Consider the following 144,179-nt stretch of genomic DNA (forward strand, 5'->3'; position numbering starts at 1 on the left):
ACTACCGCTGGAGAGCAGGGCAGCTGAACACGGGACAATTCTGCTGGAGAGCAGGGCAACTGAACATGGGACAATTCCGCTGGACAGCAGGGCAGCTGAACACGGGACAATTCCGCTGGAGAGCAGGGCAGCTGAACACGGGACAATTCCGCTGGAGAGCAGGGCAGCTGAACATGAGACAATCCCGCTGGAGAGCAGGGCAGCTGAACATGAGACAATTCCGCTGGAGAGCAGGGCAGCTGAACATGGGACAATTCCGCTGGAGAGCAGGGCAGCTGAACATGGGTCAATTCCGCTGGACAGCAGGGCAACTGAACATGGGTCAATTCCGCCGGACAGCAGGGCAACTGAACATGGGTCAATTCCGCTGGAGAGCAGGGCAGCTGAACATGGGTCAATTCCGCTGGACAGCAGGGCAACTGAACATGGGTCAATTCCGCTGGACAGCAGGGCAACTGAACATGGGTCAATTCCGCTGGAGAGCAGGGCAACTGAACATGGGTCAATTCCGCTGGAGAGCAGGGCAGCTGAACATGGGTCAATTCCGCTGGACAGCAGGGCAGCTGAACACAGGACAATTCCGCTGGACAGCAGGGCAGCTGAACATGGGACACCTTGTGTTCAGCTAGAAAAATATGCATCTGCGAGAATAGTCAATTTTGTGGCCGTAGTTACCTCTTCGGCACCAACATCCCATATCTAAACTGCACACGGGCAGCCATTTACTCTTCCACTTTGCTCCTTGACTCCCCGTTCCACCTGTGTCAGTCCTGCCTCAGTCTCACCACTTTGGCACAGCTTTTGCTACAGACAATTGATATCTCTCGGTCACCATGTGAAAGGAAGGCAAAAGCAGCATTTACTGACCTAAAAGTCCAGGGAGAAATCCACCTCGCTAGGCACAGCCGCTTACATGCAGTCATAAATGTGAATTTTCTAAATTCCCGCTTTCGGGGCGCTTAATTTGGAGGGGAACAAGCCGTGTTCGGCTTTTAGTGAGCTTTCATGACATGCCAACAGGATTCCCGGCCTAGGTCCATGGGACACTGGACCGCCTTTAAGCCAGTATGGAAGTCAGGAGAACAAGATTCTCGACACATTTCCCAACGTGAGTAAACTGATTTTTGGCCTAATGTTAAGTTTTGCCCCCGACCTGCCACTATTCCCACTGGCGTTGGGAATGGAGGCTTCTGCCCGAGGGGTCTGATCAGTTGTGAATAACATGTACGCAGAATTGAAATTGTATCATGGTGCTTCCCGGAAGTGCCAACCTCATTTTACAATAAAGAGACAAGGAACTGATTTAAAGATCAGATGTATTTATTGCATCATTTCATTTCTTAAAGGTAATATTCTCCAATGAACTGAGAAGGAATTCGCCATCGGTACTCTTTTGAATAAAATCCATTCATTGAATCATAAAAACTTACAGCACAGAGGAGGTCATTTCATGTGTTGCTATTCTGAAGGAGAAATAGTCCCACAACCAAGAGTAATTCACCAAGTAACCACTTCCAAGGACTATTTACTTGTTCAGAGATAAATTGTGAAGAAATATAATATAAATCATACAGTTTACACTTTGAACCAACCATTGTTTATCTGCTTCTATCAGCATATTTGGTGATACAGAACAAAGGGAAAGACTCTCTCCATCTGTGGGCATCATGGTAGGACAGTGGTTAGCACTGTTGCTTCACAGCTCCAGGGTCCCAGGTTCGATTCCCCACTGGGTCACTGTCTGTGCGGAGTCTGCACGTTCTCCCCGTGCCGCGTGGGTTTCCTCCGGGTGCTCCGCTTTCCCCCCACAAGTCCTGAAAGACGCGCTTGTTAGGTGAATTGGACATTCTGAATTCTCCCTCTGTGTACCCGAACAGGCACCGGAATGTGGCGACGAGGGGCTTTTCACAGTAACTTCATTGCAGTGTTAATGTGAGCCTACTTGTGACGATAATAAAGGTTATTATTACAAGCATTCCCCAAAAAACATTGGTGTTGGCAACATGGCTGGGCAGGTGGGGCATGCCCGACAACTGGAAAGCCCCATCGCTTCTCTCCAGGAGGCCCAACACTATTACACGGCAATCAGGCACTTACCTAGACAGCGACAGTTCCCAGTAGAGAATATCGCGTCTCTGAGAACTGCTGGCCGAACAGAGGCCGGACGCTGTCCAGCACTGGTGGCTGGACCACCAGTTGGAGTGGCCATGGTCAGTATTACACTCGGGCCTACCTTGAGGATCACCGATGGACCCGCAGCTGGAGGTGAGTTTGGGTGGGATAGGGGTCGCAGGGAGGGGGTCACTGGGGAAGGGGGTGGATCGAGGGGTTGGAAGCAAAGGCGGCTTTCAGTGTGTCTCCACTTTCCAAAGCTGGGTTTCAATCTTATCTGTGAATGAGGACCCCTCACCATTCCCCACAAGGCCACAAGCAAACCAAATCATTGAGGTCCTTAAGTAGTCAATAAGTGGCAACAAAAGGCACCAGGATGGGAAGGCTGACCACCATATTTCCCACCCGGAGTTTGATCGGGAGTGTGAAAGGGGTGAGGGTCCCAAACCCCTGAACCCTCCTTGGGGGGTTGGGGAGGGTGGTGGGGGAGAGGCATTAAATTCCATCTGTTGACCAAGGTGCAGCTAGGAAACAACATTTTATGATGAAGTTGTCCCAATAAGACACTGTAAAAGTTTTGTTAATTCTTACTGTGAATTGGAGTAAACAGCTGTGAATTAATAACGTCGCTGCTATAATTCACTGGCCTGTCACTGATTGCTCCAAGTGGGAATGAGTCTCAATGCAGGCACATGTCTGCAAAAGCCTCTTTTCTTTCCCGTAGAGGGGAATTGTGACCAATTCATGTTCCCTCTGGGAGTTAAAATCAGGAACCAATTCATTGTTCCTCAACATGCAAATTTATCGGGCCGCCATTTGCACCCATTTACATCCTCCCTCTGGTGTGCCGGCACTAACCCCGACCCCGCCGTCATCGAAGGGCCGGAGCATCGCAATCGGATCGGTGCCCGGCGCCGATCCCGATTTTTCGATTCTCCAACGGATCGGGGACTCCGCTACCAGCAGCGAGGATGGAGGATCCAGGCAACTGTCTGCATCAAACAGTTAGTAATGATCAAACTAGGTATATGGCATAGAACCTGGACACGAGGACATTAAGATACTGGCACCTTGTATGCCTTACCGCACACTAATATCTATTGTATTGCCGTTTCAAAATGTGGATGGCAACTGCTGGAGGCTATTATTTGTAAAGCAAGTCTGAGAACATGTTTTCATAAATTTGGTGGCTACCATGATGAGGTGGCAGGGAAGTGAGCAGCTCTTGACAAAGTGCCATTGCTTTCCTCTGGAAGCAGCATTTAATGGGATATGTGTCTTGCCACGGTTAGCAAGTTTCTGCAATACACTCACATTTTATGGTGAGTTGTGGCAGTGTTGAGGAGCTTCAGGTACCTGCTGTCACAGAAAGAGTTCAAACCAATGCTGGGAAGTTGCCTATCACCTCTTTGGGTGTCATGGAAGGGTGAAGAAGGGTAATGGCAGGCTTTTGGGGCTAATGTGGCTCCAAGGTGAGATATTTGGTGATGGAAGTTGGTGATGATACAAATTTGTTGCAGGAAAATCTACAACACTCCAAATGTGACGGCCACAATGCAATTGTTTTTTCCCCTACAGTGAGAGGCCACACTTCCCGATGTTCAACGTCAGGAACCTTATTATAATAAATTTACAGATCAGTATCAAACCCTAATGCTGGAATCAACTCCATCCCCAACATCAACAAAATCCATCTACAACAGCGCGCTATCAGAATGGCATGACACATGGCTGGTCTCCAGACCCGTGCACCTGGCGAGCAGTACTCCCATGGGAGCTCAGGTGAGTGCAGCGCTCGGGCGGTGGGGGGTGGGGGGGGGGGGGGGGGGGTGGTCATGCCCAGGTAATGCCAGCTTGATGCCAGGCCAGTGTCAGGGGGGCACTTATATCCCCAAATAAACTTGCAGACCAATGCACCAACAGAAGCCTCAGAATATTTGCTTACTATCTGTGTTAGTTGGCTGTGTGGTTTTATGCAATCAGATGGTGGTTCCTGCTCCATTATCTCTTCCAACCTGTACCTTAGCTTACCAAACTTAAGTGGAGTTTGTTTTTTATTTTTTTCATGGATGTGGGTGTTATTGGCTAAGCCAGCATCTATTGGAGGTGGTGATCTTTCCTGAGTCCATCTGCTAAAGGTACTCCCCCAGTTCTTTAAGGGAGGCAGTGTAAGGATTTTGACCCAGACATGTCATTTTCACAGTAGCGTCTTGCAGTGTTAATGTAAGCCTACTTGTGATAATACATATTATTACTATTGAAGCAGTGCATATTGTAAATGGTGCACAGTGCAGACACAACACACCCATGCTTGAGGAACTGAATGTTTAAGCTGGTGGATGGAGAGACAATTATGTGAGCTGCTTTGGTTTGGATGGTATCAAGTGTGAGAGTTTTTGGAACTGCACTCAATTGAGCAATAGTATTTCTTCATACTGCTGTCGTGTGCCATGGAGAAGATGAAGAGGCTATGGGGAGTCTGGAGGTGACACTTCTGACTTATTGCAGCACAGTATTTATGTGGCTGGTCCTGATAGGTTTCCAGTCAAAAAATGGTTTGATTTGGAAGCTCAAGCAAGATGATCAGTTTCTGAATCTGTCAAACACCTGACTGGCTCAAACGCAAATGTTAAATGAAATAATTTTGGAAGAGTTGTTCTTCTCTATCCTTTTCATTATTAACTCTTTCTTTCTTCAGGATCTAACAGGCCACATAATAATTAAAACCATGACGATGGCAGCACATTCTTCAATTTTAATTCCCTCGTTGTGGGGAGTGCCTGGCCTTCATTCAGAATCTCAACCAAAATCAGGAACTCAGGGTGTTGGTAATACTGGACACAAGCCCATGTCACATCGTTCCCTTATGCCATGCATTTGAGTCCGAACAGTCTGCACCAAAAGATCATCAGCCATGAACTACACTTAAATTACATTTTTAACATGGCAAAATGTCACACGGTGCTTCACAGTTTTGGCGCAGGTGTCAGACCTGAGCAGACATATTATAAGAGTGGCCAGGGGTGCAGTTAATATGACAGGTTTCAAGTCAGTTGTTTCGAAAGACCAAGAGGGTTCATAGGGAAAGTTCAGATGTCTGAGAACAATATGGCACTGCTTGTGCTATTGAGTACACCTCGGAGAGAGGCAGTAGTGCACTGGTGTAGGAAGACCAGGTCTCAGAAATGTAGAACTGAACACTGGGGAAAGAGGGTGAGAAAGCTTGCGAACTTGAGGTTAAAGATATTGATAAAGTGACTCAATCAGCATGGATGTTAAATGACTAGGACCTTACCAGCACAGAGTTCGGACAGCTAGGATGTCGATGACTTGGGCTTATAGAGGGTGGAGTTTTGAAGGATTATGGAGCGGGAATCACGTAAGGTAAGTGTGAAGGTGGTAAATGCACAAATAGGTGTTTCAAAGGAGTAAATGATGCAACAGTTGTGGGGTGGTGGGTGAAGGAGGGTTGAAAGGGCAGGGGTGCTATTTCAGATGTAAAGGTAGACAGTTCAGGTCAATCTAGACACCAAAGTTGCAAGGAATTGGGGTGAATCTGAATGAACATTCAGAAACATAGGGAAAGGCAGGGCCTGAGGTAGAGAGTTTTGATGAGGATTAAATAGAATACTAGTCTTTTGTAAAGTTCTGGCTCATCCATGAACTTTAAAAATAAAATTCATTCAAGGGATATGAAGCATTGCTGGCTGGCCACCAGTTATTGCCTGCCCCTCAATGCCCTTGAGAAGGTGTTGGTGGTGAGCTGCCTTCTTGAACTGCTCCAATCCAGGTGGTGTAGGTACACCCATGTGCTGTTAGGGAGGGAGTTCCAGGATTTTGATCCAGAGACAGTGAAGAAACAGCGATATATTTCCAAGTCAGGATGGTGGAGTGACTTGGAGCGGAACTTGGTGTTCCAAACTATCTGCTGCCCTTGCCCTTCTGGATGGAAGTGGTCATGGGTTTGGTGTCAGACAGGCAATCAGTACAATCAGAGGTTAGTGTAACAGGGTTAAACCTGGATATTGTCAACATATTTTTGAAAGTTGACTCATGGCAGCAAGATATAACTTTTTTTTTAAAGTCAATATGGAAAATGCTGAGAATGCCGTATTTATTGCCCTTCCCGAGGTGGCTTAAGTGCATTTAGGAGAGAGCTGGTTGAGTGATCAGAAGGTACACCAGGAGTAAATCAATGGGCCAGATGGCGAAGACAAGTCCATTGAGGTTTGAGGGGATGACAGAAAAAGGGCTAGTGTTATTAGCTGACTAACAGTTTCGAAACACAAGAGTAAATGGCAGCTGGGTGTCATGAGCTTGAATATCATTTTTAATCTTGTAATTGTTTACCCTTGAAAAAGGGTTCTGATGATGAAACTGCTCTAGAAGACTAACACTATACAACAAACACTTTTTAACAGTAATGGTGAGTTCATTTACAACACTCTCTCAAATTACACAGGTGAGAATAAGCAAAAAAATGAAAAGCATTACACCTTAACTTATAATTGAAAAGCAAAATTGTGCTTCACAGGACATTAGCAGCATAAAGCATGGAGCTTGGTGATTGTGTTGCCACTCGGTTTACCCTGGTTGAACGAGAGTCATTGCTGCCACTGGCACTCCCAGCCTGCCTCGGAGATTCGACCTTTGACCCCCACGTATTTCAAACTGTTTCTGATCTGTTCTAAATATCCGGCTTCAAACATACTGAAGTGCTCGGGGGAAAAAATTCCAGGATTGTGGCATATAAGGATCTCAGTGATTCTTTGCCCAATTATCGACCCACACTCTCTGCCAACTGATCACACTCTATTCACAATGCCCATCCTTCTGAGGCGGGTCTGATATTGTTGTGATGTGGTGAAGATCCAGCTGATTATTCTACCATAAATGTCCTCAGCCTTGACCAGTGAAAGACAATTCTGATTTCGGTCTAAGTGCTAGAATGGCTCATTGATCAGAATGAACAAAACAGTTAGTGGTTGACACTATGGTGCCACTAATTATGAATGGCATTATCAAGTAAAGGTGCCAAGCCAGTTTCCTCTGATTAGTGTCCAACGTATTTCAGAAATACTCAGCTGAATATCAGAATGCCAATCAGAACTGGCTCAGATAGGAATATCTTAGTCCTTTTATGTCTGTCGAACCCAACATACGTTCTGAAATCCTTGGCGAATAAACTTTACAGCACTTATGTACCATGAGCTGCGAATGTACCATGTGTTTAAGTGGGACACTGTTGTACAAAATGAGACTGGACTCTGCTCAACACCACAATATAGAAGGAAGGTAATCAACCACGAATAAATCTCCAAAATAAACTCACCCTCATCCTCCTTCAAGACTTTGAGGAATGTGAATTGATTATAACGAGCCAGTAGGTAAATGGTGTCCAAAACACCTGACGGAATTTCTTTGAGGAGGTAACCCAAGTAGTAGGGGATTTCTATGGCTGTGGTTTGTGAGGGCTTCCAGATGCATTCAGTAATCTCCCAGGGGCTGTTTAGCACAGGGCTAAATGGCTAGCTTTGAAAGCAGACCCAGCAGCACGGTTCGATTCCCGTAACAGCCTCCCCGAACAGGCGCAGGAATGTGGCAACTAGGGGCTTTTCACAGTAATTTCATTGAAGCCTACTCGTGACAATAAGCGATTTTCATTTTTCATAAGAGACCATTGGCTGAAATGAAAGCTCATGAAACTGAAGGCAAATTATTGCCCTGGTTAGATTAGTTAGGCAATAGCAGACAGCGTAGGGATAATGGACACATGCTCGAATCATAAGGAAGTGAATAGTGGTGCTGCATAAGAGTCTGAGCCACAGCCTCAAGTATTCACTACATTTATTACTGATTTAGATAGCACAAAAGAGAGCCATATATCCACGTTTTCTTGTGACACAAATAATAGTGCAATCAGGAGCATACGGCTACAGAGACATATTGAGTGAACAAAACCGTGGCAGTGGATCTCAATGCAGGTAACTATGGGGTCATACATTCTGGACTAAAAAAAGGATGGATCAAAGTATTTTTTAAATGGTGGAAAAACTAGGACCAGTGGAAGTCTAAAGAGTTTTAGGGGGCCATATCCACAGGCGACGATAATCTCGACGACAGTTACGTAAAAAAGGCTGTTGGAATGTTTGCTTGTACAAGTAGAGGGTTAGAATATAAATTGGAGGAAATTTAGCTGGGGCTATTCAAAGCGCTGGTCACACAACATCTAGAGTACAAGGTAACAGTTCTGGGCGTTGCACTTTAGAAAGGATATACTGGACTTGGAAAGAAAGCAATGCAAATTCACTAGAATGTCACCAGGACCCCAAGGGTTCGATTAAGAGGACAGAATACATAAAAACTAAGCTTGTAGTCATTTCTTGGGCAGAAGGGTGGAGACTGATTTGACTGAGTTTCAAAATTTTGAAAGGAATCGATAGGATAGATAGAGGGCAACATTTTCCACTGCTGGAGGAGATTAAGACAAGGAGAATAACCTTAAAATCAGAGCCAGTCCTTTCAAACTGTGGTTCAATTGTGGAGCTCTCTCCAACAAAAAGCAGTGGATGTTAGCTCGATTAATAATTATCTCTGCCACTCATGGTGGATAGAAGTAATGTTTGTGCCCCTGTTAGTCTGTCATATTTCAAAAAGTAATGGACGGATTTCAACAAAACTTGGTGCTCAGACAGGGTATAGTCAAAGGAAGAACTGATTCATTTTTAAAGGATCCATCAACATCGGGACTTTTCTTTAGAATATTATGGGTTATTTTATTTAGAATGTTATTGATTGTTTTAGAATGTCATGGATTGCTTTGATGCTGTGATACAACTTTTCACAGCTTGTCACAGCTGTCAAGATATGAGCAGAGTTTTTAGAGCAGACTGTTGAATGTGGAATGGCCTGAAGCTCCCTCAGTGAGATGGGTGCTCGTAAACATTTTTTTTTGCAGTTTTGAAGTTACAGAGCATCAAACAGGCAGTGAAAAGCCTTAAGGAAGGGCTGCGTAATATAATAGTGTTAAATTAACACAATGAAGCAGAGTTATACATTTTACTGAATGCTTTCTTTGTTTGTTTTAAATCTGATATTGCTGGGGCTGGTTCAGCACAGTGGGCTAAACAGCTGTCTTGTAATGCAGAACAAGACCAGCAGCGCGGGTTCAATTACCGTACCGGCCTCCCCGAACATGCTCCGGAATGTGGCGACTAGGGACTTTTCACAGTAACTTCATTGAAGCCTACTTGTGACAATAAGCGATTATTATTATTGTAGATTTTGGCTAGCTAGGGCTATAATAGGATAAAGAGACAAAACATGGTTGGAGAGAATGCAATGCAGATTTACAGAATGAAATCTGGGTTGAATTGAGGCAGGTTACACAAACTAATGATGAAATTGAGACAGTTAAGAATAATTTGATTGAAGTTGTCAAGCTATGGAGGGGTGGATATTTTTGCTGGGACCAGAAGACGGAATCTGAAAACTAGAGCCAAACCTTTGCAGTCTGGACACATTTCTACACACAAACGATGGTAAAGGTTTGGAACTCACCTTCCTCAAACAGCAATTGGTAGGCAATTAACTGTCAATTTTAAACCTGAGATGGATAGATTTCCGTTAACCGAAGTATTAAGAGATACGGGGCAAGTGTGGGTAAAGGAAGCTGGATCACAGATTAGCCCCAATCTCATTGAATGGAGGAACAGACTTGAAGGGCCCAAATGGCTTCCTCCTATTCCCATCAGGGATAAAACTTCAGGACAGTAAGCAAACCCCGACTCTAACACTTGGAGCTCTAACTAGTTGCATCAGTTCCTCAAAGTTTCTTCCTGCCTCAAGCGAAGACAAATCAATTCTGTTGAAGATTTATCCATCCTTACCTCTATATTAATCACCCTTCTCCAGTTACCTGACATGACAGGAACAACCATCGAATTTTAATAGATGGAAGATTTTGGGGGCATGGCTGTAAATTCTCAATTCCAAGCCGGGAAGTTCCCAGCAGATCCCATTGGTCCCTGGCATTTCCATCATCAACAACCTGCATATTTTGACTGTCTCATCTGTACTTACCTATAAAACTCCCAATCCAAATCCTAACTGATCTTGCTAATGACGACGATAATCTCCTCTAAAAGAAGATCTTTTGGTTTGAGGACAGTGAGAGCTGGTTTCTGTGAAGGCTGTAAAGGTGGACAGCCAAGTGCTATTTGTTACATCTGGGTGTAAAGCCAAGTAACAAAGCACATCGAGTGAGTCTTCAAAATATTTTTTAAAATCCACAATTAAAATGATATAGTCAATTTTGGGAGGTTTTCTTGAGTTCAGAAGAGAACCAAGTGGCTGGAAAAACAACCCTTCAAAACAATGACTTATCGCAAACAACCTTGTGTCAAAGTATTAACATTTTAAAATCCCGCAGAACCCAAACCCAGCTATTTTTTTTGGGGTGAGCACAGTACGAAGTCTTAGGAAGGAGCAGTGCTCCGAAAGCTAGTGTTTGAAACAAACCTGTTGGACTTTAACCTGGTGTTGTAAGACTTCTTACTGTGCTCACCCCAGTCCAACGCTGGCATCTCCACATCATTTTTTTGCCTGTGAACTTTGTATGTTTGATCACAGGTGATAGCTTAACTACTCTACTTATTGTGTACTTATCTAACCATTAATGTGAAAGGATGGTCCATTCAATGAAGATCCACAATGTGCACTGGGTAAAATTTGCTCTACCTAATCTGAATTCATAAGTAGGTTCACCTTAGCGGTTGAAGCCCGTTGAACATCAGCTACAAACCCTGGTGTGAACCTGAAGAATACCCTTACTGTGCATGTGAAGGAAGTTGAAGATCTCAGAAGTCATCTTGTGGAAGCCAGGTCGAGGTTTAACATTGTCATAGTAATGGTGGGTGATGAACAATCCTGAAGGGTCCATTGAAAATGCCCAGAAACCATAGAGATGAACCTCTTCACACAGCTCCATGGCAGCTGTCACCAACATCAGGCCACTACTCAATCGTTTGGCCCTGAGCCCTTGTCTCATCCAGAAACGGGAGACATTCTCGAGGTATCGTGGGTGGAAGTACAACATCGATTGTTGAGACTCAAAATCGTCAAGGACATACTTGACCCTGAATGAAACGTCCGTGTTGCGGGTATTGTAAAAAGCTGGCATAACCACAGATGCATTTTCATAGGCTTGTAGGACATCATAAAATGGCCTCCTCCACTTCTCCAGTTTATGGAATCTAAAAGTAAAAGCACTGAGCCGTTATCATTTTTAAAAAAAAGTTATTTTCAAATATCTCTTAATATCCCCGTGCCTGTCCCGCTCTCCCACGTCAAGTGCAGCAAAAGCACAATACACAGTAAAACAACCTCTACCACCAGAGCCTCTGCCCTCTGGGAATCTCACAGAACCAGTCTGAAAATGGCACTGTGCCACTTTCTGTTCCCAGCATGGCTCAACCATTTTGATCAGGGCTGCCCGGGCATGATTCAGCGGACTAAAGTTAAAGTCAGGTTTTGTGCACGTTTGCCGCGGTGTTTCGCGACGGTTGCATCGCCGAGATCGCAGCCCGTAATCAACGGAACTCAGTGCCAAAAATGAGCCCTCACAAGATTCTCGACATTACTGGTTCCCTCGCTGTCTGATTTGCCCGACCCACGCCTCAGCTTCACGGCGCTAACAAGGGGGAATTTCTTTGAAACGCTCCCTCACCACTCACACCCAATCAACACACAAGCCTGGCAGCGAGCAGACCTGCACCTTGATTTGGGAGTGCCAAGGCTTCTCGATGCTGTCAGGGGGCCGGAGGAAAGGCAGAAGTCAGCAATGCCGCTTGAGAGGCAATGGGTGCAGCTGTCAGTGCGGACAGCTTGACCATGAGGACCACCGTCCAATGTCAGAAGAAGGCAAATGACCTCCAACGTGCTGCAAGGGTAGGTTACCACCTCTCACCTGGCACCAATTCCCCCAGCCGCCCCTCAGATTGCCCAAACCCCCCCTCCTCCACCCCCAATCGACTGGCTGACACCTCACACTCTCCCCACATCTGACCTTCGTGTTTGTTCCTCAGTGCCCCATGGCACCCACCAGCACAACCCCTTCCTATCCAGGAGCAACGCCCACACATGGCACCTGCTATAGACCCCCCTGACCCATCAAGTGTGAGGCTCACAATGCCCTCTCTTAGTCCCGCAGGAGAAGATAGCCCATAAGAAATGGGAAAGGGCTAAGATGGGGGGAGGAATCCCAGAGACTCAAATCCTCAGCCCCTATGAGGAATATGCCCTGGAAATCATGAGGCTGCCCGAGGAGACAGCAGTCATTAACAGCGAGGTTGGCTTATACCAGAGAGGTGAGGATCCACTGCCCCTTCATCTGGGTAACCTGTCTCAAGTGAGTTGTTCATGTCAGACAAAATGATCCTTCCCTCTCACTGACCACATACCCATTGCTTCGCAGGATCGCCATCTGATGAAGCCGGACAATCTGGAGTGGCTCCACCCACCACCCAGAAGAACACCTCGGAGGAGGCCTCCGAGGAGACCACCGGCGAGGTGTCACCGCTGACACCCGCACTTTCCACCAGTGCAGAGACACACACCTCAGTGGATGACATTAGTGGACAGGCTTCAGGGGCACAATCTGGTGAGCACCAGACAGTTGTTGATGCATAAGGTGGAGGCAGGAACATCCAAGTGAGTCAGCAGTCCGAGGTCTGTGGAGCCCAGGACACAGCTGCATCCCAGCCAGAAGCTGAGCCTCTGGGCAAGGTTCGCCCAAAGCTGATGCAGATGTTAATACACAGCTGTGAGATTCAGAGGGGTGTCAGTGACCTTCCAGCAATTGCAAGGCCATTTGGAGGAGTCCCAAAGGCTACAGACGCAGAATATGTTACACAGACCCAAAGAGATGGCATGAGAGTGATGTTACCCAGACACTTGGAGGGGGAAACCGGGTGGTTGGGAAGTGGGCAGTGTGATGGGGGGAGGGGTGCGGGAATGGGGTGGACAGTGGAATGGGGAAGGAAAATTTGTGGGCAGAGGTTGAGAGGGGTGAATGGGGGGAGGGAAAGAAATGGGGAGGGAGGGCGGGGAAAATTAGGGGGTGGTAGGGAAATGGGGGAGGGCAGTTGAGCTGACAGACAGCCTCGTCTGAGGAGAATCTGGAGATGAAGAGGGCATCCTGGCATGAGGGACCCTCGCCACCATCTGTCCTCCATCCTCCAGCTTCCCCTTGGGATCGTCCTTCAGCTCCTCCTGGACCACCTCATTCCCCTCAGAGGGGGAGGCCGCATGTCCCTTTGCCTCCTCCTCCTCCAACATGTCGTCCCGCTGTTGTGCGAGATTGTGGATCAGACCACCAGAAAGTGGGAGACCCTCTGGGGGCTGTCTGCAGTGCCACCAGAATGGTCACGGCATCGGAACCCCACTTTGAGCAACCTATGCACCGCTCAATGACAGCACGGGTGGCAACGTGGGTCTCATTGTATTGAGTCTCCACCTCGGTCTCAGGTTCCGCACCAGCATCATCCTGTCAGTCTGACCAAACTCTTCCAGGACAGAGTCCTGCTGCCGCTTCTATCCTGAAATTCAATTGCCTCTATGGTGCTGACGCTCCTAGAGCACAGAAAATGGTTCACGCCCGCCGCGAATCTCGATTCTGAACTCTCCTGAGATTCACCCGGCAATCCCCGATCTGCGTCTGGCGTAACGCAATTGCTGAATCATGCCCAGGCCTATCTTTCAGAAGCAAAAAAGGCAGCACGGTAGCATTGTGGATAGCACAATTGCTTCACAGCTCCAGGGCCTCAGGTTAGATTCCGACTTGGGTCACTGTCTGTGCGGAGTCTGCACATCCTCCCCGTGTGTGCGTGGGCTTCCTCCGGGTGCTCCGGTTTCCTCCCACAGTCCAAAGATGTGCAGGTTAGGTGGATTGGCCATGCTAAATTGCCCTTAGTGTCCAAAATTGCCCTTAGTGTTGGGTGGGGTTACTGGGTTATGGGGATAGGGTCGAGGTGTTGACCTTGGGTAGGGTGCTCTTTCCAAGAGCCGGTGCAGACTCGATGGGCCGAATGGCCTCCTTCTGCACTGTAAATTCTATGAAAATCTATGATAATCTATGATAAATTGAGATCAGGTCATAGTTCCTGGGCAATTTTGAGGCATCAATGGGCGGAGCCTGAAACACCATTAAAGATCATTTGTTGTGTTTTAATGGATGGATAAAGTGAAAAAACTCACCTCTCAATTACAATACTTGGATTTATCGTCACAATATCAGTCTTCAGTCCAACGTCCACGGTGTATTTTTCAGAGATTGGTGGCAAATTACACCTAACACAAGAGCCAACAGTAAGATAAGTGAATAATAGCAGAGTTATTCTCACACCCTTTTTGACATGTAAACTTCGACTCAAACGTTCAGTGGCCAACATGGCAGTGAGGTTTGCTGAACACTAAAGAGGCATTGTTTCCCTTTATAGTAAGATGGTGCAAATCTTTCTATACTCTGTTCATAAAGGATAAAGTGTCTCGACTGAAATAACTCTGTCCATAAACCACTTACATTCTTTGATCAGATTTCAGCCTCCTATCAATTTCTCTGTCAATCCTAGGAAGCACATCCTGTATGAGTCACTGCTTTCAGATGAGGATATTCTCAGTTGCAGCAAACATAGCTGAGAAAGTTACACTGCGCTGGCCATGCTAACATTTTATGTAAGGAAGTGTGGAGCTTGCACTGCTACAGCCCTGGTGGGAGAGTTAATGTAATAACAGTAGTTCCCAAATTGTGGTACCCACACCCATAGGGGTATGTGACATGTCCCTGTGAGGAGAGGCAGGATAAATTACCCACATTTCATGTTTAAGGTCCATTGAAAGCATTTCACTATTTTTCCATAATTCTTTCAAAATTGTTATTTTCTCAGTCTGTTTGTGTGAAGAGAAAACATTTAGATATTTCCCGGTTTGTTTTACCTCTTGTACTTTCCCAAAATGGAAGGACATGTGGCAGAGTGTGGCACGGTGGCACAGTGTTTATCACTTCTGCCTCACAACTCCAGGGACCCTGGTTCAATTCCACCCTTGGGTGACTGCCTGTGTGGAGTTTGTAAGTTCTCCCCATGTGTGCGTGGGTTTCCTCCGGGTGCTCCAGTTTCCTCGCACAGTCCAAAGATGTGCAGGTTAGGTGAATTGGCCATGCTAAATTGCCCCTTAAGGTTCAAACTTGTGTTGGTTAGGTGGGGTTATTGGGTTACAGGGATAGGGCGGAGGAGTGTGCCGAGGTCGCGTGCTCTTTCAGAGGTTCGGTGCAGACTCGATAGACTGAATAGCCTCCTTCTGCACTGTAGGAATACCATGGTTCCATGGCCATTGGGCTGGCAGGCTTGACTCCGGGGACAGGTCTCTGTGCCATTTGTTCAGCAGTGAGGCAAGCTCACTTCCTAGTGCAATCTGTAAATCCTCCTCTAAACTACATGGAGCCAGCAGAGTCACTTTAAGCAATGCACCAAATTGAAAAATGAAATGAAAATCGCTTATTGTCACGAGTAGGCTTCAATTAAGTTACTGTGAAAAGCCCCTAGTCGCCACATTCCGGCGCCTGTCCGGGGAGGCTGGAACGGGAATCGAACCGTGCTGCTGGCCTGCTTGGTCTGCTTTTAAAGCCAGCGATTTAGCCCAGTGAGCTAAACCAGCCATGTTTAGAGATGTTTGGAGATCCAGTTGGAGATGGACATATAAGATCCATCACTTGTACTTACCTGGCCTTTGATCTGGAGAAAGACAACAAGCTGCTGACTGCCAATGGTTTCCTGAGACCATGGGATCACTGGCTGGAGATTTCATAGAATTTACAGTGCAGAAGGAGGCCATTCGGCCCATCGAGTCTGCACCAGCTCTTGGAAAGAGCACACTATCCAAGGTCAACACCTCCACCCTATCCCCATAACCCAGTAACCCCACCCAACACTAAGGGCAATTTTGGACACTAAGGGCAATTTTTCATGGCCAATTCCCCTAACCTGCACATCTTTGGACTGTGGGGGGAAACCGGAGCACCTGGAGGAAACCCACGCACACACGGGGAGGATGTGCAGACTCTGCACAGACAGTAACCCAAGCCGGAATTGAACCTGGGACCCTGGAGCTCTGAAGCAATTGTGGTATCCACAATGCTACCGTGCTGCCCTATGATGGACCGACAAAGTCTAAAGGCTGGTGGTGGGGCAGACTCAGATTGGTGTGTCGACGGGTTTGCAAATGTTCCTGTCCACTTACTTGAACCATTGACTATGGGCTCAAAGAAATTCCCGTTCAAATCCCTCAGCACCCAACATTGGGATCATTGCTTTACCTGTTATATATAAATGACTTGGACTTGCAGATGGCCTGCTTCCATGCTGTAAGATTTTACGATTCTAAAGTGTGGATTTTACAGGGAATACTGCTCCCCTGCAACCTGGAAGAAAAGTCAGTCCCAAACCAACTGACTGTAAATAAAGCTGTCCCACAGTGGCAAAAATTTGCCGGTGGCCTGAACAAGAATAGGACTTCCCCTCAGTGAAAGGAAGAGCTGCCAGCCAATAATTCAGCAGTGGGTGCTGCTGGGACTGCACAGAATCCCAGGAAGAAGATCGTAGCGACCGACTTCAGTTAAGTCCGGGGCCCTTAGGGCAGGGAGGTGTCAGGCATCCTTGGGAGAGAAGCAAGAGGCCAGACGGGGAGGCACAAAGTGAGGGAGGGGTACATTCTTAGGAAGTGCCCTCGATGCACACAGGGCACCCCCCAAAGGATGTACTACCTTGCTCACACAACCCGTCCCCTTCCTTCCTGCCTCTTCACCAGCTTGAGTGAAAAAAACCAGCCTTCGCACTCTCGCCCGCCTTCCAATGCCCAGCGTGTTGGCATAGATTGAGACCCTCCTTAAATGGGCACTAAGTGGCCACTGAAGGACAACAATAAGCCGAAGGGCAGGTGGGGTAGTGGGCGCCTTACCCATCACTGTCATGGGCATTGGGTTGGGGATAGGCGAACCACCTGACTTAGTTTAGGTGTGCCCCCCCCCCCCGCTGTTAAGTCCAGCCCCAAGGGTTTCCCTGCCACTTTCATGATTATCCGTCCCCACAGAATGGTGGGCAGCGATAGCAGACAGTGAGAGAGAGCATTCCCATAGTCAAACCATTGGTAGCAATTTGAAAAACTGGCTGAGCAAAGAGGAGGGACTGTCTGGAGATGGGGGAAAGGGCAGGTGCAAAGAGTTAACCAAAGTACTGTTCACCCAGATTTGGAGGGCACCAAAGAATTGCCGTTATTCTCCTGTATTCAATTTAACAAACAGTTTATGACTCAAATCTTCACATATCACTCCAAACATTACGGGTTTGTGCTCAAAGTTTGTTTCTGCTCAGCTGTAGCACAAGAGAAGGCTTTGCTCCATCATACCTGAATACAAAATCTGCAGAGTCAATCTCATTCCCACATTTGCTGTTTGTCAGGATTCCTCCATTCCCAACCACTGCACATTTCTTAAACTGGGAACGCGAATATGGCATTTCCTGTAAAGAGGAAACTCAATATAATGATAAATAACAAGATAGCAAATGACAGTGGGTACTGAAAATCTGAAATGCTGAGTATTTCCAGCTTTTCCTGTATTATAAAGAACAAGGAGTGGGCAACAGGGATTTTCTGTCATGACAGAAGAAAGTAAAGTCACCATTGTCCTCTCTCCCCTTTGAGGGGGAGAGCTGATTGGTGGTGATTTAACCTCAGGATCACCACATCTCAGACAAGGGGCAAGGTTGAGAAGGTGGGCCTTCATAAATAACCTCAGCTTGTCCATTAATTGAATCCCTGCTGCTAGCCTTTCTCTGCTTCACAAACCAGCTGTCCAACCAACTGAGCTAAACCACCAGTATAACACTAGATGTGAAATCCAACTCCAACAAACATAGATATATACAGACACATTTGGATATATGTGTACAGAAATCTAGGTGCTTTTATGTCTGTGTGTGTACATTTATTTGTGCGTGGATCTATTTTCGGTGGATCTATATGTATAACGTATGAATGTATACTGACAGCAAATTTACATTTTGCTGGAAAATACATTATCAAAGTTTCTCGTCTTGCACTCAGGGTAATTCACAAGAATAGCAAATGTAAAGGGAACAACAATTTATTGCATGAGAAGAGAGTGCCAATTGATTGGCACATAGACTCTGATGGTAGAGACATTGCTGTGGAGAATGCACCAATTGCTTGGTTTAAATTCAAACAAGTTGACTCTGGTTAGTCAGGGTATTGTCCAAGAAAGAATATACTTGCCGTAGAGGGAGTGCATCGGTTTATCAGATCTATTCCTGGGGTGGCAGGATTGTCAAATGAGGGGAGATTGAGACAACTAGACCTGTATTCACTGGAGTTTAGAAAAATGAGTGGGGATCTCATTGAAACATTTAAAAGTTCTGACGGGGCAGGGTAGACTGGATGCAGGGATGTTCCGCCTGTCTGGAGGGTCGAGAACAAGGGGTCACAGTCTCAGAATACAGGGTAGACCGTTTCGGACTGAGATGAGGAGAAATTCCTTCACGGTGGAACCTGTGGAATTTTCTCCCACAGAAGGCTCTGGAGGACAAGTCACTGAATATATTTCAGAAGGTAGCCATGATGTGGAGATGCCGGCGTTGGACTGGGGTGAGCACAGTAAGAAGTCTTACAGCACCAGGTTAAAGTTCAACAGGTTTGTTTCCAACACTAGCTTTCGGAGCACTGCTCCTTCCTCAGGTGATTCACCGGAGGAAGGAACAGTGCTCTGAAAGCTAGTGTTTGAAACAAACCTGGTGGACTTTAACCTGGTGTTCTAAGACTTCTTACTATATTTCAGAAGGAAATAGGTTTTGAGATGTTCAAGGCATCAAGGGGTACAGTGGGAGAGAGAGAGGGAGTATGGCATTGAGATAAAGGGACAGCGATCATCATATTGAATGCTGGAGCAGGTTTAAAGGGCCAAATGAGATACTTCAACTCGATTTTCTATATTTCTCTGATTTTTCTAAAACTAAGGGGTCTCCCATTTATGTTGGAGATGAGGAAAAGTTTTGACTTGCAGGTCATTAGTTTGAAGAACTTCCCCCCGGGAGCAGTGGAAAATGGGTCATTGAATATTTTTAAAGGTGAGTTAGAAATATTCATGATTGACAAAGAAGTCAAAAGGAACAGGGTGTCAATGTCTCATAGTTTCATTGTTAAAGTTTGTTCATGTCAATTATGTTGTTAAGGGAAGCATGCGGTGGGTATTTGAACACATATAAATAGGGGATAGCTGGGACACTGGGTCACTGGATAAAAGACCATAAGACATAGGAGCAGAATTAGGCCACTTGGCCCATCGAGTTTGCTCCACCATTCAATCATGGCTGATATTTTCTGATCCCCATTCTCCTGCCTTCTCCCCATAACCTCTGATCCCCTTATTAATCATGAACCTGTCTATCTCTGTCTTAAAGACACTCAGTGATTTGGCCTCCACAGCCTTCTGCGGCAAAGTGTTCCACAGATTCACCACCCTCTGGCTGAAGAAATTCCTCCTCATCTCTGTTTTAAAGGATTGTCCCTTTAGTCTGAGATGGCGTCCTCTGGTTCTAGTTTTTCCTACAAGTGGAAACATCCTCTCTACGTCCACTTTATCCAGGCCTCGCAGTATCTTGTAAGTTTCAATAAGATACCCTCTCATCCTTCAAAACTCCAACGAGTACAGACCCAGAGTCGTCAAACTTTCCTCATACGACAAGTTCTTCATTCCAGGGATCATTCTTGTGAACCTCCTCTGCACCCTTTCCAAGGCCAGCACATCCTTCCTTAGATATGGGGCCCAAAACTGCTCACAATACTCTAAATGGGGTCTGAGCAGAGCCTTATACAGCCTCAGAAGTACATCCCTGGTCTTGTATTCTGGCCCTCTTGACATGAATGCTATAATTGCATTTGCCTTCTTAACTACCGACTGAACCTGCACATTAACCTTAAGAGAATTGTGAACAAGGACTGCCAAGTCCCTTTGTGCTTCTGCCTTACGAAGCATTTTCCCATTTAGAAAATAGTCTATGCCTAAATTCCTCCTTCCAAAGTGCATAACCTCACACTTTTCCACATTGCATTTCATATATCAGCCAAGAATGTTGTGACTGGACAAAATCGATAAACTCACTCCACAAAGAAAGGCTCTGTGTCTTAGTTTTGACTTCACCAACCAGCTTGAATCTTGTTAAACATATGGGGTAGACGAGAAAGTAAAGTTGAGGCCATAATCAGATCACTTCAAGATCTTACTGAATGGTGGAGCAGGCTTGAGGGGCCGAATGGCTTACTCCTGCTCTTGATTCGTATGTTTATATGATTTAAGCATTTCATTAATTCTCGCTAAAAAAGGAGGAATATCTAATGACACAAGATTTTTACCGAATGGCAGGTTTCTGAAAATACAGAATCACAATGTGCTCATTGACATTGGGGCTTGTTTAGCACACTGGGCTAAATCGCTGGCTTTTAAAGCAGACCAAGGCAGGCCAGCAGAGCTGGTTTAATTCCCATACCAGCCTCCCCGAACAGGCGCCGGAATGTGGCGACTAGGGGCTTTTCACAGTAACTTCATTTGAAGCCTACTCGTGACAATAAGCGATTTTCATTTCATTGATGGTACACATATGCAGTCATTGCTTTAAATGCTTTCATTAATATGCAGTTGATTGTAGAAAACAAGATACGAATCACAGAAGCGAAATAAACAGTAGCCTAGGAACAACTATCATGACAAGGGGCGCGATCTAATGGCTGTGTCGCGCCGGCCCGAATCCATGCGAGCCGGTTCGATCACAGGAGAAGCCGAAATCGGGAATGGCGCGGATCAGTTTCTGATCTAACTGGCCTGCTGCCATTGCCGAGATACGGATCCCGCTGCAACGTGTCGACAAAATAATAATCACTAATTAAGGCCAATCTCCATCCAATTAACAGGAAGGAACCCGTGATCGATTGCCCTCCCTTGATTGAACTGGCTCCCCAGCGAGTGGTCGCATGGGCACCGTTTAGCACACCTATTTAAAAACATGAAGCCAGCACAATTGCTGCTGTGGGGATCGGAGGAGGTGAGTAGCCATCTTGGAAATTGGGCAGTCAGCCTGGGGGCACCGGGGCTGCTGCCTCAGTGCTCGGGGAAGGTTGGGGGGGGGGGGGGGGGGGGGGGGGGTCTGGTCGGGGGATTGGATGCCATCAGTAGGGGGTCGCCCCCCTGAGCTGGGGGAGGGGGGGATGGGGGCCTCGTGCCTGCAGGCCCAACATGCCACCCCCGAACCGCATATATCCACAACAGGGGTAACTTCAGGTGCTGCCTGTCCATCCAACCGAACACACCCAGGGCAGAGGCCTCTCCCTGGTAATATTGTCCCACCGACCGTGGCGGCCTCTCGTTGCACAGCTGAAAGCTATTGCTAATCAGGAATTGGCAATATCAGTTATTTGAGCGTTCCACAGCTCCCAAGTGGATTCGCATGGGTAGAAGTGCCATGTCGCGTTATTGCTCAGCCCCCCAATGAGACCATGTGGTCTGAACATTGGGGGCATCAACACCACAGAGGCAGCAGCCAATAATCAGACACTCGAGTTGGGCTTCAGCACTGGGGAAATCCCAGTGACCAGAGGGTGGGTGTGTGGAGCAGGGAGGGGGCCTGCGCCCAGTCCAAGTAATGTTCCTGGCGGAGTCTGGTATCTGGGATCCGGTGCCCAGGAGCCCCTAGTGTGGCTTGGGGGGGGGGGGGGGGGGGCGTGTGCAGAGAGGGTGTCCCCCCAACACAACTGGCTCATTGGGTGGCACCTCAGGTGAAAGCAGGAAGCGTAAGGGTGGAGGAGGCTTGGGGGGGTTTGAGGGTCCCGGGGAGGAAGCCATAGGAAATTGGCAGTCTCTCACCCTCTCTAATTCCTTACAGATATCACAGGAGGATGATATGATGGACTCCGCAGCAGCTGCCCTCGCGGTGGCAGTCTAGGTGGCAGACTTCGGGATTTTGAACCCGCTCCGGGATAACCTGGTCCGGAGATTCAACATCTGACTGGGACTTAGCTGGGTCCTGGGATACAGCAGGCCTCTGACTGCTGTATCCCATGAATGTTCCTGCCTCCACCTGTTGCGGTGGATGGGATAGACTTGGAACAGATCTAGCAAAGGTTTTAGGTTACATGGACAGCATGGTCGGCACAGGCTTGAAGGACCGAAGGGCCTGTCCCTGTGCTGTAGTTTTCTTTGTTCTTTGAATGCATCAGATCTAAACCCTGCCATCTTGCCACATTCAGATATGAATGGTGTTGGACAATTAAAGAACTCACTGAAGGAGGAGGCTCCACAAATATTTCCATCCTCAATGATGGAGGAGCCCAGCACATCTGTGCAAAAGACAAGGCTGAGGCATTCGCAAAAATCTTCAGCCAGAAGTGCCGAGTGCCTGGAGGTCCCCAGCATCACAGGAGTCAGTCTTCAGCCAATAGGATTCACTCCACGTGATATCAAAGAACGGCTGAAGGCACTCGATACTGCAAAGGCTATGGGCCCTGACAATATTCCGGAAATAGTACTGAAGATTTGTGTTCCAGAACTTGCCGCAGCCCTAGCCAAACTGTTCCAGTACAGCTACAACACTGGCATCTACCCGGCAATGTGGAAAATTGACCACCGGAGTCCTGTACACAAGATAGGGCCAATTACCACCCTATCAGTCTACTCTCCATCATCGGCAAAGTGATGGAAGGAGTTATCAACAGTGCTATCAAACGGCACTGACTCAGCAATACCCTGCTCACGGATGCTCAGTTTGGGTTCCGCCAGGGTCACTCAGCTCCTGACCTCATTACAGCCTTGGTTCAAACATGGACATGGAGCTGAATGCCAGAGGTGAGTTGAGAGTGACGGCCCTTGACATCAAGGCAGCATTTGCCGAAGTATGGCATTAAAGAGCCCTAGCTAAACTGGAGAATGGAAATTGGGGAAAACTCTCCGTTCAAAGGGGTCATACCTAGCACAAAGGAAGTTGTTGTGGTGGTTGGAGGTGTTATGGACCAGGATTTAGAGAACCCCAAAGTGTATCATGGAGTTCACCTGACCCACAACTTTTAATAGATTGTGGTATGGGGAGCAAACGGCCCACTCTACAAGTGTGGTACAGCAGAAATGGAAAAGTATTTTTTAAAAGCAAAACAATGTTTATTCTATGAACTTAAGTTAACGTTTTTAAGATGTGGAGATTCCGGCATTGGACTGGGGCGAGCACAGTTAGAAGTCTTAAACACCAGGTTAAAGTCCAACATGTTTGTTTCAAACACTAGCTCAGGTCTGAGGAAGGAGCAGTGCTCCGAAAGCTAGTGTTTGAAACAAACATGTTGAACTTTAACCTGGTGTTGTAAGACTTCTTACTGTAACTTTTGTAAAACATATAGTGAACATCTTAGCAACCATCAATTCAAATACAACCCCCAAAGAATACAACACTAAGTAATCCTTACTTTAATTTTAACATCCATAAGACTTAAAAAATAACTTTTGACAAAAGCACATCAGGTTAAAGTCACTACTGAGAGCCGTTATTAGTTTTAAATCACCAAAGGATCGATTTACATTCTTTAGATTACAGAGAGAGACTCTAGTACACCTTCTGGCTGTGACTGCAGCTATCCAGCTCTGAAAATGAAACTAAAACACACCCTGCAGCAAACAGCCTAAAATGAAAGTAAACAGCTGACAGACAGCCCAGCTTCTTCCACTCTCTGACATCACTGCAGTAATAAACACCCATTTCTTAAAGGTACTCTCACATGACAGAGGTCAATCATCTCAGGTCCAGGACATCACTGCAAGAGTTCCTCAGGGTAGTGTCCTAGGCACAACCATCTTATAACTGCTTCATCAATGGCTTCCCTTCCATCATAAGGTCAGAAGCGGGATGTTTGCAGATGACTGCACAATGTTCAGCACCATTCGCGATTGCTCAGATATTGAAGCAGTCCATGTCCAAATGCAGCAAGAACTGGACAATATCCAGGCTTGGGCTGACAAGTGGCAAGTTACATCCACACCACAAACATACCAGGCAATGACCATCTCCAACAAGAGAGGATCTAACCATCGCCCCTAGACATTCAATAGCATAACCACCGCTGAATCCCCCACAATCAACATACTGGGGGTTACCATTGATCAGAAACTGAACTGGACTAGCCACATTAATACTGTGGCTACCAGGGCAGGTCAAAGGCGAGGAATTCTATGGAGAGTAACTCACCCCCTGACCCCCCCCCCCATTGCATTCTTGAAAAGGAGATTACATAGATTCCCTTGCCTATCCTGCAGTGGGCCAACCCTTTCCCTGGCTACCCTCTTGCTTGGTGGAAGAGTCAATTATTAGGGTACATAGGTTTAAGATGCAAGGAGCAATGTTAAAAGATGTGCCGAGGGAGGTTTTTTACACAGAGGGTAGTCTGTGCCTGGAACTCGCTGCCGGAGGAGGTGGTGGAAGCAGTTACAATACTGACGTTTGAGGGGTTACTTGACAAATACATGAGTAGGATGGCAATAGAGGGATAAAGACCCCGGAAGTGTAGAAGGTTTTAGGTAATACGGTCAGTGCAAGCTTCAAGGGCCGTAGGGCCCGTTCCTGTGCTGTACTTTTCTTTGTTCAACAAATTAATGACACCTTGTGGCACCAAAATTCTGAGTAATAAGTTGGACTTACGCTTCTAGTTGAAAATGGCTGTTATCCACTGAGGCTTCATTGTAGTGTGCTGCCTGATGACCTTACCTTTGGAAACAATTGGAAGACTTCAGCATCAATGAAGAGGAAGCCACTGCTGTCTACTTCATACTTCAGCTTAAAGCCCTTGGGGGTGTTCTTCTGCGTCGTAAATAGAAATACAGGAGCATTGCAGCATCGCATCAAATGAGATCTATATAACAAAGAGGGATGATGGAAACATAACAAGTTGAGTGATTTCGAAGTCCATATGGGCAGCTCAGAAAAAAAGTTTCACTAACAGGTAAGACTGACACAGTGTAAAACCACCAGCAGGCAAACAAAGGGATTTTCCCGAGTCTGCACCCGGTTGCACAGGACATTCCAGACGCAGTAAATATCGGGAATCCAGGCAATACAGATTGCATATGGTTATATTCTTGTAGCTGTAAAGAGAAAGAAGCAGAGGTGACACACTTTGAGCTCGTATAACATATTGCAAGGGCTTTATTTACAAGATGCTGCTCAAAACAGGACACAGTGGTGAACTCCACCAAAGCTCACAAAACACTTTCATGAAGTGTTTTTCTGAATGGAAGTTTGTGACTAGTGGTGTTCCACAGGGATCTGTGCTGGGGCCTCTGTTGTTTGTGGTGTACATAAACAATTTGGAGGAAAATGTAGCTGCTCTGATTAGTAAATTTGCAGATGACACCACGGTTGGTGGAGTGGCAGATAGTGTTGAGGATTTTCAGAAGATGTAGAAGGATATACAGATAGATTAGAGACTTGGGCAGAGAAATGGCAAATTAAGTTTAATCCAGACAAATGTGGGTAATGCATTTTGGTAGGTCTAACTTAGGGGGGAAATATACCGTAAATAGCAAAACTCTGAGGAATAAAGAAAGTCAGAGAGATCTGGGCGTGCAGGTCCACAGATCTTTGAAGGTGGCAACACAAGTGGATAAGGTAGTCAAGAAAGCATACGGAATGCTCGCCTTCATTGGACGGGGCATCAAGTATAAAAACTGGCAAGTCATGCTACAGTTGTATAGAACCTTGGTAAGGCCGCACTTGGAATATTGAGCACAATTGTGGTCACCACACTACCAGAAGAATGCGGAGGCTTTGGAGAAGGTGCAGAGGAGGTTTACCAGGATGTTGCCTGGTCTGGAGGGTGTTAGTTATGTGGAAATGCTGAATAGATCAGGGCTGTTTTCATTAGAAAGATGGAGGTTCAGGGGTGCCCCGATAGAGGTCTACAGGATTATGAGGGGCATGGACAGACGGGATGGGCAGGCACGCTTTCCCAGGGTGGAGGGGGGTCAGTCACCAGGGGGCATAGGTTTCAGGTCCATGGGGCAAAGATTAGAGGAGATGTGCGAGGGTGGTGAGTGCCTGGAAAGCGTTGCTAGGGGAGGTTGTGGAAGCATTCAAAACAGCGTTCAAAAGACATCTGACAAACACAGGAATAGGAGGGTATAGAGGGATACGGCACAAGGAAGTGCTGATGGTTTTGGCAAAGGTTGGTATCATGACCGGTACAGGCTTAGAGGGCCAAAGAGCCTGTTCCTGTACTGAATTGTTCTTTGTTAATACGTGACATTACACCAGCCAATGGTGTTACTCTGATACATAAAATCTTCCCGCTTTACTCTTTTAGTGTCCCTGCCATTTGTACTTAACCAAACACTTTAAACAAATTCAACACATTATGCCATAACTAACATTGTTATGTTACGGATACAAGTATATTAGTAAGACAGTCTCTTGGGTGAACGTCTGTTTCATTTTGACAGAACACGATGTTCAGGAACTTGGATCGTAGGGACACCAGGAGTGCCTTCCTGTACACGGCTCGGTGTTACATTGGGCGAAACCAACTCAAAAACTGTCTCTGGTTGTGTGGCTGACTCTGGCATAACGGATTCTGTAATTTCAGCAGCTGTAGTCCTCAAATCAGGCATATCACTGTCCATGCTCTGTCTCACCTCCTTCCCTGTCATGCCTGAAGGTCCTCTGCGAGATTTTCCGCCAGCGGGATCCTCCGCTTCACCAGCAGCACACCCACACCCGTGGATTTCCCGACGGCATGGGCTAGCCACAATGGGAAACGGAGGATCCATGCCAGAAAACTGAGCAACGGGATGGAGAATCCCGCCATCTATATCCTGGAATATTGAGCTGCCAATCTTGCCCCTCTCTCAACCATGTCTTAATGACAGCAATGACATCATACTCCCTGTGTATGTGCCCTCAATTCATCTGCCTTGTTCGTCAGACTCCTTGCATTGAAATAAATACCATCCAATCTTGTCAAACTCCCTTGTGACTTAATTAGTCCAGAAATTCAATGCTTCCATGACTCACTTGATGTCTCTTCTAATTTTGGCTGTGCTTCTCTCCCCGCTGAACCTTCTCTCATGATCCCACCCCCCCCCCCCCCCCCCCCCCCCCACCGAGTTATTTTAAACCCTCCCCAACAGTACAAGCAAACCTCCCTGCAAGGACGCTGGTCCCATTTGGTTCAGGTGCAAACCATCTGCCTTGTACAGGTCCCAGTCATGAGGTCAACCTTTGCACGGGCAATGTTCGAGGGCTTAACATGTGTCCTTGGTTTGGGCCAAAGTGAAATCCAAAAAAGGTCACTGCAATAGAATGAAGGAAAAACTAACAACACTAAAGAATTCATGTTAATTAACAACAATTATGGACTTCTTGTGGCGACATGTAGATGGAGGTCGCATGTTGGGTGGTTCCCACCAGAGTTTTCGTTTTGTGGCCCTTTTCACCCAGTTTTGGAGGAAACCTTTATATGAGCTGTCTTCAATAAGGATCATGGGTATTCGAGGATGTCAAAAACCGCAACAAACGAATACAGCAGAAAAAGGAATGAGCGCTGGTCTGTCAGCAGGCCCAGTAGCATAGTGGTTAGCACCGTTGCTTCACAGCTCCTGGGTCCCAGGTTCAATTCCCAGCTTGGGTCCCTGTTTGTGCGGAGTCTGCACATTCCCCCTGTGTCTGCGTGGGTTTCCTCCGACTGCTCCAGTTTCCTCCCACAGTCCAAAGATTTTTTGGTTAGGTGGATTGGCCATGATAAATTGCCGCTTCATGTCCAAATAAAGGTTAGGTGGGGTTACTGGGTTACGGGGATAGGGTGGAGGTGTGGGCTTAAGTAGGGTGCTGTTTCCAAAGGCCGGTGCAGACTCGATGGGCCGAATGGCCTCCTTCTGCACTGTAAATTCTATGCTTCTATGAGTGCAGTGCGGAGTTCTGTGGGAGGAAAGATGGCGGGGGTGATCTCAATGGGCGGGGCTGTGCCCATTATAGTAGACACGTTGGCCGAGGTGATGGCGGTGAAGTTTGAGCGGCAATTTGCCAATCGTTTTGAGCAGAAAGGGAAGGAGATGATGGGAACGTTCAAACCGTCAGTGGAAGATATGGCATCGAATAAAGGAGACTCTTGGGAAGACGTTGGAGGTGGTGTGGGAGCATGGTAAGGGGTTGAAAGGGGTGGAAGAGGCATTGCCACGGCACAGCGACCAGCTCGCCTCACTGGGAGCAGAGCTGCTGAAGGTGGAGGGAAGTAATAAAGGGCTGAGAGCTAAAATGGAGGACCTGGAGAAGAGGTCACGGCAGCAGAATTTGCAGATTATGGGGCTGCCTGAGGGGATGGAAGGCTTGAGGTCAACTGGGTACTTTCGGGGGATGTTTGCGAATTGTTGTGGGGGGGTAGAGAGAAGAACATCTCCCCCACTGAAGAATGGAGGCAATTTCAACAGCATTTTAAATTAGTGGTGGGGTCAAAACTGGTGCCGATCCTTTTATTCTTTTTCTAACATTGCCAACTATACATTTCATCAAATGCAATATACAAATATATAATGAATTAACGAACACTGTACCCTTCATATTAGCTTCCCTTACCTTCTTTCCCATCTGTGATCCCATTTTTTTCTTTCCTCTCTTTCCCACTCCTCCTCTTCCACCTCCACTGGAACTCTCCCTCCTCAATTTGTCTACCTCCTACTTCTTTCCATTCCCCCATCCCCAACCATCTTTTTTACACACCCTTCTCATCTTTCCTGTTTTCTCATCCACTTACTTGAAAATATTGGCCGCAGTTTTGTTAATTTCCCATTTACACAACTGCAGAGTCTTCCATCTGTCGAACAGTTCAGACTGTTTCACCCTGCAGAACAAAGGAAACAGCTGTGTCAAATTCACGTGCAAAGAGCTACTTTCGTTATCAGGAGCCTTTTAAAGCATTTGAGGCATGTGTCACAAATTCACAAAGGGGCTGTTTAGCACAGGGCTAAATTGCTGGCTTTGAAAGCAGACCAAGCAGACCAGCAGCCCGGTTCAATTCCCGTATCAGCCTCCCCAAACAGGTGCCGGAATGTGGCGAAGACTAGGGGCTTTTCACAGTAACTTCATTGAAGCCTACTCGTGACAATAAGCCATTTTCATGTTCCTCAATACTGAGTCTTTTCTGCACAATCAGCAGCAGAGTATTAATCAGAAATTCGGCCGACACGGTTTTTTGCCTTCACTTCAAATTGACTCCCAAGATTGTTGACAGATTCAATGAAATGACTTCCTCCTCAGGCTGGACGGTTTTCTGCTGACACATCATACGAGCATCAATGTTACAGTAATAATGGTGCTAAAACAACAGCAGTTTTAGTAATTGAGCCTTAGCCACAGAGATCATACCAAAAGTAAATGCAATAATAGATACCTAATTTTACATTCAGCTCAACCTTCCATCATCATTTATTCCTGCCATACCAAAAGGATATTAGTAAGACCAGACTTTTTGAAATAATCGTTGATGGTTGTCGTGGGCACCATTACTCAGACTAGCTTTCAATTCCAGATTTATTAATTGTATTTAAATTACACCAGCTGCCATTGTGGCATTTGAATCCATGTCCCCAAAGAATTTGCCTGGGCGGCTAGATTATTAGCCCAATGACATTACTACAGAATCCCCACAGTGCAGGAGGAGGCCATTCAGCCCATCAAGTCTGCACCAGCCTTCCAAAAGATCACCCCATCCATGCCCACTCCCCTGCCCTATCCCCGCAACCCCATGCATTAATCACGGCCAACCCACTTAATCTGCACATCTTTAAACCGTGGGAGGAAACTGGAGCATCCGGAGGAAACACACACAGACACGGGGAATCTATTATTTTTTTTTTCTTCTTTTTTTTTTAAATTTAGATTACCCAATTATTTTTTCCAATTAAGGGGCAATTTAGCGTGGCCAATCCACCTACTCTGCACATTTTTTTGGGTTGTGGGGGCGAAACCCACGCAGACACGGGGAGAATGTGCAAACTCCACACGGACAGTGACCCAGAGCCGGGATCGAACCTGGGACCTCAGCGCCGTGAGGCGGTTGTGCTAACCACTAGGCCACCGTGCTGCCCTGGGAATCTATTATTAAGGCAGTCAAACACTGCATTTGGAAAAGCAACTGATAATTAGAACAAGACATGTTTTTGTTATAATCCTGATACAACTTTATTAGAGTTTACTAAGGATGCAACGAGAAAGAGAGGTAAAGGTGAACTAATAAATACCTGAATTTCCAAAAGGCATTCAATAAGGTGTCACACAAAAGGCTAATAGCCAAGATAGGGGCTCATGGAGTTGGGGGTAATATCCTAGCAGGGTTGATTAATGTATAAAAGTGGGCACAAAACAGGGCTTTTCTCAAGTTGGCAGCCAGTGAATAGTGGAGTGCTGCAAAGATCAGTGTTGGGGCCTCAGCTATTTACAATCTATATTAATGACTCAGGTAAAATGACAGTGAGCAATATATCTAAGTTTGATGGTGATACCAAACTAGGTGAGAAGGAAAGCTGCGGGGAGGACAGAGAGAGGCTGAAAAGTTATATAGAAAGGTTAAGTGAGTGGACAAAAATATGGCAGATGGGGGGGGGGGGGGGGGGGGTTGATATAGAGAAATGTGAAGTTATTCACTTTGGTCATAAGAATAGAAAAACAGAATATTTTTAAAATATGAGAAACTAGTAAGTGTTGATGTTCAAGGAGACTTGGGTGTTGACGGAATGCAGAAAGATAGCATGTAGGTGCAGCAACCAATTAGAATGGCAAATGCGTGTTGGCCTTTATTGCAAGGGGATTGAAGTACAAGAATAAGGAAGTCTCGCTACAGTTGTACAGGGTTTTGGAGACCACATTTAAGGAAGGTTATACTTGCATTGGAGGAGGTACAGCAGGGGTTCTCTAAATTGTTCGCTGAGATGAGGGGATTGTCTTAAAATGAGAGGTTGAGTAAACTGGGCTGAATGAGAGGTGATCTCAATGAAACCTACAAGAGTCAAGGCTTGATGGTCACTTTCAAGGTCACTGAAAGATTGTTGCTGCTGGTCTGGGAATCTAAAACAAGGGGGTACAGTCACAGGATAAGGAGTCAATCATTTGGGACCAAGGAATTTGGTGAAGAGAGGGTGGAGGTGCTCCTTTCTTTTAGACCTTTTTGAGTCTCCAGTTTACTTTGGTAAAAGGAAAGAAGCTGATTGGTAAGTAACTGCTAAGTTATCCTACTTGCAATAAATACTTTGTAATGTAAAGGGAAGGTAGGGCAGCTCGAGTGGATTGTGGGAAGTGTTGGATGCACTGTGTGCCCTAAACAAACTAATCTGTAGGAAGTGTCACCGGCATGAACTCCCAAGTTTCAGAACACAAGTAGTGGCTGGAGTCACTGTATGCATGTTTAGGACTCGGAATAACATCGCTATTAAGCGAATGAAACAATGATTCACCAGACTAGTCCCTGGAATAGTGGGATTCAGTTATGAGGAGATATTGAGAAAACTGGGCCCACGTTCTCCAGAGTTTTGAAGAACAAAAAGTGACCTCATTGAAATTTATAAAATTCTTAAAGGGCATGACAGGCTGGTGAGTCTAGAATAGGGGACAAAGTCTCAGAATAAGGGCAGACTATTTAAGACTGGGATGAGGTGTAATTTCTTTACTCAGAGGCCAGAGTTTTTAGGATGGTGTAGTTTCCTTTCCCACCAGGAGTAGGCGGACAGCAGTTCCCCATCAATAAAGTAAAGTTGTCATATTCCCAGTTGACCAGAGGCTGCTTTCCCCTTTGAGGGGGAGAGCTAACTGGTGGTGATTTAACCTGAGGGTGGGGGTTCAGTCGCCCCCTGGTGGGGTGGGAGTTACGGGTGTGTGGGACAGGGGTTGGTGTCAAGGGCAGAGTGCTGCATACTCCCCTGGCCGCCCTGAGGTGGTCGTTCAGTTCCTTCTGGCACTGCTGGCTGCTCCCAATGGTGTAGATCGTGATGCTGACAGTCTCTGCCACCAGCACCCAGGCGCGGCAAACAGCGGCAGCTGGTAATCTCTTCACAGGCCGGGGTATCGGGTTGCCCACTTCTCGTCCATGGCATCCAAGAGGTCTCAAGCTTGGCGTCCGTGAATCTCGGTGCCGCTCTCCTTGTTGCCATCTTGTTGGCTGGTATGGTGTGTGTGGGGAGTGCAGTCTCACGGTGTTCTAAATGGCGCTGGTGCCAACCCCTCAATGGTTGCTGAATCAGTCCAGGTGCGGTGCCAGTTTAGCTGTCGTGGAAATCCACGAATCCTGCCCAAGTGTCAACACTTTCTCAGGAAGGGAGAATTCCTCCGTTAGTGCTTGTATACAATCCTTTCTACATGGCTCAGACTTCACAGACTCTTCAGAAATTCGCACAATATAATGTCTGCTGAGGTCTCGGGTTGTCAACTCTGGATGGACATATTCCAGGAAATGTCAGTGGAAGTGACATCACAGAATGCTGGCAATGAGATGCGGGTGGGTGAACTTCTTCACTGGCCCAATTTCTCATGATCCCCCACCCCCCGAGCCGGAGATTTAAAAGCGGGAGAGGAGCCGGAGATTTAAAAGCGGGAGAGGAGTCGGAGATTTAGAAGTGGGAAAGGAGCCGGAGATTTAATAGTGGGAGAGGAGCCGGAGATTTAAAAGCGGGAGAGGAGCCAGAGATTTAGAAGTGGGAAAGGAGCCGGAGATTTAAAAGCGGGAGAGGAGCCGGAGATTCAAAAGTGGGAGAGGAGCCGGAGATTTAAAAGTGGGAGAGGAGCCGGAGATTTAAAAGCGGGAGAGGAGCCGGAAATTTAAAAGTGGGAGAGGAGCCGGAGATTTAAAAGTGGGAGAGGAAATGAAAATGAAAATCGCTTATTGTCACGAGTAGGCTTCAATGAAGTTACTGTGAAAAGCCCCTAGTCGCCACATTCCGGTGCCTGTCCAGGGAGGCTGGTACGGGAATCGAACCGTGCTGCTGGCCTGCTTGGTCTGCTTTAAAAGCCAGTGATTTAGCCCAGTGAGCTAAACCAGCCCCTTAAAAATGAAGATTGCTTATTGTCATAAGTAGGCTTCAATGAAGTTACTGTGAAAAGCCCCTAGTCGCCACATTCCGGTGCCTGTCCAGGGAGGCTGATATGGGAATCGAACCGTGCTGCTGGCCTGCTTGGTCTGCTTTAAAAGCCAGCGATTTAGCCCAGTGAGCTAAACCAGCCCCTTAAAAATGAAGATTGCTTACTGTCATGAGTAGGCTTCAATGAAGTTACTGTGAAAAGCCCCTAGTCGCCACATTCCGGTGCCTGTCCAGGGAGGCTGGTATGGGAATCAAACCGTGCTGCTGGCCTGCTTGGTCTGCTTTCAAAGCCAACAATTTAGCCCAGTGTGCTAAACAGCCAGTGTAGTCAGAGATGTCAGTGTAGTCAGTGTAGTCAGGAGTCAGAGATTTAAAAGTAGGAGAGGAACCGGAGATTTAAAAGCGGGAGAGGAGCCGGAGATTTAAAAGTGGGAGAGGACCGGAGATTTAAAAGCGAGGGAGAGGAGCGACCTCCTCTAACCTAAGGGGTTAAGTGAATATCAGGTAAGCTCTTTCCTTCTTTCTTTCTTTTTCTTGTTTTATCCGCAAGCTATCTGGAGGGGATGGCAGGGAGGCAGTGCAATGTTCCTCCTGCAGAATGTTTGAGGTGAGGAATGCCGCCAGTGTCCCTGCTGAATTCACCTGTGGGAAGTGCACCCATCTCCAGCTCCTCAGAAACCGCGTTAGGGAACTGGAGCTGGAACTGGATGAACTTTGGATCATTCGGGAGGCAGAGGTGGTCATAGATAGAAGCTTCAGTGGTGTAGTTACTCTGAAGAATGAAGATAGATGGGTGATGGTGAGAGGGGCTGGGAGGAAGCAATCAGTACAGGGATCCCCTGTGGTCGTTCCCCTTAGTAACAAGTATACCGCTTTGGATACTGGTTGGGGGGGGGGGGGGGGGGGGGGGACTTACCAGGGGTAAGCCATGGGGTACAGGTTTCTGGCACAGAGCTGTTGCTGTTGCTCAGAAGGGAAGGGGGAGAGGAGTAGAGCATTAGTCACTGGGGACTCCATAGTTAGAGGGACAGATAGGAGATTCTGTGGGAAAGAGAGAGACTCGCGGTTGGTGTGTTGTCTACCAGGTGCCAGGGTCCGTGATGTCTCAGATCGTGTTTTCGGGATCCTTCAGGAGGAGGGGAAGCAGCTCCAGGTCGTGATCCACATAGGCACCAGCGACATAGATAGGAAAAGGATGGTATATAAAGCAGGTATTCAGGGAGCTAGAGTGGAATCTTAGACCTAGAACAAACAGAGTTGTTGTCTCTGGGTTGTTACCCGTTCCACGTGCTAGCGGGATGAGGAATAGGGAAAGAGAACAGTTGAACACACGGCTACAGGGCTGGTGCAGGTTGGAGGGTTTCAGATACCTGGATAATTGGGGCACATTCTGGGGTAGGTGGGAGTTCTACAAACGGGATGGTCTACACCTGAACCAGAGGGGTACCAATATCCTGGGGGGGAAATTTGTTAATGCTCTTTGGGAGGCTTTAAACTAATTCAGCAGGGGGATGGGAACCTGAATTGTAACTCCAGTATACAGGAGGTTGAGAGTAGTGAGGTCATGAGTAAAGTTTCAAGGTCGCAGGAGTGTACCGGCAGGCAGGAAGGTGGTTTGAAGTGTGACTACTTTAACGCCAGGAGCATCCAGAATAAGGTGGGTGAACTTGCGGCATGGGTTGGTACCTGGGACGTCGATGTTGTGGCCATTTCGGAGACATGGCTAGAGCAGGGACAGGAATGGTTGTTGCAGGTTCCGGGGTTTAGATGTTTCAGTAAGCTCAGGGAAGGTGGTAAAAGAGGGGGAGGTGTGGCATTGTTATTCAAAGACAGTACTACATTGGCAGAAAGGACGTTTGATGAGGACTCATCTACTGAGGTAGTATGGGGCTGAGGTTAGAAGCAGGAAAGGAGAGGTCACCCTGTTGGGAGTTTACTACAGGCCTCCAAAAAGTTCCAGAGATGTAGAGGAAAGGATTGCAAAGATGATTCTGGATAGGAGCAAAAGTAACAGGGTAGTTGTTATGGGGGACTTTAACTTTCCAAATATTGACTGGAAACGCTATAGTTCGGGTACTTTAGATGGGTCTGTTTTTGTCCAATGTGTGCAGGAGGGTTTCCTGACACAGTATGTAGATAGGCCAACAAGAGGCGAGGCCACATTGGATTTGATACTGGGTAATGAACCAGGCCAGGTGTTAGATTTGGAGGTAGGTGAGCACTTTGGTGATAGTGACCACAATTCGGTTACGTTTACTTTAGCGATGGAAAGGGATAGGTATATACCGCAGGGCAAGAGTTATAGCTGGGGGAAAGGCAATTATGATGTGATTAGGCAAGACTTTGGATGCATAGGATAGGGAAGGAAACTGCAGGGGATTACATAGATTACATAGAATTTACAGTGCAGAAGGGGGCCATTCAGCCCATTGAGTCTGCACCGGCTCCTGGAAAGAGCACCCTACCCAAGGTCAACACCGCCACCCTATCCCCATAACCCAGTAACCCCACCCAACACTAAGGGCAATTTTGGACACTTTGGGCTATTTACCCTGGCCAATCCACCTAACCTGCACATCTTTGGACTATGGGAGGAAACCGGGGCACACGGAGGAAACCCACGCACACACGGGGAGGATGTGTGGACTCCGCACAGACAGTGACCCAAGCCGGAATCGAACCTGGGACCCTGGAGCTGTGAAGCAGTTGTGCTATCCACAATGCTACTGTGCTGCTCCCAGATGTTTCCTTTTAAGAGGAACAACATAATTCGGGTCCATCAATATGATAGTCACCAAGAAATCCAATAAGAAATTCAGAAGACATTTCTTCACCAAACGAAAGGTAAGAATGTGGAACTTGCTACCATACGGAGTGAGTGAAGTGAATAAAAGACAGGCATTTGAGGGAAGTTAGACAAACATATGAGGGAGAAGGGAGCAGAGTTACAATAATAGATTTAGATGAGAAAAATAGGAGGCCCCAGTGGAGCGTAATTGCTGACATAGATTGGATGGGCCAAATGGGCTGTTTCTATACTGTATATCCTCTGTAATTCTATATAGAGCCTCTGCCTTTGAAGTTATAATGACTTACATGGAAAGTATCTTCACATCAGTGATCTCATTTCGTAGTTTCCGGCATGTTGAGGAGTTGTACACGAATGGGCCTTCACGCAACTCAAAGTATCTGCAGCAAGTAAAATTGGCATTTTTAATAACAAATTCATACAACGGACTTTCATCAATGCTAGCAGTACAATCCACTTCTCCACAAATCCTTGGACAGGTGATTTTGAACGGTTTTCTGCTCTGGATAATACTGAAGATGAGCAAGGAATCTGTGTAACAAGAGAGATGACACAATTGCACATTGTGCTAGAGCTCCAACATACCGTCCTGCTGGAGTGAGACAGTAGGGTTTGCCAATGGAACTCCCCAAGTGGCAAGTTTCCAACCTTCAAGAGCTGAGATTCTGCAGAGAAATGTTGGTTCAAACCAGGTGCCTCTGATGATGTGAAGATGCCGGCGTTGGACTGGGGTGAGCACAGAAAGAAGTCTTACAATACCAGGTTAAAAGGTTAGAGTCCAACAGGTTTGTTTCCAATCACTAGCTTTCGGAGCACAGCTCCTTCCTCAGGTGAGTGAAAAGGTGGATTCCACAACCACATATATAGACAAAGTCAATGATGCAAGATGCGAGTTTGAATGCAAGTCTTTGCAGGTAATGAAGTCTTTACAGGTCCAGATGGAGAGGGATAATCACAGATTAAAGAGGAGTGAATTGTCTCAACCAGGACAGTTGGTAGGATTTTGCAAGCCCGGGCCAGGCTCTGAAAGCTAGTGATTCAAAACAAACCTGTTGGACTTTAACCTGGTGTTGTAAGACTTCTTACTGTCCCCTCAGAGAGCAATAGCTGAGTAACCAGTGGATGCCTCTCACACAGATTATGTTGCCCAGGTATACAACATACTGGAAAGGGTTTAAAACGAATCTCCACATGTTCAGTTCAGTCTGAATAATGTACAGGGTGAGACACCAAGGTTATACTTTAAAAAAAATTAACAGACCATTTTCAAAGAAGAACTGAATCTCAGAGGAGGTTATTTTAATTTTCTCTTTCATATACTGTCATTATTTCAGCACTGCCCTCTCCCTCCTTTGCCGTGGTTTCTTAGCTCTTTTCATCCCTATAATGCATACACAATTATTCAGACTGTCTCCTAGGGTTGTCATTATTAGCTTTTCAGCTTTCTATTCATGAAGATGGAAAGAACAAAAGGCAAGAATTATTTCTCTAAGGCAAGTTGGAGCACAGGTGCATCTCACGTTCCACAGAACAAGGTGGGCCACTGCCAACTGGAGTTCCCCCTCCCCTGACCAACCTGCTTGCCTGCCAGGTCAACCTCCAAACAATACAGCATTGGTCCAGCTTCAAGGAATTCCCAGTCACAGCATGTTGCTCAAGGATGGCAAGATAACGAGGCCTGGCCCTTCATTCAGACCAAGTCTCCCATTGCAAGAATTTGCAAGTATTGTACCCATAGCTTCACATCCCGAGTTAAAATCTACCCAATGTCTCCTGCCTCAGCTCTAAAGGCCAGTGAGTCATATCGATCCTTACTGCAAACCTCCCAGCAACCTAACATGCACTGAGACTTGAAGTGTGACACATTCTGTCCTGTGCCACAGGGGTTCCCTACAGGGGCCCTGCAATGTTTTCAAGGAGTTCGCCAAATCAACATCATTCAAGGATAAATCATTTTTTTTAAATCCCATTCTGCCAGCTCGGCTGATCACCACCAATGCCAGTGGCACCTTATTTATTAATCGTAATGAGACCTTGAAATCGACTTATTTCTTTACGCAGCTCCAATAAAATGAGAATCTAACTCAGTGCACAGTGCAAGGTTGGATCAATGTGGTACAGCCACCTCTCCTCCTTCAGATCCAGTAGTGACATTTGGTAGTGTTTTCTTTTGGCTGACAGTCCATATGGCACAGGCTGTCAGAATTTTCATAGTATTTACAGTGCAGAAGGAGGCCATTCAGCCCATCGAGTCTGCACCGGCTCTTGGAAAGAGCACCCTACCAAGGTCAACAACTCCACCCTATCCCCATAACCCAGTAACCCCACCCAACACTAAGGGCAATTTTGGACCCTAAGGGCAATTTATCATGTCCAATACACCTAACCTGCACATCTTTGGACTTTGGGAGGAAACCGGAGCACCCGGAGGAAACCCACGCACACACAGGGAGGATGTGCAGACTCCGCACAGACAGTGACCCAAGCCGGAATCGAACCTGGGACCCTGGAGCTGTGAAGCGATTGTGCTAACCACAATGCTGTCCTGAGGTCATCTTTTTTCTCAATAAATTGAGAGTACCCCATTATTTTTTTCCAATTAAGGGACAATTTAGCGCGACCAATTCACATACCCTGCACATCTTTTTGGGTTGTGAGACCCATACAGATACGGGGAGAATGTGCAAACTCCACATGGACAGTGACCCAGGGCTGGGATCAAACCCAGGTCCGCAGTGCCGTGAGGCATCAGTGCTAATCACTGCATCACCGTGCTGCTCTTGTGGCCATGTTTAAACCTGAGAAGTGGCGTTTGGGTCAATGGGGTTTGGTGACTGCTTTGTGGGATGAGTGGACCGAGAACTGATCAGAATGTTGGTGCATGTTCGGTTGATTCCATCTTTCATTTAGCTGACCGCTGCTTGTCCGTGGAAGCTTTTTACAGAGCAACTGATCAGTCTGGCCACTGTTGCCAGAAATGTAGAGCCCTGCTCCCTCGAGTCCCGAGGATATCACTCACTGCAAAATGCGGGCAGCCGTGAAAGTTGACCTATTTTTTTAAGATTGGGAAGTGAACATGGAGCTCCAGCAATTCACAAGGTTTTCTGTTGTGTGTTTTTACTGTGTGTAACTTTGCTGCTGGCTTTTGCCAGAAGATAGGAACCAATACTGGGGCTGTTTAGCACAGAGCTAAATCGCTGGCTTTGAAAGCAGACCAAGGCAGGCCAGCAGCACGGTTCAATTCCCGTACCAGCCTCCCTGAACAGGCGCTGGAATGTGGCGACTAGGGGCTTTTCACAGTAACTTAATTTGAAGGCTACTTGTGACAATAAGCGATTTTCATTTCATCTTTAAATAAGTTATTTAGTGTCACACGGGATCTGTGGCATTTTTATAACTGGGAAAAGAAACCAAAGATGCAAAAAGGCTAAGCACCCTGGATCAATGATGATGAACTGAACCTCTGCCAACAGAATCAACAACCTTTTTTACTTAGAAAATGATTCACCTGGTCGGAATAGAGGTGTGAATGTTTTTAGAATATATTAACCACTTGTGACTTAAAATCTTCAAAAGGGTTTCTTGAGTAGGAAATTTTTCAGTATCAAAAGTGTGTATGAGTTAGAAACGTATTAGATTATGGGATGTTTATTCTTTTTCATCTCCACATGGCTCCTAAGGTCTGCCAATGGTGGATCCTGAGTGCATGGCTTTGGATGTAGCATTGGAAAATTAGATTGAATGGACGATATGAAGGGGTACGGAAAATGGGTGAGTGGGTGGCATGATTTGGGATGGAGGAGGCATGGTGACTAGTTATGGGGTATGAGAACTCAAGGCTAAAGGACCTAACGACTTCTTGTTATGATCCCAGTTGATGTTCCCACTCCATGGGAAGGTCCCAGAATGGAACAATAACTCAAAAGACCATAGGCGGGATTCTCCCCTACCCGGTGGGGCAGGGGGTCCCGGCGTAGCGGAGTGGCGCCAACCACTCCGATGTCAGGCCTCCCCAAAGGTGTGGAATTCTCCGCACCTTTAGGGGCCAAGCCCTCACATCGAGGGGCTAGGCCGGAGCGGTTGGCACCACGCCGACTGGCGCCAAAACCGGCTCCATCGGCCTTTGACACCCGCGCCCGGTGCCGGGGCTGGCCGAAAAGCCTTCGCCGATCGCGGGCCAGGCCACCGTGGGGGCACCCCCCCGGGATCCGATCATCCCGCGCCCCTGCCAGGACTCCAGGGGCCCGCTCACGCCGCCGATTCCGCCGCCACCAGAGGTGGTTCAAACCACGGCGGCGGGAGAGGCCTCCCAGCGGCGGGACTTTGGCCCATCGCGGGCCGAAGAATCGCCGCAGGGCGATTCCCGCCCCCGCCAATTCCCGGGTGGCGGAGAATTTCTGTCACGGCGGGGGCGGGATTCTCGGCAGCCCCAGGCGATTCTCCGACCCTGCGGGGGGGGGGGGGGGGGTCGGAGAATTTAGGCCCATAGCTTTTTTTTACAAAATGTGGGGGAACAGAGTCATTGGACCGTTAACTAGTTTTAACAGAAAGTAATTGGATTACGATACAATTACTCCCCCCTTAGTTTAACAATTCCACACATGTTTTAAGAGTAGCACAGATTACAAAGTACAGTTTAATCTAAAATAATCTCATTAACACAAAGTCTCTTTTAAGCACACAAGGTGACTGCAGCAATTACACTCTCCACTCTGAACCCCAAGTGAATGTTTGCGGATGTCTCCTCAGAACTCCGCCAGATGATTGTCACGTGAGAGTTCCCAACCTCCACACCCAAAAACACGCTTTAAAATCTTCTCTCATAATTATGCTTTGCTTTAGTGGTTTGCATTGCAAAATCCAGACCATGTATTCCAAATGACATTTCAAACAAAGCTTCCGCTCCGCTTTTCACATGAAATCCAGTCCAGGATTTTACACCACTTTACAAATTCTTTGTCTTGACTGCTGTGCAAATTGTTCACAATTGCTTTAACTCTGCATTGCTAGGCTGCATTAAAATGGCATCAAACATTTGATTTACTTTTGAATGCTGCTGTCCCACTTTAAACGGGCAGCATGGTAGCACAGTGGTTAGCACAGTTGCTTCACAGCTCCAGGATCCCAGTTTCGATTCCTGGCTTGAATCACTGTCTGTGCGGAGTCTGCATGTTCTCTCCTTGTCTGCGTGTGTTTCCTCCACATGCTCCGGTTTCCTCGCACAGTCCAAAGATATGCAGGTTAGGTGGATTGGCCATGCTAAATTGCCCTTAGTGTCCAAAAAGGTTAGGTGGGGTTACTGGGTTGCGGGGATATGCGGAGGTGTGAGCTTGAATATGGTGCTCTTTCCAAGGGCCGATGCAGACTTGATGGGCCGAATAGCCTCTTTCTGCACTGTAAATTCTTTGATTCTAAATCTGGTTACTCTAATTGTCTCTCTAACTCAAACACTTTGATTACTCTTCCTTGAATTCGTCTGAACAATATCTTGGTTTCTGTTCACTTAACCCCAGTCGTCTTTTTTTGTCCCAATTCCCTGGTTATCTGGACTATAATTTGTCCTTTAGGAAGCCTGCCTCTTTGCAGCTCCCACCTGTCCAATTTTTCTTCAGGCAGAGTTGAGAACTGTTCATTCCCCTATCTCCAACTGCCCACATATTCAGCTAAAACTAAAGTGTAACTTTATTTTATCCTTACAAGGGCCTCCAGTTGCTAAGCAACGCCTGCTTGTTCTATTTATTCTTTGCACTGTAACCCTCTCTAAGCACAATGAAATTGAAACGAGCCTCCACACATACAAACACCTTTGTCCAATATGAATCTAACTATAGGTTTTACCCTCCCAAGCACAGAAACATTAAATAAAATCCACTTAAAACTATACCCTATTTCTAATGTTTGCTAATACAAATATAAATCCCTTAAAACTACTTTTGTTTTCCTAACATTCTGAAACAACTGGGACAAAGTCGCAAAGAATTGGAGTGGGTTCTAACCAGCCCACCTTGGCACATGCCTGCACCCTGTGGCCATCTACAATCTGCTTCCAGGTCAGTGGGCCTGAGTCTATCCCCTGAGCAAAAATTGGGTTGAAACCAAGACCCGATTAAGATGGGTCCCAACTCAGTAATAGTAATAAGTAGCAAACATTAGACCCTGAGAATCTGAATCCTAACTATGCCAGGTATTTAGATTTGTCAGTCTCCACTGAAATCCTTATTTGTCTTGGTTTAACTGCAAGATTATCTATGGTGTTGAAACATTCAAAATAGGAGCAGGAGGAGGCCATTCAGCCCTTCAAGCCTGCTCCGCCATTCAATATGATCATGGCTGATCATCCAGTTCAATAGACTAATCCCGCTTTCCCCCATATCCTTTGATCACCTTTGCCCTAGGTGCGATATCCAACTGCTTCTTGAAAACACAAGATTTGACCTCAACTACTTCCTGTTTAGAAATAGTGTGACAGCCAAGTATTCATAACAACATCAAAAATCAGCAAATAAGGAATTATCAACTGGTTCATTCATTTTATTTCTGCCATAGATCACCTATAACTTATTCTTGTCTCCCGAAAGGCTAAATAATTTTGTTTAAAATGAAAATCAATGGTTCATCTTCCTCAGCATTCTACTCTGAAGAAAGACTTGCATTTATATAGTGCCTTTCATGATCACAGAATGACCTCAATGACTTTACAGTCAATGAAGCACTTTGTGAAATATATTATTGTTGTACTGTAAGAAATTTTGACAGCCAGTTTGCACAGAACAAACTTCCTCAACAACTGAGAGGGCAGGCAAGGTCTGTTTAATATCTCATCCAAAAGAACGAACGGGCGGGGAACAGAGGGAAGTAGATCCTTGGAAAATAGGCGACAGGTTTAGATAAAGGATCTGGATCGGCGCAGGCTGGGAGGGCCGAAGGGCCTGTTCCTGCGCTGTAATTTTGTTTGTTCTTTGTACCTCAGACAATGCTACCCTCCTTCAGTACAGACCGGGAGTACTACTAATAATAATAATCTTTATTAGGTGTCACAAGTAGGCTTACATTAACACTGCAATGAAGTTACTGTGAAAATCCCCTCGTCGCCACATTCCAGTGCCTATTCGGGTACACAGAGAGATAATTCAGGTTGTCCAATTCACCTAACAGCACGTCTTTCAGGACTTGTGGGAGGAAACCGGAGCACCGGGAGGAAACCCACACAGACACGGGGAGAATGTGCAGACTCCGCACAGACAGTGACCCAAGCCGGGAATCGATCCTGGAGCTGTGAAGCAACAGCCCTAACCACTGTGCTACCGTGCCATCCACGCCTTAGTTTGTGTGCTCAAGTCCTGGACTGTGGCTTAAATCCACAACCTTCCGGTTTAGAAGCTACAGCACTATCAATTGAGCCACAGCTGACATATATAGAAACATTGGAGAATCAGAGTAACTGGACACCTTCCTGAGCATGTAATCATCTTACAAGGTCATGGGAAGGGAAGATACTCTTCTTAGATCTTTCCTGATGTTTTGGTCGGGTCCTCAAAACATTAAGCTTGATGACGGGTCTTTCCTGTAGGTTTTGGTTTCTCATTGCTGACAATAATTCTCAGAAAGGCCTCTGACATGCCTGGCATGGAGATGTGACAGATTAGAGAAGCAGTAGCCTGAGGCTTGCATTGGGGCAGGTTGGCTTCATTATAAATATACAGCATGGATATATTTAAGGAGAAGCTATGTAAATATGAAAGGGAAAATAATAGAAGTTTATGTCGAAAGAAGTAGATGTTTAGTGGAAGCTCACGTGGAACAGAAGTAGGCGTGTCAGACTGAATGTACAGTACACAAAGAAACAATTAATGGAATCAGTTTGTTTAATTATAATAAGTTATTTACTTTCAATTAATGATTGCTTATTAGTTCTGTGGTGAAATCTTGGAATTTTAAAAGAAATCCTGAATTTTCCAGCCATAAAATAAAGTCACAATGGTGGCAAATCAATAAGTACATAAGGATGCATTGAATGAAATGAGGCCATTCAACCCACCAACCCCACTTTACTCAGAGACCTTCTGTCATGGCTTCATCCCACCCAAGATAAATACTTGCTGATCACCTGAGCCATTGATATCCTCCAGACCCCGCTCCTGAGTATACAACTACCCTGTCGCAAGCCTGAAGTCCTGTTTGAACTTGAGCTGAGTGCTGCAGCCTGGAGGCATGGGGATCAATCATAGCATGCTCACTAGGTCGGATCAGAGCTGAATTTAGAATCTCCCAAAGTCTTTACTGTTCAGTTTCACTTTGACGAATACACTTACTGAATTCACTGGAGAAGCAATAATAATGTTGAGTCTGTATGACCCTCTAGTGTCCTCAAAATAAGCAGCTGCTCCATATGTTTGATCAACAGTATACTGGCTCCAATTTCTGTGTGATTGCAGCCGCAGCGGAAGCCATCTGGCTCATGCTGCCTAATCAGGTGTCACAGAGCTAGATGGCACACAGAAGAGAGAGAGGAAGTTCCAGCATTGAGGACAGCATTAAGGGGCTGGTTGAGCACAGGGCTAAATCGCTGGCTTTTAAAGCAGACCCAGGCAGGCCAGCAGCACGGTTCAATTCCCCAACCAGCCTCCCCGAACAGGCGCCGGAATGTGGCGACTAGGGGTTTTCCACAGTAACTTCATTTGAAGCCTACTTGTGACAATAAGCGATTTTCATTTCATTTTCAAAGAGGGTACAGGCAGATTCAGAGCAAGATTCAATGCTCCCTTTGTAACACAATTAAATTGCAGATAAAAAAATAATCTTAAAGCATATTTAATCCAACGACACATTGAAGCCTTTAATGGACATCAATTATTTCTAAATTAACTGCAGCCTGTCTCGGTTATTGGCACACTTGACTGTGGATTTGAACTCTACATAGGATTTCAGTTGACAGTCCAGTAATGTATACCTGGAGTGCCAGGAGTGTTAAACTAGGTTCTTTCTGTCTGTTATTGTGACAAAATGTTTCCAGTTTATCTATCTCCTTTGAATGTTATGGGTTATAGCTTTGAAACAAACGTTCTTTGAAAAGAGATACTCCGATCAAAACAGCCTCCATTGCACAACATTTCTCTGGTTCTTCCTGAATCATATTAATGAAGACGATGAGTACAAAAGGGAAGGCCGTTGGGAACGGTTCCAGGGTGGGCTTCAATTTCCATTTGGACAGCGTCCAAATCCCAGGGCCAAAGAATTTCCAAAATATGGATGGATCCCCAGGAAATAACTGGCATTACCAGAGGGCTGGCCTGAGCAGGGAGCTGGAGGGCCAACTGCACTGGCAGAAGTTTGAAAAACAAATTCGATCATGTCATTTCAAAGTTGCTGCTGTCACAATAGTGATTGCCTTAGAAAGTAAAATGGGTCCCCTTGCCACCAGAATGATGATCCTGTAAGTTAGAGGGGGGAGGGGGACGGGGAGGGTGGGGAGGGGAGGGTGGGGAGAGTGGGGAGGAGGAGAGTGGGGAGGGGGAGAGGGAGTGGGAAGAGGGGGAGGGGGGAGTGGGGGAGGGGGTGGAGGAGGGAGGGGGAGGGAGATGGGGAGGGGGAGGAGTGGGGGAAGGGGGAGGAGGGACCTGGGCAATGGCGCCGATGCCCTCAGCGATGGCCTGCAGGGGCTGGTTTAGCTCACTGGGCTAAATCGCTGGCTTTTAAAGCAGGCCAGCAGCACGGTTTGATTCCCGTACCAGCCTCCCCGGACAGGCGTCGGAATATGGCGACTAGGGGCTTTTCACAGTAACTTCATTGAGGCCTACTCGTGACAATAAGCAATTTTCAATTTCAATTTTTTCAGAGACTGGCCCATGGCCTACTGAGACTGGGCCACAGCACTGAGCGCCTCTGCAATCTGCTGCTGGCTCTGGCTCATGGCTGCCTGTGAGAGGGCAGCCCTGTCCTGGGCCACGGACGCCGCCTGCACGGAAAGTCCCAGGCCTTGCATACTGCTACCCATGCCTGACACTGTCACACCCATTGCCTCCACTGCGGACGCCACCAGAGCCTGGGTGACACGCATGACCGGCACCAATCCCAGCCCCTGGACGCGGGGGGACTCCTCCACCTGCGTCTGCAGCTGCCGCAAGCCGGCCGTCACCCTCTTCGATCGTCCCTGGTTCCGTGACTGCATCGGTTCTATGGGTGGGTGTGATAACTCCAGGAGCCCGGGACCCGCCTGGTCAGCAGATGGTTGCCTGCGCCGGGCTGCCCTCCGACCGTCCGGCCCCTCGGCTGCTCCCGCCTCCACCTGCTGTACCGGGACGGCTGTGTTGTGCGCACCAGTTAGTGTCCCAGGTGTATCATCGCTAAAGTGCCCGCCCGTGGTGAGTTGTCTCTGTGATGGTGGAAGGTGTAGGTTATAGCAGTGGTGCAGTGTCATGCTCCTCATCCGACCCGAAGTCCGGGGTCCCCTGGAGTGGTGATTCCTGTCCATCCGTCCCCTGTGTGTGGGTGTCGTGTGCGTCAGTGTCCTGGGTGTCGGTGTCCTGGGTGTCGGTGTCCTGGGTGGGTGTGTCCTGGGTGTCGGTGTCCTGGGTGGGTGTGTCCTGGGTGTCGGTGTCCTGGGTGGGTGTGTCCTGTATGTGGGTCTCCTGGGTGCTTGTGTCGTGTGCGTCAGTGTCCTGGGTCGGCTGCGACGGGGCCCTGTTGCTGTGGCTGCCCTCTGTGTCGCTGGGTGTGGCCCGCCGGCGTCGCCACACTCGCACTAGATGGAGGCAGCGTACGCCTGGTACTCTGGGTCTGTCCCTGGCTCATGGGGGCACGTCCTGGGGCAGCGTCTGCCTGATGCTCCGGGTCTGTCCCTGGCTCATGGGCGCCCGGGCACGTCCTGGAGGCGGTGTATGCCTGATGGGCCGGGTCTGTCCCTGGCTCGTGGCCACCCTGGCACATCCTGGGGACGGTCAGCATCCGCAGGGACCTGTGGGTCGACGTTTGGTCCTGCAATACACAATACAGCATACATGGTTCGACACGCAGACGGGGATGGGGGAAGGGAGGATATGGGGGAAGGGAGGATATGGGGGAAGTGGAGATGTGGGGGAAGGGGGGATATTGGGGAAGGGGGATGTGGTGGAAGGGAGGATATGGGGGAAGGGGGATATGGGGGAAGGGGGGATATGGAGCAAGGGGGGATGTGGGGGGAGGGAGGATATGGGGATGGGGGAAATGGAGGAAGGGGGGATGTGGGGGGAGGGAGGATATGGGGGAAGGGAGGATATGGGGATGGGGGACATGGGGGAAGGGGGGATATGGAGGAAGGGGGGATATGGGGGAAGGGAGCATATGGGGAAGGGGGATATGGAGGATGGGGAAGGGGGATATGGGGGGGTGGGGGAAGGGGGATATAGGGTAGAGGGGGTATATGGAGAAGGGGGGACATGGGGGAAGAGAGGATATAGGGGAAAGGGGGGATATTGGGAAAGGGGGATATGGGGAAAGGGGATGTGGGGGAAGGGTGGATAAGGGGGATGTGGGGAAGGGGAGATATGGAGAAAGGGGGGATATGGGAGAAGGGGGATATGGGGGAATGGGGGGTTAAGCGAGGGGGGATATGTGCGAAGGGAAATATGTGGAAAGGGGGGCTATGGCGGAAGGGAGCTATGTGCGAAGGAGGGTATGTGGGAAGGGGGATATGGGGGAAGGGGATATGGGGGAATGGGGGTTAAGGGAGGGGGGATATGTGCGAAGGGGGATATGTAGAAAGGGGGGATATGGGGGAATGGGGATATGGGGGATGGGGAAAGGGGGATATGGGGAAAGGGGGGACATGGGGAAGGGGATATGGGGAAGGGGGGATATGGGGAAGGGGATATGGGGAAGGGGGGATATGGGGAAGGGGTTATGGGGAAGGGGGGGGTATGGGGGTAGGAGAAAGGGGGAATATGGGGAAGGGGATATGGGGAAGGGGAGATATGTTAAAGGGTGATATGGGGAAGGGGATGGGGAAAGGGGGGATATGGGGAAAGGGGGGATATGGTGGAAGGGGATATGGGGGAAGGGCATATGCGGGATGGGGATATGGAGAATATGGGGGAAGGGGGATATGTGGAAAGGGGATATGTGCAAAAGGGGGGTATGGGGGAAGGGGGATATGGGGAAAGGGGAGACATGGGGGATGGGGGATATGGGTAAGGGTGATATGGGGGCAGGGTGGATGGGAGAAAGGAGGGATATGGCAGACGGGGGTATGTGGAAAGGGGGATATGGAGGAAGGGGATATGGGGAATGGGGAGATATGGGGGATATAGGGAAGGGGGGATATGTGGAAGGGGATATGGGGAAAGGGGGATATAGGGAAAGTAGGGAAAGGGGGATATGGGGATAATGGGGAAGGGGGGATATGGGGAAAGGGGGATATGGTGGACGGGGGACGTGGGGGAAGGGGGATTTGGGGGATATGGGGAAGGGGAGATATGGGGATTAGGGGATATGGGGGAAGGGGGAGGCAGTGGGGGGTCTCTGTTGGTGTTGTATCCTCTGCATCCGCAACCTGCCGGTCGTCGGGTCCACCTGCAAGGTCCAGGGCCCTCTCTTCATGAATGGTGAGTGGTCGCAGTTCGGGTGGACCCCCTCCGGTCCCCTCACGCTCCCGGTTGTTGTGAGCGCGCTTCTCCTGTGGGGGGGCGGGAGGGTGGCAGGGATAAAGGGCAACAGTGTTAGGCAGACATATACATGCAGCTCAGCGGTTGTGTGCATGTTGGCAGAGGTTCACAACCCATCCTGCCAATGCCGCCTGCATGGGTGGGTTCAGCCATGTCGGTTTTGCCTAGGGTGTGTCACCCATCGGGGGTGGGGGGGGTACTCACCCTGGCTGCCCTGACAAGGTCATTGACCTTCTTGTGACACTGGACGCCTGTCCTGGCTGTTACGGCCACGGCGCTGATGGCCTCTGCCGCCTCCCTCCACAGGCGCCGGCTGAGGCGTGGTGCGACCCTGCGGCCGTGTCCGGGGTACAGGGCCAACCTCCTCTGCTCCACTGCGTCCAGGAGAGCCTCGGTGTCCCGCTCCTGGAACCTCGGAGCCGCGCGGCAGGCGGACATTTTACCGGGTCTCCGGGGGGGGAGGGCATCTTTTGTGCTGCGACGCTGCGCGGCATCAATGACGGCGCACGTGTCCGTGATGGGTGGCGCCATCGCGAATGGCGTCACGCCGCTGCTAGCCCATTCCCAGCCGGAGAATACGGGACGTGCCGGGGGGGCCCAACGCCGGAGTGTTTTGCGCCGTTTTTGGCGTCGGCGTCGGGCCATCACGCTGAATCCTTGAGAATCCCGCCCCAGATCTGCGTGGGTTTCCTCCGGGTGCTCCGGTTTCCTCCCACTAGTCCCAAAAGACGTACTGTTAGGTAATTTGGACATTCTGAATTCTCCCTCAGTGTACCCGAACAGGCGCCGGAATGTGGTGACTAGGGGCTTTTCACAGTAACTTCATTGTAATGTAAGCCTACTTGTGACAATAAAGATTATTATATTATAGAAGGCATGGAGTCAATGGTTAATGAAACGTGTCTGCTTTGAGAACATCCATTTATGCGGAGTTGAAGTAAGGTATAGCTGTCAAAAATACTTCCTCTACCCTGAAAATAATTTTTACCCTGAAAATAATCAAGCCTTGAAAACGACAGTGATGGTTAACTTTCATCAATATAATTATAGTCAAAAAGTAGTGGCTATAAATATCATAAACTTGTCCTTCAGAACATTATGTGAATTCCATTCCACTCGCTTCTTCCTTTTTTGCAGTGTAGCAGCAAATGTTACCCAGATAGTGCTGGAACAGCTGGCATGTGACAGCGTGATAAATATGACCAGTGCTTATTTATAGTCAGCTTCCTGGCCCGGCTGTCTCACTGCCTTTATACACAGGTGAAAGTAATGTAATATATGCTAAGTATTTTTTAAATCTTTTCATCTATTTATTCTGTTTTTATGTTAATTTGCCAGGTAAAGGAGGATTGAAAGTCAAGGTGCATCAAAAAAGAGATCTTGTGGAGTCAGCGGGTACAGCTGGCATAACAAACAAGTTCTTTGCCTCTGTCTTCACAGGATAGGATGTTGTCAGTGACACAGTAAAGAAGGTGGAGGTGAAGAAATTGAATAGGATAAAAATGAATAAAGCGGCGAGATACTTAAAAAATTGGCACCGTTCAAAGTCTCCCGGTTCAGATAGGATATAACCTCAGTTAATTTTTTTAAATAATCTTTATTGTCACAAGTAGACTTACATTAACACCGCAATGGAGTTACCTTGAAAAGCCCCTAGTCGCCACAGTCCGGCGCCTGTTCGGGTACACGGAGGGAGAATTCAGAATGTCCAATTCACCTAACAGCACGTCTTTCAGGACTTGTGGGAGAAAACTGGAGGGCTCGGAGGAAACCCACTCAGACATGGGGAGAACGTGCAGACTCCGCACAGACAGTGACCCAAGCTGAGAATTGAACCTCAGACCCTGGCACTGTGAAGTAACAGTGCTAGCCACTGTGCTGCCGATAATGAGAGAAGCAGGAATGGAAATTGTTGTGGTTCTTCCAATCTTCCTTATTTTTGGTACGGTCGTGCCAGAGGACTGGGGGATTGCAAATGTTCAAAAAAGGGAAAGGGATAAAACCCAGCATCTACAGGCCAGTGAACCTAACACCTGTGGTAAGGAAATTCTAAGAGGCAAAATTAATTGGCACCATGAAAAATATGGATTAATGAATGAAGGCCAGCACAAATGTATTAAAAGCAAATTATGTTTGACTGACTTGATCAAGGTCTTTGATGAAGTAATGGAGAGGACCGAAGGGGATAGTAGAGTTGAACTTGTGTATGTGGCTTTCAATAAGCATTTGATGATGTATCACATAATAGGCTTGTTAGCAAAATTGAAACCTATGGGATTAAAAGGGGCAAGTGGCTGCATGAACACAGACTAGCTAAAAAGCAGAGTGGTGGTGAGCAGATGTTGCTCAGACTGGAGGAAGCGTGCAGTGGAGCCTCCCGGGATCAGTGTTGGGACTGCTGATCTTTTCAATGCTGGCAACCTGAACTTGGATATTCCAGACATCATTTAAAGTTTGCAGATGGGCCAATTTTACAGGGGCTCCGCGTACACAAGCTTGGAAGGTGGTAGAACAGGTTGATAAGGCAGTTAAAATGGCAGGTGGGATTGTTGGCTTTATACATCGAAGCACAGAGTGCAGAAGTAAGAACACCATCCTAAATTTTTAACATTGGCTGGTGTCCTGTGAGCATATTGTAGCAAATTCTGGACATTACATTTTGAAAAGATGTAAAGGCATTAGAGCAGGTGCAGATGGGATTTGCAGAATCACAGAATCACATAACAATACAGTGCAGAAAAGGCCCTTCGGCCCATCAAGTCTGCACCGCCACATGAAAGGCACCTGATCTGTTAATCTTAACCCCATTTTCCAGCACTTGGCCCATAGCCTTGAATGTTATGGCATGCCAAGCATTCATCCAGGTACTCTTCAAAGGATGTGAGGCAACCTACCAGTGCCACCTTCCCAGGCAGTGCATTCCAGACCATCACCACACTCTGGGTAAAAATGTTTTTCATCAAATCTCCCCATAACTTGTGTCCCCTCGTATGCTTCAACTAAGAGGAACAGTTGTTTTTTAAAATTAATAATCTATATTGTTGGGTGGCACGTGGCGCAGTGGTTAGCACTGGAACTGCGGCGCTGAGGACCCGGGTACGAATCCCGGCCCTGGGTCACTGTCCGTGTGGAGTTTGCACATTCTCCCCGTGTCTGCATGCGTTTCACCCCCACAACCCAAAGATGTGCAGAGTAGGTGAATTGGCCACGCTAAATTGCCCCTTAATTGAAAAAAAATTGAGCATTCTAAATTTATAAAAATAAAATCTTTATTGTCACAAGTAGGCTTACATTAACACTGCAATGAAGTTACTGTGAAAAGCCCCGAGTCGCCACATTCCGGCACCTGTTCGGGTACACAGAGGGGGAATGTCCAAATTACCTAACAGCACGTCTTTTGAGACATCTGGGAGGAAACCGGAGCAGCCGGAGGAAACCCACGCAGACACGGGGAAAACGTGCAGACTCCGCACAGACAGTGACCCAAGCCAGGAATTAAACCTGGGACCCTGGCGCTGTGAAGCCATAGTACTAACCACTATGCTAGCGTGCTGCCCACACTGTTCCCTATCCACCCTGTCCAGAATCTTGTACACCTCAGTCAGGCCACCCCTCAGTCTTCTCTGTTCCAGCGAAAACTACTCAAGCCTATCCAACCTCTCTTCATAACCTAAATGTTTCATCCCAGGCAACATCCTGGTGAAACGCCTCTGCATCCACTTCGGTGCAATCACATCCTTCCTATAATGTGTTGCCCAGAACTGCACACAGTATTCCAGCTGTGGCCTCACCAATGTTCGATATAACTCCAACATGACTTTGGGGCGGCACAGTTGCACAGTGGTTAGCACTGTTGTTTAACAGCTCCAGGATCCCAGGTTCCATTCCGGCTTGGGTCACTGGCTATGTGGAATCTGCACATTCTCCCTGTGTCTGCGTGGGTTTCTTCCGGCTGCTCCGGTTTCCTCCTGAAAGACATGCTGTTAGGTAATATCGACATTCTGAATTCTTCCTCTTTGTACCCGAACAGGCACCGGAGTGTGGTGACTAGGGGATTTTCATAGTAACTTCATTGCAGTGTTAATGTAAGCCTACTTGTGACAATAAAGATTATTATCAAAAAAATAAAGATTATTATTATCATTATAATCTATCCCATCATTGATAAAGGCAATTGTACCATATGCATTTTTCACCACCGTATTAACCTGCGTTTCTACCTTCAGAGATAAGGGCCAGGATTCTCCCCTACCCAGCGGGGCGGGGGGTCCGCCGACCGGCGCGGCGCAATTCCCGCCCCCGCCGAATCTCGGGGCGTGGAGAATTCGGGACACGGCAGGGGCGGGATTGACACCAGCCCCGGGCGATTCTCCGACCCCCGGGGGGTTGGAGATTCCGCCCTATTTACAAACATGCCACGGTCTCTTTGTTCCTCAGGAATTCCCAGTGTGGTGCCATTCATTGAATATTTCCTTGTCAAATTGCTCCTTCCCAAGTGTAACACCTCACACTTTTAAGAATTAAATTCCATCTGCCACTTTTCTGCCCATTTGACCATCCCGTTTATATTTCCTGTAACCCAAGACTCTCAACCTCACTGTTAACCACCCAGCCTATCTTTGTGTCATCCACAAACTTACTGATTCTACCCCCCACATAGTCATCTATGTCATTTATATAAATGATGAATAATAGGGGACCCAGCACAGATCCTTGTGGTACGCCAATGGACACTGGCTTCCAGTCATTAAAGCAGCTGTCTGTCATCATCCTCTGTCTCCTACAGCTCAGCCAGCTATGAATCAAACTTATCAAGTTCCCCCCTGTATCTCATGTGCATTTGCCGTCTTTATAAGTCCCCCATGTGTGTCCTTGTCAAATGCTTTGCTGAAATCCATGTACACTACATCAACTACGCTACCCTCATCGACACACTTAGTCACATGCGCAAAAAATTCAAATTTGTTAGTCATGACCTCCCTCTGACAAAGCCATGCTGACTATTCCTGATCAAGCCTTTCCTCTCCAAGTGGAGATAGATTCTCTCCTTCAGCATTTTCTCCATTAGTTTCACCACCACTGACGTGAGACTCACTGGCCTGTAGTTCCTGGCTTTTCCAGACAGCCTTTTTGAAATAGTGGGACCACATTCGTGATTCTCCAGTCCTCTGTCACCTCTCCCATGGCCAGAGAAGAATTAAAAATTTGGATCAGGGTCCCTGCAATCTCCTCCCCCGCCTCCCACAGCAACCTGAGACACAATTCGTCTGGACCTGGAGATTTGTCCACTTTTCAGCCTGCCAACACCTTCAGTGCCTTGTTCCTCCCTATGACAACTTGTTCAATAACCTCACAGTCCCTCTCCCAGAGTTCCATATCAACCTCCTCATTCTCTTGGGTGAAGACAGATGTGAAATATTCATTTAACACCCGACCAATGTCCTCTGGTTCCACCAACAGAATCCTCCTTGGTTCCTAATGGGCCCTACTTTATCCCTAGTTATCTTCTTCCCATTGATATACTTACAGAATATCTTGGGATTTTCCCTACTTTTACCAGCAAGAGATTTCTCATAGCCCCTCTTTGCTCTCCTAATTACTTTCTTAAGCTCCATCCTGCACTTTCTGTGCTCCACTAATGCCTCTGTTGACTTTCTCCCCTTGTATTTATTAAAAGCCTGTTTCATCCTTCTTATTGTATCCTGAATATCTCTGATCATCCATGATTGCCTGAGCTTGTTACTCCTTCCTATTTCCCTCGAGGGAACATGTTGGGCCTGTACCCTCCCCATTTCCTCTTTCAACACCCCACAAGGTCTCCCCACCGGTAACTTGTTGCAATCGGGAACTTATTAGGTGGATTGGCAATGCTAAATTGTCCTTAGTGTCCAAAGGGATTGGGGAGGTTGCTGTGTTACAGGTATGGGGCGGAGGTGTGGGCTTAAGTGGCCTGCTCTTTCCAAAGGCCGGTGCACACTCGATGGGCCAAATGGCCTCCTTCTGTACTGTAAATTCTACGATTCTATTTGTTGGCGACCCAGGGGAAAAGAAATATACAGAGTTGTTATAATCTGCAATGTGCTGCCTGAAAGCATGGTAGACACAGATTCAGTAAGAATTCTCGATGGGGTAATTGGATAAATACGTGAAGGGATATTTTGTTCCAGTTCCCCAGTGGCCAACTGCTAGAATGCATTAGAATAAGCCACTGGTCATCCGGAATGAAAAGCCATCGAACAAAGTTGTTAACTCTATTTCTCACTCCACAGGTGCTGCCAGCCGGCTCAAGTGTATTCTCCACCTCCTGTTTGTATTTCAGGATTTGGCTCTCTCCACTTGACACTGACCAATTGCAGGGACTGAATGAAATTTAAAACCACAAGGCAAATTATTCAGTGATGCTGTGCTGTGTGTGATTCATGCATTGTTCTCTCACCCCATCCCAGCCTCCCTGCCTAACAAATGCATGGGCCGGAAGACCATTTCGTCCAAATCTTTGCCAATGGTGTTGTGTAGCTGGTTACCAAAACGTCATCCGGGTGCTGGAACAAGGAAATAGGAAAAAGCAGACAAAGTAATGCCAGGCCATGCAAATGTTTGACGAACATTGGAGGTTTGATAATGAATGATTAGTTTGGTTTGATATTTGAAACATGCAAATGCAAGGCAAACCTCCCTATATTCTGTGCGACAAATGGTGGATTTGAGGAAAACTGGATTATAAATGTATTGGGCAATTTAAGAGTTAAAAGCCTGGGGTTAGAGTGCGATCGACTGCAGTGGTCCTGTTATTTTTTTTTTAAAGATTCTGTTTTGCAGGTTCTGGGAGCTTTAGCAGCCAGACGATGAAATTGACAGAGGAATGTGTTTTTCAGTCTGGGCTAATACACTGTGGTTTGACTGGGGACAGTCCCTGGGGAGTTAATGTGCTTTCAGTCCCTGGAAAGTTCATTGGTTTTGTCAGCTTGGGGAGATGATGTCAGTGCTTGTTGGAAATAAGGAAGAGAGAGATTTTGAGAAAATTTTTGAAGAGGTCTGATCAGACTACCACAGAGCCCCCAGGAGCCCCAGGGGGCTGGTTTAGGACAGTGGGCTAAGCAGCTGACTTGTAATGCAGAAGAAGACCAGCAGTGCGGGTTCAATTCATGTAACAGCCTCCCCAAACAGGCGCTGTGGCGACTAGGGGCTTTTCACAGTAACTTCATTGAAGCCTACTTGTGACAATAGGCTATTATTATTAAAGGCAGTTTTCTTTCCCAGTAGGATAGATTTTTAAAAAGTAATAATATTTAAAGCAGAGCAGTCTTGTCTGAAGACAAGGAAGAGGCTAAAACAACCCAGTGAAGCAGCTATTTGAAGATATTCATCTCGAGTCTGAAGGGTTCTAACCGGGGCCCAAATCTGTTCTGCAAAGCAGGTATTACACTCTGCCGTGCTGGTTTTAAGCTGGATTGAGAGCTTTTTGTTCATTTTTTTTGTTGTTTCATGGGGAATTGAGTACAGTGTTCAAGAAGTAATTGTAAGCTGGTCATTTTGGGTGTGATGTTAAACAGTTTAATATCGTATTCACAATAAAGTTTTGTTTTAAATACCAACACCCTATTTCTTCATGCAATCACTCCTGGAGTGAATCACTCTTACCGGACAGTCTCACAAAATAAACTAAAATATTAGAGTTTCAATCCAGTATCCCAGACACTGCTGGGATCTTGTCAGGGATCATAATATCTGCCTCAACCATGTTCTTGAGCCCCAGCTTTCGCATCTTCTGCTGCTATTCTTATGTTCACATCAATTAGTCCACGGCTGCTACATTGGGGATTTCTTGGGACTGTCCCTGCGATTACTAGCTGCCAAACAATTAAAGGGTTGAGACCATCCTTGAGGCAGATGCAGTCAGAGGAGACTTTCAATCAACGTTAAATAGATCTGAACTCGGACTCCCAAGTTTAAAGGCTAATGTGTCAATCAGCCTCGTTTTTAACCCTCGTCACGAGTCTCGGCTTTTTCATTTTTCCTTTCTCTTGGGCACCTTCCATGCCAGCTGCCTGCTTAAAATGCCAATGAAGCTGAGACATTCTAAAATGCGTAGAGAGAGTGCCCAAAAACACTAGCAACCTCGTTGAATGTAGCTGGCACGTGGAGGATCAAAAGATGCAAGCGCAGTACCCTCCTGCTCCACGCGACGAAAGCAATAAACCAGGGGCTGGTTTAGCTCACTGGGCTAAATCGCTGGCTTTTAAAGCAGACCAAGCAGGCCAGCAGTACGGTTCGATTCCCGTACCAGCCTCCCCGGACAGGTACCGGAATGTGGCGACTAGCTTTTCACAGTAACTTTATTGAAGCCTACTCGTGACAATAAGCAATTTTCATTTCATTTCAATTGAGTACCAACAAGCTGCTCCACTTTAAATTTATCTCACTGCCTTTTTGCAAGACTGCATGTGACATGTAACTTGGATGCAATTCAATCCAAAGTGAATTCTTCTTGTCATCATCAACAGTTTCAGAAATAACACTTCAAAGTATTCACATTAATCTGTTTTAAAAGTACCTGCTGTGCAAATCACTGTCAATCTTCTGTCCTCCATCGTCCATGAAATTAAAGGCCCCTGTCACATTATCCAAATCTTCCGTATGCTGCCTTTTATAATGCAGTCCTCTAACAAGAAAATCATTTAGTAGATTTACATTTAGGGTCTACAACACTAATTTTTGTTAAATTGTAAAGTCATATTTTGTATTGTTTTCAGCCAATTTATCCTGAGCATTTTTCCATATGATCATTTTACTTTCGCTGAAGTATATATGTAATCTTTGTTGTAGCAGGGGCTCCTAGGGAAAAAGAACAAAATCTGGTTTAATCTACTTCCCATCGTGGACGAGCTAACATCTGCTCAACAAACTCTGAAACCCAAACATTAACCAGCAAATTCCCAAACCAAACAAACCAAGTCCTTATATTCTGGGTGTTAAACAGACGGGCCGGATTCTCCGTTACTGAGACACCGAGGCAGGATTTGTGGAGTTCTACTATAGCAAAACTGGCGCCGCTATTGGACCAAGTTACCAACCATTAAGGAGCGAGCACCGGCGCCATGTGGAACACGATCGATTCCAGTGAGAAATGGTACAGGATTTGCCGGGTTTGGGATTGTCACTCAGGAGGCTACAGCCGCATATGCACACGTCACTCCTCACTCACACCATCCCAGCCAACAGGATGGCAGTGGGGAGAGCGGCACATGTTAGCATGGTGTGTGCCCCCCTTCATGGTGGTCCCATTTGGCACTGAAGACTCTGCCCCTGCATGTCCGCCTCCTCCACCTCCGCACTCCTGGCTCCGTGGTGCCCGGCACCGTGGGGGCCTCTGGTCCTGGCACCCATCTCCTGCTGCCAGGGGTACCATCGGCTGATGCCTCCCTTGCCAGCGGTAAGCTCTGTGGCCTCTATTCGGCACCCCCCTGTTGGGGCTATTGTGAGCGTTGCCCTTGGATGGGCCACATGATGCCCCACCGGCAGGTGGCGGCCGGTTTGCGGGCGGTGGTATGGCGGAGGGTGGGGACTGGGGCGCGGGGGATGGAAGGGTGGGGGCACTCATACAGCTGGTATCACGCTGCAGAACCAAGGGCCATGGTGGGTGGTCAGCAAGATGGCTGACTTGAAGGACACGGCAATTGCCTTTCCCATTTTTGCCGTCGGCCGATGGAGAATCCAGCCCACAATGTTCGGACAGCTTTGTGATTCTGATTATTCTTTTTGAAAAATCAACCAAGAAACCAAGATTGGCAGCAACCCAGCAACTGTCAAGGGAGTGATCTCCGTTCAAAGATGGCAAGTGAAACCCCCCTGCAATTTTAGAAACAATTGTACGCTGTGTGTCTGTGTGTGTGCCTGTGTGTGTGTGTCTGTGTGTGTGTGTCTGTCGGTATGTGTGTGTGTCTGTGTGTGTTAGGGAGTAGGGAGGAGGTTGTGGGAGTAAGGGGAGTGTTGGAGGGAGGTGGGGGCACAGTGGGGTTGCTGGAGGAGTTGAGGAATATTGGGGTGGGAAAGGTTGGAGTGGCACTGAGGTGGGGAGGATGGATGAGGTGGGAGGTCAGGGAATGGAGAAGAAGTGAATGGGGAGGTTCAAGAAAGTGTGGAGAGGCTGGAGGGGATAGAGGAGGTTGGAGGGGGGCGCACAAAGTTTGGATGAGGGTTGGGGGAGTGGGCTCGAGTTTGGAGTGGGTAGGGGAGGTACAGGAGGTTGGGGAGATTGGAGGGGCATGGGAGATTAAGGGTGCTGGGATGGGAGGTTGAGGGGGGGAAGGAGGACGTTGGATGTGAGGTGGGGAGGTAAGGTTGGCAGGGAGACTGGGGTAGAAGGCGGGGTTGGGATAGATTGGCGTGGTTGATGGTGTTGGGAGAAGATTGGTGGATGGGTTGTGGTAGGTTGAATGGGGATGGGCATAATGTTGGAAGGGGGTGGGCAGGATTGGGGTTTGGGGGAGTTTGGGGATTGGTGGGAGTTTGGGGAGGAGGGGAGAGGTTGGAATGGGATGGGGAAGTTGGGGGGAGGACAAATGGGGTGAGATTGGGAGAGTTGGAGGGCGGGGAAGGTTGAAGTGAGGATGTGGAGGTTGGAGCAGAGGGGTGGGGGTGAGGTAGGAGGATTGGATAGTGATGGGGGGTTGGAAAGGGAAATGGGGAGGTAAGGGCAGAAGAGGGGTGGGGGGCTGAAGTGCTTGGAGGGTGGGGATGATCGGAGAAGGTGGGAGGGGAGGTTGGAAGGGGAGGCGAGGTTGGGTGAGGGGATAGGGGAAGTTGAGTCAGGGAGGTGGCAGTGAAGTTGAGGGGGTTGGAGGGTGGGGGCAGGTTGGGAGGGGGTAGGGGTGATCAGGTTGGTGGGGGAGGTTGGTGAGGCTGGGTGGGGTGGGTTGAAGGGAAACCGAGGGAAACTTTTATGTTTTAGCACCACAAAATTAAATACTGTACACTGCTCAAGATTCCCTTTTGAATTAAACCAGCATATAAATAACAGTTTACATTTTCCTTCAATTTCATCATTGCTGTAGTCAATCTGCCTACTGCATGCAGGTGTAATGAAAGAAAGGCAAAACATACATTTATACATCTTTTGTGATGTCCCAAATCACTTTACTGCAATGTTATCAAATGGTGGAGCAAGCTTGAGGGGCCAAATGGCCAGATCCTGTTACCAGTACACATGTTCCTATGTCATTCTGGACGGATGAGACAAGATGGCTTTTGTCCCCTATAATTATCTTGCGAACAAAGAGTAGAATTATGGCTGGACTCACTTTATTTTGTGGCTGATAAAAGTTGAAGTGTGCAGGCTTTATGGGGTGAAATTGATAATATGGGAGTGGACAATGGACTCATAGTGAGTCAGTGACTGTTTTATACTGCACATGATTCCCTTTTTTAAAATATTTTTATTAAGGCATTTGTATATACATTAAACACAACCAACACAAGAATCAGAACAAACAGAAATGTCAAAACAAATAAATAACTAACCGAACGCCCCAACCTCCCTGCCGTTCCCCTTCATCCAACCTGCCTTCCCTATTTTAACCCCTTTATTCCTCCCCTCCCCCTTCCCCCACTAACACCTGAATGTTCCTTGAAGAAGTTGATGAACGGCTTCCATCTCCGGGCAAACCCATCAACCGGCCCTCTTTAGGCAAACTTAATTTTCACCAGTCTCAGGAACTCGGCCAGGTCGCTCACCCACACCCCCGGCTTCGGTGGCACCGAGTCCCTCAGTCCAGCAAAATCCTTCTCCGGGCGACCAGGGAGGCAAAGGTCAAAACGTTGGCCTCTCTCACCTCCTGGATTCCCGGCTCTTTCAACACTCCAAAAATCGCCACTTCTGGACCCGGGGCCACCTTCAGCTTCGGACATGCCTAAAACATGTGATCTTGGTTGGCGGGCCTCTCCGTGCACCACCCACACCTGCCCTCCACCCCCACAAAGAACCTGCTCATCCTGACCACAGTCATACGCACCCTGAACTACCTTAAACTGAATAAAGCTAAGGCTGGCACACAACTAAGATACATTCACCCTCCTCAGAGCCTCCTCCCACAATCCATCCCCCTCCCACCCTCCCCAGTTCCTCCCCCCATTTCCGTTTGACTTCCCGTATAGTGGCTCTCTCCCAGTCCATTAGTTCCTTGTAAATCCCGGACACCTTGGCCGGGATTCTCCAATCCCGTGGCCAATTTCTGATGCCGGCGTGAAAAGCGGCGGCAACCACTCTGGTGTCAACGATAATGAGGAATGCTCCCCTTCCTCGGGGGCTAGGTCAGCACTGGAGTGGTCCCCGCAGCTCCAGCCGACACGGAACGTGTTCGGCCGGGTCCCACACGGTGGGACCTGAGAGGTGTGTCTGCGGGGTCCGTCCTGGAGGGGGGGGCAGAGGGATCCGACCCCAGGGCCCCGGGGGGATCCGACCATGAGTGGAATGGCCGGCGTGATTCCACGCATGCGCGTGGGTTCCCATCTCCACACCAGACTCCGGGCAATATGGCAAAGCCTGACAGAGGCCCCCACGGAACCAGCCCGCCCGCCGATCGGTAGGCCCCGATCGCGGGACAGGCCATCGTGGCCATGTGGCCCTGGGGTCGAATACCCCCCCCCCCCCCCCCCCCCTCCAGGATGGCCCCCGCAGACTTACCTTCCAGGTCCCACTGTGTGGGACCCGACCGAACTTGTCAGCCACTCGGCCCATCGGGGCCTGGAGAATTGTCAAGAGGGGGCGCTTACAACGGCCCTGACCAACGCGGTGGCGATCCTGCTGCCGTCCGGGAATCGGCGCCAGAGAATCGATAAGCCGCCGTCGGGGCATTGGGGCACGATTCTCCCAGCGTGGCCTTGGAGAATCCTGGCCCTTATCCTCACCCACTTCTGCTTTCAATCTCCCCTTACCCTGGAGGCCTGGGGGCAGCAACTAGGGAATTGACGGCACCTGCTTCCTCACATAATCCCGTACCTGTAGATACCGGAACCCGTTCCCACTGGGCACCTCATACGCCTCCTCCAGCTCCTCTAAACATGAAAAGCTAACCCCACAAATAGGTCCCCAAACCACATCCTGTCCTCCCGGGGGCATCAGTAATCTCTTAACATTCACCGTCAGGTGTCTCCCCTTTACAAACCCCATCTGATTTTCCCCATCATCCCCGGCACACAGTCCCCAATCCGTGAGGTCAAGATATTTGCCAGAAATTTGGGGTCCACATTTAACAATGATATCAGGCGATTGTACCCACACTGCTCTGGTTCTTTATTAATATTAAGGATATGGAAGCCTGTGATAATATGAGGGGTGTTCCCCCTTATCCCTCGCCTCATTATGTGCCCTTACCAGCAGGGGCCCCAGATCCCAAGAAAAAGTCTTATAAAATTCTAAACGGAACCCATCCGGACGCGGGGCCTTCCCCGCCTGCATTGCCTCCATGCCCTCCGTCATCTCCAGCAGTCCAATGGGGGCCCCCAGCCCCTCCGCCAGATGCTCCTCCACCTTGGGAAACTCCAACTCATCTAGGAATCGCCGCATTCCGTCCCCCCAGGTTGGAGTCTCCCATCCATAAAGCCTCTTATAAAACTCCCAAAAATCTCATTGACATCCACTGGTTCCAGTACCACTCTTCCCTTCCCGTCTTTCACCCTTCCCATCTCCCTCGCCACCTCCTGCTTCCTAAGTTGGTGAGCCAGCATCCTACTCACCTTCTTTCCATGTTTGTACACTGCCCCTTTGGCCCTCCGCAACTGCCCATTGCCTTCCCCGTGGACACCAGCCCAAACTTCATCTGGAGCTTCTGCCGCTCCTTCAACAACCCAGTCTCCGGGGCCTCCGTGTACCTCTTATTCACCCGCAAACTCTCGTCCACCAGCCTTGCCATTTCCACTCTTTCCACCTTGTCCCTATGCATCCGAATCGATATAAACTTCCCCCCCTGACCACTGCCTTAAGTGCCTCCCATAGCATGGCGGCCGAAACCTCACCCGTTTCGTTCAGATCCACATACCCCTGGATGGCGGCCCTCACCCACTCACACACCTCCTTGTCCGCTAACAGCCCTACATCCAACCTCCACTGCAGACGCTGCCTCCCCCACCGGCTCACCTGCAGGTCCATCCAGTGCGGCGCGTGACCACAATCACCGAATACCTCGAGTCGACCACCCCCGCCAGCAATGTCTTGCCCTCCACAAAGTAATTGATCCGCGAGTACATCCTGTGCACAAGGGAGAATTACGAAAATGTCTTTTGTGAGGCCTCGGGTCCACCCCCGTCCCTTACGCTCCATAAACTCCTTCAGCTCCTTCGCCACCTCCAACACCCTCCCCGACCACGGGCTCGACCGGTTCAAACCTGGCTCAGTAACCGTGTTAAAGTCCCCACCTCCCCCCCATAATCAACCGGTGTGAGTCCAGGTCCGAGACCTGCCTGCCTCATGAACTCAACATTGTCCCAATTTGGGGCATAAACATTCACCAAGACCACTGACGTGCCCTCCAGCCTCCCACTCACCATCACAAACCTCCCTCCCGAATCTGCCACTATATTCCCCACCTCAAACCTCTCCCGCTTGTTTATCAGCGCCGCCACCCCCTCGCTAATCATATCTAATCCTGAATGGAACAATTACCCTACCCACCCTTTCCTTAGCCTAGTCTGGTCCCCAACCTTCAAGTGCATTTCAAGCTCCTCAGATGCACGAACACACGTGACCATTTGACTGGCCCATTCAGCCCTCTCATGTTCCATGTAATCAACCTAGTCGGGGGACAACCCCCCACGCTCCCCCCCCCCCCCCCCCCCCCCCCCCCCCCCCCCCCCCCCGCCGAACATCCCTTTCTTGAGCAAGCAACCTTCTCGGCCTGCCCTGGGATGTCCACCACCACCACCTCCCTGCTACTCCACAACAGCCGTACCTTTGTCAGCATTACCCTCTCCTACCCTCCCTTAAACAAGACAACACTCCCATTCTCCCCCTGTTCGACTGATCCTCTGCTCACCCCACACTGTGCTCCCGTTAACTAGCTAGCCCAGCTAGCCTGGCAGATCTCGCCCATGGTGCCAAACCTCCTACCCCCCCCCCCCCACTGATTCCCCTCCCCACCCAGCTCGCACACCTTCATAGCACAAACAACAATGAAATAAGACAAAGGTGCATTTACAGGCGCCTCCAAGTTCTCTCTCCTGCCAGTCCGTTATTTCTTGAAAACTCCTCTGGTGTCCCAAAATAATACTCTCGGCTGTTGTAAGTCACCCAGAGGCAGACCGGGCACAGCATCCCAAATTTCACCCCCTTTTTAAACAAGGGCAGCCTTCGGTTGAACCCGGCTCTCCTATTCGTCAGTTCCACTCCACGGTCCTGGTACACCTGGAGCTCATTGCCTTCCCAGGTGCACCTCCTTGTCTGCCTGACCCACCACCAAATTGTCTTGTCGAGGAATCAGTGGAGCTGCACCACCATCGCCCCCAGCGGCTTGTTCGCCTGCTGCTTGCTCAACAGCGCCCTATGCGCCCCGCCAGCCTCCAGGAGCCGGTCAAAGCCCCCCCCCCCCCCCCCCCAAACAGCTTCTCCGGCATCTTGGTTACATATGAGCCAGCTTCGTCGATGCCCTCTGACATCCCTATGATTCTTAAGTTTTGTCTCCAGGAGCGGTTCTCCAGATCCTCCCACCTTCTCCTTTAGCTGCTTCTGGGTCTCCCGCATCATCTAAGTCTTGGCCACCAACGAGGTAAGTTGCTCCTCATGCTCCCCCACCTCCTCCTCCACTTTCTAGATCACCTGGCTCTGGGTCTCTAGCCTCTGCTCCACTCGGACGATCCCGCTTTCAGCGGTTCCACCGCCTTGGCCAGGTCCTCCTGGGCTTCCCTCCTCTGTTGGCTGAACTGCTCACTTAAGACGTCTACCAGCTGCTCCATTGACCATTGGGCTGGCAGGGCCGCCCCTTTACCCTCTGCCATAGACACTTGTGACAATTTCTTAGTTCAACAGCTCCTTCCTTCCTGACCCACTTCTGGTCCGTGGATCCATCCAGCAACACTGACAGTGGAGTCTAACTGTCCTCCACCAACTCTACATCTTTTTCCACCAAAACATCCACCCAGCAAACTGGGAAAAGGACCAAAAAATTGCCTCGAACGGGAGCTGCCAAATGTGCGACCACTTACTCCATGGACACCACCAGAAGTCCTGCATATGATTCTCAAAGGTGTTCTTCCAGTGACCTCAATTGTTACCTTTTGTTTACTTACCTATTATCCCACTCTAACGGTGTTTTTTATGAGTTTTTAAGACATGGAAATATAGCTACAAAGTTGTGCTGCATATAGATAGATACTGGAAATATATTGTAGTGAGAAGCAGCAATCAGTGGAGACTTCAGAATTGCTGATCCAGAAAACACATACAATTGTGAACCATTCAATCTTTGTCCTCTGGCCTCTTAAAAGTTTTGTTGCACAGAGATACTTGAGGGCTCCAACACTTCTCACTGACAGAGAACACCTATGCTGTTTGGTCATTCCACTTTGCTGTTCAGGAGTGATTTGATCTTTCTGCCCTGTGAGATTACTAATTAAACTGGATTCAATTATACCCCTTGTATGAAATAATTATATTGTATAATATCATGCACCCAGGCAGAATAAAGTCTTCTTCTAGTTCAACAGAATAGAAAAGATCCTGTGCAGTTTATCTGGGTTGAAAGTATGGAACCTTTCCACAAATATGATTTTATTGTCATCGTTTCCATATGGTGTAATGTGCAGAAAATATTAAAGAGGACTGAGACAGTCACTGAAATCAGTGCTATAGTCTGCACAGTGTTACAAATATCTAATAATATATTTTCCTGCCAAATTAACTGTATTGCCCAATGCTGTTAACGTAAAATGTGGACTCTATCATTTGTTTAGTAGTCATAGTAGAATCACTTATAGGCTGCACACAAACTAATATTGTATATATTGCCACTGCTCCTGTTATTAATGATCCATGCTGCATATATATCGGATGATATTTGCAACCAAATGTCAACAATGAGTGTTATCACTTTACAAGGAGCTATCCACGATTGTTTAGTGAATTGATTGGTGAATTTTGAAAGGAGAAAATGTCATGTATGATTGGGAGGGCAGGATTAAAATGGGGAGGGGGAATAAGGAGCCCAGAAACAGGAGAAGCACCAGGGCCCATGATTTCCTCCCTGGCCCTGCAAACCAGATCTAACATCCATAAATGGTCTGTTTCAACCTGAAACAGCGACCAGAACGGAATACTGTTTGTCAGGAATTTTGATTTGTACTCGGCACAAAGACAATGGCCGAGATTCTCCGAGCCCGCACTGGCTCAGAGAATCGGAGTTGATGGTGAGATGGCCCACGACGCCGGTCCGATGCCGGGGCGCGATTCTCCGGCGACCAGAGAATCGCTGCCAGCCACGCACGCTCGACACGGCGCCGATCGGGGGCTGTCGAAAGAGGCCCCTGCGGCGATTCTCCGCGGTCGAGCGGCTGAGTTCCCGTCGGTGTGGTTTTAACATGGTTCCACCCGGCGGGAACTCGGGCCCGCGGCCGCGGTGGCCGTCCTGGTGGGGGAGCAGGGGGATCAGACTCTGGGGAGGGGGGGGGGGGGGGCTCCATCACGGGCCACCGATTGGCGGGCATGCATGGACCCACAGCCAGCAGTGCAGGGCCGCGTATCGGCTCCAGCGCTGTGTGGAGCACTCCGGCGCCGTGCCTGCCCCCTGTGGGCCACGGAATGGCTGGCCCGTTGAGGCCGGCGTGAAACACTCCGGTGTTTACGCCGGCGTCAACACTTGCCGCCGTATTGCAGAATCCCGGCCAATAGGTTCAGTCTTCCCAATGTTTAATTGAAACAATTTTGGCTGATCTAGGATTTGATATTGGGCAAGCAGTCTCACAACACAGTGTTCAGGGCTTGGGAGAGGTGGCAGTAAACTAGATGCCCTCAGCATGCCTGTGGCATCTAGCATCAGATCTTTAAATAAGAGGGCCAAGGGGGTGTTCCATTGAGGTGTTCCAGAAGTAATGGTGTGGGTTGGGAACAGAAACCCATGTTCAAGCACTTCAGAGGCAAAAAGGTTGGAGTTAGAGGTTCACAGCATGGAAACAGGACCCTTCGGCTCAACTTGTACATGTTGCCCAGTTTTTACCACTTAACTAGTCCCAATTGCTCGCATTTGGCCCATATCCCATCTTTCCCAAATAACTGTCTAAATGCTTTCAAAAGACTAAATTGTACCCGCCTCTACTACTGCCTCTCGCAGCTAGTTCTAGGCACTCACCACCCTCTGGGTGAAAGAATTGCCCCTCTGGACCCTTTTGTACCTTTCCCCTGTCATGCTAAACCTATGCCCTCGAATCAGCACGGTGGCACAGTGGTTAGCACTGGGACTACGGCGCTGAGTACCCAGGTTCGAAATCCCAGCCCTGGGTCACTGTCGTGTGGAGTTTGCCCATTCTCCCCGTGTCTGCGTGGGTTTCATCCCCACAACCCAAAGGTGTGCTGGTTAGGTGAATTGTTCATGCTAAATTGCCCCTGAATTGGTAAAAAAATAATTGGGTACTCTAAATTATTATTTTTTAAACCTATGCCCTCAGACTCCCCTAACTTTGGGAAAAGAGTTTGACTATATACCTTATCTATGCCTCTCATTATTTTATAGACTTCTAGAAGATCATCCCGAGCCTCCTTCACTCCGTGGAAAAAAGTCCCAGTCAATCCAGCATCCTGTTATAGCTCAAACTATAAGTCTCGGTAGCGTCCGAGTAAATCTTTTCTGCACTCTTATTAGTTTAATAATATATTTTCTATAATAGGGTGACCAGAACTGTACACAGTATTCCAAGTGTGGCCGTACTAATGTCTTGTACAACTTCAACAAGACGTCCCAACTCTTGTATTCAATGTTCTGACCAATGAAACCGAGCATGCTGAATGCCTTCTTCACCACCCTGTCCACCTGTGACTCCTCTTCCCAGGAGCTATGGACCTGTACTCCTAGATCTCTTTGTTCTATAACTCTCCCCAACTCCCTACCATTAACTGAGTAGGTCCTGCCCCGATTCTATCTATCAAAATGCATCACCTCACACTTTTCTAAATTTAACTCCATCTGCCATTCATCGGCCCACTGGCCCAATTGATCGAGATCCAGTTGCAATCCTCGATAACCTTCTTCACTGTCCACTATGCCACCAATCTTGGTGTCATCTGAAAACTTATTAACCATGCCTCCTAAATTCTCATCCAAATCATTAGTATAAATAACAACAATGGACCCAGCACTGATCCCTGAGGCACACCGCTGGTCACAGGCCTCCAGTTTGTGAAACAACCCTCAAATTCCACCCTTCGGTCATCAAGCCAATTTTTGTCCAATTGGCCACCTTACCCTGGATCCCGTGGGATTTAATCTCATGCAACAACTTACCATGAGGTACCTTGTCAAAGGCCTTGCTAAAGTCCATTTGGACAATGTCAATTTCACTGCCCTCATCTACTTTCTTGGCTATCCCTTCAAAAAACGCAATCAAATTTGTGAGATTTGGGGCTGCAGTCTCTGCCACGCCACATTTCTGTTTCACCCCGCCGGCAGGATGCTCCGTTACGCCAGCCGGTCAATGGGGTTTCCATTGTGGGGCAGCCCCACGCCGTCAGGAAACCCCCGGGCTGCCGGAAAAGCGGAGAATCTCACCGGCAGAGAATCCAGCCAATGATTTTCTAGTCACAAAGCCATGCTGACTGCCCTTAACCAGTCCTTGCCTCTCTAAATGCCAGTAGACCCTGGGCTGGAATCTCCGGGCGCCGACGCCAAAATCACATTCGCCGATCAGCTGGAGAATCAAAGTGACTGAAATCGGGGACAGCACTGCTTTCGCGACGCGCCACCCCTCCAAAGCAACGTACTCACAGAGTACGCCACGCCACTTATCGACGGCCTCAGGACATTGCCTGAGGCCCGCACCCCCCCCGATGCTCCGCCCCCGACCGGCCGAGTTCCCAACGGCGTCGGTCGCATGTGGTCCCAGCCGTCGGGAACTCAGCGTGACGGCTGCGTACTCATTCCAGCGTCGCCATAGTTGGGGGAGGGCCGATCCTCGAGCAAAGGGGTACTTCATCAGGGGCTGGGGCCGCTGCGGGGGTTGGTCTGGGGCACGCAAGCCGTCCGAAGGAGGGGACTATTTCGCGGGCCAGCGGCCGGCTCCATGTAGCATGGCTCGGCAGCTGAAGGCCATCGCCGTGGACATGCTCGGCCACGGACTCAGCAATTCTCCGGACCATATCAGCAGCTAGAGCCAGCATGCTAGCCCCCAGCCAAACGGAGAATGGGAGGCCATTTTACGCCATTTTGTCTGGCCACCGTTCTCATGTTGGCGTGGGGACAAAGCCCCAGAATCGGAAAATCCAACCCCATGTCTCTCAGAATACCTTCTAACAACTTACCCACCACAGACGTTAGGCTCGCCGGTCTGGAGTTACCAGGCTTTTTCCTGCAGCCCTTCTTAAACAAAGGCACTGCATTTGCTACCCTCCAATCTTCACAAACCTCACTTGTGGCTGTTGAAGATTCAAATATCTCTTCTAGGGGACCCGCAATTTCCTCCTTAGCTTCCCACAACCTCCTGGGAAACATTTCATCAGGTACCGGGGATTTATCTACCTTGATGGGCTTTAAGACTTCCAGCACCTCCTTCTCTGTAATATGTACACTCCTCAGGACATCGCTATTTTTTCCCCCCCCAGGTTCCCTCACATCCATGCTTTTCTCAACAGTACCGATGAGAAATATTCATTTAGGTTCTCAGCCATCTCTTGTGGATCTGCACATAGATGACTTTGTAGATCCTTAAAAGGCCCAACTCTCTCCCGAGTTACTCTTTTGTCCTTTATGTATTTGTAGAAGCTCTTTGGATTCTCCTTTGCCTTATCTGCCAAAGCAATCTCATGACCCCTTCTTGCCCTCCTGATTTCTGTCTTAACTCTACTCCGACAACCTCTATCCTCGTCAACAGGAGGCCAAATCACTGAGTGTCTTTCAGACAGAGGTAGATAGAATCTTGACTAATAAGGGGATCAGGGGTTATGGGGAGAAGGCAGGAGAATGGGGATGAGAAAAATATCAGCCATGATTGCATGGCGGAGCAGACTCGATGGGCTGAGTAGCCTAATTCTTCTCCTATGTCTTATGGTCTTATGGTTCCACTTGATCCCAGCTGCCTATGCATGTCATATGCATCCTTCTTCTTTTTGGCCAGGGTCTCAATATCGTGAGTCATCCAGGGTTCCCTACTTCTACTAGCCTTGCCCTTCACACTAAAAGGAATGTGCTTATCCTGAACCCTGGTTAACACACTTTTGAAAGCCTCCCACTTAGCAAGAGTTTGCAAAGACAACCTGGCATGAAACTGCCCCTTTAATTTTGATAATGAGTATTTTACTATCAACTGACTGGTAATTTCAACATTTCAAATGAAATAGAACAAACTACTTAAATATACAAGGCCAACTACCAAGGTGAATATGGAAAACCAATCGATACACCCCCAAGGGATTGTAAAGAGAGGGATATTTCCGATAATTTACGATTTTCCGGTCCATCAAAATTTGTCACTGTCTAAGAAGAGACTTTAAAATACAATGTGCTGGATTTTTAAAAACTGTTTTTTAATTAATTTACAGGATGTGGGCATTGCTGGTTAGGTCGCTGGTTTATTGCCCATCCCTAGTTGCCCTTCAGAGGGTGGTGGTGAGTTACCTTCTTGAACCGCTGCGGTCCCTGAGGTGTAGGGTCACCCACTGTTCTGTAAGGGAGGGACTTCCAGGATGTTGCCCCAGCGACAGTGAAGGAACAGTGATATATTTCCAAGTCAGGATGGTGATTGATTTGGAGGTGTGCTTCCAAGTGGTGGGGTTCCCAGGTATTGGCTGCTCTTGTCCTTCTAGATGGAAATGGTTGTGGGTTTGGATGGTGCTGTCGAAGGAACCTTGGTGAGTTCCTACAGTTCATCTTGTAGATGGTACCGACGGCTGCCACTGTTCGTCGGTGGTCGAGTGTTTGAATGTTTGTGGAAGGCTGCTTTGTCCTGGATGGTGTAGAGCTTCTTTTTTTTTTTTTAATTTTTAATAAACAATTTTATTGAGGTAGTTTTTGGCTTTATAAACAGTTACAGACGTCATCAGAAAGGAAGCAAAAAAGGCAAAAATGTGCAAACATCCACGTTCTTTCAATACTTCCACCGTAACATATTGCACAAGCCCGCTCCCCTCCCACCGGTACTACCCGCCATATTTTCCCTCCTACTCTACTCTAACCCCCCCCCCCCCCCCCCCCCCCCACCCCCCCTGCTGACGCTCACTCTCCCGCAAAGAAGTCAATAAATGGTTACCACCTCCGGGTGAACCCCTGCACAGAACCCCTCAAGGCGAACTTGATTTTTTCCATCCCCAGGAAACTCGACATGTCCGCAAGCCACCACTCCGTCTTCGGGGGCTTTGAGTCCCTCCACGCCAATAATATTCGTCGCCGGGCTATCAGGGAAGCAAAGGCCAGCACATCGGCCTCTTTCTCCCCCTGGACGCCCGGGTCTTCCGAAACCCCAAAAATTGCCACCCCTGGGCTCATCACCACCCTTGTTTTTAGCACCTGGGACATGACCCCCGCAAATCCCTCCCAGTACCCCCTCAGCTCAGGGCATGCCCAAAACATGTGAACATGGTTCGCTGGTCCTCCCGCGCACCTAGCGCATTTGTCCTCTATCCCGAAAAAATTTGCTCATCCGAGCCACCGTCATATGGGCCCGGTGAACGACCTTAAATTGGATCAGCCCGAGCCTAGCACATGTCGCGGTCGAGTTTACCCTACTCAGGGCCTCTGCCCACAGCCCATCCTCCATTTCCCCGCCTAGCTCCTCCTCCCATTTAAGTTTCAGTTCCTCTGTCTGGGACCCTTCCTCCCTCATGAGCACCTTATAAATACCCGAGACTCTACCCTCCCCTTCATCCCTCCCAGAGACTATTCTGTCTAGGATCCCCATTGGAGGGGGGCGCGGGAAAGATCGGACCTGTCTACGAACAAAGTCCCGCAACTGTAGGTATCTAAAATCATTTCCCCTTACCACCCCAAATTTCTCCTCCAAGCTCCTCAAACTCGCGAAGCTCCCTTCCAGGAACATATCACCCACCCTTCCCGCCCCTGCTCGCTGCCATACTCGGAACCCCCCATCCATACTGCCGGGGGCAAACCGATGGTTGTCGCAGATTGGCGCCCAGACAGACGCCCCCATCTCCCCCACATGCCTCCTCCACTGGCCCCATATCCGCAGGGTCGCCACCACTACCGGGCTGGTGGTGTACTTGGCCGGCGGCAGCGGTAGAGGAGCCGTGACCAGGGCTTCCAAACTGGAGCCCCTGCACGAAGCCGCCTCCACCCGCTCCCAAATAGACCCCGTACCCACCATCCACTTCCTTATCATAGCGATGTTGGCCGCCCAGTAATAATTGACCAGACTCGGCAAAGCCAGCCCTCCCTCGCTGCGGTTCCTCTCCAACATCGCCTTCTTTACCCGCGGAGACTTTCCCACCCAGACAAAGCTCATGATCAGCCCGTTAACTCTTTTGAAGAAGGACTGTGGGATAAAGATCGGGAGGCACTGAAAAATAAACAAAAATCGAGGGAGGATTGTCATCTTTACAGTCTGCACCCTCCCTGCCAGCGACAGCGGGAGTGCATCCCATCTCCGAAACTCTCCCTTCATTTGCTCCACCACCCTGGCCAAATTTAACTTATGCAGCCTGCCCCAGTCTCGTGCCACCTGGATTCCCAAATACCGGAAATTTTCCTCAACCAGCCTAAACGGTAGCCCTCTCAATCTGTTCTCCTGGCCCCTTGCCTGGACCACAAACATTTCACTCTTGACCGTATTTAATTTGTATCCTGAGAACTGGCCGAACTCCCTCAGCATTCCCAGTATAGTTCCCATCCCGGCCACTGGGTCCGACACGTACAGGAGCAGGTCGTCTGCATAAAGAGAAACCCTGTGTTCAACCCCGCCCCTCACCATCCCCTTCCAACCCTCTGCGGCTCTCAGCGCCATCGCCAGCGGCTCTATGGCCAGCGCAAACAGCAGCGGGGAGAGCGGGCAGCCCTGCCTGGTCCCTCGGTACAACCTAAAGTACTCCGACACTTCTCTGTTAGTCCTGACGCTGGCCCTCGGGGCCTGATATAATAATTTGATCCAATCCACCAATCCCTCCCCGAACCCAAACCGTCCGAGCACCTCCCATAGATAGTCCCACTCTACCCGGTCAAAGGCCTTCTCGGCGTCCATTGCCACCACTACCTCCACCTCTCTACCCGCCGGGGGCATCATTATCACGTTGAGCAATCTCCTCAGATTGGCCGCCAGCTGCCGACCTTTAACGAACCCAGTTTGATCCTCCCCAATCACCTCCGGTACACAGTCCTCCATTCTCCCCGCCAGTACCTTTGCCAGGAGCTTGGCGTCTACATTAATCAGGGAGATTGGCCTGTAGGACCCGCACACCTCCGGGTCTTTACCCCGCTTCAATATCAGAGATATGGTGGCTTGTGACATTGTCGGCGGCAGGGTCCCTCTGTCCCTTGCCTCATTGAAAACCCTCGCCAAGACCGGGCCCACCAGCTCAGAGAACTTCCTATAAAACTCTACTGGGTATCCATCCGGCCCCGGGGACTTCCCCGACTGCATGGCCTTTAGGCCCCCCAATACCTCCTCTACTCTAATCGGGGCGCCCAGCTCTTCCACTTGCCCCCCCCCAACTGTTGGGAATGTTAACCCGTCCAGAAACCTTTTCATCCCCTCCGGTTCTTCCGGCGGCTCCGAAGTATACAGCTTACGATAGAAGTCCCGGAATACCCTATTCAATTCTGCCGGATCCTCCACTTTGCGCCCCCCCTCGTCCCTCACTCTACCTATTTCCCTGGCCGCCTCCCTCCTCCTGAGTTGCTGCGCTAACAGTCTGCTAGCCTTTTCCCCATACTCGTACACCACTCCCCTCGCCTTCCTAAGCTGTTCCACGGCCCTGCTCGTGGATAGTGCCCCCAGTTCCGCCTGTAGCCTCCGCCTTTCCCTGAGTAAAACCTCCCCCGGGGACTCCGCGTGCTCTTCATCTATCCGGCCCATTTCCCTGACCAATCTATCCATCTCTGCCCGGTCTGCCTTGGCTTTGTGGGCCCCAATTGAAATCAGCTCCCCCCGAACTACTGCCTTTAGCGCCTCCCACACGGTCGCCGCTGAGACCTCCCCAGTGTCATTCACCTGCAGGTAATTTTTTATACATTTCCGAAGCCTCTCGCAGATCCCCTCCTCCGACAGCAGTCCCACATCTAGCCTCCATTGCGGGCGTTGATAACTCGCTCCCCCGAACTGCAGGTCCACCCAATGCGGGGCATGGTCTGAAATGGTAATTGCTGAGTATTCCGTGTTCTTTACCTCCCCCATACAGTCCCTGCTTATTACAAAGAAATCTATCCTGGAATATACTTTATGGACGTGCGAGTAAAACGAGTAGCCCCTTCCTGTTGGCTGTCCCTCTCTCCAGGGGTCCACTGCCCCCATTTGCCCCATAAACCCTTTCAGCTCCCTTGCCATTGCTGAGAGTCTACCCGTTCTGGGACCCGACCGATCCAAAGTCGGGTCAAGGACCATGTTAAAGTCCCCTCCCATTATTAGCTTGCGAGAATCCAAGTCCGGGATCTTCCCCAGCACTCTTTTAATAAAGTCCACGTCATCCCAGTTCGGGGCATATATATTCACCAGCACCACCCTTCTCCCCTCCAGTCTGCCCCGTACCATCAGGTATCTGCCCCCCCTGTCTGCAGATATGCCCTCTGCCTCAAATTGCACGCGCTTGTTGATCATGATTGCCACCCCTCTGGACTTTGAGTCCAAGTCCGAGTGGAAGACCTGGCTAATCCAGCCCTTCCTTAGCCTGGTCTGGTCTGACACTTTCAGATGTGTCTCCTGCAACATAATTACGTCCGCCCTCAGGGCCCGCAAGTGCGCGAACACCCGCGCCCTCTTAACCGGCCCATTCAGTCCCTTGACGTTCCAGGTGATCAGCCTGGTCGGGGGGCACATCCCACCCCCCCCCACCCCGCCGGTCAGCCATAGCCTTTCTCGGGCCGGCCCCTGACCCGTGCGTCGCGCCATTCCTGGCCCGCCCTTTGGCTGCCTCCACCCTCGACCTCCTTTCCAGTGCCTATTTCAAGTCCCTCTCCCGTCAGCAGAACAACCCCCCCCCTCCCCTAACCCCATCCCCCGATACCCCCACCCCCGCCATCTACTGGCTGTTACTTCCCCCCCCATCTGACTTCCTTGACTAGCCAATCTGCTAGCCCGGTGACTCAACACTCCGGCGCCTTCCTGTCCCATTCCCCTTGTTTCCCCGCCCTCCTCCCCACCCACTGGGGCAAGCCGGTTCCAGTGTCTTCCACGAGCTGCACAAAAAGCCCAAACAGGAAAAAAAAAAAAAACCCATAAAAAGGGAAAAAACCACAGAAAAAAGAGAAAAAGCACATAAATGTCCATGAACAAAGGAAAGAGTCTCAAATGTTCCGCTTGGCCCCTTTGGCCCAGCAAACCGTTGAGCAGCGGTCCAGGCACATTCGGCGTTCCTTCCCACAAAAATCCTCGGGCCCTAACTCGTGTCCTTGGGGCCTCCTTTCGGGACCAGCCCCAGGTCCCTCACAAAATCCATCGCTTCTTCGGGCTCGGAGAAGTAGTGGTGTTGACCCTGGTGCGTGACCCATAGCCGGGCTGGGAACAGCAGACCAAACTTCACGTGCTTCTTGAACAGCACCTCCTTGACATTCTGAAAGGCTGCTCGCCACCGAGCCACCTCCTGGCTTAGGTCCTGATAAATGCGGAGAACACTGTTGTTCCACGTGCTGCTCCTGGCGCTCTTTGCCCACTGCAGCACCCGCTCCTTGTCCACGAACCTGTGGAACCTAATCACCATCGGGCGGGGGGGGTCCGCCCGGCCGCCCCTGCCTTGCCTGCACTCTGTGTGCCCCCTCCAGCTCCAACGGTCGTGGAAAGGCTTCGGCTCCCATCAGCTGCTTCAGCAGGTCTGCTACAAACGCTGCAGCATCAGCTCCCTCCGCCCCCTCCGGGAGGCCGACCATCCTCAGATTGTTCCTGCGGATTCTATTCTCCAGCTCCTCCACTCTGTCCAGCAGTCTTCTCTGCCGCTCTTTCAGGCCGTCCACTTCTACCGCTGCAACCGTTTGCGCATCCGCCTGCTCCTCCACCGCCTCTCCCAGCTCCTTAACTTTAACATCCTGGGCGTCCATCCTCTGGTTCAGCTGATCCACCGCTTTCTGGATTGGGTCCAAGCTGTCCCGCTTCAGCGCTTCAAAACTGGACTTCATTACCTGGAGCATGTTATCCAGCGCCAACTGGATTGCTGAGTCCGGGGTCCGCGTGTCCGCCATCTTAGGTCCCAGGTAATTTTCTTCAGGTCCTTGTCTCTGTCCCTTTTTCTCCTTCTTCTTCTGCCTTCTGGAATCCCGCTGTTCCATATGCCGCAGCCCGCTCCTCAGCGCCTTCGCTGCCGCTTTCCTTTGCCCAGCACCTTAAATTTTTACCCCCTCCTGGGCATCTGAAGTGGGTCCAAGCTGTCCCTCCTCAGCAACTCCAAACTTTTTTTTCCCTTTGTCCTGGAGGAAGGAAGGTCCGTGGGTCCGCCATCTTACCCTTCAGGTCAGCTTCCTCCTTGCCTCCGTCTCTCTCTCTTTCTTCCTCACCTGCTGGCCTCCCACACTTTCATTTTCTGCAGCCCGCTCTCCTCTTCTATTCCCGGCAGCCTTTCTGCCGCCTCCGTGGTCCCGCTATCGCGGGGAAACAGCTGTTCAGTCCCGCCGGAGTGAGAGCCCACCGAATGTGCGGCTCACTCGGACATCGCCGCCACCGGAAGTCCGATGGTGTAGAGCTTCTTGAGTGTTGTTGGAGCTGCACTCATCCAGGCAAGTGGAGAGTATTCCATTACACTTCTGACTTGTGCCTTGTAGATTGTGGACAGACTGGGGGGGGGGGGGGGGGGGGGGGGGGGGGGGGGGGGTGTCAGGAGTTGAGTTACTCGCTGTAGGATCCCTAACCTTTGACCTGTCCTGGTAGCCGCAGTATTAATGTGGCTAGTCCAGTTCAGTTTCTGATCAATGGTAACCCCCAGTATGTTGATTGTGGGGGATTCAGCCATGGTAATGCCATTGAATGTCAAGGGGCGATGGTTAGATCCTCTCTTGAAGGAGATAATCATTGCTTGGCACTTGTGTGGCACCAATGTAACTTGCCACTTTTCAGCCCAAGCCTGGATATTGTTCAGGTCTTGCTGCATTTGGACATGGACTGCTTCATTACCTGAGGAGTCACGAATGGTGCTGAACATTGTGCAGTCAACTCAGCAAACATCTCCACTTCTAACCTTGTGATGGAAGGAAAGTCATTGATAAGGCTCCTAAAGATGGTTGGGCCAAGGACACTATCCTAAAGAACTCCTGCAGTGATGTCCTGTCCTCCAACCACCACAAACCAGGGGCTGGTTTAGCTCACTGGGCTAAATCGCTGGCTTTTAAAGCAGACCAAGCAGGCCAGCAGCACGGTTCGATTCCCGTACCAGCCTCCCCGGACAGGCGCTGGAATGTGGAGACTAGGGGCTTGTCACAGTAACTTCATTGAAGCCTACTCGTAACAATAAGCGATTTTCATTTCATTTTCTTTGTGCCAGGTATGACTCCAACCAGCTGAGAGTTTTCCCCCCGATTCCCATCAACTTCAGTTTAGCTAGGCTCCTTGATGCCATACTCGGTCAAATGCTGCCTTGATGTCAAGGTCAGTCACTCTCGCCTCATCTCTGGCATTCAACTCTTTTGTCCATGTTTGAACCAAGGCTGTAATGTGGTCAGGAGCCGAGTGACTCTAGCGGAACCCAAACTGAATGTCCGTGAGCAGGTTATTGTTGAGTAAGTGCCACATGATAACACTGTTGATGACTCTTTCCATCACTTTTCTTACGATGAAGAGTAGACTTAGAGGGTGGTAATTGGCTGGGTTGGATTTGTCTTGTTTCTGGTGTACAGGACACAGCTGGGCAATTCTCCACATTGCCAGGTAGATGCCAGTGTTGTAGCTGTACTGGAACAGCTTGGCTAGGGGTGCAGCAAGTTCTGCAGCACAAGTTTTCAGTACTATTGCCGGGATATTGTCAGGACCCATAGCCTTTGCAGTAACCAGTGCCTTCAGCCGTTTCTTGATATCAAGTGGAGTGAATCGTATTGGCTGAAGACTGACATCTGTGATGCTGGGGACCTCCGGAGGAAACCGAGATGGATCATCCGCTTGGCACTTCTGGCTGAAGTTTGTTGCAAATGCTTCGGCCTTCTCTTTTGCACTTACCGTATATACTCGCGTATCATTCGATCTCGCGTATCATGCGACCCCTAAATTTTTAACCCCAAAACATGATTTTATGCTATACCTCATGTATCATGCGAGTCACTTTTTTGGAAATTAATTTTGGAACCTAAAACTTGCTGTGGTCACAATCAGTAGTATTCTGATGGGAAGATGGGAAGAGTGGATTCTGTTGTGAAAGCTGTTCGTGATTCGAACAGCTTTCCAGCTGGCTTTACTAGCGTCGTTCTGCCACTTGACGTTTCCATTCATAAAAACATGAATGGAAACGTCAAGTGGCTGAACATCTTCCCATCAGAATGCTGTGGTCAAAATCTGAAGAGTAGTATTCTGATGGGAAGATGTTCAGCCACTTGACGTTTCCATTCATGTTTTTATGAATGGAAACGTCAAGTGGCAGAACGACGCTATTAAAGCCAGCTGGAAAGCTGTTCGAATCGCGAACAGATTTCACAGCAGAATCCACTCTTCCCATCGTCCCATCAGAATACTACTGATTGTGACCACAGCATTCTGATGGGAAGATGTTCAGCCACTTGACATTTCCATTCATGTTTTTATGAATGGAAACGTCAAGTGGCTGAACATCTTCCCATCAGAAAAAACAGCAAGTAAAACACCCACGAATTTTGTATATCGCGTATCATGCGACCCCCCAAATTTAGGCTATAATTTAGGTCTTCAAAAGTCGCATGTTACGCGAGTATATATGGTATGTAATGGGTTCTTCCATCATTGAGGATGGGGATAGTTGTGGAGCCTCCTCCTCCAGTGAGTTGTTTAATTGTCCATCGCCATTCATGGCTGGATGTATCAGGACTGCAGAGCTTAGATCTGATGCGTTTGTTGTGGAATCACTTAGCTCTGCCTACTGCTTGCTACTTATGCTGTTTGGCACACTTGTCCTGTGTTGTAGCTTCACCAGGTTGACACCTCATTTTTTCGGTATGACTGATTTTGCTCCTGTCATGCTCTCCTACACTTTTCAGAGTTGATCCCCTGGCTTAGTGGTAATGGTAGAGTGGAGGATATGCTGGGGCATGAGGTTGAATACAATTCTGCTTCTGCTGATGGCCCACAGCGCCTCATGGGTGCCCAGTCTTGAGTTGCTAGATCTGTTTGACGTCTATCCCATTCAGCACAGTGGTATGTATTAACGATGGAGGGTATCCTCAATGCCATAGAGTCATAGAATTTACAGTGCAGAAAGAGGCCATTTGGCCCATCGAGTCTGCACTGGCTCTTGGAAAGAGCACCCTATTTGAGCCCATGCCTCCATCCTACCCCATAACCCAGTAATCCCACCTAACCTAATCTTTTAACCTTTTGTTTGGACCCTCATGGCAATTTATGATGGCCAACCCACCTAACCTGCACATCTTTGGACTGTGGGAGGAAACCGGAGCACCCGGAGGAAACCCACGCAAACACGCAGAGAATGTCAAGAGTGGACTTTATCTCCTCAAGGACAGCTCGGTGGTCACTTCTTTTGTTTTGAATTTATAGTTCCCAATTAATTTTTTTATTCCCAATTTAGGGGCAATTTAGCGTGGCCGATCCACCTACCCTGTACATCTTTGGGTTGTGGCAGTGAGACCCATGCAGACACGGAGGCCGGGATTCTCCGCCGCCGGGATTCTCCGTTATATGGCGCCCGGTGGTTTCCCGACGGCGTGGGGCTGCCCCACAATGGGAACCCCATTGACCAGCCGGCGGAACGGGAAATCCCGCCGGCGGAACGGGAAATCCCGCCGGCCGCCGGGGCAGAAATGTGGCACGGCAGGGCCGAGAATCCCTCCCGGGGAGAATGTGCAAACTCCACACAGACAATGATCTGGGGCCGGAATCGAACCTGGCTCGTTGGCACTGTGAGGCAGCAGTGCTAACCTCTGCATCACCGTGCTGCCCCTCGTTGGTCTCTTCTACCAATACTGTCATGGACAGATGCATCTGCAGCAGGCAGATCGGTGAGGATGAGGTCAAGTATGTTTTTCCCTCTTGTTGGTTCCCTCCCCACCTGCTGCAGTCCCAGTCTAGCAGCTGTGTCCTTTAGGACCCGGCAGCTCACTCTGTGGTGGTACTACTGAGCCACCCTTGGTGATGGACATTGACGTCCCCCACCCACAGCACATTCTGTGCACTTGTCACCCTCAGTGCTTCCTCCAAATTATGTTCAACATGGAGGAATACTGATTCTTCAGCTGATGGTGGCCGGTACGTGTTAATCAGCAGAAGGTTTCCTTGCCCATGTTTAACCTGAAGCCATGAGACTTCATGAGGTTCAGAGTCGATGTTGAGGACTCCCAGGGTAACTCCCTGCTGACTGTATACCACTGTGCCGCACCTCAACTGGATCTGTCTTGCCGGTGGGACAGGACATACCCAGGAATGGTAATAGTGATGTCTGGGAAATTGTCTGTAAGCTATGATTCTGTGAGTACGATTATGTCAGGCTGTTGCTGAACTAGTCTGTGAGACAGCTCTCCCAACTTTGGCACATGTTCCCAAATGTTCGTAAGGAGGACGTTGCTGAGTCGGCAGGGCTGGGTTTGCCGTGGTCTTTTCCAGTTCCTGGTTTGAGGCCAAGTTTCATTCCTTTTTTGTGTTTTCATAGCGGTTGAATACAACTGAGTGCCTTGCTGGAACATTTCAGAGGGCATTTAAGAGTCAACCACATTGCTATTGGATATTGAAACAATATTGAAATAAAGATTAAATCACATGAGGTCAGGGGTGAACTAGCTGGATGGATCCAGGACTGGTGTGACCATAGAAGACAGAGGGTAGCAGTGGAAGGGTGTTTTTCCGAATGGAGGTCTGTAACTAGAGGTGTTCCACGGGGATCAGTACTGGGACCTCTGCTCTTTGTAATATATATAAATGACTTGGAAGAAAACGTAGCGGGTCTGATTAGCAAGTTTGCGGGTGATACTAAGATTGCAGGAGTTGCAGATAGTGATGACGATTGTCAGAGAACACAACAGGATATAGATAGGCTGCAAAATTGGGCAGAGAAATGGCCGATGGAATTTAACCCGGACAAATGTGAGGTGATGCATTTTGGAAGATCCAATTCAGGCGGCAGCTATAAAATACATGGCAGAGCCATCAGGAGCATAGAGACACAGAGCGATCTGGGCGTGCAGGTCCACAGTTCTTTAAAAGTGGCAGCACAGGTAGAAATGGTGGTGAAGAAAGCATATGGCATGCTTGCCTTCATAGGACCGGGGTATTGAGTATAAAAGCTCGAAAAGTATGTTACAGTTATATAGAACGTTGGTTAGGCCACATTTGGAAAATTGTGTCCAATTCTGGTCACCACACTACCAGAAGGATGTGGAGGCTTTGAAGAGAGTACAGAAAAGGTTTACCAGGGTATTAGCTATGAGGAGGGATTGAATAAATTTGGATTGTTCTCCCTAGAGGGACGGAGGCTGAGGGGGTGACGTGATAGATGTTTATAAAAATTATTAGGGGTATAGTAGGGTGACTAGTTGGAGGATTTTTCCCAGGTCGGAAATGACAATTACAAAGGGCCACAAGTTCAAGGTGAGGGGGGAAATCTTCAGTGGAGATGTGTGGGGGAGGTTTTTTACACAGAGGGTAGTGGTGGCCTAGAATGCACTGCCAAGTGAGGTGGTTGAGGCAGATACATTAGTGACCTTTTAGACTTATCTGGATAGGCACATGAACAGACAGGGTATAGACGGGTATAGGCAGTTGATCTAGATAGGACACGTGATCGGCACAGGCTTGGAGGGCCGAAGGGCCTGTTCCTGTGCTGTATTGTTCTTTGTTCTTTGTTCTAATATCCACAGACAGACCCATGCAAAACCCCGAGGAAATGCACATTGGGTGAATTAGACAAGGTCGATCTGCAGCCAATGCAAGGAGATTGCAAGTGACACAGGGGGCGGGATTCTCTGGTCGCCGATGCCGAAATCGCTTTCGGCGATTGGCCAGAGAATACCCATTTCCGACAAATCGGGGGCGGTGCCGCTTTCGCGATGCCCCGCCCCCTCCAAAGTTTCCCCCCGATGCTGCGCCCCCGACCGGCCGAGCTCCTGACGACGTCAGTCGCATGCGGTATCATCCGTCGGGAACTCGGCGTGGGAGCTGCAGACTCAGTCCAACGCCGCCACAGTCAGGGACGGCTGATCCGTGGGCAGGGGGGACTTTGTCAGGGGCTGGGGGAACTGTTGGGGGGTGGTCTGGGGCGCGCGCGCCGGCCAAAGGGGGACACTATTTTTGCAGGCCGGGTCCGCGAGCGGCCGGGTCCGCGAGCGGCCGGCACCATGTTGCACGACACAGCCGCTGCAGGCCGCTGCCGTGCGCATGTGTGGCCACGAACCCGCCAATTGTCCAGGCCGTATCGGTAGCTAGAGCTGGGTGCTCTACGCTGCTCGGCTGCTAGCCCCCAGCCAAATGGAAGATCGGTGGCCGTTTGACACCACATTTTCAGTCGTAAAACGCCACCGTTCCCATGCAGGCATGGGGACATAGCCTCAGAATCGGAGAATCCAGCCCAGGGATTCCGTTTAGAAGGTTTTCAGCAAGGGTTACCTGTGCCCTCTCTCTTTTTTGGAACAAGTGGTTCGGAAGTCGAATTTACTAGAAACCTCCTCAGTAGATTTCTAGTAAATTCAACTTCCGAACCACTTGTTCCAAAAAAGAGAGCGGGCACAGGTAACCCTTGCTGAAAACCTTCTAAACCGATTCCCTGAGATCACAGAGACTCACAGGATAATACAGTGCAGAAAAGGCCCTTCGGCCCATCGAGTCTGCACCACCACATGAAAGGCATCAATTGCAACATCTTCTGCAACTGACCTCATCCAAGAAACCAGCTAATCCAAATCGACCCTGTGACACCTGTGTGTGTGTGTGTGTTTGTATGTTTTTGCACACGTCTGCATATTTGTATGTTTGCATGTGTGCGCGTGTATGTGTATATTTGCGAGTGTGTGTATGCTTGTGTCTGAATGTATGTATGGGTGTGTGTGTTTGTGTCAACGTATGTTTTGTGTGTGTGTGTTTGTGTATTTGCGCATGTGTATTTGCATGTTTGTGCATGTGTGTTTGTGTTGCTGTGTGTCTATGTCTGTTATGTGTTTGTGTGCGTGTGTTTGTTTGTGTGTATGTATGTTTGTGAGTATGTGTCTCACATCTGTGTGTGTGTGTGTCTGTCTGTGTTTGTTTGTGTGTGTCAGTTTGTGTGTGTGTTTGTGCATGTGTCTATCTGCGTGTCTGTGTGTCTATGTCTAGGGGCTGGTTTAGCTCACTCAGCTAAATCGCTGGCTTACCAAGCAGGCCAGCAGCACGGTTCGATTCCCGTACCAGCCTCCCCGGACAGGCGCCGGAATGTGGCGACTAGGGGCTTTTCACAGTAACTTCATTGAAGCCTACTCGTGACAATAAGCGATTTTCATTTCATTTTCTGTCTGTCTGTATGTCTGTGTGCGTGTATGTCTGTCTGTCTGTGTGTGTGCGTGTATGTCTGTGTGTGTGCGTGTATGTCTGTCTGTCTGCCTGTGTGTCTGTGTGCATGTGAGTGTGTCTGTGCGTGTGGTTGTGTATGTTTGTGTATGTGTGTGTATCTCTGTGTCTGCGCGCCTGTATGTCTGTCTGCCTGTGTGTATGGGTGCTTGTGTGTGTGTCTGTGTATGCGTGTATACGTGTGTATGTGTGCATGTGGATGCCAGGTTTAATGGTTAATAAATTTGCTCTTTCTTTACCTCAAGAAAACATGGTTTGATTGGCTGCTCACTGCATAAATAGTTAAACAAATTTGGATTTCAAAAAGACGTATCCTTGGGAAAACAAAACTTAACTTTTATTGTGACCAATTGAGGAAGATGAATAGAGCGGAACCAGTTCACTCCTTCTCACCTGGTCATAATAAACCTTTTCAAGAGTCCTGCCACTTAGCCGAGGCTGGCATACTGCCCGATTTTATTTTCCATTGCGTTCAGTGGAATGCATCTTGGCCAGGCATTGAAAGAACATTAAGATGAGAACGGTGATGAAAATACAGCACTGTCACGAGATTTCATATTCACATTCACAAGCTCAGCTATTGACACTAATGTATTTTAAGGTATAGACTAGCAGCGGAATTTGCGCGTGGTGACAGCAGGCATAAATGAGTCACAGCCAGGGCAGGGAGCTAAGATAGTGCAGGTGCCAGCTCAGCGAAGTGTGAGGTCTACTTTGGGTTCTGCTGCAGTGGGCCCACATGAGGACTTGGATGGTGCAACAGGAGCAGCAGTGAATATCAAAGAGCAGAGAGGAGTCCCACACCAACTTGGTACGAGGCTTTGAGCAGAGCTTTTAGTTCATCCTATGCAGCAAGGAAGTGGTGGCCAATTCCATTTGCAGTCTTGTGAACCCAAACATGATGTAGCATTTGACAGTCGACGTCACAGCTTTCATTGAAACACAAACAGCAGGTTCCCAATCTGAGCGCTACAGTAGAATCTCAGACTGCTGTCAGCTTGCTGCCTTACAAACTCAGGCTCTGCAATTGTTACAGCCTACAAAGAGGTTACAGAGTGTTCCAGCAATCCATCAATCTATCCTCCACCAGATTACTAGGATTACTGAGAGCGTGGGATCTTTACTAAATTGTACTTTTCAGTTATGGAACTGGTAGACACAGCATAAGGCAACCTTGGCAGAGAAACTGTTTGCTTACCCTCTCTGGAAAAACACGGAAACAGTCCCTATAGGTGTTGAGGTTTCCCGATTCGATTGCATTTGGATTTATTGTCATGTGTACCGAGGCACAGTGAAAATTATTGTTCCACCTACAGTCCAGATAGATCGCTCCATACATACAAAACATGGGACATACATGAATACATAATGTAAATACATAAGACACAGACATCAGGTGAAGCATACGGTGCGTAGTACTACTCAGCAGAGAAGATGCTTGGAGAGATCAGTTCAGTCCATAAGAGGGCTATTCAGGAGTCTGGTAGCAGTGGGGAAGAAGCTATTTTTGACTCTGTTAATGCGTGTTCTCAGACTTTTGTATCTCCTACCCCATAGAAGTTAGAAGAGAGAATAACTCGGGTGGGAGGGTTCTTTGATTACGCTGCCTGCTTTTGCAAGGCAGCGGGGAGGTGTAGACAGAGTCAATGGATGGGAAGCAGGTTCGCGTGATGGACTAGGATGTGGTCACGACTCTCTGTAGTTTCCTACGGTATTGGTCCGAGCAGTTGCCATACCAGGCTGTGATGCAGCCAGATAGGATGCTTTCTGTCGTCCATTTGTAAAAATTGGTAAGAGTCAGTGTGGACATGCTGAATTTCCTTAGTTTCCTGAGGGAGTATAGGCGCTGTTGTGCTTTCTTGTTCGTAGCATCGACATGAGTGGACCAGGACAGATTGTTGGTGATGTGTACACCAAACCTCCATGTTGGACTTCGGACATAGAATATCGGACTTCCACGTCGATATTCCTAAGTCAATAGAACAGTGTCTTGTACCCTCTCATCTATACAAGTGTTTGGTAAAGTCTAACAAATGACCCTCAGCATCAACTAAGCTAAAAGGTGACTTCAAGCCAACATGATGGACAGGGGGAGAGGTGACCACATTTTAGGTACCTGCCGTGTATTTATTGGTTAGAGGTGTTTGAACAAGTGACTGGTACAGGGCAAGCTTACCAAGGTAAACTACCAGCTCCAGCTACCAGGAAACCAAGGTAAACTACCAGCTCCAGCTACCAGGAAACCAAGGTAAACTACCAGCTCCAGCTACCAGGAAACCAAGGTAAACTACCAGCTCCAGCTACCAGGAAACCAAGTGTATTAATGGGTTTCTCAGGCATCTGCCTTTCCATGGAGGATGGAGCATGGAAAATGGAGGAAGACTGAGAGAAGAGTTTCCTAATACTTCAGATCAAAGAGATTCTCCAGGTGGACCAATGTGGGCTCTGAGCTAGCAAATTGGTTCGGGTGGCGACTGTGTGCAGCATGGAGCAGCTTCCCAGGCAGCTGAAATGTTGTTTCAGTGTGAAAATGGACTCCATTATCACATTCCATGAGGCAGCATGGCTTTCATGATATCCATTCTGCGCCCACATACATGGGTTATGCACCAGTCATCACTGATGACTCACCAGCCATGTGGCTTGTCACCCAGTAGCACCATTTGCTTTCCTGTGGCAGCTTAAATGCAGCTGGCACCACCGTTAGCCACAGAATGACAGCATCATGACTACTGCCAGAATACTGGGAATGACCTGCATGATGCATCCATTCAGCCTGTCCCCGTCATCCAATTACATCATGTCTAATCTGTACGTCAACTCCATGCCCCAAACTTTCACTCGTTTTTTAGAATTTAGAGTACCCAATTCTTTTTTTCCAATTAAGAGGCATGGGGCTGGTTTAGCACAGGGCTAAAGAGCTGGCTTTGAAAGCAGACCAAGGCAGGCCAGCAGCACGGTTCAATTCCCGTACCAGCCTCCCTGAACAGGCTGTGGTGACTAGGGGCTTTTCACAGTAACTTCATTTGAAGCCTACTTGTGACAATAAGTGATTTTCATTTCATTTCATTTCAATTCACCGACTGTGCACACCTCTTTTTACTGTGGGGGTGAGACCCATGCAGACACGGGGAGAACGTGCAAACTCCACATGGACAGTGACCCGGGGCAGGGATCGAACCCGTGTCCTCGGCGCCGTAGGAAGCAGTGCTAACCACTGTGCCACCATTCTGCCCTCCCCCCCCAAACTTTAACTCATGGTTTAAACAATGATATTTTACCGGTGGCTCTGTGCTTTGTCCCCTTAAAGACCAATATAACCTTCCTGGATCCTTGCATTTTATCTTCTTATTGGTACCAAAATGTAATCTGGTTTGACATAGGTACCCTATCCCAAAAGCCCAGACTGTGAGATTTGTATATATTCAAACGTAGAGGCTGATCCAAATCCTGGTTCCAACTGGGTCGTACCCACTTTGTAATAGAGGCAACAAGTAACAATCAAGTTCCGGGACCCTGGGTGAATTTTCTGTTCCTTGGCCAGAAACAGACACTGATGCAACTCATGACTTTAGCACAGTGGGCTAAACAGCTGGCTTTTAATGCAGAACAAGGCCAGCAGCGTGGGTTCAATTCCCGTACCAGCCTCCCCAAATAGGTACCGGAAATGTGGCAACTAGGGGCTTTTCACAGTAACTTCATTGAAGCCTACTTGTGACAATAAGTGATTATTATTATTCATACTGTCATCCTGACTAAAATTGCTAATTCACCATCTAACAAATACCAGCACCAGAGACTGGAGGAATAAGACTTTTCAGTTCAAACTGAGCAAGTCAATCATCAATCCAATAACCGTGTGATTCAACAGCAAAACAAATAAAGGTTAGTTACGTGCATCTCACTCATATCCGGTAAACTCTCAACACATTTTCCTGAAGCATTCCTTTATTGTAAATCTCTTCATGCGATCTAAAGACATGATAACAGTTTAGTTATTTTATTAGACTCGGGTTCCACCGGACTGAGTTCAGATTTGCCACCCAGTTTGAGAATTTGCTGTGCATTCTTGTATCCAGCCCCTCTCCAGGCAACATCAAGAGTGACAGACGATGTAATCTGTTAGCTTTCTCTCCAGATCCCTGTCTCGACAAATCCCCAACATCTGCATAATGGACCCTGCAATCTCTTAATCCAGCGGAACTAGACCCCACCAAAACTAGACACCACCTGACCCTTTGTTCTACCCGATCCCACCATGACTTGGAGGAGCCCCTCAAATCCCATGATGCGGTAGAAACCCCCAGATGTCGGCGGGGTTGTGTGTGTGTGTACGTGGGGGAGTGGGGCGGGGGCGGGGGGGGGGGGGGGGCTTGTGATAGCTCAGAGAGCCAGTGCACCCCAGTTCCGGGATGGATTGTCCAACAGCGACAATCTGACACATGCACTCAGCTCCACAGCACTGTCCTATCCCTCCAGACGTGGGAACAGCAACTGGCTGCGACACCTTGCACTCTGTTTGGTTCAGAAACATAATAGTGTTCATGTCCCAACAAACCGAGTAAAACTTGGTAACTCTGTGCGGTGTGGTATACTCAGAAAGGAGCAGCGAGCACTTTGAACCTGGCAATAACCATGGATCACTCGGAGGTCTCCCACCATCCTGGGACCAGGGGCACTCTGGGGTGACTTCAGTGAAACCAGGTCAGAGCATGGCGACAGGAGGGGAGATAAAGCCCCTAAAGCCTTTCACACTTTTCAATACGAGGAGGGTTGATCTGTTACCCGACTCCATTCCTAATATCCCACAAGATCTTGTCTCAGTTAACAAGGGACCCTAAGCCACTATCCGTGTGCAGGTGAAAGTTGCAAACTTCTGACATACTGCTTCTTGTGGTTCACAGGAACCAAGCATTCTGATGTCAGAAAACACCCTGAGACTCTTTTGGGAGATCTTCTCCTGCCTCAGTTGTTTACAGCTTGATTGGCCGATTGACACAAGGCCAAATGTGACAGTGGCGCACAGGGGGGAGTGGTCAGATTGTAGAAATCACCAGCTATGGGGAGTGAGCAGGAAACAGGAAATTGGGCCAGATAGGGGCTATCCTGGTCAGCAAGGGCACACCTAATGATAGAGCAATCCAGGAAAACCAACAGCACCCCCCACCCCCCCCCCCCCCCCCAGCCTTCCCTTTGACTCAAAGACTGGAGGTATATGCGAGAGTGGAGTTCCGCACAATCAGTGACTTTGGGAATAGGGACAATTTCTCGTAACTGTTCAGGTTCAGCAAGCATTCAAAGGTAATGCTGATTTCCAATGCCCTCAGCCGATGGGCACATACAAACGAAAGGCATGAAGGCCTCCCCCCCCCCCAACCCCCCCAACACCCGCCACAACCTAACTGTGTGTCTCTCTCACTGCCCTGCCTATGCTCCCACCCCCACCTCCCCACCCTACACACCCTGCCAGACACCGGTACCTCAGTGCAGTCAGAAGTGTGCACGGCCAGACAGTCATACTTGCGAAGGAACTGCGGAGACCAGCTCTCTCATGGGACAGAGCCACCCACCTCATTGGCGGGATCTCCCTAACTGCCATACACTGCACCTTGACGATATTCACTGCACAGGAGAGGTGGAGAGCACATGATGGAGAGGACAATGGGATTCGCATCTTCATGCAGTCAGAATTTAATGCACTGCACCATGTCATCATTAGGGCAGTCACAGATTTGTGAAGGAAATTCTTCAATGGCAGAACAAAAAACAAAAGCTGCAGTGGACCACACAGCCCACTGAGCCTGTTCCACCACTTCTGCCCACTCCCCATATCCCTTAACTCACTGACAACAAAACTATGTCTCTCTCAGCCTTAAATATATTCATGATGTGGAGATGCCGGTGTTGGACTGGCGTGGGCACAGTAAGAAGTCTTACAACACCAGGTTAAAGTCCAACAGGTTTGTTTCAAACACGAGCTTTCGGAGCACTGCTCATTCCTCAGGTGAATGAATGGCCTCAGCCATTCATTCACCTGAGGAAGGAGCTGCGCTCCGAAAGCTCGTGTTTCAAACAAACCTGTTGGACTTTAACCTGGTTAAATATATTCAACAGTGGAGCATCCACAACCTTCTGGGATAATAGAATTACAAAGGTTCACAACCTCTTGAGTTCTTTTTTATTCTTCATGGGCAGCATGGTAACACAGTGATTAGCACAGTTGCTTCAGAGCAACAAGGTCCCAGGTCGGATTCCCGACTTGGATCACTGTCTGTGCGGAGTCTGCATGTTCTCCCCGTGTCTGAGTGGGTTTCCTCCGGGTGCTCCAATTTCCCCCACAGTGAAAAGATGTGGTCAGGTGGATTGGCCATGCTAAATTGCCCTTAGTGTCCAAAAAGGTTGGGTGGGATTACTGGGTTACGGGGCTAGGGTGGAAGTGTGGGCTTGGGTAGGCTGTACTTTCCGAGGGCCGGTGCAGATTCGATTGGCCGAATGGCCTCCCTCTGCACTGTAGATTCTAGGATTCTATGATAAAGGATGTGAGTGTCACTGGCTAGGCCAGCATTCATTGCCCATTCCTAAATGCCCTTGAGAAGGTGGTGGGGGGCTGCCTTCTTGATCAACTCCAGTCCATGAGGTGTAGCTACACTCACTATGTTGTTAGGGAGGGAGTTCCAGGATTTTGCCCAGCGACAGTGAAGGGACGGTGAAATATTTCCAAGTCAGCCACAATGAGTGACTTGGAGGGGAACCTCCAGGTGGTGGGGTTCCCAGGTATTTTCTGCCCTTGTCCTTCTAGATGGAAGTGGTTGTGGGTTTGGAAGGTGTTGCCTAAGGAACCTTGGTGAGTTCCTGCAGTGCATCTTGTAGATGGTATACAAAGCTGCAACTGTGCGTTGGTGGTGGAGGGAGTGGGTGTTTGTGAATTGGATACCATTCAAGAGGGCTGTTTTTTACTGGATGTTGTGGAGGTTCTTGGGTGTTGTTGGAGCTGCGCTCATCCAGGCAAATGGAGAGTATTCCATTACACTCCTGACTTGTGCCTTGTAGATGGTGGACAGGCTTTGGGGAGTCAGGAGTTGAGTTTCTTGCCACAGGATTCCTAGTCTCTAATCTGCTCTCTGCTCTTGTAGCCACAGTAATCATCTAATCTTTTATTAGTGTCACAAGTAGGCTTATATTAACACTGCAATTAAGTTACTGTGAAAATCCCCTAGTCGCCACACTCCGGTGCCTGTTCAGGTACACTGAGGGAGAATTTAGAATGTCCAATTCACCTAACAAGCACGTCTTTCTGGACTTATGGGAGGAAACCGGAGCATAGATCATAGAATTTATAGTGCAGAAGAAGGCCATTTGGCCCATCGAGTCTGCACCGGCTCCTGGAAAGAGCACCCACCCCAGGTCCACACCTATACCCTATTCCCGTAACCCAGCAACCCCAGCCAACACTAAGGGCAATTTTGGACGCTAAGGGCAATTTATCATGGCCAATCCACCTAACCTGCATATCTTTGGACTGTGGGAGGAAACCGGAGCACCCGGAGGAAACCCACGCAGACACGGGGAGAATGTGCAGACTCCGCACAGACAGTGACCCAAGCCGGAACCGAACTTGGGACCCTGGAGCTGTGAAGCAATTGTGCATTCGACAATGCTACCGTGCTGCAGCACTGGGAGGAAACCCATGCAGACACAGGGAGAACGTGCAGACTCCGCACAGATAATGTCCCAAGCCGAGAATTGAACCCGGGTCCCTGGCGCTGTGAAGCAATAGTGCTAACCACTGCCACCGTATTTATATGGCTTGACCGGTTCAGTTTCTGGTCAATGGTAACCCACAGGGTGGTGATTGTGGGCAATTCAGCGGTGGTAATGTCATTGAATGTCATGGGGCGATGGTTAGACCCTCTCTTGTAGGAGATGGTCATTGCCTGGCACTTGTGTGACTCTAATGTAACTTGCAACTTGTCAGCTCAAGGCTAGATATTGTCCAGGACATGGACTGCTTCATTATCTGAGGATTCACAAATGATGTTAAACATTGTGCACTCATCAACAAATATCCCTACTTCTAACCTTGTGATGGAAAGAAAGTCATTGATGAAGCAGCTGAAGGTGGTTGGGCCTTGGACACTACCCTGAGGAACTCCTGCAGTGATATTCTGTAGCTGCAGATAAGATGATTGACCTTCAACCACCACAACCATTTTCCTTTGTGTGGAGATGCCGGCGTTGGACTGGGGTGAGCACAGTAAGAAATGTTACAACACCAGGTTAAAGTCCAACAGGTTTGTTTCAAACACGAGCTTTCGGAGCGCAGCTCCTTCCTCAGGTGAATCCTCAGGCGGACCTGAGGAAGGAGCTGCGCTCCGAAAGCTCGTGTTTGAAACAAACCTGTTGGACTTTAACCTGGTGTTGTAACATTTCTTACGATTTTCCTTTCTGCCAGGTATGACTCCAACCAGCAGAGAGTTTTCTCTCTGATACCCATTGACTTTAATTTTGCTGGGGCTCCTTGATGCCGCATTCTGTCAAATACTGCCTTGTTGTCAAGGGCAGTCACACTCATCTCATCTCTAGAGTTCAGCTCTTTTGTCCACGTTTGAATTAAGGCTTGATGAGACCAGGAGCTAAGTGGCCCTGGCGGAACCCAAACTGAGCGTCAGTGAGCAGATTATTGCCAAGCAAGTGCTGCTTGATAGCACTGTTGATGACTCCTTCCTTCACTTTACTGATGATCGAGAGTATTGGGGCAGTAGTTGGCTGGGTTGGCTTTGCCCTGTCTTTTTATACAGGACTTGGGCAATTTTCCACCGTTGCTGGGTAGATGCCAGTGTTGTAGCTGTGCTGGAACAACTTGGCTGGGGGTGCAGCAAGTTCTGGAGCACAAGTCTTTAGTACTATTGCCTGATATTGTCGGGGTCCATAGCCTTTGCAGTATCCAGTGCCTTTGGCTGTTTGTTGGTGTCATGAATAGAATTGGCTGAAGACTGTGACCTGGGGACCTCTGGAGGAGATGGAGATGGATCATTCGCTCAGTACTTCTGTTTGAAGATTGTTGCAAATGTCTCAGCCTCATCTTTTGCACTGATGTGCTGGGCTCCTCCATCATTGAGGATGGGAATATTTGTGGAGCACCTCATGATTGTCCAATTTTAAGTTGATAGATCTATTTGAAAGCTATCCCATTTAGTATGGTGGTAACACCACACAGCATGATGGAAAATGTGAAGTCGGAACTTCATCTCCCCAACGACTGTGCGATGGTCACTCCTCCCAATACAGTCATGGACAGGTATATCTGCTGCCGGCAGTTTGGTGAGGATGAAGTCATGTATGTTTTTCTCTCTGTTGGTTTCCTCACCCCCTGCCGCAGACCCAGTTTATCAGCTATGTCCTTTAGGACCCAGCCAGCTCGGTCTGTGGTGCCACTACCTAGTCACCCTAAGTGGTGGACATTAATATCCCTCCACCCAGAGTACATGCTGAGCGCATGCTTTCTCCATGGTGTTCAACATGGACGAGCATCGGTTCATTAGTTGAGATAGGACATGCCCAGGTCTAGTGATGGTGGTACCAGGTTCATTGTCTGTAATGTACGATTCCATGAGTATGTAGTGGGATTCGGACCCAGGTACCCAGAGCTTTACCGTGGGCCTCTGGGTTACTAGTCAAGTGGCAATACCACTCTCCCACTATGCCACCACCTAGTGATTTATCCTAATCTCGGTCCTAAATGATCAGAACCTTACCCTGAGACTGTGCCCGTGTTTAAGATTCCACAGCCAACAGAAACATCCTCTCAGCGTCTGCCCAATCAAGCCCCCTCAAACTTTTGTGGGTTTCAATGAGATTGCCTCTCGATATGGGGAGGGGTCTTTACTTGCTCAATATCAATGTTGCTATGGATGACTAGAAGCACAAGTTGCAGGTGGGTGGGCAATATCGGTGAGCTGCCAGAATGCATCAGCGCTGTGCCGCTCGCAAGTGTCACAGCTGGTTGCCCCAGGGCTACAGGTTTATAGATGGGTCAAACGGTCACAGATACTTCCGGCTGCAAATCCAGCTGATGAAACCTGTAAGACCTGCTCTGTGAAGCAGAAGAGAGATTTGATGAAAGCCATGGCACATGGAGGGCCTTCATAGAGCAAACTATTGGTCTTATGGGCATGTAACTCCCATCAGGGGGGCAGATGGGCAGGAGATAAATGGAGGGTTAAGACTGGGAAAGGGGGGAGGGAGAACTGAGATGGGCTAAGGGGATGATGGAGGGTAATCCATATGTAGAGGGCAAACAAGGCTAGGAATGAGAAAATAAATTAAGGACATTGCAAAATACCACTTCGAATTCAACACTTCAGACTGAGACCAATGAGGTATAATGCAGTAACTGAATACATTCAAGGGAGGTTCCAGACAGCAGATGCACTACCAAGAATACCAGTTGAAGGAACCAAAATGAGGGTTTGAATTTCATTGAGGCGATGTATGCATGTACCCAGATCCGATGACAATGCATCTGCTGCTACTCCGGTTGGCAGTTCTAGATTGTAGAGCACTAAAATTTCAGGAGAAATTACACATTTTTGATCTTCTCAAAAGCATTCGGCAAATCCACATTCGAAAGCCACCATTGACCTTGCCTCAACAGCTGACTTAATGCCTCAGTGGTCCCTGCCAAAATTGGTAGGAACTTGCCTATTGGTTGGCCATTCTAGGAATGTTCCTCGGCTGTTGGAACTCTCTAATCACTTTTGTCTTCTCTCTTATTCCTGAGGCTTGCGCAATGTGCCAAAAAATGTAATATTAGTTTTTGCAAATTCACATTTCTCATTCAGTATCCAACCTGCATCTTGTGGCACTTTCAGGACTGCGCTCACTCTATGGTCATGCTGATCTGTTGTGGGCAGTATACGAGCATGTCACCCATTTGACACATTATTCCTTCCATGCCTTCTTCTGGGGCGGAATTCTCCGAACCCCCGCAGGGTCGGCGAATCGCTCGGGGCCTTCGTAAATCCCGCCCCCGCCGTGGCCGGAATTCTCCGCTACCCGGGAATCGGCGGGAGCGAGAATCGCGCCCCGCCAGTCGGCGGGCCCGCCGCGCCAGTCGGCGGATTCCCCCGCGGCGATTCTCCGGCCCGCGATGGGCCGAAGTCCCGCCACTGTCAGGCCTCCCCCGCCGACGTGGTTTAAACCACCTCTGTGCCGGCGGGAGCAGGCGGCGCGAGCGGGCCCCGGAGTTCTGGGGGGAGGCGCGGGGAGATCAGACCCCGGGAGGTGCCGCCACGGTGGCCTGGCCCACGATCGGGGCCCACCGATCAGCGGGCGGTCCAGTGCCGTGGGGGCTCTCTTTTTCTTCCGCCGCCACGGCCTCCACCATGGAGGAGGCGGAAGAGACCCCCTCCACCGCGCATGCGCCGGTGGTGATGTCAGCGGCCGCTGACACTCCGCCGCATGTGCGGACTCACGCCGACCGGCGAAGGCCTTTCGGCCTGCCCCAACACCAATCGGCGTGGTGCCAAAGGCCATTGGTGCCAGTCGGCGGAGCGGGAGTCACTCCAGCGCGGGCCTAGCCCCTAAAGGTGCGGAGAATTCCGCACCTTTGGGGAGGCCCGCGCCAGAGTGGTTGGCGCCCCTCCGCTACGCCGGGACACCCCGCCCTGCCGGGTAGGGGAGTATTTCGCCCATTGTTCTCGGGAATATTTCTGGTGCAGATAGAATTCCAAATGGTAACCTATTTCAGCAATAATGACTGACTGGTGTTATAAAAATGGTCTGGAATCCTTATCCAGAGGCAAGTGCCAAAATCAGCCATTTGTATCTAATTTGGTGCAAAATGTACTTTCAGCTAGTTTGGCGGGACTCTAATCTGCTGAGGCCCTCGGGTGGATCACACATTCTAGTCAAATCCATTGAGATTCTAATTGAGTCATTTGGCTTTGGGGGACTGTGAGCATTCCAGAACATCACCTTGTTGGTATGGTGACGGGAGAGCTAACTACCTGTTGCACTATGCGCTCGATTTCACCCTTGACGTTGTCCAAGAGTGGGTGAAGGTCCTTCCCTCGGGATGAGGAGGCAATTTGGTTTACCATCAGCTTTTATGGTGTCATGGTCTTCCAGTTTTCTCAAGCCTCTACATAATCTTGGATATTCACTCCTGATGTGCTACTGTTCAGCTCATCAGCAATTTCATCAACTTTATATATCAGCATCCATTGTAAGCATGCCTTCCTGCTTAATAACGATGATTCAGACTTGCAGAGCTTCAATGAGTTCTCTATCCTCGCATGTTAATTTTGCCAGGTGTTGTCCTGTGACTTTCACATCTGGACCTTGTAAGTAGATGGGTGATGGTTCTTTTGTAATGTGCTTCAACGCTTTACTTTGTCAAATAAGACTGCCTCTGTGGGTTATCCATACACTTCGCATTGAATGCATCTGTATTTATTTTCTGTTTGCCGTACTTCTCTGAAAATGATTTCCTTTTTCTGTGATTCTTCCACTCGTGTGTGTTGTTTGCCCTTAATACTTTTCTTTCTTTTTGCAGGCTGTGTTTTAGATCAGAAGACAATTTTAAAATGTCCTAATTTTGCACAGTTGTGGCACTGCTGGGAATTCTTGCCGCTTGGGCAGTTTTTTCCCGCCATACCAAAATCGTTTCAAGGTGGTAGGTGGCTCTCTTTCCTCTATTCTTGAGGGCTCCTGTTTTGGCGCACTTTCCCTCTTCTGGCTTACATATTGAATGGCCTCACTCACTTGTTTCAAAGGTACCTCACCTTCCCCGCAAACACGCTATTTTGATTTCTGAGCTCGGTTTGTCTCGCAATCTGTCCTGCCTTAATTAGAGTTTGATCTTCCCTCGTTTGTAAGAGATCTTCATCTAGGACCCCAATTACTATGTGATCACATATAGATACATAGAAAATAGGAGCAGGAGGAGGCCTTTTGGCCCTTCAGGCCTACTCCGCCATTCATCACGATCAAGGCTGATCATCCAACTCAATAGCCTAATCCTGCTTTCTCCCCATAGCCTTTGATCCCATTCTCCCCAAGTGCTATATCCAGCCGCCTCTTGAATATGTTCAATGTTTTAGCATCAACTACTTCCTGTGGTAATGAATATCACAGGCTCACCACTCTTTGAGTGAAGAAATGTCTCCTCATCTCTGTCTGAAATGGTTTACCCTGAATCCTCAGACTGTGACCCCTGGTTCTGGACACACCCATCATTGGGAACATCTTCCTTTCATCTACCCTGTCTAGTCACAAATCAATTCATCCCTCAATATTCAGCAGTCACAATTTTCTGCCAGCCCATGTAGATCATTGATGGATGACTCCATACTCTCGTCTGCTCTTTGTTTTACCTTGTTAAATTTTGCCTGTTCTATAATTAAAATTTTGTGAACACCAAACTATAAATTGAATGTTTGGAGGTCCACCTCATAAAAGCTTGAAGTCTCATTGACTCCCTGTCTCAGTATTATGTTAGCAATAGGACTAACTACATGGAGTAAATACTGACCTTTTTGTGCAAACCACAACCAGTTCTAAACCTGGAAAACCTCTTTCTCCAGTTGTTGCAATGCTGAGCCTGTTACGAGCATTTAATGTTTTGAAAGGTTCTGGGATTGACAGGGTAGGTTACATGCTCATACTCAGCAGCTTCACTGGTGTTGATTGTTGATTCTGTTCTGTGCTCACTGCTGTTCTGACTCCAGCTCCATATCTCAGCTTGTATTTGCTACAATCTGGATGCAGCACGGTAGCACAGTGGTTCACAGTGGTTAGCACAGTTGCTTCACAGCACCAAGGTCCCAGGTTCGATTCCCGGCTTGGGTCACTGTCTATGCGGAGTTTGTACGTTCTCCCCGTGTCTGCATGGGTTTCCTCCGGGTGCTCCGGTTTCCTCCCACTGTCCAAAGATGTGCAGGTTAGGTGGATTGGCCATGATAGTGTCCAAAAAGGTTGGATGGGGTTACTGAGATACGGGGATAGGGTGGAGGCATGGGCTTAAGTGGGTATTCTTTCCAAGGGCGGGTGCAGACCCGATGGGCCGAATGGCCTCCTTCTGCACTGTAAATTCTATGCAAATTCTATGATGCTCCAACGTTTTTGATGAACCTTCAATCCGATCCTTTCAACCTTCTTTAAAGGTTTATGGGGGCTTGTCAGGTCTGCAATCTTTTCTTGGTGTTTTTCTGGGTCTTTTACTCGCTGTCTGCTGCCACCATGTTTCATCATGCGTTCGAGTGTAGGTGGGGTTCTTTGGGATTTATTTACTTTCCTTAAGTAAGTTACTCAAGATTGTAGTTTGTTAAAACCATTATTATTTATTTTCAACTCGATGTGCACCTTCGGAACTTTGCACAAGAGTGGACTTCTCCGTCCCCCAGATCTCTGTAACTTAGTTGTGTGTCATTAAATCATAGTTACATCAGCATCACGTGCTCCTGATGGTAACACTTTACCCTACAGCCTCCACTGCACTCTGGGGTAGAGAATTTCAACAGAAAATGTTAGAAATGCATACCATGGCAGTCAGCATCAGAAAGAGAAACATTGTTTAGTATTTTGGCTGCAACTCTTCATCGGCAACTTGGATTTTCCGAACCTGGTTGAATGGAAACAGCTGTCATTTAAACTCCATGAAGTCATAAGTCATAGATGTTAGAAGATCTTTGCTTCAATGTTTGTGCGTATTAAAGTAGGGAAACAATTCAATTTAAAGCAAAATTACATGCACACTACTTAAGTTTCAGATAATGACCATTTCAAACAAGAGCTAAAGCTCAACCATCTTGCATTGACCTTCAATAACACCACCATTGTCAAGTATTCCACTATCATCATCTTGGCGCACTATTGACAGGAAGCTCTGCTGGACCAATCATATCAACACTGTGGGTGTTAGAGCAGGGCAGAGGCTGTGTACACCAGGAATGGCTGAGCTCTCAACCCCTCAGTGCTGCACTATCCCCGTGTCCTTTAATGTCATTGGTATCTAGAAATCTACTGACGTCTGCTTTAAACATACTGAACGATTGAGCCTCCAAATCCCTCGGGGGTGTACAATTTCAAAGATTCACTGCCCTTTCACTGAAGAAATTCCTCCTCATCTCTGTCATCAATAGCCTGTCTCTTATTCTGAGACTATGGGCTGGATTCTCCGATTCTGCGGCTTTGACCGCAGGATCCGTCTGGTCTTAGGACCAGAAAGTCGGTGCCGTCCCCACGCCGATCCTCCACCCAGTGGGTAGCTAGCAGCCGCAGCACGTAAAGCCCCCGACTTTACCTGCGGATGCGGCTGCAGAATGGACATATGCACGGCAATGACCTGTAGCAGTCGCCATAGAGCATGGCACCGGCCTCACGCGGTCCATGCCTGCCAAAAACTGTCTCCCCTGTAACCCCCCTCGCCATCCCCGGACCAGCCCCCATCAATTACTTCATCCCCACCGATGCCCGCCCTGCCAGCGGAACGGCTCCTCCCCCCCACCGACTGAGGTGCCGCTGGACACAGTTCGCAGCCGCCATGCAAGGTCCCCAAAAGTTGTGAGGCACGTGTCCCACGCTGTTGGGGCTCGGCCCATCGGTGGTGGAACATCAGGGGAGGGCCTCAGGTGACGTCCTGAGGCCAACTTGACAGTGTGCGTGTACTCCTCGAGTACGCCATTTCTGAGGGGACGAAGCATCAGAAAAACGACGGCGCCCCCGATTCCAGGGTAAAAATGGATTCTCCAGCTGATCGCCGAATGCGATTTTGGCGTCAGCGATCAGAGAATAAAGTCCCTATGTCTCCTGGCTCTAGCCTGCGCAACCAAGGGGAACATCCTTTCTGCATCTACCCTGTCACGCCCTGTAAGAATTTTGTAAGTTTCAATGAGGCCACCTCTCATTCCCAGAGAATACAGGTCCAGTCTTCTCAATCTCTCCACATAGATCAATCCCACCATCCCCAGGATTAGTCTGAATCATACAACCATAGAATTCCTACAGTGCAGAAGGAGGCCACTTGGACCATTGAGTCTGCACTGACCCTCTGAAAGAGCACCCTACCTGGACCCACTGCCTTATCTAACCCCGTAACTTTGACATTGAGGGCCAATCCACCGAACCTGAGCATCTTTATGGGAGGAAACCGGAGCATCCAGAGGAAACCCACTCAGACATGGGGAGAAAGTGCAGTCAGAGGCCGGAATTGAATCCAGGTCCCTGCCGCTGTGAGGCAGCAGTGCTAACCACTGTGCCATCCCAAACCTTCTGACAAACCTTCATTGCACTCTCTATGGCCAGTACATCCATTGGGGAGGAGACCACACAATACTCCAGGTGTAGCTTCCTCACCAAGGCACTGCACAACTGCAGCATTGTCGGCTAACATTCCATACATCATTATTTGATTCGATGGGTGCAACCCCAACAAACCTCAAGAAGTTCAATATCGTTGAAGGTACAGTAGCTCACTTGACCCCATGGCTGCAACATGTACAATTTACAAGATGCACGACAGCATTTTGCCAGGATTACTCAGGCATTGTCAGCCGTAGCTCAGTGGTAGCACCCACACCTTTGAGTCAGAAGAGGTTCGAGTCCCACTCCAGAAACCAAAGAACTAAATGTAGCCTGATTTTCTGTGCTGCTCTGTTCGAGGTGCATTCTTTCATGAGATGCTAAACCAAAGGCCTGTCTGCTCTCTCAAAAGGGTGTGAAGAAGAGGGGCATTCTCCCACAGTATGTGGCCCATGTTTATTCTCGACCAACATCACTAAAACAGACGGAAATAATATCATACTGCTGTTTGTGAAATCTTGCTGTCTGCAAATTGGATTCCCTTTTTCCAACATTGTAACAGTAACCACATTTTGGAAAATTACTTATTGGCTATATCATCGGGATGCCCAAGGTCGCAAAAGACATGATATGAATGCAAGTTCTCGCTCCCTCTCCCCTCCCACTGCCCCCACCCCAACAATCCCAACCACAGTAATATTTCCACAGTTCCATGCAACATCCTAATTTGGAGACGCCTCTGTTCTTTAATCATTGTTGAGACCATTTTGTGGTGCTCCCTACCCAGTATCATGGTGGAAACCACATCACCCGCTCGTCCAGTATGAAAACCCACCACCAGCTTCTCAGGGGGCACCTTAGAATGGGCAATAACTGCAGCCTTGTCAACACTCGATATCCAGAGGACAAATGCAAAATTGGCCCTCACCAACGTTTAGCAGTATTGATTACTTAGCATTGAGCCTATACTGTGCACCTCGAAGCATTGGATAATAGCAGAATGGGACTTCACTGTTGGAAATATGCTGAAAACCTATGATCACATATGGGAACGGCGGATTGTGGGGTTGGGTGGACGGTGGGAGGCAGAGTACACAAGTGATGGCGTCCCGTGTACCCCACCCCCCACCCCCAGCTCAAGAAGAACAATTCGGGCAAGTGTGGGAATTTGAGTTGGAATAATGAAACTCTGGATCTGCTGGTTCCTCCCAGCTCTCCCTGCACGTGTAAACCATTGATCGCCAGCTATTTGGAAGAGAGAAGTTACCTTACCTCTTAATGTAGTTCTTGCCGTAGAGGATCTGCTGCAGCAGAGTGACTATTGCAAAGGAACAGATAAATATGAAAAACAGGGTTCGGTTCCCCAGCAGATCTCTTCCCGAAGGGTCTGAATACATTCTGCTACCATGAAGGCGATCCCTCGCTGAGGAATTGGGTGGGCTGAGTGTGGGAGAAGAGGGTCTTCTTTCAAAAAAACCCCCTGCCAGGCAAATCTGCGACCTGCCGCGGTGAAAGCAAGGCGCCGCTGCAACGCTGAATTCAGTCAGTCCATCAATCGCCAAACTCTTTGATTGTGTCCGTTCACCCTTGAAATCTGTTGTGATAGATGACTGGAGCCGCAATCTTCTTTATGCAATGCACACAATGCACCCCACCACACACACACACCCTAAAAAAAAACAAAGTTCCCTATATTTTTTTTAATTTTAAAAAAATCTAAATATATTTTCTTGATTCCCCCCCAAACGAACCAGAAGCAGGAGCCCGGGAACACAATGTGAAATATGCAGCGTTAATTGCTGCCGATGCAAGGTAGTGCGGAGGATTTTAATTGTAAAACAAGTGGAGCGAGCAGGGCATTACCCACCACAGAAACTAGTGGCTGGGAAACATTTGCTTTAAAGGGACTGGGGGCCGGTCCAGCCTCTCCAGCCACACGGTTCAGTTTCGCTGCAGCCGCTTCTCCGCTCCTCCCGCTGGGCAATAACATGCAAACATGTTTAAAATCTGTCTTTTGTCCCGTCCCCCCCCCCCCCCCCCCGTCCCCCCAACCCCGCCCGCCAAACAGCGTGGGCCGATCTTAAATATTTATAATCTCGTAAAAATAAATGAGCATTTGGAGTAACAATTAAACACACGCCACTCAGTTTCTGTTGTCTCTCCCATCCACTCGTGTCACATTGCTCTCTCTCTCTCTCTGGGTTGCTCGCCTCTGTTTCCCTATCTTCAGCCACCTACCTCCTCTCAGAATAATAAACAAGGTCACTAGCGCAAGTCGTCAAGGACAAGAGAGCCTCCCCCCCCCCCCCCCCCCCCACCTCCTCAGCACACACACACACACACACACTCACTCCCTCGCCCCCCCCCCCCCCCAACCCATTCTATAAACAAACCATCTGGCCGAGGTTTCATTTATCTACACATTAACAGATTTTAAAAATTGGATTCCAAACGTAACGCTGACGGATTACAATTATCTTCCTTAAAACCCCTAAAGTGACAATGCTGGCAGCACACCCCATACAAATGAACAAATAAATTGGATTATGTAGCACTAGTTGTGTAGGAATATGCTATCGTGCATGCCAGTCCAGAAATGACTGGTTGTTTGCACACTCCACATCTTGCACTTGGTATGCCATTTCCTGCACATTATTTAAATACAAATAATTATCTAAGGGTCAGAATTGTTTTTTCTCTCTCGCCATATCTTGCTGGGGAGAACGAACTGAGAAGGTATTTTGGAAAGGGCTACGGAGCATTGCGGCACCGCAGTGGATATTTAGCACCTTCCTTGATTGCTGCAGTCTGTGGGGTATTTTGTTCATGGATCGAGGGGGGTGTCGCGGGTTAGGCTAGCACTTGTTACCCATCATTACTGATTTTGAAAAGGTGGTGCCGAGCTTCCTTCAACCGCTGCAGTCCATTTGGTGTAGATACACCCACAGTGATGTTAGGAAAGGAGTTCCATGATTTTGACCCAGCAACGATGAAGGAATAGCAATATTGTTCCAAATCAGGGCTGTGTGTGGTTTTGAAGAGAACTTGCAGGTGGTGGTGTTCCCATGCATCCGTCCTTCTAGATAGTAAATGTCAGATGCTGCTGAAGATCTTTGGTGAGTTGCTGCAATGCATCTTGTAGGTGGTCCACACTGCTGTTACTGTGCTTCAGTGGTGTACGGAATGAATATTTAACGTGGTGGATAGGGTGCCAATCAAGCGAGCTGTTTTGTCCAAATGGGTGTTGAGTTTCTTCAGTGTTGTTGGAGCTGGAATACACTCCAACAGGTCAGGGTCACTGCGAAGCAGACCGGGAGGAGTGTGCAGCAGATCAGGATCACTGTGAAGCAGACCAGGAGGAGTGTGCAGCAGGTCAGAATCGCTGTGAAACACGGCGGGAGGAGTGTGCAGCAGGTCAGGATCATTGTGAAGCAGACCGGGAGGACTGTGCAGCAGGTCGGGATCATTGTGAAGCAGACCGGGAGGAATGTGCAGCAGGTCAGGATCATTGTGAAGCTGACCGGGAGGACTGTGCAGCAGGTCGGGATCATTGTGAAGCAGACCGGGAAGAGAGTGCAGCAAGTCAGGATCACTGTAAAGCAGACCGGGAGGAGTGAGTAGCAGGTTGGAATCACTGCGAAGCAGACCGGGAGGAGTGTGCAGCAGGTCAGGATCACTGTGAAGCTGACCGGGAGGACTGTGCAGCAGGTCGGGATCATTGTGAAGCAGACTGGGAGAAGTGTGCAGCAGGTTGGGATCACTGTGAAGCAGACCGGGAGGAGTGTGCAGCAGGTCAGGATCACTGTGAAGCAGACCGGGAAGAGAGTGCAACAGGTCAGGATCACTGTGAAGCAGACTGGGAGGAGAGTGCAAAGGGCAGGATCACTTTGAAGCTGACCGGGAGGAGTGTGCAGCAAGTCAGGATCACTGTAAAGCAGACCGGGAGGAGTGAGTAGCAGGTTGGAATCACTGCGAAGCAGAGCGCGAGGAGTGCGCAGCAGGTTGGGATCACTGTGAAGCAGACCTGGAGGAGAGTGCAGCAGGTCAGGATCACTATGAAGCAGACCTGGATGAGTATGAAGCCGGTCACGGTCACTGAAATGAGAGAAGAAAGAAAATTAAACTGGCATTATGGGAAGGCCAAACTTGAGACTGGGTGGGGATGTGACACTTAAGTAAGCAATAATTGGCTATTTAAGGGACTCAATTGGGGTGGTGGTTGCCTTGGACCTTGCCTGTCCTACATATAGTTGTGAACAGATCACAAGTAGGCAGGTAGGCAGCAGGAAGCCCATCACCAAGGAATTTACAGGCCCTCAGCTGCCTGCAAATCTGCTGCCTAAAGACCCAAAAGTTATGCCCTGAATGAGGGGCTGGTTTAGCACACTGGGCTAAATTGCTGGCTTTTAAAAAATAAATTTAGAGCACCCAATTCATTTTTTCCAATTAAGGGGCAATTTAGCATGGCCAATCCACCTACCCTGCACATCTTTGGGTTGTGGGGGTGAAACCCACGCAAACACGGGGAGAATGTGCAAACTCCACACGGACAGTGACCCAGAGCCGGGATCGAACCTGAGACCTCGGCGCCGTGAGGCAGCAGTGCTAACCACTGCACCACCGTACTGCCTAACCGCTGGCTTTTAAAGCAGACCAAGACAGGACAGCAGCACGATTCAATTCCCGTACCAGCCTCCCCAAACAGGCGCCGGAATGTGGCGTCTAGGGGCTTTACACTGTAACTTCCTTTGAAGCCTACTTGTGACAATAAGCGATTTTCATTTTCATTTTTCTTCTGTTCTCTTTAGTCCAAATTCAATCTTACCACTATAATTACGTTTCTTTTTTAAAATACATTTAGAGTACCCAATTCATTTTTCCAATTAAGGGGCAATTTAGCATGACCATCCATCTACCCTGCACATCTTTGGGTTGTGGTGGCGAAACCCACGCAAACACGGGGAGAATGTGCAAACTCCACACAGACAGTGACCCAGAGCCGGGATCGAACCTGGGACCTCGGCACCATGAGGCAGTAGGGCTAACCCACTGCGCCACTGTGCTGCCCTAGCGTTATGTTTCTAAATTTACAAATTACATTAGCTATCCACCAGTCGTCTGGTACTATACTATTTTCTAACAAATTACTAAATATGTAACACCTCTGCTATCTCTTCCTTAGATGCTTTAAAAATCCATGGATGCAATCCATCCTGACCAAGTGCTTTCTCCTCTTCAAACGTGATTAGTTTATTCAATACACTACCTTTATAAGTTAAATGCACTTACCTCACTGCTCATGCCATCACTCAATATCATGTCTACCTGTACTATCTCCCTGGTAAACGCCAAGGCAAAATATTTCATATTCTGGCATCTCTCTGTCGTCGCCAATAATATTATCCAGTTTATCCCGGAAGGGTCATATTTCTATCAGAGTCTTCCTTTTTTTACTTAATGCCTGTAAACGATTTTACTGCTTTGAGAACACAGAAAATATGAGCAGGAGTGGGACATTCAGCCTCTTGAGCCTGCTCTGCAATTCAACCAGGTCATGGCTGATCCTCTATCTGAATGCCATTTTCCCGCACCAGCCCCATATTCCTTGATGCCTTTAAAATCTAAAAATCCCTTGATCTCTGTTTGAACATACTCAATGACTGAACCACCACAGCCCTCTGGGATAGAGAATTCCAAAAATTCACCACCATCTCGGTCCTAAAAGCCTTATCCCTTGTTCTGATGTTCGAGGACCCTCCACCCTATCAAGCCCTGTAAGAATTTTGTATGCTTCAATGAGGCCCCTCATTCTTCTAAACTCTAGAGAATGCAGGCCCAGTCGCCCCAATCTCTCCTCATAAGACAACCCCACCAACCCAGGGATCAGTCTGGTAAACCGTCACAGCACTCCCTCTATGTCAAGTATATCCTTTGTTTTAATGTCCTTAGACCATGACACAGGAGCAGAATTAGGCCATTCAGCCCATCAAGTCTGCTCCACCATTCGGTAGGGCTGATATGTTCCTCATCCCCATAACTCCTGATCCCCTTATTAAGTCCATGATAAATCAATTTCTCTCTTTGCTTTCCTATTTCTTTTCATTACTTCTCTCTTAATCTCTTCATTTTCTCTCTCATCATGCACTCTTGTGCTGGCTATATACGTAATATATGCCTCTTCCTTGGCCTTCAGTTTTTTTGCTCCTTTACATCTTTATTCACTTATGGAGTCCCCGTGTTCGCTCCTTCAGCAGAATATATTTCCCATGCACTCTGTTGAACACCAGTTTAATTTTTCCCACTGTAGTTCCACATTGTTGTTGTCAATATTGTTCCACATTTTGGGCAGCACTGTAGCACAAGTGAAAACCACTGTGGCTTCACACGCCAGGGTCCCCGGTTCGATTCCCCGCTGGGTCACTGTCTGTGCGGAGTCTGCACGTTTCCCCCGTATCTGCGTGGGTTTCCTCCGGGTGCTCCGGTGTCCTCCCATAGTCCAAAGGCGTGCAGGTTAGGTGGACTGGCCGTGCTAAATTGCCCTTAGTGTCCAATAAGGTTAGGAGGGGTTATTGGGTTACGGGGATAGGGTGGAAGTGAGGGCTTAAGTGGGTTGGTGCAGACTCGATGGGCCAAATGGCCTCCTTCTGCACTCTACGTTCTATTTTATTTTCCCAAATTCTACACTCAGTCTTGCAGAATCAGCTTTTCTCCAATATGTTAAGCTGATTTCCATCATATTTATGTTCTTCTCTATCATCATCATAAAGCATATTGTCTTATGGTCACTGTTGCCTAGATGCTCCCCTACTTTTACTTCTCTTATCTGCTCTGGTTCATTACTAGATTAAATAGTGAATCTTCCCTTGTTTGGCTTTTCACATATTAGGTTAAAAAGAAGTCCATTCCTTTATCCACTTTACCTAATTGTTCTGTAAAATTAATGTCAGGATAGTTAAATTCTCCCATGATTGAACTCAACTCCCTAAATTGACTATATTTCTTGCCTTCCATTGCTAGGTGAAATGTAGACTGAAAAATGAAGAATGTAAAAAGGAAAAATGTGCAGGGTTACAAGAAGAAGACGAGAGAATGGAAGTAGTTGAATTGCTCATTCAAAGAGCCATTGCAGACACGATGGGCCAAGTGGCATCCTTCTGTGCTGTAAGACTTCAGAGGTTCAGTGATCTCATATACCTGCTGCTCTTTCCCTTCTGGGTGATAGAGGTCCTTGACCCTGTCCTTTTTCTCATTACCCCTCGGTGGCACCATCTGAAAGTACTGTTAGGTTTTACATGTACACTGACGGCATGCAGCCCTACCTCACCACCATCTCGATACCCCTCCACTACTGCTAAATCATCAGTCTGCTTATCCTACACTGTTCACTGCTCCAAACTGACTGCTTGACTCCATTCCTCACCCTGGCAACACTGTGAGATTAAGCCACTCTGTTCACAACCTTGATGTCACATTTGACACCGAGATGATGTTCTGACATCACTTCCGTGCCCAAGACCGCCTATTTCACCTCCACAACATTGCCCAACTTTGCCCCTTCTCAGCTCATCAGTTGCTGAAACCCTCATTGATGCCTTCATTACTTCGAAGCTTGATTATTCCAATACATCCCACTTTTGAAAAGACGTGAGAGCTCTTCAGTCCAGTCCAGAACAGAAGGAGAACTGCTCTGTCAGAAACGGTGGGCTGGATTCTCCGCTGGCGGGATTCACAGTGTATCAACCCCCCGGGGATTTTCCGACGGCGTGGGGCTGCCCACAATGGGAAACCCCATTGACCGGCTGGCTGGATGGGAAACTGGTGCGGCGGGCCAGATGTTAAACTAAAGCCCATCTGCCCTCTCAAGTGGAAATATGGGGCCGGATTCTCCATTCCGCTGCAAAAGGTTTCTAGTGCGCTGCGACCCCGCTGGCAGCGGGATTCCTCGACCCACCAGCCGGACAACGGGGTTCCCATTGTGGGAAATCCGTGGGCGTGAGTGCGCTGCCGGCATAACGGAGAATCCCGACAGTGGAGAATCCAGCCCAAGGTATCCCATTGCGCTTGTTGACGAAAAGCAGAGAACTCGCCTGGAGTATTGGCCAATATTTATCCCTCACTTAAATATATTATGTGGTCTCTTTCTCATTGCTGTTAGTTGGACCTTCAATTAGAAAAATAGAAATCTGGTGTCAAAGTGACCATGAAGCTGTTGCGTTGTCAGAAAGCCCCAGTGTAAAATGCATGGTACCGCTCTCTCACGTGCTGAGGGGCAGGTTCTGGCTGTCTGAAATCATTATGAAATTCACAGTTTCTCTCTGATCAAAGGCAAACCTAAACACTGCCCCTGGAAAGCAATTACTCGCTGCTGGAAAGCAGTATTTCTGCAGAAAACTGGAAATGTCAGTGACAAACGCAGTTAAACCCAGGGGACAACCACATATAAAAGAGGAAGATGTTGAGGGAAGGAGACAGAGAAAGGTCAGTAAAGTATGGCAGCAAGGAAACTGCCCAATGGACGCAATCAGCAGCTAGGCTCACATCAATATTTCGGGGGCACAATCAAATTGTTTACATTTGTTGCCTCCTTTGTTACTGGCTTCCCTCTGAACTCCCATTTATTCCTCCCTATATCTAGTTGACCTTCCTGTTTACACAGTCCCAATGCTAATGCTCCACATTGTCACCTGGGAATATCAGAAATAGGAGCTCTCGTGAGAATGTATGTTCCTGCTTCCAGTATACAGAGGTGGCAAATCGGACCATTACTACTGGAAGCAGATGAAGAGGAGGAGGAACTGAAGATACCCAGTGGATTAACTACTGGACCTCATAGGAAGTGGGGGAGAAATGGGGAGGGGGTGAAGATAAGGTAAGAAAGGGAAGAGGAAGCAAAGGCGATGAATGACTATATTCTCTCAACTGAAGTGGAGAAAAAGCAATGTGGGAAAGACAAATGGAAATATAATGATCAAAGACGATGGGAGTAGTGAAAATTAAAAAAACGTTTAACAAGGATGCAGTGGTTAGCACTGCCGCCCCACGGCGCCGAGGACCCAGGTTTGATTCCAGCCCCGAGTTACTGTCCATGTGGAGTTTGCATATTCTCACCATGTCAGCATGAGTCTCACCCTCATAACCCAAAAAGATGTGCAGGTTAGGTGAATTGGTGACGCTAAATTGTCCCTTAATTGGCAAAAAAATAATGGGTACTTTAAATTTAAATTAAAAATCAGTAAAAGCGACCACAAAGTTATTGGATTGTCAATAATCTGATTCAAGTCCCGAATCACTCTTAACTGTCCTTTGGAGTGGCCCAGCAATCTCACCATTGTATCAAACAGCAGCAAAGAATACTGTGCTTCAAGAAGGGCACTGTGGTAGTCACCACTGTTGTATTGTATATATGAGATGTAACGTTCCTGTACTACAGGTACAGGGGTAGATCCCTGCCTGCTGGCACCGCCAGTAGGTGGAGTATAAATGTGTGGGCTCTCCGAGCTGCAGCCATTTCGGCAGCAGCTGCAGGAGGCTACACATCTCTGCTTAATAAAGCCTCGATTACTCTCTACTCTCGTCTCGTCATAATTGATAGTGCATCAGGCACCACCTTCGCAAGGCAGCACGAAAGTCTGACAAATATCTAGTTCATTTCCAGAAGATCCCGCCCCCGGCCAATGCCGCCAAGAAACACGGGTTATTACTGTGGGGGTAAGTTAACTATAATCCCAGGCTTTCTAGTTGATCAGAACAACTAAAATAAAATGGCAGTACAGAAGGTTACCCATCTTTGTTCAATAGAGTCAGAATAGATGAGATGGAGCCATAAAACAGCAGGTGGCATCACTTAGCTGGGGAGCTAGAGATGGGATGTCTCCACTGTTTGCAAAGAATTGAAATGCAGAGAGATGTTTCAATTCTAGGAGTTAGAGTTACATTCGTTGAGAAACATTCAATGATCTCTGAAAGGCTATGGGACCATGGAGGTAGGTGAAGCTTAAGAACGTTCCCCAGTTTTAATTTATCTGTGTGTTTACAGTTTGTGCCTTGTAGATTCACAGAGAATTCCTGGGAGCTTTCCGATGCAGCTAGTGTTCAGAGAAGTCCTGGGGAGCTGTGAAGGTGGAAGAAAGTCACTGGTTCCTTACCAGACATTTGGGGCTCATGGAAGAATACTTCGGAGCTATTTATAGTTTGGGGAAGCCGGGAGATCGGGAGAAACCCGGGGCAGTGCCAGCTTGGTGAAGCTAGCAGTCTGTGAAAGGATTAGCAGTGTAATTAGAGGTATGAATGCTGCTTTGTGAACCTCCAATGGAACACAGCCTCAGGAGAAATCGAACCATCAGGACGTGAGCAGTCATTGAGGAAGTCGAAGTCAGAGTGGCTTTTAAGGGAATTCAGAGGCTAAATCTTCAAGAGTCAAGAGTTGGAATCCATCATGAGACGCACAAAATTAAGAGTCAAAGGGGTAGCGCGGTGGCGCAGTGGCAGCACTGCTGCTTCACGGCACCGAGGACCCAGGTTCGATCCCGGCTCTGGGTCACTGTCCGTGTGGAGTTTGTACATTCTCCCCGTGCTTGCGTGGGATTCGGCCCCCACAACTCAAAGATGTGCAGGGTAGGTGGATTAGCCACGCTAAATTGCCCCTTAATTGGAAAAAATGAATTGGACACTCTAAATTTATAAAAACAAATTAAGAGCAAATAAGAAACATTGGTAATAGGCCAATGATTTAGACACTGAAGTTGTTTTCCACAAAGACTGTGACAGTTAGCAATTCTTTAGCCTTTTTCAGTAATCGGTAACCCTCTGACATATTTTCTGTCCCAGACACTTGGCCTTCCTTCGTGATTATGAATACAAGAAAGCACGCTTCAAGGGCAGCACGGTGGCCTAGTGGTTAGCACAACCGCCTCACGGCGCTGAGGTCCCAGGTTCGATCCCGGCTCTGGGTCACTGTCCGTGTGGAGTTTGCACATTCTCCCCGTGTCTGCGTGGGTTTCGCCCCCACAACCCAAAAATGTGCAGAGTAGGTGGATTGGCCACGCTAAATTGCCTCTTAATTGGAAAAAATAATTGGGTAATCTAAATTTATAAAAAAAAAGAAAGCACGCTTCAGCAACCCCGTTGCACCCGGCGCATATCTGGGTGCAACGGGTGAATCGCACGCGAGTCCCAAATCGGGCTCCCTGCCAGGTACGGAAATTCGAGCTAGTCACCTGACTCGCTCGGCCCGGCGAGAACGGGATTGTTTAAATACCCTGATCCCAGAATCACACGGCACCCAGGACACAACGGCCAAATCTGGGAGACCTTGCTAGGGCACCATTTAGTACAGATTCACGCAAATGTGGACCAGGCATAACGGACCTTGGGTGGGTCTCCCAGGCCATTGGAGACCCCAGGACGGTTGGGGACAGGGAATGGTGGCACCTGGGCACCTTAGCACTGCCAGCCTGGCACCCTGGTGCCCAGGTGACACTGCCAGGGTTCCACGCCCTCTGCCAGGGTGCTAGGCTGGCAGTGCCAAGGTGCCCAGGTATCGAGTTGGCACTCCCAGGGGTCGGACCGGGGGGGTTGGGGCTTTGCCAGATTGAGGGGGGGGTGCCCCGGGGGCTTCCTCAAGGTTGAGGTTCCACAGTGCCACCCAGGCACCAGGGTGCCTGAAGGGTGGAGGAGGATCGGGGCTGCTGGACAAACTAGCACTCCGATCTGACGCGATGAAGCTCACCAGCAGGAAATTCCCCTAAGTGCAACCTCGGCAGAGAGAAACTCCCCGAGCTGAAAAACCCAGCAAAGTGGCGATGGATAGTGGGATGTTTCTTGACACTGCTGCGACTAAGAAACACCCGCTAAATGTTTTGTGCAGTGGATTTTAACTTGAGTCTGCTGAATCACGCTCAGGAGCAGCCACTGACAGGCTTACCAACATCAGTAAAGCCTGTTTGATTTTCTTTTTAAAAAAGCCATGAGTCCCAAGTTTTGTTCAGGCTCAGAAGGAAAATGTAGGAGTGTACCTAGAGGTTGTTTTGCTTTAAACCAAACAAAGCAGCCAATTGATGTGGGGAAACATTGCTAATCATTTTTTTGTATGAAGAAAATATTTGATTTGAATTAAATTTGCCTGATCATAACTGTATGTTCACATGCTCTGCAGTAAATCAACTTAACATTTCATATCTTTTGCCCCCACAATACAAAGACGTGCGGGGTAGGTGGATTGGCCATGCTAAGTTGCCCTTTAATTGGAAAAAATGAATTGGGTACTCTAAATTTATTTTTTAAAAACTATTTCATATCTTATCAACTTACCACGTATTTTCTCAGTTCATCTTCAAAAAGATTGGAGGCACAAGTGAGGGTCTTGAAAAAAACAATTGCTTTCATTGTCCCCCTCTGCCTCTGTCAATCCGTCTTATCCCTATTTACTATTTTTGTCTGTCTGTTTCTTTCGACCTGTCTTTACCGAATTCTTTGTTTTATTTATTATTGAAATGTGAATGTCACTAGCTCAGCCAGCATTTATTGACCATTCCGAATGGCCCTGGAGAAGGTGATGGTGAATTGCCTTCTTGAGCCAGTGAAGGAGGTATAGGTGCACCCAGAGTGTGTTTACAAGAGGGAGTTCCATGATTTTGACCCAGCAGCAGTGAAGGAATGACAATATACCTCCAAGTCAGCTGGTGTGTGGTTTGGAGGGGATTATTTGGGTGGTGAAGTTTGTAGGAAAATGTAAAATGTAAATAGTATTTATAGCAGCATAGACTGGGGGGAGGAAATGTAGTATAAAGGGTTGATAAATTTTAAATATAAAAACATCAGCAGTGACGTAAGATCACCTGACAACAGAGCATGGTGAGAGATAGTTTTATGTAGAGCCTTGTGCTAAGTCTTTATTGTACACATTTAATATTATGATCAATAAAGGAATTTAATGACAGCCTTGCCTCCAGCAGTATCTGTAAATGCAGACCAGAAACAACCCTGTCAAAGACCCATGTGATGATAACAGATGGCGACTATGGGAAAACAGAATGAAAGAAGTAAATGCCATGCTCTGTTGTCATGTGATCTGGTGTCATTGCTGATGTAGACTGCATCACCTCCTCTTGAGTCTCTGACCATCTACTTACATTTTCCTTCAAAGTGACTGGAACAAGCAACAGCAGAAAGGACTGCAGGGAGAAACCTTCACCAGAACTCCAGATATTCAGTTTGTGAGTGAGAAACCTGGGTCGGAAACAACTGTGTTTAACCTAATTAAAGGGAGTTACAATGAATTGAGGATAGAGTTAGCTAAAGTGAACCAGGTCATTAGATTAGCAGAGCTTCATGAACTGTTTAATTTATTTATTAATGTTTTTCGAGGAACCCTCCACCAGGGTGGAGTGAGGGGAAGCAGTAGATGTGTTGTATTTGGGCCTCCAGAAGGCATTCGACAACGTACCTCACAAAATGTTAAGTCATAAGATAAGAGCCCATGGTGTTGGAGGTAGTATATTGACATGGATAGAGAATTGGCTCCTGGGCAGGAAACAGCAAGTGGGGATAAGGGATTCTTTTTCAGGTTGATGACCTGTAACCAGTGGGGTTAATGCTGGGACTGCAACTGTTTACAATATACATTAATGATTTGGAGGAAGGAAGCGAATATACTGCAGCAAAATTTGCAGACGACACAAAAATAGTTAGAAAGGCAAGTTGCGAGAGAGATACAAACAGTTTGCAGAGATATTGATAGGTTAAGTAAGTGGACAAAATTTATTCGAGACACGATAGGAAGTAAACTGTGGTTTTAATAGACTTACAACTGAGCCTGCCTGCGACCAGAAGAACTGAGGGCAGACTCACAAAGCTGCAGCTCATTATACTTCCGGTAGTGGCCATGGGCGGATCCATGGGCGGAGCCGAGGGTGGAACCCTGTACAAGCTCCTCATCTCCCCCTGTGGGCAGAGCTGCGCAACGGCTCACAGACAGAGCCCACAAGGACACAATACAATAGAGTGTGAATACAGAGCCCACAAGGACACAATGCTATACAGTGTGAACACAATACTGTACAGCGTGAATTACATGATGTACATTTACCACATTCACCCCCTGTAAAAAAATTAAGTCTGGCGGGGTGACGGGTCTACAGGTTGTGCTGGTCCGGCGGTCGAGTCATCCTTTGGGATCGGCAGAGCACCGGGGTTGCAGCCTCTTCGGGTAGCTGGGTTGTGACCAGCGCCGGCCCTAGGGTTGCTGGCGCCCCGGGCAAGCTGAACTTCGGCGCCCTTCGGGGGGGGGAGGGGCCGGGGGGGTGGGGGGGCGGGGCCGGGGGGTAGGGGGGGCGGGGCCGGGGGCCGAGGGGGGGGGCGGGGCCGAGGGGGGCAGGGCCGAGGGGGGGGGCCGAGCCCGAGGGGGGGGGGCGGAGGGGGCCGCCCTGGGGGGGGGCGGAGGGGGCCGCCCTGGGGGGGGGGCGGAGGGGGCCGCCCTGGGGGAGGGCAGCCACCGCGCATGCGCATTTGGCACCGGCCCAACTGCGCATGCGCGGGACCCGAGTCTGGCGCCCCCTAGCACATGGCGCCCCGGGCGACTGCCCGAGTTGCCGGTGCCTTGGGCCAGCCCTGGTGGTGACGGGCGGTGTGGCTCTGAGGGTGGACTCCGGGGGTAGTTCGGGGGTAGTTCGGTCCGAGCTTCATTCCTGACAGTGTGACAGGTGAAGGGGGACACAGGAAACCTATAGGCGTGGGGGCGCAGGGAGTGGGGGGTTGGGTGGGGTGTAGTGTGAGGGGTACCTCGGCAGTGGTGGTGGTAGTGGTGGATCCTGCAGGCGCCAGGTCCCGGAGGGAAACGGTGTCCTGACGGCTGTCGGGGTGTTCTATAAAGGCGTAGTGTGGGGTTGAGTGTAGCAGTAGTACCCTTTCTACTAGTGGAAAAGGTAGTAGTGTATCCGGACGTGCTTCCAGAGGAGAACCGGGCCCGGTGTCCTCAACCAAGATGGGAGCGATGTCCCCGTGGTAGTGCCCCTAGGGAAAACAAATAATCGCTCGTGAGGGGCCTGGCTAGTGGCAGTGCACAGGAGGGACCTAATTGCATGGAGCGCGTCGGGGAGGACCTCCTGCCAGTGGGAGGTCGGGAGATTCCTCGACCGTAGAGTCAGTAGGACGGTCTTCCAGACTGTCGCGTTCTCCCTCTCCACCTGCCCGTTCCCCCTAGGGTTATAGCTGGTAGTCCTGCTCGAGGCGATGACCTTGTCGAGCAGGTACTGACGCAGCTCGTCGCTCATGAAGGACGAACCCCTGTCGCTGTGTACATAGCTGGGGAAGCCGAACAGGGTGAAGACACTGTGCAGGGCTCTGAATACTGTGTGGGAGGTCATATCGGGGCACAGGATGGCAAAGGGGAAGCGGGAGAATTCGTCTATGACGTTGAGGAAGTACACATTTCGATTGGTCGAGGGGAGTGGCCCTTTGAAATCGATGCTCAGGCGTTCAAAGGGCCGGGAAGCCTTTACCAGGTGGGCCCTGTCTGGTCTATAGAAGTGCGGTTTGCACTCCGCGCAGATCGGGCAATCCCTGGTGATGGCTTTTACCTCCTCGGTGGAGAAAGGCAGATTTCAGGCTTTGACGTAGTGGGCGAGCCGGGTGACCCCCGGGTGGCAGAGGTCTTTGTGGATAGCCTTTAGGCGGTCGTCTTGCGCGCTGGCGCATGTGCCGCGGGACAGGGCATCTGGGGGCTCATTGAGCTTCCCCGGTCGATATATGATGTCATAATTATAGATGGAGAGTTCGATCCTCCACCTCAAGATTTTATCGTTTTTTATTTTGCCCCTTTGCAAGTTGTCGAACATGAAGGCAATCGATCTTTTGTTGGTAATGAGGGTGAATCTCCTACCTGCGAGGTAGTGCCTCCAGTGCCGTACGGCTTCCACAATGGCTTGAGCTTCTTTTTCGACTGAGGAGTATCAAAGTTCCGAAGCGGAGAGGGTTCGGGAGAAGAAAGCTACTGGTCTCCCTGCCTGATTCAGAGTGGCGGCGAGAGCGACATCTGAGGCGTCACTCTCCACCTGAAAGGGGACGGATTCATCCACCGCCCGCATGGCGGCTTTGGCGATGTCCCACTTGATGATCAAACTACAGTAACTATACGTAACTCCACTAGCCATCTGAACTAATCTAATACTGCCCTGGTCACAGTGCACCCCGGAGAGAGAGAGAGAGAGAGACACCAGGTGGTTGCTTTTTATACCCCTGTTGGTCCGGCCCTCTAGTTTACATAGAATTTACAGTGCAGAAGGAGGCCATTCGGCCCATCGAGTCTGCACCGGCTCTTGGAAAGAGCATCCTACCCAAGGTCAACACCTCCACCCTATCCCCACAACCCAGTAACCCCACCCAACACCAAGGGCAATTTTGGACACTAAGGGCAACTTAGCATGGCCAATCCACCTAACTCGCACATCTTTGGACTGTGGGAGGAAACCGGAGTACCCGGAGGAAACCCACGCACACACGGGGAGGACGTGCAGACTCCGCACAGACAGTGACCCAAGCCAGAATCGAACCTGGGACCCTGGAGCTGTGAAGCGATTGTGCTATCCACAATGCTACCGTGCTGCCCTCACTAGTGATCTAGTGTTACACATTAACCCATTATGTAAATGCACATACAGAGATCGCTACAGACTAGTTAGCCAGAGCAGGGGTCTAATAATCCACCACGTCAGTCTGAGGATTGGAATCCAGCTTTTTTTTCCAACTGTAAATCAAATGTTAATATCATTACAAGTAACTGTGAGGCTGTCAGACTGTCAGACAAGCGCTATTACTTCAATTCCCTTTTGGGGAGGAAAGCAGCTGTTTTTACAAACCTTGCCAAATGTGACTAAACAAATATTGTTTAGATTCTAAACCACTTTCTGAAAAAGCCTCGCAAGTCACTCAGTTGTATCAAATCACTCAGCATTGAAGAAGGAAGCCCTAGGGTAATTTGGGGCTGGCAATTAATGTTGGCCTTGCCGATGACATCCACTACATGAAAATAAATGCATTGGGAAGTGACCTGATAGTTTAGGGGGGGGGGGGAGGGGGAGGGGGGGAGGTGGGGGAGGGGGAGGGGGAGGGGGGAGGTGGGGGAGGGGGAGGGGGAGAGGTGGGGGGAGGGGGAGGGGGAGAGGTGGGGGGAGGGGGAGGGGGGGAGGTGGGGGGAGGGGGAGGGGGGGAGGTGGGGGGAGGGGGAGGGGGGGAGGTGGGGGGGAGGGGGGGAGGTGGGGGGGAGGGGGGGAGGTGGGGGGGAGGTGGGGGAGGTGGGGGGGAGGTGGGGGGGAGGGGGGAGGTGGGGGGGCACAGTAGCATGGTGGTTAGCACTGTTGCTTCCCAGTTCCAGGGTCCCAGGTTCGATTCCCGGCTTGGGTCACTGTCTGTGCGGAGTCTGCACGTTCTCCCTGTGTCTGCGTGGGTTTCCTCCGGGTGCTCCGGTTTCCTCCCACACTCCAAAGATGTGCAGGTGAGGTGGATTAGCCATGATAAATTGCCCTTAGTGTCCAAAATGGTTAGGTGGGGTTACTGGGTTACAGGGATAGGGTGGAGGGTGTTCTTTCCAAGGGCCGGTGCAGACTCGACGGGCCGAATGGCCTCCTTCTTCACTGTAAATTCTATGATGGTTATGAAACAGAGGTCCTTTATTCCATAGGCATCAAAGTTGTAAATGTTAAGGGAAAAGTTGAACTCCTAGATTACAGAGGACATTCGCATTGTTGGTTCGAAATTCACTAGTTTTAGTGTGACAATCATTTCGTAATTTGAATTACTATGTTCTTAAGCCTTTCCTGCTTATATTGATGGAAGCCATTTTAATTAAAAGCCAAACAACTATGATTAGAAGGTAGCCAGATTAATTAAGTAGACAGCATTAATTGTGAGACGATTAATGAATAAGTAATTCATTAATAGATATGTTAGAGAGACAGGAAATGTAATTTGGAACACAAATGTTTTTGACTTTTGTAATTAGTAACACTTTATTATTAATATAGACTTTTAAAATGATCCATAGGATAGAATCCCTACAGTGCAGAAGGAGGCCATTCAGCCCATTGAGTCTGCACGGACCCTCCGAAAGAGAACCCTAACTAGGCCCACTCCCCCGCCCTAACCCTGTAACCCCACCTAACCTACTCATCTTTGGACATTTATATTTATATTGCTCTTTTCACAGCCACACAGCCAAAGTTCATCTCAAAGTGTTTTACAGCCAATTATGTATCATGGAATCATAGAAGCCCGACAGTACAGAAGGAGGCCATTCGGACCATCGACTCTGTACCAACTCTCCAAAAGAGCGCCCTACCTAAGCCCACTCCCCGCCCTAATGCCGTAAACCCATGAGACCCTCAGGGACATCCCGATTAATCACCCCACGAGCCTCATGGAGTTCGAGCTCCCCCTCTGAGGGGCGGAGGCCCATCAGCGGGCTAGTTAACTCAGTTCTATAAAAGCCGGTCCAGGTAGGAGCCGGGCTGCAGAGAGTCCCAACTGAGATTGGGACTGTTGCTTGTAAATACTTTCCTTTTGGAAATAAATAATTTTTTATTCTCCTTTCTGGACTCCTCCATGCCTACTAAATTGGCGACAAGGATAAAGCGGAACTACAATCGGCGCTGCTAACATTTTGGAGCACAACCACCTCTCTTCATGAAGGAATAAGGTTTGCACCATTTTGAAAATGCCGTTCTTTGGCGGACTCGATGCGGAGCATATGCACTTTTTTTTTAAGGCAAGCACTATTGCTGACCGAGTCATTGCTAGTACTAAAAAAGGCCTTCAAGGTTTCCCTCTCAAGACAGAGTGCAGAGAAGGGAGCCCAGGAACTCCAGGGGATGTCAAGGATGGAGGTGAACGAGGCAGCACGTTGACGCAGTGGTTAGCACTGCTGCCTCACGGGCCGAGGTCCCAGGTTCAATCCCAGCCCTGGGTCGCTGTACGTGTGGAGTTTGCACATTCTCCCCGTGTTTGCGTGGGTTTCGCCCCCACAATACAAAGATGGGCAGGGTAGGTGGATTGGCCACGCTAAATTGCCCCTTAATTGGAAAAAATGAATTGGATACTCTAAATTTATTCTTTAAAAAGGGTTGGAGGTGAACAGCGTAGGATGGTAGGATGCCCCCCCCCCCCCCCCCAATTCTGCACTCCCCCTAGGACTAACACCCCTGAATCCCACCCTGGCCTGAATCCCGCCGGGACCAGGGGCCCGTTGACAATAGCTACTACAGCCAGGCGGGACACCTTCCAAGAATCGCCACAAGTCAGTAAGCAAACTCGCTGCCCTACCAAATGGAGACGCCAGTCCAGAGCTAGGCCCAGAGCTTAGAACAACCTGATGATGAGGAGTATATGTAATTGCACAAATGTGATAAATGTGATACTGTGGCTGTTACATCTGTCTGTAGTCTCTGGTGTATGTGCAGATGTATGTACAGATATACAGATCATTACATCCCCCGCCCCCCTTCTATTGGACATGTTTTCTACACTGGCCTCAAGAAAACTATACATAACAAGTGGTGAGAATATGCAAATCTGCACACTGAATATGATCAAAGTAATACAGAAACAATTAACTGTGTTGTGAGTTCATCGTGAGAAATGTTCATATTCGTCTTGTGCATGTGTTGAAGAGTCGTTACAAATCTAGCGGTCAGGTGCCTTACGAGTTCTGTTGGAGCGTCTTAACGGTGGTGGTAGGGATGATAGTTTGATGTTATCAATAGTACTGTCTGGCGTTGTGTGGCGAGGAACGTCTTGTGGACAAATGGACTCGTTTGAGTCCAGTGTGGGTAATACTGGTGTTGTAGGTCGAATCTCTAATAGATCCCGGCAGTTACGGCGAAAAAGTACACCCACTGACGATTTGACAATGTAGTGCCTCCTGCCTGATCACCATGGCTGACTCAGACCATCTGCCTTCTGGGTCCCTGATTCTGATGGTGTCACCTATTGTCAGTGGCTTGAGTGGGATCGCATGTTGATCGTAGTATAGTTTTTGTTTGGAGCATAGTGCCTGCATGTCGTCGAGAACCGTGCGTTGTCGGGGTCTCGGAATTGCTTTGCCGGTAGGGTTGTCCGGATGTCTCTGCCAAAGAGCATTTGCGCTGGCGATGGTCCTGAACTCAATGGGGTTGCTCGGTACAATAACAGAGCTAGGTTGATGTCGGAACATGACTCGGCTGCTTTGCTGATGAGTCGTTTAATGATGTGGACACCTTTCTCCCCTGTTCCATTTGATTGTGGGTAGCGATTCTGTGTCGCACCGTTGTCTGACCTCAACTGTTTTCCTGTGTTTGTGGTATTGATTCTTTATGTCATTGTTCGTGAAAGCTGTTTTGCTTGTTTGTTCTGGAGCAAATGTGAATTTGTGAGATTCTTTATCACGCCATGGCATGTTTGTAGTCTTGTCATTGTTTCGCAGTGTGCTGTGGCATTGTCCTTCACGTGCAGAGTTGTACCACGTTGTACAGGTCGTTGTTTCATTGTTGTTGTTTCTGTCGTTTCTGACTTTGTTGTTTTCGCTGTCGTTTTTGTTGTTGTTTTTGTCGTTTCTGTCTTGGTTGTTTTCATTGGCGTTCTTGTTGTTGTCATTCTTGGTGTTCTTTTTGTTGTGCTTGTTGATTCTGTTTTCGTTGTTTTCGCTTTTATTCATGTTCTTTTTCCTGTCGTGCTTGTTGTTTCTGGGATGCTTCTTGTTGCTTTTGTTGCACTGCATGTTATTTTTGTTGTTGCTGTTGTTGTTCTTGTTTCTGCTGTGCTTCTTGCGGTTTTTGTTCTTGTTGCCTCAATGAGTGTGCCATGTGGATGATTTGAGTCATTGTCACAGTTATTGGTGTCAGTGTCCTTTGTGGTATCTGCTACACTGATCGTATCTTCTTGAGAATTGTGAGAATGATCTGATGTTGCATTGATGTTGGTGACATCAGTCATTTGTGGTGGATTTGATTCCTCTTCTTCGCTTACTTGGTACTCCTCTTCTAGAGTCATTTCTGGTTGACTTGAACCATCATTGATTTCTAGGTGCTCCTCTTTTGGAGTGATTTCAGGTTCATTTGAATCATCTGTGGTCTCTTTGTGCTCCTTTTCTGGAGTCAAAATCTTCAGGATTTCTATTAACGTGGTCTCTCTGGACTCATGGGTGGCCGCCCTCTGATTATTGAGTGCTTCTGTGCAGACGAGCTGAGATCTGTCAGTCTTGATGTGATCCTGCACATCCTGTATGGGAATTGTGATTTCTTCGTCACTTGTCTCACATACAGTGGGTAGACATTCAGTGTCTTCTTCTGGTGGCTCAAATAAGTTTGATAGATCTTCATGGTCTTGTACATGCATGGCGTTCGCTATGGAGTGTTTGCTTGCTTCGATTTTTAAGTCTGTCACCGAGCTATCTGTGAAGGCTTGGGGGCTGGTTTAGCACACTGGACTAAATAGCTGGCTTTTAAAGCAGACCAAGGCAGTCCAGCAGCATGGTTCAATTCCCGTACCAGCCTCCCCGAAAGGCGCCAGATTGTGGCGACTGGGGGCTTTTCACAGTAACTTAAAGCCTACTTGTGACAATAAGCAATTTTCATTTCATTTTTCATTTCATTTCATTGTGTCACTCTCTTTGTGGAGTCCTTCATCGCTCTCTCTGTGGAGCCTGTCATCGCTCTCTTTGTGGAGTCGTGCAGAGTTCTCGCTGTAGGGTAGATCTGTGCTCTCTCAACGAAGTTGTTCTGTGCTCTCTGTGTGGCGTCGCCTTCGTCTTGGGTATTGCTGTCATCCAATGTACCGACAATCTGCCACGGCATCATGGTATTGGATTAATCTACCATGAGAAGAATCGTATTGAGCTTTTCAACCACGTTGCTGATGCTTTGATCAGGATCTCTGAATAACTCAGCCATGTCTGAACAGTATTGTGTGTATTGTTCGTTGGACAAATCATCGCTTTTTGTTTCGGAGTTGTGATCGTTCTCTTCATGTTCAATGAACAAATCATCTTCTTGCGTGGAGGCTGGGACCCTTCGCGGTGCGTGGACCAATCTCTGTTTCTTGGCGTCAGGCCGCAGCATAATCCTGCACTCGCGAGTCGGGATGTCATATATGCTGGGCTGAAGATTCCCCTTTCCGAAGAGCTCATCGTCGGGGTCTTCATGGTACAACACCTCTAGTTGCAGTTCGGATTTGGTACTGGGGTAGCCATCTCCCAAGATGAAATCTTCGTCTGAGTCATAGTCTACAAGGACCATACCATCTTCTAGAGCGGTGCTAACTGCTTGTTCCAGGGTGTTGTGAAAATTATTTTCAACTGCTGGTGTAAGTTCGGGCATTGTTCTGTCTTTTGAGGCAAGAAAATTTTGCAGCTTTCGATTTCTTTTTGTTCATTTTTGTGCATTTCCCTTTTAAGTGGGCGTGGCCCTGTCCTCTGACGTCATGACGCTTGTGACGTCATGCGTAGGACTCGATTGCCCATGCGCAAACCGAGTTTCCTGTACTGTGCGCTCTTTTCGCAACTGCGCATGTGCGGCTCCTTTCTCAAGATGGCTGCCGCTCAGAACCTCCGTCTTTCTATGATTCAACCCTCCCTCCGCCTCATGGTGAGTGTATGCGCCATTTTTACCGATTTTGTTTTCTAAATGATGATTCTGTGTTTGTAGAGACTCAAAGTACTGATTTTGTTTTTGTTCATAAGCAAGGCATTTTTGTATAGCGATTTCCAGAGTTAGATACTTATTTTGTGAAAGTTCTTCCCTCAAATCTTTATCAAATAGTCCATAAATTAATTGATGCATTATCACAGTGTCTCTGAAATTAGCATAATCACAGACTTGTGGTATTAACTTGAGATTTATAATAAAATCAGAGATGGGCCCTCCATTTCTCTGACAAAGTTAAATCTTTTCAGCATCTCACCAGATTGACTGTTACAGCGTTCAGCAAATTTTTTGAGTTTAACGTCTACTTTGGTGTTGTCCTCACCTTCTAAGTAATTAAAGCAATTATAGATTTCTCTAGCTTCATGCCCTCTTGTTGAGAGTAGTAGGGCTATTTTCGATGTGTCAGAGGCAGTGCTTAAATCATTAGCTGTGATAAATATTTGGAACAGCTGTTCAAACATTTTCCAGTTATAACTTAAATTACCGGTTGTTTCCAGCTGCCATGGAGTTCCAACATGTTCCATCGAATCAGTTAGTCATCGAGGATCCATTTGCTGCAAAGTCTTCCACAGTCGAATATCTGATTTAAGTTCTCTTGCTGGTGTCTAGCTAGCATTCTGAAATCACTCCTGGTATCATATGTTATTCTCTAAGTCTGAATAAAGATTGTAGACTTCCAGTTAACACAAATACTTTATTCAATGGGTTTGTTCTGTTTCCAGAGCTTAACTAGATATAATACAGTCAAGAGGTATGACCAGTGAAGCTAAGGTAAGCTGCCTATGCTGAGCTGTCTCTGTCTGCTGCTGCTCACTAGCCCTGTGCTTCTGAAAGAGGCGGATCCTCCCTTGGGTCGGAGCCTTTATACCCGTCTCTGATGCTGCCCTCTAGTGATACTGTGGCTGTTATATCTGTCTGTAGTCCCTGGTGTATGCGCAGATGTACAGATCACTACAGTCAGGGGGACCACAATTTCAATAATTGGGAGGCAGACCTTTGCAAGAATCAGGCCTGAAGTTCAACAGTTCAGTTTGCAGGACACCAAGGCCTAGAACCTATATGGGGAACCCCCTTAAACGTCACTATCATCCCTGCTTCCACCAACTCCTCTGGCAGCGAGTTCCAGGCACCCACTACCCTCTGTGTAAAAAAACTTGCCTCGTACATCTCCTCTAAACCTTGCCACTCGCATCTTAAACTTATGCCCCCTCGCAATTGACCCCTCTACCCTGGGAAAAAGCCTCCGACTATCCACTCTGTCTATGCCCCTCATAATTTTGTAGACCTCTATCAGGTTGCCCCTCAACCTCCATCGTTCCAGTGAGAACAAATCGAGTTTACTCAACCGCTCCTCATAGCTAATGTACACCAGAGTGTGGTGGATGCAGGGACAGTGAATAAATTTAAGGAGTGGTGAAACAGATATTTAATTGGTAATGGGTTGTAGGGTTATGGAGAATGGGCAGGAGGGTGGAGTTGAGACCAAAATGGGATAGCCATGATCACATTGAGGGTGTTAGGCTCGGGAGGCTAAATTGCCGACTCCCGTTCCTAGGTCATGTTTTCTAGGGAGGAGATGCTCTGGATGATTTCGCAATTCAGCTCTTGGCCTGTAACAGTGTAGGTAGCAGATGAGGAAAATATCAACCACGATAGAATGGCGGAGCAGCCTTGATGGGCCAAATGGCCTAATTCTGCTCCTGTATCTTATGAACTTACAAACTTATACCAGAACTTCAAGAGAGTCAGTGGGGCAGAGGTGAGTGTAGTAGCCATCACTAAGGAAAAGGTGCTGGGGAAAATGAAAGATCTGAAGGTAGATAAATCACTCCACCCCAGGGTTCTGAAGGAGGTAGCTGAGGAGATTGTGCAGGCATTGGTAGTGATCTTTCAGGAATCACTGGAGTGAAGGAGGGTCCCAGAGGACCAGAAAGTGGCTAATATAACAGTAATCGCTGTTTAAGAAGGGAGGGAGACAGAAGATGGGAAATTATAGGCTGGTTAACCTGACTTCGGTCATTGGTAAAATTTTAGAGTACATTATTAAGGATGAGATTGCAGAGTACTTGGAAGTGAATGATAAAATAGAACTGAGTTAGCACGGCTTTGTCAAAGGAAGGTTATGCCTGAGATATCTCTTAGATTCTTTGAGGAGGTATTGAGGAAGTCAGACAAGGTGGGGGTACTTGTGGGAGGTGTTGGAAAGGTTCGGGTTTGGGGAGGGGTTTGTTAGTTGGGTGAGGCTGTTGTATGAGGCCCCGATGGCGAGCGTGGCCACGAATAGGAGGAGGTATGAGTATTTTCGGCTGTTCCGGGGGATGAGGCGGCGGTGTCCCTTGTCCCCCCTGCTCTTTGCGCTGGCAATTGAACCCCTGGCTATGGCGCTGGGGGAGTCAGGGTGTTGGAAGGGGCTGGTCCAGGGTGGGGAGGAGCACTGAGTGTCGCTCTATGCGGATGACCTATTGTTGTGTGTGGCGGGCCCGGTGGGGGGAATGCTGGAGGTGATGGGGATTCTCCGGGAATTTGGGGATTTCTCAGGATCAACTTGGGGAGGAGCGAGCTGTTTGTGGTGCACCCGGGGGATCAGGAGGGGGGGATTGGCGGGCTTCCACTGAAAAGGGCTGAGAGGAGCTTCAGGTACTTGGGGGTTCAGGTGGCCAGGAGCTGGGGGCCTTGCATAAGCTTAACCTCACAAGGTTGGTGGAGCGAGTGGAGGAGGAGTTTGGGAGGTGGGGCGTGCTGCCGCTGTCTCTGGCGGGTAGGGTACGGTCGGTCAGGGTGACGGTGCTCCCGAGGTTTCTGTTCCTGTTCCAGTGCCTCCCCATCCTTATCCCGAAGGCCTTTTTCAGGCGGGTTAACAAGAGCATTACGGGGTTTGTGTGGGCGCACAGGACCCCGAGGGTTGGGGGGGGGGGTTTGGAGCGGGGCGGGGATAGGTGGGGCTGGTGCTGCCCGGCCTTTGTGGGTGCTACTGGGCTGCCAATGCAGCGATGGTGCGTAAATGGGTGATGGAGGGGGAGGGGGCAGCATGGAAGAGGATGGAGATGGCATCCTGTGTGGGCGCGAGGAAAAAAAGAGGAAGTCAGACAAAGGAGAGCAAGTGAACGTGATCTTTTTGGATTTCCAGAAGACAAGGTGTCATACAGGAGATTGCTAAATAAGATAAGAGCCCATGGTATTAGGAGCATGGTACCGGCATGAATAGAGGATTGGCTGACTGGCAGAAGGCCGAGAGTGGGGATAAAGGCGTCTTTTTCAGAATGGCAGCCGGTAACTAGTGATGTTCCGCAGGGGCCAGTGTTGGGACCACAACCATTCACGATATACGTTAACGATCTGGAAGAAGGAACTGAGGGCATTGTTGCTAAGTTTGCAGATGATACAAAGATATGTAGAGGGACAGGGAGTGTTGCGGAAGAGGAGAGGCTGCAGAAAGACGTGGACAGGCTAGGGCGAGTGGGCAAAGAAGTGACAGTGGAATACAATGTGGAAAAGTGTAAGGGTATGCACTTTGATGGAAGAATAGAGGCATGGACTATTTTCTAAATGGGGAAAGTGTTCGGAAATCTGAAGTACAAAGGAATTTAGGAGTCCTATGTCAGGATTCTCTTAAAGTTTACATGCAGATTCAGTTGGCAGTTAGGAAGGCAAATGTAATGTTAGCGTTCATTTCAAGAGGGCTAGAATACAAGAGCAGGGATGCACTGCTGAGGGTGTAAAAGGCTCTGCTCAGACTCCATTTGGAATATTGTGAGCAGATTTGGGCCTCGTATCTAAGGAAGGATGTGCTGTCTTTGGAGGGGATCCAGAAGAGGGTCATAAGAATGATCTCGGGAATGAAAGGCTTTGTCGTATGAGGAGCGGTTAAGGACTCTGGGTCTGTACTCGATGGAGTTTAGAAGGATTTCATTGACACTTACAGAATACTGAGAGGCCTAGATAGAGTGGACGTGGAAAAGATGTTTCTACTAGTAGGAGGGACTAGAACCCGAGGGCACAGTCTCAGACTGAAGGAACAATCCTTTAAAACTGAGAAAAGGGATAATGTCTTCAGCCAGAGGGTGGTGAATCTGTGGAACTCATTGCCGCAGAAGGCTGTGGAGGCCAAATCACTGAGTGTCTTTAAGACAAAGTTCTTGATTAATAAGAGGATCAGGGGTTACGGGAAGAAGGGAGGAGAATGGGGATGAGAAAAATATAATCCATGATCGAATGGTGGAGCAGACTCGATGGGCCAAATGGTGTAATTCTGTTCCTGTATCTTATAGTGTTATGGACTTAACATGGTGGATGTAGAGAGGATGTTTCCCCTTGGGAGAGACCAAAACCATATAATAATAATATTTATTGTCACAAGTAGGCTTACATTAACACTGCAATGAAGTTACTGTGAAAAGCCCCTAGTCGCCACATTCCGGCCCCTGTCCGGGTACACAGGGAGAATTCAGAATGTCCAAATTACCTAATAGCACATCTTTCAGGACTTATGGGAGGAAACCGGAGCACCTGGAAGAAACCCACGCAGACACAGGGAGAACGTGCAGACTCTGCACAGACAGTGACCCAAGCCGGAAATTGAACCTGGGACCCTGGAGCTGTGAAGCAACAATGCCACCCACTGTGCTACCGTGCTGCCCACGGCTGCACCAGACGGAGATGAGGAGAATGCATTCTTCAGAGGCCTGCGCGCCTGTGAAACTCTCTTCCCCAGACAGCAGTAGAGACAGGATCATTGAATATTTTTAAGGCAGAGGTTTTTTTTTGACTAACAAGGCAGTCAAAGGGTGTCAGGGGTAGGCAGGCAAGTGGCGTTGAGGCCACAATCTGATCAACCATAATTTTATTGAATGGTTGAACAAACCCAAGGGGTCAAATGGCCTGCTGATGCTTCTAATTCATTTGTTCACATGGAAATTAGAGAGTCATAGAGTTTTTACAGCATGGAAAGAGGCCCTTCGGCCCATTGTGTCTACGCCGACCATCAAGCACCTATTTAATCTAATCTCAACTGAATCTGGAATCTCAGGTTCGAGAGTCCTAGCAACTGAGGCACATCTGACATTTATGGACATTTGGTCCACTTTTTGTAACATAGTGGTTAGCACTGTTGCTTCACAGCTCCAGGGTCCCAGGTTCGATTCCCGGCTTGGGTCACTGTCTGTGCGGAGTCTGCACGTTCTCCCTGTGTCTGCGTGGGTTTCCTCCGGGTGCTCCGGTTTCCTCCCACAAGTCCCAAAGACATGCTGTTCAGTAATTTGGACATTCTGAATTCTCCCTGTGCGTATCCGAGTGTGGTGACTAGGGGATTTTCACAGTAACTTCACTGCAGTGTTAATGTAAGCCCACTTGTGACAATAAAGATTATTATTTTTAATATTTCTAGTCGATCAATATTATTCGGGCACCTTCATAATACTGTTTACAAATTTGATTTCTTTTAATGGTCAGGTTGGCATCCTGGTTGGCGGCAGGCAGGCACAATTGGTCAAATGGTCGTCAATCTGGGCTGTGAATCTGTATGGGGCACTAAAATATCCTGAGATGTTATGACCTGATACAGCCTTGGGGGGGGGGGGGGGGGGTGCGAGGAATCCACTCTGTGGAGGCTGACAGAATGTTTGATGAAGGGATCATTGGAATTGGCAGGGAGGGAGCCTGACTGCTGGTGAGCGCCGTGCGCGGGGCGGGTCAGGGACGTGCGCGGGCACGGGGCGGGTCAGGGACGTGCGCGGCGCGAGTCAGGGACGTGCGCGGCGCGGGTCAGGGACGTGCGCGGCGCGGGTCAGGGACGTGCGCGGGCACTGGGCGGGTCAGGGACGTGCGCGGGCACGCTCGCCCTTTTCCGCCTCTTCCTCTCTCCTTTGCCGGGACGTCATGATGGCCGTGCTCTCACCGAGATCTTTAATCCAGCGGAATCCGCACGCACGGTGAGTTGTTATCTGGCGATCACAGCGGGGAGAGATTGAGCGGAGTCTCAGCTACCTCCACATACCTGTATTTCCAGCTCCATGAATGGGGGTTAATGGATGTCGTTCGATTTAGAAACAGGTTGGGTCGATGATTGGGGGGGGGTTAACATTCTCAAACTGCTGTGCGGGGAGTTACTAACGGGGTTTCTTTTTAAAAGGTCAGTATCGGGACAGTTTTCAAACACAGTTTGAAGTTTTCAAGGGATTGGGGAAGTTAAAAAAAATATCCCCGTCTGTTTTCCTACCGCGTGTTACACTCGCCTCCCTTAAAGTGAGAGAAAATGCTGGCGAGTGCCAGCAGGTCTGTGTACAGGAGCTCCCCACACACATGCTGCCTCACATTAATCAGCATTTTCTGTTTCAGATTCCAGCATCCGCAGTCATGTGCTTTTATCCCTCACTAAAGTTACAATGCAGTGGTGTTAATTTTTACTTGTGGGCTTTAGGTTTAGTCATCTTTATTAGTGTCACAAGTAGGCTTACATTAACACTGCAATGAAGTTACTGTGTACCCCTAGTCACCACATTCTGGCGCCTGTTCAGGTACACAGGAAACATTCAGAATGTCCAATTCGCCTAACAAGCACATCTTTCAGGACTTGTGGGAGGAAACCCACGCAGACACGGGGAGAACTTGCAGACTCCACACAGACAAGTGACCCAAGCCGGGAATCGAACCCAGGTCCCTGACATGGTGAAGCAACAGTGCCAACTGCTGGTTGAAGTTCAACATTTTTTCCTCTCAATTTAAAAAGAACAGTAAATTTGGAGTTGTTTTTAATTTGCGACGGGGCTGCCATGTCAAATCACCCACCCCTGCCCCATAAAGGATCCTGCCTCCTCCCTCCCCCTTGCCAAATCTCTTCATTACATTTCCGACTGGCTGGCAGCAACAATTGTTAACCAATTAATTTCCCTTTTCGAACCATTGAAAACTTTCAGTGCAGAAGGAGGCCATTTGGCCCATCTTGTCAGTGCTAGCCCTTCCTAGTTCTACATTCCTGCACCCGGGCTGTAATTTACAGCAGTTAAGGGTGCAGATCCAGGTTCTTTTTAGAAGAGTTTAGGGGTCTCTGCTTTCACCACCAAAGTGGGTGGTGAATTTGAAACAACCATTGCCCTCTGCGTAACAAAAAAACGTTCTTCCTTGTGTCCCCTCCACACCTTCTGCCACTTATATTGAATTTATGTCCTATGGTTCTAGAATTCTCCACCAAGGGAAACAATTTTATCTTGTCCACTCTATCTCTTCCCTCATACTTTTGTACACTTCAATTAAGTCACCCCTCAGCCTTCTTTGTTCCAAGGAAAATAATCCAAATCTCGCCTCGTAGCTACACTTTTCTATCCCTGGCGACATTCTTGTTAACCTCTTCTGCACTCTCCAGAGCAATTTGTCCTTCCTGTAATATGGTGACCAGTACATAGAACATAGAACAGCACAGAACAGGCCCTTCGGCCCTCGATGTTGTGCCGAACAATGATCACCCCACTTAAACCCACGTAACCCGTAACCCAACAATCCCCCCATTAACCTTACACTATGGGCAATTTAGCATGGCCAATCCACCTAACCCGCACATCTTTGGACTGTGGGAGGAAACCGGAGCACCCGGAGGAAACCCACGCGCACACGGGGAGGACGTGCAGACTTCACACAGACAGTGACCCAGCCGGGAATCGAACCTGGGACCCTGGAGCTGTGGAGCATTGATGCTAACCACCATGCTACCGTGAGGCCCAACACTACTTCAGCTGTGGCCTTGGCAGTGGGGAACCTAGCAAAGGGGGGCCCAGTTTCAGGATAAGGGGCCATTCATACAGGGCAGTGATGAGAAATTTCTTCACTCAGTCATGAATCTTTGGAATTCTCAAACCCATAGGATTGTTTGATTATTGAATATATTTGAGACTAGGATAAACATAAACATTTAGTTTCTGTTTTAAGTGTTATCTGATGAATCTAGGTCATTTATCTATGATGTATTCTGACATTTTAAAATTTTCTCTCGACAGAAATCTGACCAGGTTGTGTCTCAATGTGAGTCGGTCAGTAAAAAACCTGACTCTCCAAAAGCACAGAACCATGTGCATGAATGTTCACTCCCCCACAAAAAAACATTCACGAGGGGAATGAGTCCATTTATCAGGGGTCGAAGCAACGTGCCAGGTACCTGCTGAGAAATAGGAGTGGGATGTTTCTACGGCATTCAAAACCTGGTGCTTTTGTTACCAAAGAAGTCCAATACCTGAACAAAATAACGGACGGTATTGTGGCAGGTTTCCAGTGGGCAACCAGGAAAGTAAGTTCTGACAGTGCAATGTACTGTAATGGAAATTATAAACTGTTGGTAGTGAGAGATGTAAGTTGATACTGGATGGATTAAAATTCTGAAATGCAGTCATGTACATTTCTGTGTATTCTCTCTGTGATAGTCTACACTCTGAAATGGCTGCTGATAGTAAACATGTAGCTCATGGGCCTCTGTGCTCCGACTTGTGAACATGGAGGATAATAATATGCTACAGACAAAAATAATAGGTTTTTCAAATTAGAAAAAAAATGAAAATCGCTTATTGTCACGAGTAGGCTTCAATGAAGTTACTGTGAAAAGCCCCTAGTCGCCACATTCCGGCGCCTGTCCGGGGAGGCTGGTACGGGCTGTATCTAGCTTGTCAATTGTCAGATTTAACTTAACAGGAGGACTTTTCATAATTCACTACATATCACAATATTTTGGCTTCTACTTCTAGCATTTTTTAAGGGTGGTTCTAATTTCATAAACTCGTTCAGTACAGTGGAACGATCAATGCAAGTTTTCACACTATACCTAGCTGGGTTATGAAAACGGCCATTTGTATACTTGCCATGTACAATTCAACTCGGCTTCCTCAGCCGGGACTTGTCAGGATGTCCGAGTGGTCTAAGGCGCCAGACTCCAGGATTTCATCCTTCCCATTGAGTGTCGGGTGCTTTGGTCTCCACTGGAGGTGTGGGTTCAAATCCCACTTCTGAGATTAACTTTATAGAGCGGCACGGTAGCACAGTGGTTAGCACTGTTGCTTCACGGCACCAGGGTTCAATTCCTGGCTTGTGTCACTGTGCAGTGTCTGCATGTTCTCCCTGTGTCTGTGTGGCTTTCCTCTGGGTGCTCCGGTTTCATACCACTCGTCCCAAAACTCGTGCTTATTAGTTGAATTGAACATTCTGAATTCTCCCTCTGTACCTGAGCAGGCACTGGAGTGTGGTGACTAGGGGATTTTCACAGTCACTTTATCGCAGTGTTAATGTAAGCCTACTTGTGACACTAATAAAGATTAGTATTGTTATTTAATGAATTACAAAAACCCACTGGCTATAAAATGGATTGGAAAGAGAATTAAATTCTCCCTTTTCCATTCATTCCTCGTGATTTATGTTTTTGTAATATTCTGTAATTGTAAACATGGCCGCCTTTTGCAGACTTTGGATATTGAACACTTTTTTAGTGAGGTATTTCGTCCATGATCAAGATTGGGAGTTAACTGCTCTAGAAACTCCTACAACCTGCTTAAATAACATTGGCCTAAAGTGTTGAAAATGTTTTCTTCAGAGCACTGCGAGTTGAAATGTTATATGTTCAGTATTGTGTTGTAATTGTGCCCCTTTCCCACAGTGTCGTAAGTAGAAAACATTGGAACCATGAATAGCTGGAACACCAATATTTGCTGTCAAGGCACGCCTCCCTGTAAATGAGTCTTCTGGTAAGTATTTTTATATTTTATCTTGAGAAAATGCTTCTTTATAATCCAATGTTAATTGTATATGCCACGTAATGAGATTTTTCTCCTTTTGCTTCTACCCTCATTGACCAAAAAAGATGGAGCATGTCTGAAAATTGCCCGCTGATATGCTACAACAAACTGACCGTTTCTCCATGATTCTCACTGCTTCAGTTAGACACTAGTATCTGATTAGTGCAACAGCATTGCTGGTGGTGCACATTATTTTCTGGGATGTGTCTCAAAGGCTGGCCAAATTTTCCGGTCCCACTTGTGCCAATCCCTGGTAGCGGAAATTGGGCATCAACCTTTGCTGTTAAATCTCACCCGTGAACGTGATCAAATAACCAGTGAATATTGAACTCAAAACAAAGAATAGCCATTTGAGTAAGGATGTGGAAGGTTTGTAACCGTAGGTCTAACGTGCTAGCATTAATCAGTGAAAGGGAAATCTTTGAAAAGGATGCTACAGAAATTCATTTTATATAATGGGATAATAGAGGTGATTCTGCTCATTTCAAGCTGATTACGAGGGTATTGTTTTATCTTCATCGTTCCGAACTAGGTTTTAAAGCCGATTGGAGGACCAACACCATTGGCCAGGCCTTCCCTCAGTCGGTTTTGGATGATTGGAAGACCGTACATATTCGCCTCTTGAAACAGCCTTAGCGATCATTGCAAAGACCTGCAAGTGCCTGAAGCAGAGTATCCCAGCCTGAGAGAACTTCTTGAACAAATCATTGTCTATTTTGTATATATCTGGCCTGTATTGGCACTTAATTAACATACCAGGATTTTAATACACTTGCATTTATGATTTAAAAGTTCACCATAAATTATAAAACCTGTTAAAGTTGTCTGTTTGTTGATTTATGCTTCTCACGTGAGTTTTGATGGTTCATGTTCCCACTTGTTTGAATCAGTGTCCAACCCATTCACGTGAGGAAGGAGTGGTGCTCCGAAGCTAGTGATTTGAAACAAACCTGTGGATTTTAACCTGGTGTTGTAAGACTATTTACTGTGCTCACCCCAGTCCAACACCAGCATCTCCACATCATAACCTTTTCTCGTAAAACAACTAATTTCTGGTTTCAGTATACTGAACCACCCACAACCCGTGTGCTCGACAGCTGGTTTGTGATGCAGAACAAGGCCAGCAGCGCGGGTTCAATTCCCGTACTAGTTTACCCAAACGCACCGGAATGTGGCGATTAGGGGCTTTTCACAGTAACTTCATATTTGTGACAATAATAATATTTATTAATGATCTTTTAATCTACACAAAGTATAAGACTTTGTCTCATCAATGCCCTGTATAACGAGCATAAAATCCTTTTATGTTTGATTCCTCTTGTAATAAAGGACTGTGTTCCATTTGTCACCTTGACTACTTGCTGTACCTACTTGTGTTCTCATGCATCAGTCACAAAAAGTTAGTATGCAGGTACAACCCCTTCCCAGTCCACAATAATCCCATAAGAGGAAACATCCTTTCCACATCCACCCTGTCAAGACCCCTTGGGCTCTTAAAGGTTTCGATCAAGTCACCTCTAACTCATAACTCCAGCAGATACAAGCCCAATTTGTCCCCATAAGACAACACATCCATTCCTGGTATTAGTTAAGTAAACCCTAATCCCTCTGCATCTGAGCTCTGCAATCTGTCAACATTTACATAATGTGCTTTTTATTCTTTCTCCCAAAGTGGACAATTTCCCATATTATACCCCAGTTGTCAGGTTTTTGCCCACAACTTATCAATCTCCTGTTGTAGCCTCATTACAGAATTCTTACAGTGAATGGTCCACCAGGGCTGCAATGGCTTTTAAAATGAGCATGATGACTTAAAGCCATTCCCCTGCCTTTTTTCTGTACCCTTGCACATTTTGTCCTCTTCACAATTTACTTTCCTATCATCAGCAAATTTAGCAGTCCTAGTTTAGGTCCCTTTAGGCAAATTATTCATGCCAATTGTAAAACATTGAGGCCCTCGTACTTATGGCACAACACTCTTGCATCCTGCCAACCAGAAAATTACCCAGTTATGCCAACTGTTTCCTGTTGATTACATATGTTCCCAACACCATCAGCTTTTATTTTCTTTGAGGTAGCACCTTATTGAATTACATAATTGTTCCAGCCTTCTGGAAATCTGGATAGTTCATCCACTTGTTCCCATCTATCCACACATACAAAGAACACCAATAAATTAATTAAACATTATTTCCCTCTCACAAAACCATGTTTTAGAACATAGAACAGGCCCTTCGGCCCTTGATGTTGTGCCGAGCCACGATCACCCTACTCAAACCCACGTATCCACCCTATACCCGTAACCCAACAACCCCCCCCTTAACCTTACTTTTTAGGACACTACGGGCAATTTAGCATGGCCAATCCACCTAACCCGCACATCTTTGAACTGTGGGAGGAAACCGGAGCACCCGGAGGAAACCCACGCACACACGGGGAGGACATGCAGACTCCGCACAGACAGTGACCCAGCCGGGAATCAAACCTGGGACCCTGGAGCTAACCATATATATTTTTATTTTTAAAATTTTCATCCAAATCTATACCCACCAACAAATAATCAACAGTAACAAATGCAATGGCAATCCCCAGGCCAACAATCCCTTTATCTCACCAACCCTCAACATTTTAAATGCAAACACCAAAGAGAAAAAATAAGGAATCCACCATCGCGGTAGCACAGTGGTTCGCACTATTGCTTCACAACGCCACGGTCACACGTTCAATTCCCGGCTCAGGTCACTGCATGTTCTCCCCGTGTCTGCGTGTGTTATTCCCACATAAGAGGTTAGTGTGCACAATTAAAGCACATGGGATTGGGGTGGTATATCGGTATGGATTGAGAATTGGTTAACAGACTAGGAACTAATGGGTCTTTTTGGAAGTGGCAAGTAACTGGTGGGGTCACGCAAGGATCAGTACTTGGGTCCCAGCTATTCATAATATACATTAATGATTTAGCTGAGGATACCAAAAGTAATATTTCCAAGTTTGCTGATGAAACAAAACTTGGTGGGAAGGCGAGGAGGATGTTAAAAGGCTTCAAGGTGATTTAGACAAGTTGAATGGACAACTATTTGGCAGATGCAGTATAATACGGATAAATGTGAAGTTATGCACTTCGGATAGAGAAACAGAAGGGCAGAGTATTAATTAAATGATGATAGATTGGGAAATGTTGATGTACAGAGGGACCTGGTTGTCCTAGTACATCAGTCACTGAAAGCAAGTATGCAAATACACCAATCAGGAATGCAAATGATATGCTGACCTTCATTACCAGAGGATTTGAGTACAGGTGCAAGGGTGCCTTACTGCAGCTGCATAAGGCCTTGGAAGTTCTGAGAAACACAAGTTTCAGTGCAGAGTTGAAGGAAATTAGTAAAGAAGTTTCAGTGAAAAATGGTTTGGGGTAAATTAATGGGATTGATGGATTAAATTAAATCTCCAGGGCCTAATAATCTTCATCCCAGAGTACTGAAGGAAGTTGTCCGAGAAATAGTAGATCCATTGGTGGCCATTTTCCAAAATTCTTTGGACTCTGGAGTGGTTCCTGCAGATTGGAGGGTAGCTAACAAGTCCGCTTTTAATAAGGGAAGAGAAAACAACTAGACCAGTGAGCCTAACATCGGTAGTAGGGAAGTTGCTAGAGTCCATTATCAATGATTTCATAGCACAGCATTTGGAAAGCAGTGGTGTGATCAGACAAAGTCGGCATGGATTTATGAAAGGGAAATCATGCCCAGTAACTTCATTCGAAGCTTACTTGTGACAAGTAATTTTCATTTCATTTCACGCTTGAAAAATCAGGAATTCTTTAAAGATGTAATTAGTAGAGTTGACCAGGGAAAACCGGTAAATGTAGTTTATTTAGACTTTCAGAAGGCTTTTGAAAAGGTCTCACATAATAGGTTACTAAGTTAAAGGTTGCAGGTAGTGTCGAGATGGATGGAAAGCTGAATAGCAGATAGGAAGCAAAACGTTGGAAGAAATGGGTCTTTTTCCAATTGGCAGGTAGTGACTAATGACATACTGCAAGGATTTGTGCTCGGACCCCAACTGTTGATTGGGATGAAGAAACTAAATCTATTATCTCCAGATTTGCAGATGATACAAAGTTGGGTGGGAAGGTGAGCTGCGAGGAAGATGCAGAGATGCTTCAGGAGATTTGGACAGGCTGAGGGTGAGTGGGCATCTGCACATCAGGTGCAATAAGATGCAGATAAATGTGAGATCTGCTTCAGTAGCAAAAATAGGAAGGCAGATTATTATTTGAATAGGTGTAAATTGAGAGGTGGATACTCAACGAGACCTTGGAGTCCTCTTGCATCAGTCACTGAATGCAAGTATGTAGGTACAGCAGGCAGTAAAGAAGGCAAATGGTTTGTTGGCCTTTATAGGGAGAGGATTCGAGTCTAGGATGTTTTACTGAAAATGTATGGGGCACTGGGGTGGTCACACTTGGAGCACTGTGTGCAGTTTTGGTGTCCTTATCTGAGGAAGGATGTTCTTGCTATGGAGGGAGTGCAGCAAAGTTTACCAGGCTGTTCCTGGGATGATGGGACTGTCATAGGAGGAGAGACTTAAATCGGTTAGGATTATATTCATTGGAGTTTAGAAGAGTGAGGGGGGACCTCATAGAAACTTACAAATTCTTACAGGATTAGTCAGGGTAGAATCAGAAAGAATGTTCTCGATAGCGGGGGACTCCAGAACTAGGGGTCATAGTTTGCGGATAAGGGGTAAACTTTAGGACAGGTGAGAAATTTCTTCACCAAGAGAGTGGTCAATCTGTGGAATTCACTGCCACAGAAAGTAGTTGAGGCCAAGACATTGTGTAATTTCAAGAAGGAATCAGGAATAGCTCTTGGGGCTGAAGGGATCAAGGGATATGGAGGGGGAAGGCAGGATCAGGGTATTGAACTTGATCAGCCATGATCATAATGAATAATGGAGCAGTCTTGAAGGGCCGAATGACTTCCTCCTGCTTCTATTTTCTACGTATGTTTTCATGTGGAGCACCGAGGCAACTTAACGCACATCACCTATTATTTTGTGATTAAAACCAGCAATGCCCACAGATCTCAGAAGGCGATAGAGCTGGTGAAAGTTCCAAGATGGGGATGGGCCATTCCATGGAGTGACTTGAAGACAATGGTGAGAATTTTAAAATCATGCTGTCACTGGAGTGGGAACCATTATAGATCAATGTGCATGGAGTGACAGGTAAATAGGACTTGGTGCAATTCAGAATGTAGACAGTAATTAGAATCATAGAATTCCTACAGTGCAGGATACTATTTAGCCCATCAGGTTTGAAAATCGCTTATTGTCACGAGTAGGCTTCAAATGAAGTTACTGTGAAAAGCCCCTAGTCGCCACATTCCGGCACCTATTCGGGGAGGCTGTTACGGGAATCGAACCGTGCTGCTGGCCTGCTTGGTCTGCTTTAAAAGCCAGCGATTTAGCCCAGTGAGCTAAACAGGTTTGCACCAACGCTCTGAAAAAGCACCCCACCTAGGCTCACTTCTCTACCCTATCCCGATAGCTCCACCTAACTTGCACATCTTTGGACTGTGGGAGGAAATTGGAGCACCCGGAGGAAACCCACGCAGAGACGGGGAGAATGTGCCAACTCTACAGCAACCCACGGTTAGAATTGAACCCGGGTTCCTGACGCTGCGAAGCAGCACTGCTAACCACTGTGCTACCCTGGATGAGTTCAAGTTTATGGATCCGGGGGGGGGGGGGGGGGGGGGGAATGGCAGTCTGGAAAGCATTGGAAATTAAGGCTAGTTCTAACAAAGATGCGAAGGTTGCAGCAGCAAACGAGTGGAGGCTCAAGCAGACAAGAACATTGCATTCCAACTCTGGCCTCTGTCGATCTTCCACTCACTACCAATGGCAGTCATGACATCAGCTGTTGAAGCCCTTGTTCCGGAATTCCCTCCTTAACAATTTCCCACAACCTGCTTATATTTTTCACGTGAGGAAGGAGCAGTGCTCCGAAGCTAGTGATTTGAAACAAACCTGTGGATTTTAACCTGGTGTTGTAAGACTACTTACTGTGCTCACCCCAGTCCAACACCAGCATCTCCACATCATAACCTTTTCTCGTAAAACAACTAATTTCTGGTTTCAGTATACCGAACCACCCACAACCCATTTGCTCAGTGTGCTTGACAGCTGGTTTGTGATGCAGAACAAGGCCAGCAGCGCGGGTTCAATTCCCGTACTACTTTACCCAAACGCACCGGAATGTGGCGATTAGGGGCTTTTCACAGTAACTTCATATTTGTGACAATAAAAGATCATTAATAAATATTATTAATCTACACAAAGTATAAGACTTTGTCTCATCAATGCCCTGTATAGTTTCCCACAACCACAACCAAATATTTAGTCATCCCGTTAATATTGCTTTCTTGGTCATGGTGTTGGTTATTTTCGGATTTCAGTCTGAAGTACCTCAAGATGTTTTTCTACATTAAAAATGCAAGCTGCGGACTTCTGGTGACTGGGATATGCTGAGAAGTCGGACATCAGGTGGCTCTCCTCCCGCGAACCTGAACATAGGCACATTTTGCCCGAACAACACCCGCAAACATCCCCACACCACTATCACAACAGGAGGAGGAAAGGATGCCAAACAACAGCCAGTCCAGAGGATGAGTGGAGACCAGAAGTGGAAAAAGTCTGGACTAACAGCAAATGACTGAAACAGCCGACGCATGAGGCAGCAAAACCCGAACTTCACCAGAGCGAGAGGGACCGACTCACCATACGTGAAGCCCCACCATACCAGGTGATGGGTGGAGGATGTTTCTCTCAAGAGAGTGGAGGGAAAATCGAGAAGAAACAAGATTGGACATACGAGCTGCGGTGGCCAAAGCTCTGGCGACCATGCAGGTGGCCCTGGACAAAGCTAAAAAGCCCAGGAAGCAACGATTAAAGATCTGGAAAGGGCCACAACTGGCCAGGGCAACCAGATTGTCGCCCTGGAAAAGGAGGCGGCAAGGCTGGTCACGACACAAGGCAACCTGAGAGGAAAGGCCGAGGACCAGAAGAATCAGTCAAGGTGGCAGAACCTGCGAATCGTGGGCCCACTGGAGGAGATACTGAAGGTAGGAACCCCACAGACTATGTGGCTTGGTCGGAAGAGATAGCTTCCCCAACCCACCAGAAATCAACAGTACACCGACCCCTCCGACCAAAGCTCCAAACCGGGGAACAGCCGAAGATTGCAAAGATGCACCGGTACCAGGACCGGGATAGAATCCTGCGCTGGGCCAGGCAGTCCAAAAACTGTAGCTGGGAACGTCACAAGATCTGGATTTCTCAGGACATTGGGGCTGACCTGGCCAAGCGGCAAGATGAATTTAACAAAGCAAAAGCTGTGCTGTACAGAAACGGCGTTAGATTCGGAATGTTGTACCCAGCCAAGCTCGGACTCATGTACCAAGGCTGGGAGCACTTTTTCACGGACCTTGCTGACGCTGACACGTTTGTCGCAGACAGCGGCCTGGAGAAGCAGCAGCAGAGGCAGCGATGAAGAGCCTGCAGAATGAGACTCTTACAATGTTAAAAAAAAGTTTTTTTTCCCTTTACGTTCTGTCCAGCCAACAGTGGACCATTGCCACAGTGACCGCTTTATGTGGGAGGACACTGTCTCGTTTTGAAGAGGGGAGCAGCAAGAGAGGGAAGGGCAAGCAAGAACAGCAAAGCACAGGGGAAGATGAGGGGAATGGCAGACAGGGAGCCCAGTGATAGGGAAACAATAGGAAAAGCAACAAGGCCCGGGAGGGGGGCCACCGCACTAGCGAGGTAGCTAGCACCGGGACTCATGCAGGAGAGGTCGCAATGCGCCCTCGCAAGGGGAAAGAGCTGGAGGAGGGGGGGAGGGAAGAGAAGATATCATAAGGGAGAGATCGGTGAAGAAAGATAGTGGCCATTAGGCTGGCTACAACAAGCCACATGTGGCGACTTGGAACAAAATGGCGCTGCAAGCAACCACTTTGGAGGATGTCTGTGTAGTGATCTGTACATCTGTACATACATCTGCACGTACACCAGGGACTACAGACAGATGTAACAGCCACAGCATCACCAGAGAGCAGCATCAGAGACGGGTATAAAGGGTCCAACCCAAGGGAGGATCCGCCTCTTTCAGAAGCACAGGGCTAGTGAGCAGCAGCAGACAGAGACAGCTCAGCATAGGCAGCTTACCTTAGCTTCACTGGTCATACCTCTTGACTGTATTATATCTGGTTAAGCTCTGGAAACAGAACAAACCCATTGAATAAAGTATTTGTGTTAACTAGAAGTCTACAATCTTTATTCAGACTTAGAGAATAACATATGATACCAGGAGTGATTTCAGAAAGCTAGCTAGACACCAGCAAGAGAAGAAAAACTTAAACCGGATATTCAACTGTGGAAGATTTTGCAGCAAATGGATCCTCGATGACTAACTGAACTTGTTGGAACTCCATGGCAGCTGGAAACAACGGGTAATTTAAGTTATAACTGGAAAATGTTTGAACAGATGTTCCAAATATTTATCACAGCTATTGATTTAAGCACTGCCTCTGATGCAATGAAAATAGCCCTACTACTCTCAACAAGAGGGCATGAAGCTAGAGAAATCTATAATTGCTTTAATTACTTAGAAGGTGAGGACAACACCAAAGTAGACGTTTTACTCAAAAAATTTGCTGAACGCTGTAACAGTCAATCTGGTGAGATGCTGGAAAGATTTAACTCTTGTCAGAGAAATGGAGGGCCCATCCCTGATTTTATAAGTTAATACCACAAGGCTGTGATTATGCTGATTTTAGGGACACTGTGATAATGCATCAATTAATTTCTGGACTATCTGATAAACATTTGAGGGAAGAACTTTCACAAAATAAGTATCTAACTCTAGAAATCGCTATACAAAAATGCCTTGCTTATGAACAAAAACAAAATCAGTACTTTGAGTCTCTACAAACACAGAATCATAATTTAGAAACCAAAATTGGTAAAAATGGTGCAAACACTCACCACGAGGCGGAGGCAGGGTTGAATCGGAGAAAGACAGGTTCTGCGCGACAGCCATCTTGAGAAAGGAGCCGCATATGCGCAGTTGCAAAAAGAGCGCACAGTACAGGAAACTCGATTTGCACATGGGCAATCGAGTCCTACGCATGACATCACGAGCGTCAGAGGACCAGGGCCACACCAACTTAAAAGGGAAATGCACGAAAACGAACAAAAATAAATTTAAAGCTGCAAAACCCAATTTTCTTGCCTCAAAAGACAGAACAATGCCCGAACATACACCAGCAGTTGAAAATAACTTTCAAAACACCCTGGAACAAGCAGTTAGCACCGCCCTAGAAGATGATATGGTCTTTGTAGACTACGACTCAGACGAAGATTTTATCTTAGGAGATGGCTACCCCAGTACCAAATCTGAACTGCAACTAGAGGTGTGGTACCGTGAAGACCCCGACGACGAGTTCTTCGGAATGGGGAATCTTCAGCCCAGCATACATGGCATCCCGACTCGTGAGTGCAGGATTATGCTGCGGCCTGACACCAAGAAACAAAGAGTGGTCCACGCACCGCGAAGGGTCCCAGCCTCCACGCAAGAAGATGATTTGTTCATTGAACATGAAGAGAACGATCACAACTCCGAAACAAAAAGCGATGATTTGTCTATCAAACAATACACACAATACTGTTCAGACATGGCTGAGTTATTCGGAGATCCTGATCACAGCATCAGCAACACGGTTGAACAGCTCAATACGTCTCTTCTCATGGTAGATGAATCCAATACCATGATGCCATGGCAGATCGTCGATACATTGGATGACAGCAATACCCAAGACAAAGATGACGCCACACAGAGAGCACAGAACGACTCCATTGAGAAAGCACAGATCGACTCTACAGCGAGAACACTGCACGACTCCACGAAGAGAGCGATGACAAACTCCACAGAGAGAGCAACAAAGGACTCCACAAAGAGTGACGCAAGCCTCCACAAAGAGTGCGACGCAAGCCTCCACAAACAGCGACGCAAGCCTCTACAAAGAGTGATGCAAGCCTCCACAAAGAGTGACGCAAGCCTCCACAGACAGCTCGGTGACAGACTCAAAAATCGAAGCAAGCAAACACTCCATAGCGAACGCCATGTATGTACAAGACCATGAAGATCTATCAAGCTTATTTGAGCCACCAGAAGACGACACTGGATGTCTACCCACTGTATGTGAGACAAGTGACATTGAAATCACAATTCCCATACAGGATGTGCAGGATCACAGCGAGACTGACATATCTCAGCTCGTCTGCACAGAAGCACTCCATAATCAGAGGACGGCCACCCGAGTCCAGAGAGACCACGTCAATAGAAATCTTGAAGATTTTGACTCCAGAAAAGGAACACAAAGAGATCACAGATGATTCAAATGAAATTACTCCAAACGAGGAGCACCTAAAAATCAACGATGATTCAAGTGAACCAGAAATGACTCTAGAAGAGGAGTACCAAGTAAGCGAAGAAGAGGAATCAAATCCACCACAAATGACTGATGTCACCAACATCAATGCAACATCTGGTCATTCTCACAATTCTCAAGAAGAAATGCTCAATGTAGCAGATGCCACAAAGGACAGACACCAATAACTGTGAAATGACTCAAATCATTAACATGGCACACTCATTGAGCGCAACAAGAACAAAAACCACAAGAAGCACAGCAGAAACAAGAACAACAGCAGCAACAAGAAACAACAAGCACGACAGGAAAAAGAACAAGAAGAAAAGCGATAACAAGCACGACAATGAAACAACGACCTGTACAACATGGTCCAACTCTGCACGTGAAGGACAATGCCACAGCACACTGAAAAACAATGACAAGACTACAAACATGCCATGGCGTGATAAAGAATCTCATGAATTCACATCTGCTCCAGAACAAACAAGCAAAACAGCTTTCATGAACGCTGACATACAGAATCAATACCACAAACACAGGGAAAAGTCCAGGCTAGACAACAGTGCGACACAGAATCGCTACCCACAATCAAATGGAACAGGGGAAAAAGGTGACCACATCATCAAATGACTCATCAGCAAGGCAGCGGAGTCACGTTCCGACATCAACCTAGCTCTGTTATTGTACCGAGCAACCCCATTGAGCTCAGGACTGTCGCCAGCGCAAATGGTCTTCGGCAGAGACATCCGGACAACCCTACCGGCAAAGCAATTCCGAGACCCCGACAACGCACCGGGTCTCGACGACATGCGGGCACTATGCTCCAAACAAAAACGATACTACGATCAACATGCAATCCCACTCAAGCCATTGACAATAGGTGACACCATCAGAATCAGCGAGCGAGAAGGTGGATGGACTGAGTCAGCCACGGTGATCAGGCAGGAGGCACCACGGTCCTACATTGTCAAATCGTCAGTGGATGTACTTTTTCCCCGAACCGCCAGGATCTGTTAGTGATTCGACCTACAATGCCGGTGTTTCCCACACTGGACTTGACCGAGTCCATTTGTCCACAGGACGTTCCTCGCCACACAACGCCAGACAGTACTATTGATGACATCAAACCATCATCCTTACTACCACTGTTAAGACGCTCCAGCAGAAGCCGTAAGGCACCTGACCG

General features: G+C 48.2%; 1 protein-coding gene, 1 long non-coding RNA gene and 1 other non-coding gene across 5 annotated transcripts; 2 read left to right on the top strand and 1 right to left on the bottom strand.

The window, feature by feature from the left end:
* Nucleotides 1-6,421: 6,421 nt before the first annotated feature.
* On the bottom strand, nt 6,422-102,099 carry st8sia5 (ST8 alpha-N-acetyl-neuraminide alpha-2,8-sialyltransferase 5). 2 transcript variants are annotated; one of them, XM_038790460.1, is made up of 8 exons: nt 101,342-102,098; nt 57,324-57,431; nt 36,419-36,511; nt 29,011-29,097; nt 24,975-25,119; nt 17,572-17,684; nt 14,368-14,460; nt 6,422-11,366 (listed from the first exon to the last, which is right to left on the bottom strand). In XM_038790460.1, exons 1-8 carry the CDS (start codon nt 101,464-101,466, stop codon nt 10,904-10,906), a joined length of 1,227 nt encoding a protein of 408 aa, XP_038646388.1. In that variant the 5' UTR covers nt 101,467-102,098; the 3' UTR covers nt 6,422-10,903. The 2 variants fall into 2 exon arrangements, with proteins under 2 accessions (XP_038646388.1, XP_038646389.1); XM_038790461.1 differs by lacking the exon at nt 57,324-57,431 and having other exon boundaries at nt 101,342-102,099.
* Nucleotides 102,100-128,551: 26,452 nt separating this feature from the next.
* LOC119962622 lies at nt 128,552-133,324 on the top strand. 2 transcript variants are annotated; one of them, XR_005459918.1, is made up of 4 exons: nt 128,552-128,663; nt 130,722-131,008; nt 132,362-132,449; nt 133,033-133,324. It is a non-coding gene; the product is annotated as an uncharacterized LOC119962622 (long non-coding RNA). The 2 variants fall into 2 exon arrangements; XR_005459919.1 differs by lacking the exon at nt 128,552-128,663 and adding an exon at nt 128,682-128,863.
* LOC119963957 lies at nt 131,103-131,240 on the top strand. Its single transcript, XR_005460214.1, has one exon. It is a non-coding gene; the product is annotated as a small nucleolar RNA SNORA5 (small nucleolar RNA).
* Nucleotides 133,325-144,179: the final 10,855 nt, after the last annotated feature.

The sequence above is a fragment of the Scyliorhinus canicula genome, chromosome 3 (assembly GCF_902713615.1).
Source record: "Scyliorhinus canicula chromosome 3, sScyCan1.1, whole genome shotgun sequence".
NCBI classification, from domain to species: Eukaryota; Metazoa; Chordata; class Chondrichthyes; order Carcharhiniformes; family Scyliorhinidae; genus Scyliorhinus; species Scyliorhinus canicula.

Excerpts from the sequence above, each read along its gene's own strand:
- st8sia5 (XM_038790460.1), bottom strand. The coding sequence starts at position 101,466 with ATGTATTCAGACCCTTCGGGAAGAGATCTGCTGGGGAACCGAACCCTG. Across the intron at positions 36,512-57,323 it reads GACAGTGATTTGCACAGCAG|ATACTTTGAGTTGCGTGAAG; the intron begins GTACTTTTAAAA and ends TACTTGCTGCAG. Across the intron at positions 14,461-17,571 it reads TCTGCAGATTTTGTATTCAG|GTGTAATTTGCCACCAATCT; the intron begins GTATGATGGAGC and ends CTCTTGTGTTAG.